Here is a 144,179-nt window from a genome sequence, read left to right as displayed (position 1 = left end):
AGTGTAGTTGTAGGGGAATGGGTCTGGGTGGGTTGCACTTCGGCGGGTCGGTGTGGACTTGTTGGGTCGAAGGGCCTGTTTCCACACTAAGTAATCTAAATCATAAAGTGAAAGTTATAAAAAATGAACTTGTTGTTCCTCTGAACTTATTGTTCTTTCCTTTTATTATCTCTTCTATCTCTCTCTTGCACCTCCCTTGTCTGAACCAACTGCAATTTCAAAAATAGATGCTATAATTTTCCTTTAGCTCATGACAATGCATTGTGTTTCAATTATTCTCTTGTTGTTTTAGGGTCTTCAAGACTAATCAATGTTTTTGTCCAGGAAAGCCTGTATATATTTGAACTGAATTTCACTTGTCTGACGCTAAGAGTGTTTCAAGTTCTGCACTAGATATATAATTAAACTTCTTATTGGTTTAAGAAGTTTTCATACGAACAAAATTTTGTTTCTTTGGATTCTTCTGAAAATATACTTGTAAAGATGTTTTTCTTTACTGTATTTTTAATTGTGGCCTGAAATGTGAAAATAATTTGAAAACCAAAGATTGTATCATATTTTGAAGGTAAATAAAGTGACAGTAATTCATAGAATTCCTACAGTGTGGAAACAGGCCACACCGACCCTCTGAAGAATAACCTACCCAAACCCATTGCCATACATTTATCTCTGACTAATGAACTTACCCCAAACAACCCTGAACACTGTGGGCAATTTTCCATGGCCAGTTAACCTAACCTGCACATCTTTGGATTGTGGGAGGGAGCCAAAACACCCAGAGGAAACCCATGGATGTGGAATGTGGAACCTTCACACAGACAGTCACCCGAGGCTGGAATCGAACCTGGGTCCCTGGCGCTGTGAGGTAGCAGTGCTTACTACTGAGCCATTGTGCCACCAAAATGAGCCACTGTTAGAAGCCATGTTTACACAGCTGCTTGTTCAAGCAAAAGTTGAAGTGTAGTTTGCAGACCAGCTGGACCTTTGAGGTATATACAAATGGAGACTTAGGAACAACAAGCAGCTGATTGGTCTGGTCTGTGGACTAGTGACCAGGTTTCAGCAATAAAGGCCTTCTACCTGCCAGTAATGATCTGATTGGGTCTTAGGTAGCTGAACAACTTGGGCCTGTGAACAAGATAGGGCAAAGCTTTCAGACCGTTCCCTCTAAGTTTCTTTCCGGATGTGTGGCCTCTGAGGCTGGGGAACCACACCTGCCTCTGGAACGAGAAGTTAATGTCATGAACACTTGTGAATACAATCACCATGAGTGAAACCTTGTACCTGTTGTGTGCAAACAAAGCTGCACAGGTTAAAGGCAACATTGCCTCAGACCACCATCAGCTCAGGAGCATTATCAGTAAATTGTTGTTTTAAGTCTGTCCAAGAGAAAGGCTGTATTAGTGAGCACAGTGGGTTCTTTCTTAATTATATGTTTTTGGAGAAAAGTCTCTTGATTAAACATAAAATATAAGCCATAGCTCTGAATTTAACCTGGTGCAGTGTTTTGTAGAGGAATAAGACAATGTTATTTTCTGGGTCTGTAGATTGTGAAGGAGCAAAAATGGCCTTTGCAGTGATATGTACTTCTTGTCAGATGTGGGAGTTAAAGAGAATTTAAGGGTTACTGCGGATTATATGTGCCACAAATGCTGTTGGATTGAGTCTTATCAGATCGAGTGGATCGGTTGAAGAGACAGATAGAAGCGATGAGGAATTTGCACAGTATGTGATGGATGGCAATTATAGGAAGGGGGAAAGTCTCAGATACAGTCACATAGATGGGTTAACTCTGGGAAGGGTGAGAGAGGTCAGCACCTAGAGCAGGAGTCTTTTGTGGATATACCCATTTCAAACAGGTACACTGTTTTGGAAAATGTAGGGGGTGATGGATTATCAGGGGAACGTAGCATGAACAGCCACATTTCTGGCATTGAGACTTGCTCTAATGCAACGAGGGGTACATCAGCTTCCAAGAGATCAATTGTGTTAAGGGATTCTGTAGTCCGAGGTACAGACAGACGTTTCTGTGGCCAGCAGAGAAAAAGCAGAATGGTGTGTTGTTTCCCTGGTGCCAGGATCAAGGGTGTCTCAGAGAGGGTGCAGAATGTTCTCACGGGGGAGAGGGGCCAGCAGGAGGTCATTGTCCACATTAGAATCAATGATATAGGAAGGGAAAAGGTTGAGATTCTGAAGGGAGATTACAGAGAGTTAGGCAGAAATTTAAAAAAGAGGTCCTCAAGTGTAGTAAGATCTGGATTAGTCCCAGTGCTACAAGCTAGTGAGGGCAGGAATAGGAGGATAGAGCAGATGAATGCATGGCTGAGGAACTGGTGTATGGGAGAATGATTCACAATTTTGGATCATTGGAATCTCTTTTGGGGTAGAAGTGACCTGTACAAGAAGGACAGATTGCCCCTAAATTGGAAGGGGACTAATATACTGGCAGGGAAATTTGCCAGAACTGCTTGGGAGGATTTAAACTAGTAAGGTGGGGGAGGTGGGACCCAGAGAGATAGTGGGGAAAGAGATCAATCTGAGATTGGTACAGTTGAGAACAGAAGTGAGTCAAACAGTCAGGGCAGGCAGGGACAAGGTAGGACTAATAAATTAAACTGCATTTATTTCAAAGCAAGGGACCTAACAGGGAAGGCAGATGAACTCAGGGCATGGTTAGGAACATGGGACTGGGATATCGTAGCAATTACAGAAACATGGCTCAGGGCTGGGCAGGACTGGCAGCTTAATGTTCCAGGATATAAATGCTACAGGAAGGATAGATGGGGAGGCAAGAGAGGAGGGGGAGTGGCATTTTTGATAAGGGATAGCGTTACAGCCTGTGCTGAGGGAGGATATTCCCGGAAATACATCCAGGGAAGTTATTTGGGTGGAACTGAGAAATAAGAAAGGGATGATCACCTTATTGGGATTGTATTATAGACCCCCTAATAGCCAGAGGGAAATTGAGAAACAAGCTTGTAAGGAGATCTCAGCTATCTGTAAGAATAATAGGGTAGTTATGGTAGGGGATTTTAACTTTCCAAACATCGACTGGGACTGCCATAGTGTTAAAGGTTTAGATGGAGAGGAATTTCTTTAGTGCATACAAGACAATGTTCTGATTCAGTATGTGGATGTACATACTAGAGAAGGTGCAAAACTTGACCAACTCTTGGGAAATAAGGCAGGGCAGGTGACTGAGGTGTCAGTGGGGGAGCACTTTGGGGCCAGCGACCATAATTCTATTCGTTTTAAAATTGTGATGGAAAAGGATAGACCAGATCTAAAAGTTGGAGTTCTAAATTGGAGAAAGGGCAACTTTGACTGTATTAGGCAAGAACGTTTGAATGCTGATTGGAGGCAGATGGTCACAGATAAAGGGATGGTTGGAAAATGGGAAGCCTTCAGAAATGAGATAACAAGAATCCAGAGAAAGTATATTCCTGTCAGGGTGAAAGGGAAGGCTGGTAGGTATAGGGAATGCTGGATGACTAAAGAAATTGAGGGTTTGGTTAAGAAAAAGAAGGAAGCATATGTCAGGTTTCGACAGGATAGATCAAGTGAATCCTTAAAAGAGTATAAAGGAAGTAGGAGTATACTTAAGAGGGAAATCAGGAGGGCAAAAAGGGGACTTGAGATAACTTTGGCAAATAGAATGAAGAGAATCCAAGGGTTTTTACAAATATATTAAGGACAAAAGGATAACTAGGGAGAGAATAGGGCCCTTCAAAGATCAGCACAGAAAATGGGGGAGATACTAAATGAATATTTTGCATCAGTATTTACTGTGGAAAAGGATATGGAAGATATAGACTGTAGGGAAATAGATGGTGACATCTTGCAAAATGTCCAGATTACAGAGGAGGAAGTGCTGGATGTCTTGAAACGGTTAAAATGGATAAATCCTCAGGACCTGATCAGGTGTACCCGAGAACTCTGTGGGAAGCTAGAGAAGTGATTGCCGGAGCTCTTGCTGAGATATTTGTATCATCGATAGTCACAGGTGAGGTGCCGGAAAACTGGAGGTTGGCAAACGTGGTGCCACTGTTTAAGAAGGGCGGTAAAGACAAGCCAGGGAACTATAGACCGGTGAGCCTGACCTCAGTGGTGGGCAAGTTGTTGGAGGGAATCCTGAGAGACAGGATGTACATGTATTTGGAAAGGCAAGGACTGATTAGGGATAGTCAACATGGCTTTGTGCGTGGGAAATCATGTCTCACAAACTTGATTTAGTTTTTTGATGAAGTAACAAAGAGGATTGATGAGGGCAGAGCAGTAGATGTGATCTATATGGACTTCAGTAAGGCGTTCGACAAGGTTCCCCATGGGAGACTGATTAGCAAGGTTAGATCTCATGGAATACAGGGAGAACTAGCCATTTGGATACAGAACTGGCTCAAAGGAAGAAGACAGAGGGTGGTGGTGGAGGGTTGTTTTTCAGACTGGAGGCCTGTGACCCATGGAGTGCCACAAGGATCGGTGCTGGGTCCTCTCCTTTGTGTCATTTACATAAATGATTTTGGATGCAAGCATAAGAGGTACAGTTAGTAAGTTTGCAGATGACACCAAAATTGGAGGTGTAGTGGACAGCGAAAAGGGTTACCTCAAATTACAACAGGATCTTGACCAGATGGGCCAATGGGCTGAGAAGTGGCAGATGGTGTTTAATTCAGATAAATGTGAGGTGCTGCATTTTGGGAAAGCATATCTTAGTAGGACTTTTACACTTAATGGTAAGGTCCTAGGGAGTGTTGCTGAACAAAGAGACCTTGGAATGCAGGTTCATAGCTCCTTGAAAGTGGAGTTACAGGTAGATAGATTAGTGAAAAAGGTGTTTGGTATGCTTTCCATTATTGGTCAGAGTATTGAGTACAGGAGTTGGGAGGTCATGTTGTGGCTGTACAGGACATTGGTTAAGTCACTGTTCGAATATTGTGTGCAATTCTGGTCTTCTTCCTATCGGAAAGATGTTGTGAAACTGGAAAGGGTTCATAAAAGATTTACAAGGATGTTGCCAGGGTTGGAGGATTTGAGCTATAGGGAGAGGCTGAACAGGCTGGGGCTGTTTTCCCTGGAGTGTCAGAGGACCCAACACTGACCCTTGCGGAACAGCACTGGTAACTGGACTCCAGGATGAACATTTCCCATCAACCACCACCCTCTGTCTTCTTTCAGCAAGCCAATTACTGATCCAAACTGCTATATCTCCCACAATCCCACTATTCCTGTAGACAATGACAATTTAAAGATCAATGCCAAAGGCTCAGCAATCTCCTCGCTGGCTTCCCAGAGGATCCTAGGATAAATCCCATCCAGCCCAGGAGACTTATCTATTTTCACACTCTGCAGGATTTCTAATACCGCTTCCTTGTGAACCTTAATCCCACCCAGTCTAGTAGCCTGTATATCAGTATTCTCCTCGACAACATTGTCGTTTTCTAGAGTGAATACTGTCGAAAAATATTCATTTAGTACTTCCCCTATCTCCTCTGACTCCACACACAACCTCCCTCTACTTCCTTGATTGGCCCTAATCTTACTCTCATCATTCTTTTATTCCTTAAATACCTACAGAAAGCCTTAGAGTTTACCCTGATCCTATCCGCCAACAACTTCTCATGTCTCCTCCTGGCTCTTCTGAGCTCTCTCGTTAGGTCTTTCCTGGCTACCTTGTACCCCTCAAGCGCCCTAACTGAGCCTTCACATCTCATCCTAACATAAGTCTTCTTCTTCCTCTTGACCAGAGATTCCACTTCTTTCGTAAACCACAGCTCCCGTGCTCTACAGCTTCCTCCCTGTCTGACAGGTACATACCTACAAAGGACACTCAGGAGTTTTTCCTTGAATAAGCTCCACATTTCTAATGTGCCCATCCCCTGCAGTTTCCTTCCCCATCCTATGCTTCCTAATCTTGCCTAATTGCATCATAATAGCCTTTCCCCCAGCTGTAACTGTTGGCCTATCCCTTTTTATCACTAAATTAAACATAACAGAATTGTGATCGCTACCACCAAAGTGCTCACCTACTTCCAAGTCTAACACCTGGCCGGGCTCATTACCCAGTACCAAATCTAATGTGGCTTTGCCCCTTGTTGGCCTGTCTACATACTGTGTCAGGAAGCCCTCCTGCACACACTGGACAAAAACTGACCCATCTATAGTACTCGTACTATAGTGTTCCCAGTCAATATTTGGAAAGTTGAAGTCCCCCATGACAACTATCCTGTCTCTCTCACTCCTATCGAGAATCATCTTTGCTTTCCTTTCCTCTACATCTCTGGAACTATTCGGAGGCCTCTAGAAAACTCCCAACAGGGTGACCTCTCCTTTCCTGTTTCTAACCTCAGCCCATACTACCTCAGTTGACAAGTTCCCAAACATCCTTTCTGCAACTGTAATACTGTCCTTGACGAACAATGCCACACCTCCCTCTCTTTTACCATCTTCTCTGTTCTTACTGAAACATCTAAATCCTGGAACCTGCAACAACCATTCCTGTCCCTGCTCTATCCATGTCTCCGAAATGGCCACAACATTGAAGTCCCAGGTACCAACCAATGCTGCGAGTTCAGCCACCTTATTCCGGATGCTCCTGGCGTTGAAGTAGACACACTTCAAACCAACTTCTTGCTTGCCGATGCCATCTTGCGTCCCTGAAACTTGATTTCGGACATCCCTACTCTCAACCTTTTCTATACTCGAACTACAATTTTGGTTCCCATTCCCCTGCTGGATTAGTTTAAACCCATCCCAATAGCCTTAGCGAACATTCCCCCCAGGATATTGGTACCCCTCTGGTTCAGATGAAGATCATCTTGCTTGTAGAGGTCCCTCCTACCCCAGAAAGAGCCCCAATTATCCAAGAATCCAAAACCCTCCCTCCTGCACCATTCAACTCCTCTCTCTCCCTATTCCTTGCCTCACTAGCACATGACACGGGCAACAAACCAGAGACAGCAACTCTGTTCATCCTAGCTGTAAGCTTCCATCCTCGCTCCCTGAATTTCTGCCTTAAATCCCCATCTCTTTTCCTACCTATGTCATTGTTTCCTATGTGGACCATGACTTGGGGCTGCTCCCCCTCCCCCTTAAGGATCCCAAAACACGATCAGAGACATCACGAACCCTGGCACCTGGGAGGCAACACACCAACCGTGAGTCTCTCTTGTCCCCACAGAACCTCCTCTCTGCCCCCCTAACTATGGAGTCCCCAATGACTACTGCTCTGCTCCTCTTCCCCCTTCCCTTCTGAGCAGCAGGGACAGATTCTGTGCCAGAGCCATGTGACCCACTGCTTTCCCCTGGTAAGTTCCCCCCCCCCCCCCCAACAGTATCCAAAATGGTATACTAATTGTTGAGGGGAATGGCCACTGGGGATCCCTGCACTGCCTGCCGGTTCCCTTTCCGTCCCCTGACTGTAACCCATCTGCCTTTTTCTTGTACCTGAGAAGTGACTACCTCCCTGTATCTCCTCTCAATAACCCCCTCTGCCTCCCGAATGATCCGAAGTTCATCCAGCTCTAGCTCCAGTTCCCTAACGGTTTTCGAGGAGCTGGACTTGGGTGTACTTCCCGCAGATGTAGTCAGCAGGGACACTATTGGTGACCCTTACCTCCCACATTCTGCAGGAGGAACATTCAACTGCCCTAACCTCCATTCTCACTACTCTAAATTCCCAAAGAGACTGTTGAAAAATAAGGGATAAAAAATAAACTTGTTACCTTACCAACCTTTTGTTTTGGTTAGTGGAGGAGTTGGGTGGGAGACACTACCTGAGTAGTGTTTTGGGTAACACAACCACACAAATATATGACTTCCCAGAAGCCCTTCGTTCCTCTCTTGCATCTATCGGCAAATGGAGGACCGACTCCCGAGGTAAGTCCCTTTTAATGTGGGAAAACTCACCGTTACTGGAAGCCCTCGCTTCACCATTGCTTCTCTCCTCGCCGCTCTGGCAAAATGGAGGCAAAATAGATGTCGTGAAGATGATAAAATGAGTGTCTAGAGAGAACAGACAGGTTAAGAGACTTGGCAGATGGAATATACTGTAGGAAAATGTAAGTTTCTGAATTTTGTTAGGAAGAATAGAAGAGAATACTATTTAAATGGGGACAGCCTGCAGAAACTACCAGTACAGAGGGATTTGAGGATCCTCATGCAAAAATCACAAAAATCTAGGGTACATGTTCAGTGTTTAACAAGGAAAGCAATTGGAATGTTGACATTTATTTCAAAAGGAATGGAGTGTACATGTAGGGAATCCTGTTAGAGTGAACAATTCACTAGTCAGACCATAGCTGGAACACTGTAAACAGGTTTTGTCCCTTTATCAAAGGAAAGGTATATTGTTATTGGAGGCAATCCAAAGAGGGTTAACTGGATTGATTCTGAAAATGGACTGATTTTCAGAAGAGGAGAAGTTGAGTTGGTTGGTTTCTATTCATTGGCATTTCGAAGAATGAGAACACACCTTGTTGAAACATATAGGATTCTTGAGGATCTTGACTTGGTGGATATGGAAACAGTGTTTCCCCTGGTGGAGGATTAGATTAGATTAGATTATTTACAGTGTGGAAACAGGCCCTTCGGCCCAACAAGTCCACACCGACCCGCCGAAGCATATACCACCTAGACCCAGACTCCTACGTTTACCCCTTCACCTAACACTACGGGCAATTTAGCATGGCCAATTCACCTAACCTGCATATTTTTGGATTGTGGGAGGAAACCGGAGCACCCGGAGGAAACCCATGCAACCACGGGGAGAATGTGCAAACTCCACACAGAGAGTCGCCTGAGGCGGGAGTTGAACCCGGGTCTCTGGCGCTGTGAGGCAGCAGTGCTAACCACTGTGCCACGGTACCGCCCACAAAGGGAGGAGTCAAGGACCAGAGACCACAATCTCTCAGGAAGGGGATAAGGCGCAGAGTTTAAGTAATTTCTTCACTTTGTGTGATAAAATCAATGGAATTATTTACCACAGAGGGTTGCTGAGGTGGGGCCATTAAGTAAGATCAATGCTGAGATAGACAGGTTTTTAATCAGTAAGGGAATCAAGAGTTATAGAGGAAAGACAACTTGGTGGAGTTGAGGATTATCAGATCAACCATAATCTCATTGAATGACAGTGCAGACACAATGGACCAAATGGCCTCCATTTGCTCCTGCATCTTATGATGTTATGTACCATTGAAGCTTCTACAAGTGCGGAAGAAGATGTCGCATATGTCTGCACCTGGCCATATCCATGCTTAAAGGATTCTGTTATAACTTATTCAAATTGAGATGTGCCAACAGTTTAAATCTCCATCCCAGTAATTCTGCAGCATATTTAGTAAATCCCTCAGATATCTTCAAAACCATCCTTTCAAACATTGTGTCAACATGTGTTTTGAATAGCTGAAAATGTGTTGCTAGAAAGGCGCAGCAGGTCAGGCAGCATCCAAGGAGCAGGAGAACACACCCTATGTGTTTTGAATAGACCAGTAAAAGTAATGCATTACAAATTCACATGAGCCCTGCTGCTTTAGAGAATCACATGGGACCTCAGTAAGAGCTGAAAACATTTCAAGGCAGAAAAATAACAAAATATTTGAATAACTTTCAACATTTTTAAACTCGCCATTAAAATCAACACTCACAGCGATCTCTTTCCATGCTACTCTGACATCATATATTAAATGAGCAAAAACTTACATTTTTAACTTTTGAGGATTTATCTAAACTTTAACTTTTTTTATTAATTTGACTGGCGTTCCTTTGAATGTTCATCTACAATCGCAAATGTGGAATTGTCAAAACAGCACACAGATGCTTTAAATGTGCTTGAATAGGCAATGTGCATGTCAGACATACACCAAAGATGTGATTGAGTGACGGAGTGGAACATCTGAGCCGACATTTCTATTAAAAAAAAGAGCTTTCTCCAGTGTATGATTAAACTGAAGCTCATACAGTGAGAGAAGCTTTTTCTTAACTGTTGTGAACGAACTCCAGGAAGAACTGTTCCTGCATCTAATTCCAACTGAGCTTCTGCAAACAGTTGAAAAGCTTTCTAAGCTATGGGTATTCCCTAAGCAAAACAAATGAAATGAAAATCTTTCTTCTTCTGAAACAAAAGCAGGTCGTGGTATTTTGTATGATAGACATTTGTGCCTGCACTCAATTTAAAATCAGTGTGATGCCCATTAGCATGAGTAAGTTTTGTTAAACTTGATGAGGGTAAATCACCAATTTCTCTTGTAGTGCCTCTGGTATCTTTGGCAGTGATCGATTTTTAATTTTATCTCTTTGTACGAGCAAACATTTGGCTTTCTGATTTTCTGACAACATCTCCTACCTCCGCACATCTATTAGAAATGACCCATAACTTACAGCATTTTTTCAATGCAGCTGGGAACTGCTTGATCGTTTGAGGCTTCTTTTTGCTCCACTTCACCAACAATAACTCTGAAGCCCAGATTTTCCAATGTGGAGATACTATTGCAGTCATATAGACTTGGGTTGAGTATCAGGACCATGTAGCTAACTCTCTGGGAATGGCCTAGAAATTTGAAATTTCTTTGAAGCAATTTTCCAACCTCTGGAACTTTCGAAAAAAGCCCTCTCTTCTGAGTTAGATTTGGAGATTTTGGTGGTTTCTGTTTGAAATGAAGCTTGGTATTTATCCAGGAGACGTTAGAGGACTGAATAATTAACTATTAAACCCAACCTTCAACTCAACTCTGACTCCCCCAGACCTTTGACCCAGTTCCTCACTGATATCCCCATTGTCCTGAGAACTTCAACTTGAATGAGCCTTCCTCATGCTCCAGGCAGCACATTCCAGTCCTTGACCACTCATTATGTTCAAAATGGTTTTCTCACCAATTATTGTTTCTTTTGTAAAATGCTTTAAAAGCCATGTCAAGATAATACGGTTATCTTGGCTAGAAGAATGGCCATTTTTGCTGCCTTTCGTGGTTATCTTCTTTCTAAAGTGTAGCTTTAAAACAAAATTGTGATCTGTTCATGCTCGCTCCAGATGTGACACATACAAAATGTCATCAGTCAGACCACAACAGGTTAGAGTCCAGTAGGTTTATTTGAAATCAGAAGCTCTCATCAGCTGAAGTGAGAGAAGCGCATAGACACAGAATTTAAAATAAGGTGGTGCTGGAGACAACCCAAATGACTGGAATGCTGAAATAAAATAATCGGTATAAGGACCTCATTCCGAGGGTCTGACCACAGCAATGAGTAATCCAGAACTGTAAAAAACAATTGAGGTCGAGATCAACATTTTTTCAAGGTGATGGTGTCAGAATAGGACAGTTCAGAAGATTTTACGAATACAGAACAATGGGGTGGAGTTACATGTAGCACGGTATGAACCCAAGATCATGATTGAGGTCATCTTCATGAATATGGAACTTGACTATCAGATTCTGCTTGGAGATTCTGCATTGTTGTGCATCTTGAAGGCTGCCTTGGAGAACGATCAGAGGTTGAATGTCCTTGACTGCTGAAGTTTTCCCCGATTGGGAGGGAATATTCCTGTCTGGCAACTGTTGCACACTGTCCATTCATCCTTTGTCGTAGAATTTGCATGGTCTTGTGAATATACCATGCTTCGGATATCTGTGCCTGTCGCGTATGAGATAGACAACATTGGCTGAATCACATGAGCATCTGCCGAGTAGGTGGTGGTGTTGGTGTTCCCACGTGTGATAGTAGCATCCATGTCAATGATCTGACATGTCTTGTAGAGGTTGCCAATGCAGGGTTGTGTGGTGTTGTGGTCACTGTTGTCCTTAAGGCTGGGTAGTTTGCTGCGAGCGGTGGTCTGTTGAAGTTTTGGCTGTTGTTTACAGGTGAGAGGTGGAGGTGTAGGGATGACCTTGGCAAGATATATGTCATCATCGATAACATGTTGAAGGCTGGGATAAACACGGTGTCGTTTCCCCGCAGTGGGGAAGTAGTAGACAGAGTCAGTTGTATCCTGTGTCTGAAATTTGAGGAGGTCATTGTGATTTCTTGTAGCACTGACGATCAATGAGTTCAATGTCATATCCCATTCTTATGAGAGCCTCTTTCAGAATCTTCAGGTGTCTGTCGCATTCCTCCTCATTTGAACATATCCTGTGTATGTGCAGGGCTTGTCCGTAGGAGATGGCTTCTTTAATATATTTGGGGGGGGGAAGTCAGAGAAGTGCAGCATCATGAGGTTTTCCGTAGGCTTGTGTTAGACCGAGGTACTGAGATTTCCATACTTGAGGGGTATGCCTGTGTCCAGGAATGATTCTGTAGAATAGTCCATGTTAAGTCCAATGGTAGGATGGAACTTGTTGATATCGCTCTGCAGTTGTTTCAGTGCATCCAAAGGAAGAAAATGACATCGATGTATCTGGTGTATAGCATTGGTCTGAGGTCCTGCGCAGCAATGAAATCTTGCTCAACACAGAGAACACATGGGGACCAAATTTACATCCCAATGCGCCAACATTTTCATGCACAAGTTCGAGCAAGACTTTTAGCAGTAACTTAGACAGGGATGAGGCTAAGAATAAGGAACCTGTGAAACTCGATTCATTACATTTACAACTGTGCACTTGTATTTGCAGTGAAATGTCTGTCTTGGCACATGTGTGTCTGGAGAACTACTCTGTTTTGGTTCCCCTTCTCTACATGTACAGTGAAGGGTAACTCCTGGCTGGCAGTGCTTGACTGGGGGTTCAGCTGGGCTTTAAGTAAAGCACTGGTATTAAGAATCCCAGATGGTCCCAGTCATGGCAGGTACTTCCGCCTCTGTCAAGAGTGAGGGACAGAGAGGAGGGATGCCATGGAGGCATGATGGGTAGCTCATGAAGAGAGTCGTGCAGAATAATGTGAAAAGTCTCGCGAGGGCTGGCAGAGAGAAAACCTTCATGAAACTCACCCCAAGTACGACAGAGCTGATACCTGGTAAAATTCAGACCATTGTTCTAATTTGTTAAACTTTCTGTTTGCACGAATCAAAGTTATAGTTGCAATGATTAGTACAATTAGCAAGTCTATAACTAAGCTGCATAGAGTCACCCTTATCGTTGATGGAGTTCCAATAGTTTGTTGTAAACTGTACCAAAGGCTCATAATGCCTGCAGCATATATTTTTTCTTCAAGTTCTGTCTTTTGTTACTCCTTAGCAAAAAAAACACCGTCACTTGGAAGATCTAGTCTTTGGCATGAAATCATTTTTCTTTCATTCCCTCATGCAAGCAATTAAATGAATTCACTTCAAACTAATATCTTCTCATTCTGAGTGACGTGTTCTGACATTTGTCTACTTCTGAAGGGTCTCCTACATTCTTTACTGTTCTCTGTTTAGAGTCACTAGATGCTGTCTCCATGTAGGAGAAAGGAAAACAACATTCCTGTTGTCTTGACAAATGTTTGTGATTGTTTCTGAAACTTGTTCTTGTTATGATTTGCAATGAGAATTGATTATACTTTTGGATTGACATTACAGTGATATAGAAGTAACAGTGTAGACTGGTTCAATCAGGAAATTTCTGCTTTCAACATCTCCAATAAGGGATGATAGGTTTCGCCGTTCCCAATCAGATGCACATGTATCCCAATCACATGGTGAGTTTGAGATTGATTCTGGAATTGGATCTTGTATTGGGACTGAATTTAGTCAGGTGAATGCAATGAAAACTGACTGTTCCTTCCAACTCAAATATTTTCAGTTCTTCACAGGTAAACTATTGCCTGAGGACAATTTGACCATCCTTTAGTTGCTAGTTAGAAAGTTTGTTCTCTGGTTTGTAATCCCTCATCTGAGTTTTTGTGGTTTGAGACTGCTGTAGCTCTGATAATGCAACAATTATATTGTACAAGTTAAATGTAACTGTAAATCACAAAGTGGAAGTTATAAAAAATGAACTTGTTGTCCCTATGAACTTATTGTTCCTTTTCTTTAATTATCTCTTCAATCTCTATCTTGCAGCTCCCTTACCTGTATCAACTGCAATTTCAAAACTAGATGGTATCACTTTCATTTAGCTCATGACAATGCATTGTGTTTCAAGTATTCTCTATCATTTTATGTTCTCCAAGACTAATCAATGTTTTTGTCCAGGAAAGCCTGTATGTAGTTGAACTGAATTTCATTTGTTTGACACTAGGAGGGTTTCAAGTTCTGTATCAGATATATAATTAAATTTCTCATTGCACTGCGTTGAGAAGGTTTTCGGTGTAAAAGGTTTCATTCTAATAAAGTTTTGTTTCTCTCAATTTTTCTGGAAGTAGTACTTGCAGAGATGTGTCTTTTTTTTGTATTTTTAATTGTGGCCTGAAATGTGATACGGCACCGCCAGCTGGCCTCAAACCCCCAGTGACCCCACCCCACCCCACCCCAGGATCACCGGCGGTAACCTCCTCAGTACACTCCTTCCTGGAGTGCCCAGAGGTCGGGTCATGCCGGGACCAGGTGTTTCAGGGTGTGGGTCAGGCACGGGGGCCCCAGGGTTCACTGCAATAGGGTGGGGTTCGTTTGGCGTGGGGTCGGATAGTTGGGACTCAGGGTTCCCGTGCCAGGGTGACGCTAGCGCTTCCACAAGGGCATTTTCATGCCGGGGTGGTGGGGACAGAAGACAGATCCCGGGGGAGGGAGATGGGGTTACTTCCACGGAGGCGGGCTTGGTATGTTTAGCCTTTTTCTGTGTCTTTTTTTGGCCGGATACTTATTGCCAGGGGCCAGCCCACTAGTAGCCCCAGTCTTAGGCCATACTGACAGGCCTTTTGGTGGTATCTTGGGCTGAGGGGGAGGGGGTATGAGTGCAGTGGCACCCATGGCTACCGGTGTGGGCTGGGCAGCCTTCTGGGTGGGGCAGTTCTTTCTTATGTGCTCCACCTCTTGACACAGGTGGCACCGCATGCCATCCACCACCTAGAAGATGTGGAGAACGGTAAAGGGGCCCTCAGTGACTTCCTCCCAGGCCAGTCAAATAAACACCTGGCGCTGGAAGGAGTAGATGTATCTGAGGGCAGGATCCTTCATATTGATCAAGAGCGGTTGGATACCCAACCAGATCTCCCCCAGTGTTTGAAGTTGGGGAGAAGGAGCTTGCTGGCAATAAAGGGCGGGATATTAGAGATCATGACCCTCTGGGACCGTGACCTTCAATGGGTGGAGAGGTAGGTATCACCCGCCCACAGTGAGCCCCTTCTGCATGGCCACATGGCCCGCTTGCTTGGTCTGAAGGAAGAATACGGTCTTCCCGTACATTCGGGTTGCAGCAACAATGGCCAATGGGCTGACCACATGAGCCATGGCCTTACTGTAGGCCTCAATAATCTTGTTGGGATGGGGATAGGCCTTCACCCCCAGATGTTTGGTAAGGTGCCTGGAGTGGGTTGGGGTTGTAGCTGGGCCTGGAGCAGTCGAGCCCAAGGCAGTGACTACACTGGCATAGGTACGGCTAGGGCCTGCTGCTTTTGGGCTTGCCATAGTGGGCTGCTGTGCGGCCCTTGTGTTCCTTCCTCTGTGTGCTCCTCAGGCGAAGGTGGTCACGACAAGGAGCCTAGGGCTGGAGCAGCAACAGTACTGGGTGTCTTGGCCCTGGCAGCAGCAGAGAGGTTAGGCCCAGGCAGTAACAGCAACAACAGTCCCAGGTGTTGGCAAGGCTCAGGCAGCTGCTGTGGAGGCAGGCCCATGCAGCAGTAGTCCTGAGTGCAGGTGGGATCCAGGCAGTAGCTGTACAGGCAGGTCCCAGGCAGCAGCAACTGTCTTTAGTCCTGAGGGTGCCCTCAGCAAGTCCCAGGCAGCAGCAGTGGAGGCAGGCCACAGGCAACAGCAACGGTCCTTAAGCCTGGATTGGGCCCCAGGCAGCAGCAGTTGAGACAGGCCCTGGGCGCCACCAACAGTGTTCTGTTGTAGGCAAGCCCCAGGCTGCAGCAGCAGCAGCAGTGATGGTGGCTGCCTATGCAGCTGAGCACAGCTCAAAATAAAGAAAGAAACAAACACAAAAAACAATAAAGAAACCCAAAAAAGAAACAAGTATCTTCCCGAGACAACAGGAAAGGACAAAGAAACTCTTCCCCCTTAGTCCCAGCAGGAACACACTGACTGTGGCACCACCCAGCTCAGAATCAGTCCCCTAAACTAAGAAGATTCTAAATCTCCTGGTTATATTTTTTTTCTTTTTTTTCCCTTATCCCCACACTACTGCCTAACTGCAGTAGTGCTTATTTTTCCCGAGCACCCATGTCATGTGTATACAGGTGTAGGACACAGTGAAGAATAACAGGTGTTTAAATCTTTATTTGTATTCCACCACCAGGAAGAAAGGAAACACCCGAGCGGCCAGTGACAAGCAGTGCCCTTCTCATCAAAGGGAAATGCTGAGTGATCAAAAAAAGTGAAGAGAGGGGCAGGGATTAAATCAAGATAGAGTTGGAGCAGGAAATAAAACACTTCACTCCCTGCGGTGCCCACCTCTCCCTGAACAGCTCAAGGGTGTTGGGAGACACCGTGTGCTCCTTCTCCAGTGACACCCAGGCTCGAATGTAACCACAGAAGAGGGGCAGGCAATCGGCCATACCAACCTCCTCCTCAGATCGCTGCCTGGACCTGTTTATGGCCAGTTTGACCAGGCCCAGGAGCAGTCCCACAAGGAGGTCCTCTGACCTATCCTCCCCTCTCTGCACCAGGTGCATTTCTGGTTGCTAGTTAGTAAGTTTGCAGATGACACCAAAATTGGAGGTGAAGTGGACAGCAAAGAGGGTTACCTCAGATTACAACAGGATCTTGACCAGATCGGCCAATGGGCTGAGAAGTGGCAGATGGTGTTTAATTCAGATAAATGTGAGGTGCTGCATTTTGGGAAAGCATATCTTAGTAGGACTTTTACACTTAATGGTAAGGTCCTAGGGAGTGTTGCTGAACAAAGAGACCTTGGAATGCAGGTTCATAGCTCCTTGAAAGTGGAGTTACAGGTAGATAGGTTAGTGAAAAAGGCGTTTGGTATGCTTTCCATTATTGGTCAGAGTATTGAGTACAGGAGTTGGGAGGTCATGTTGTGGCTGTACAGGACATTGGTTAAGTCACTGTTCGAATATTGTGTGCAATTCTGGTCTTCTTCCTATCGGAAAGATGTTGTGAAACTGGAAAGGGTTCAGAAAAGATTTACAAGGATGTTGCCAGGGTTGGAGGATTTGAGCTATAGGGAGAGGCTGAACAGGCTGGGGCTGTTTTCCCTGGAGTGTCAGAGGCTGAGGGGTGACCTTATAGAGGTTTACAAAATTATGAGGGGCATGGAAAGGGTAAATAGGCAAAGTCATTTCCCTGGGGGTAGGGGAGTCCAGAATTAGAGGGCATAGATTTAGGATGAGAGGGGAAAGATATAAAAGAGACCTAAGGGGCAACTTTTTCACACAGAGGGTGGTACATGTATGGAATGAGCTGCCAGAGAAAGTGGTGGAGTCTGGCACAATTGTAACATCTAAGAGGTATTTGCATGGGTATATGAATAGGAAGGGTTTGGAGGGATATGGGCCAGGTGCTGGCAGGTGGGACTAGATTGGGTTGGGATATCTGGTCGGCATGGACGGGTTGGTCCAAAGGGTCTGTTTCCATGCTGTACATCTCTATGACTCTATGTTTGTGCAGGTGTAGAACACAGTGAAGGAAAACAGGTGTTTAAATCATTATTTGTAATCCACCACCAAGAAGAAAGGAAACACCCAAGTGGCCAATGACCAAAGGGCAATGCTGTGTCATCAAAATATAATGATGTTGGAGTCAACATGAGTCAGTGCTTTCAGCAGAGGAGAAACAGCAGAGGAGGAATTTGTATGAGTAAGAATCAACTGCTCTCTCTCTCTCCCTCCCTCTCACATCCCATTCAAATATAGCTGCACCTATGTGGGGTACGGTACAAATTATGGACAATCAAAGACTGGAAAAAGAACAGCTTTTTAATAATTATTTTTCTAATTAACCCATTCAGAGATGTTATTACTTAATACTGGAGCGGGTGGGACTTAAACCTGGTCCTCTCAGTCCAGGAGTAGGTGCATTACCATTTCATCACAAGAACTGCTTTTTATTTAATTTAACTGATTTTTCTCATTAACCTGGTCAGAGATGTTATTATACAGCTCCCGGGTTGGTGGGACTTGAACCTATGCCTCTTGGTCCAGGTGTTAGAGATACTATCACTGTACCATGAGCTGCTTTATCTATCAATTATTATATCACAGAAACCTGTGCCATTAGCTTTGGATTATTCATTCAACCACTGCTACTGCTTTCTCCCCTTCTGTCTTTGCACTAGGGTAGGTCATTAGCCTGTTCCCTTGCTCCTTCCTCATTTAAAGTGCCAAACACTCCGTTTCCCTTGTTAGCTGAATGTTAACTGATCCTCTTCCTTTCATAACACTTGCGCAAACAAGAAACCTTTGACTCCTGTCATGATTCACTGGGGTAATACACTGGAAATCAAGCCTCACTGTTCCCAGAGTCATCACACATATGAAATGATTTGGTCAATGTCTCCAATTTACCTGACTGACAGGTTAATAGAAAATGCTCACCCATATTCTGCACTTAATAAGAAAATAATTACTTCTTACAAAGAAATTGTCTTCAAATAACTTAATTGTACCCCTTTTAAATTCCTCCTGTCAAAAACAGATAAGCACGGAACAGCAGTAAGACATGAATATTAAGGATAGAAAGGGAAAAGAAACTAAGGTTCAATAGCACCATTCTGGACAATACAAATTTGATAAGTTGTTTTCTTTCATTTTATTTCAATTCTTTGATATTGACACAAAATTGTTTGCACACATATGCTCCCTATTGAGAATTCGTCCTTATTGTCTTCTTATGCAAGCCTAATAGAATAATTTATCATCTCTTAAACCCTCAATTTATTTTATCATTTTGCATTTGGAACAAGGCATCCCTGATCATGTTACCGTTACCTGCAATGTGAACAATTTTTACTTTGAATAGTAGAATCATTGCCTCCATCTGAACAGTCTTGTATTTTGAGTCTTAAACTTTCCAACATCAAGTATTTCTCAGAAAGAAAAGAAATATCTAAACTGTCTCTTCCTCTAAGTAAAAATAACATAAGGCTAGGACAATAACACTCAGTATCCATATCTCAAATATTCACTGAAAACAAGAGAAAGAAAAAGTAATTTGCTTCTGCAATGAATTCCTTTGTATCAGTGTCTAAAATTACATTGAATTAACTTTGGTCCCAAGATATATCGATGCTCTTGGATTAGAGTCATTGGATTCTTGTCCAATTCAAACTCAAGTAAATAATCCAGCATTCTAGTTTCAATAAAGTAATCCCTAATGTATGAACTAAAAACATTTCCCCACACTTCAGGTCCATTTTTCTACTTACAACTTATGGTTGTTTTTCTGTCACAATGGTTTATTAATGTCGACCTCCTCAGACTGGAATAGACAATGGAATCCTGCAGTGACTCCCCAAACCTTTCCACCATCTCCAAGGCCCAAGTCAGGAGTGTGATGGAATATTCCCCTGGATGGGTGCAGCTCCAGTAACGCTCAAGAAGCTTGACACCATTCAGGACAATCAGGAGGCTGGAAGAACACAGCAAGCCAGCCAGCAGGAGGTGTAGAAGTCACCATTTCTTTTGTAACCCTTCTTCAGGACTCATTCTTCAGGACAGGCCTCCTGTCTACTTTGGATTCCAGCATCTGCAGATTTTTTGTCTCTAATCATCTAGGACAAAGCAGCCCACTCGATTGGCACCTGCGCACAAACATTCATTCCCTTCGTCTCTGAGATTTAATTGCACAATTTACTTATATTTCCTTGGTTTTCGACACATATTGCAAAAATACAATGTCCTGTGAACCCACCGTCAATATTTAAATCACGTTATAGATTAATCTGCAAAAGGGTACTGACCACTAGTTTTATATTCCTCTAAATGAAAAACATTGTTGGCCATCTTTTTTATGGCATTGACATAAAAATTCCACATTCCTGGATTAGGCCTTCAGCTTCAGCACTTTTATCCTTTGTTCCAAACAAAACAATAATTGCTTCATCCTAATTAGAGTTTGCTACTGAATTGGCCAACACCTCCACTGCACTAATTAACCAATATTTCTTAAAATCGCTGAACTTAATATTATAGTCCTTCTTAGATAATTGTCCTCAAAGGAATAGCTTTCCGAAATTGGATTATTGTATCCATAATTATAAGCCTGGACTGATGTTCCTGCTTTCATTGCTGGTTGTGGTCCAACACAATGTACTCCCACTCAACTGAATGGAATTAAAGGGGCCAGATTGAAGTAGACACCAACAGGAAGAGAGAAAGAGTGCAGATCTAAGAGCAAATCATCAATATAGTCTACAAGTTCCAAAAATAATAAAAGGACAAAGTTTAAGACACTATATTATTTGAATGGCAATCCAAACAAACCAGATGAAATAATAGTACAAATTGAGATATTGGCCACAGGATAACTGACATAGGGACCTGAATATTGAAAGGTTTGCAACATTATGGAAGGATGGGAAGTTAGGAAAGGTTGGAAGAGTGACTCCGATAATTAAAGATGATATTAGCATTACAGAATTTAGGAAACCAGGGTATTGAAGCAATCTGAGTAGAGTTGAGGAACAATATAGTCAGAGATCACATCTGGGAGTTGTTTACAGAATCCCTAGCAGTAACCATGTGGTAGGACAGGGTATGAAGGACAATCCATGGGAGCTTGTCAAAGGGTGCAGTCTTAATCATGGAAGTCCCTGGAACTGTTCTATCCCTTTAAACCTGCTTTGGGGTTTCTGTGATTATGGACTGAGAAGTAACATTAACTCCAGCCAAATCATTGCCAAGGAATAAGCTTACTCTGTACACATGTAATTTCTTCATGACTCCTACTACTAGTGCTCCCGATAACCTGTCTCACACTGCACGAAGTGCAGTTGAACTGGGATATACCTGCCACTTATTCAGCTTAATCGCAATTTGTCAAATATTGAACTCTGTGGAGACTAAACTAGATCCTTCTCAAGCAAAAGAGCAAAAATCCTATTGGATTCCCTTGCAATTTTCAGCATTCTGAATGAAGGTGCCCCACGCTGTAACAATGGAAACACTTATTCTTACAGTTTTCATCTCCATCCTCAGCACCTGCTTTTCTGATCTGAGAAAGGGGCCTTGGGACTGCCTTCCTAACTGTCTTATTTTTCTGTGGGACAGGGCTTGAGTTTAGGCTCAGTTTGTCTCTGGTTAGGTTTGACATTCTTTGTCATCATTGGCCATTCTGTTGAGCCGGGCATTGGTTCTGCTGAGTTTAGGTTTTGAATCAACACACTATATTTTGCTTCTCACTGTGAACAATTTTACCTCCTTTGACGTATTCCACATATTTTGGGGGAGGGATGGTGGTCAATATCCACTATGCATTCTCATTGCTTTCATTCTCTTCCAGGCAGAAACATCTGGTTGACTCCATGATTCCAACTTATTTTCTCCAGAGCACCGTATCTTTGTTGGCAGAAGGTTTAATGGACTTGGCAAACCAGCTGTGGCATTCAAAGAGGCTGCCAAGTTCTTTGAGACTGCAGAGTTGTTTGTCGATGTAGAGCAGTAGCTGCTTTCTTTTAATTCACAACTGAGCAGAAGAAACTAATTCTTACTTTCTTAAAAATGTAAGTACAGCATTTTCTGCAAATGATGATTACTCAGACAGAAACGGGAATCCATCATTTGCCAATAGCAGGGCTGTTCATGTGTTTCTCGCATTGCTATATAAAGTTGGTTGAGACCTTGGCAATTTGCCATCATGTTTAATAAGCGACAAGAGGAACACATTTACTATTTGTTGATCCTGAATTGACTGGCTCTACATTTGTGACTTTTTTTCTTGCTGAAAAACTTGCTGTTTTCTTCAGGCAAAGACTGCTTTGCTACTTATAAAATTTTCTCCCCTGTTTTCTCTCCTTTTTTGCTGGTGTCAGCTCACAATCATGGCTATTCAATAGCTCCCAGTAATATGCCAACAGTGCAACAAGATCTCCTTTTCTGATACTGTGCAATGACTGTATGTGAATCCCTGCTTTTCCATGATAGGTCACCCAGTGCAGTTTAATGAACCTTTTGCCTTCGATTTTCCTTCCAAAATAGAAAATGTATCACAGGATGCAGCATCAAGGTCAGATGGAGCCATTACCATTTGTGACAGTGATCCATTACCATTTCAGGACAATAGGAAGGCGTAACAAAACTTCTGGAATCGTCAGTCATCAGTTGATGTATTCATTACCCATTGACAACTCCAGTTCTCCAAGGGCCAAGGTTCTCTTCCCAGTCTGTGCTGTTCTTAACCAGACATTGGTATCAGTAGTAGAGTCAATGCCAGTACACTGGACTTGGAAGAGAACAAATACTTCCAATTCCTTTGTGTTTAGATTGTGGGCAGGATCAAACTTGATGTTTGTTTTGTCTGCAGTTCTTAACACTTGTTGCACTTGATTGAATCTTTCACATAAAATCTATCATAGATAGATAGAACACTGAACAACCCTGCAACGGGGACATCACAAACCAACATCATCTTGAGCTTGAGGAAGTAATGGGTCTTATCCAAGGATGTGCTGGCATTGGACAGCTGGCAAAAATGATCCTGGGGTGAAGAGCTTATCATATGTGGACTGGTTGAGGATTGTGCGTCTATACTTGATGGAGTTTAGAAAGATGAGGAGAGTCTGATTGAAACATATAAAATACTTAGAGGCCTGGATAGATTAGATGTGGAGAAAGTGTTTCCACTAGTAGGAGAGACTAGGACCTAAGGGCACGGCTTCTCGAAGTGAAGGATTGACCCCTCAGAACTAAGATGAGGAACATCTTCAGCCAGAGGATGGTGAATCAATGGAACTTGTTGCCACAGAAGGCTCTGGAGTCCAAACCATTGATATATTTAGGACAGAGATAGATAAATTCTTGATTGGTATGGGGATCAAGGATTGTGGGAGAAAGTGAGAGAATGGGTTTGAGAAACATGTCAGCCATGAATGAATGGTGGGAGCAAACTTGATGGCTGAATCGCCTCATTCCACTCCTACATTTTATTGTCATATGAAAACATTTGGATATCGTTGGAATTGATGTTTAGCCAAATATGTGGATGTAATTTATGTATATGCTCAAATAAATGCACATTTTCTGTCTTGTGATGGAGTATACTTTGCCCGCTGTTATGAAGGTGTAGAGGTATTATACTTTAACAGAGTTGAAAAGCTAGAAAGGACTTAGAGAAGGACAAAGAATCCAGATCAAGGTAACAATGGAGCAGTGGATTGAAACAATTAGCGAAGAGCTGTGTTACCAGGATACAACAACAAATCTGAATTTGGCCAATCAGTTTAAATTATGCCCCAAGTTACTAAAATCAAATCGAATTTGAAAAAATAATGTGTTGACAACACTAAACCAATGAAATGATCTGATGTTTTGGGGTATAAATGTCAGACATTTTGAACAGTTACCTGGAGCAGTAAAGAGCAGCTAGCACCAACAACGAGAGAGACTGCTTGCAGAAAGATCTGTTCTCTGAAAAGTACCTTTATCTATCAAAGAACTGTGAAGCAGAATCCCTAAGAAGAAAAGAAGACAGAGGAAAATCTACAAGAGGACACTAGGCAAAGCCGATGGGTTTTCAAACATGATTTTTGTTTTGTAAATCATAATCGGGATTTTTATCAGTCTCGTATTATAGAGAGGAAGGTATAAGATTGGTTTAAGAGGCAGGAGTTGTAAATAGTTGTTAGTTAATTATTCTCTGTTAGACGTAAAGAAAAAGTTGTTAATTTTTACTTTAAATAGTGGCTTTTGGGATAGTTCTTTGCCTCTCAAATTTTAACAGATTACAGCATGGGGCAAATCTTTTCTGTGTTGCTGGTCTAAATTAGCAGAGGGGTTTACCCCATGTCGTAATGCCTGCTAAAGAGAAATGTTTGAGATGAAAGAAGGAAAAATGCATTGGTTGTACACGAACACTGAATTGGATGATTCAGGAAGTAGATCTAAAATTTTTGATTTGTGTGGAATTACAGGGAGATAATGGCCTAGTGGCATTATCACTGGACAATTAATCCAGAAACTTGGGACTCACATTCAAACCCCGCCACAGATGATGGTGCAATTTTAATCCAATTTTAAAAATCCAAAAAAACACTAATGCCCTTCAGAAAACGAAATCTGCCATCCTCACCTGGTCTAGCCTCGATAGGACTCTCGACTTACAATAATGTGCTTGACTTTCCATTGCATTCTGAAATGGCAGAGCAAGCCATTCAGTTGTACTTATCATTACAAAGTCTCATAAAAGTAAAATGGGATGGATCACCTGGCATCGACCTAGGCACTGGAAACACAACTGCAGAAACATTCCTGACCCAGACACCACCATCGTCATCCCTCGATTTGTCCTATCCCAATGGCAGGACAGACCCAGCAGAGTGGCACAGTGGTATACATTCAGGAAAATGTCGCCCTGGGAGTCCTCAACATTGACCCTGGACTTCATGAGGTCTTGTGGCTTTAGGTTAAAAATGGGCAAAGAAACCTCCTAATTACCATGTATCTCCTCCCTCGGCTGTTGAATCAGTACTCCTCCATGTTGAACAACACTTATAGGTAGCATTGAGCATGGCAAGGGTGCAAAATGTACTCTGGGTGGGGAATTTCAAAGTCCTCCATCAAGAATGACTCATTAGAAGTATTATTGATCAAGCTGGTCAGATCCTAAAGGACATCGCTGCTAGCTTAGGTCTGCAGCAGGGGCTGAGAGAACCAACAAGAGGAAGGAACATACTTGATCTCATCCTTAACAATTTGCTGACTGTAGATTAATTTGTCTATGACAATATCAGTAAGAGTGACCACCGCACATTCCTTGTGGAGTCGAAGTCCCATTTTCACATAGAGAATATTCTCCATCACAGTGTGTGACATCATCACCATGCTAAATGGGACAGACTTCAAACAGATCTAGCAACTCAAGACTTACAACTGCAACATAACTTCCCAACTTCTATACTCAGTGCCCTGACCTTTGAAGGCCAGTGTGCCAAAAAGCTGTCTTCACTGCCCTGTCTACCTGTGACTCTACTTTCAGAGAACTGTGAACCTGAATGCCAAGGTCCCTCTCTTCCACTACACTCCTCAAGGCCATACCATTCACCATGAAACTCCTATCTTGATTTGACTTTCCAAAATGCAAAACCATAAACTTATCTATATTAAACTCCATTTGCCATTTCTCAGCCCACTTCCGCAGCTGATCAAGGTCCTGCTGCAATTTCTGATAAGCTGCCTCACTATCCATGATACTGCCTATTTTAGTGCCAACTACAAACTTACTGGCCCTGAAGGCATGCATCCTAGGATCTTAAAAGAGGTAGCTACAGAGATAGTGGATGCATTGGTTGTAATTTTCAAAACATCCTTAGATTATGGAGAAGTACCAATGGTTTAGAAAACTGCCAGTGTGACATTTGAAGGCAAAAAGTGGGTGACTATAGGGTAATTAGCCTAACAACTATTGTTGACAAAGTACTGGGATTAATTATTAGGGAAGTAATAGCAGAACATTTTGAACATCATCATTTAAGCGAGTAGAATCAGTATGGCTTCATGAAAGGGAAATTGAGTCTGACTAAATTATTAGAGTTTTTGAGGGAGTCTCAACTAGAGTGGATAGAGGGGAACCAGTAGATGTGTTGCATTTGGAGTTCTAGAAGACTTCTGACAAGATACCTCCCAATACCTTAAGTCATAAAAGTAAGAATCCATCGTGTTGGAGATGGCAAATTGGCGTGAATAGAGCTAATTAGCTAATGGACGGGAAACAGCAAGTTGGAATAAAGAGCTCTTTTCCAGGTTGGCAATCTGGTTCCGCAGGGATCAGTGCTTGGACAGCAACTGTTGACAATATACATTAATGTCCTGGAGGAAGGAAGTGAATATACTGTCCCCCTATTTGCAGATGATACAAAATACGTGGAAAGGCAGGTTGCAAGAGGGATACAAACAGAGATATTTGATAGGTTAAGTAAGTGGGCAAAAGTTAGGAAATGGAATATGATATAGAAAATGTGAAGTTGTGGGTTTTGGAAGGGAGAACAAAAAATTGGAAGATTATTTAAATGGAGAAAAACTGCAGAAAGTTGCTACACAAAGGAGCTTAATGGCACTCCTGCACAAAACACAAAAAAACTAACTCACAGGTTCAGCGGGTAATCAGGGATACTAGTGGAACATTGGCCCTTATTTCAAGGAGTTTGGATTGTAAGTGTAGGGAAACATTGTCACTGTACAAGGTGCTGGTGAAACCACATTTAGAATATGGTGAGCAATTTTAGTCCTTTGTTTATGAAAAGATATTATTGCATTGGAGGCAGTTCAACGAAAGTTCATTCAGGTGATCCCCGCTATGGAGGGATTATCTTATGACCAAAGGTTAAACAGGTTGGGAGTCTGCTCATTGGAATTTCAAAGAATTAGAGGGGATCTCAATGAAACATATAGGATTAGAGTCATAGAGATGTACAGCTCAGAAACAGACGCTTCGTCCAACTCGTCCATGATATCCCAACCAATCTTTACTCAGAGAATGTTTCCCCTCATGGGAGAGTCTAGGAACAGAGGCCATAGTATCAGAATAAAGGGGTGCCCATTTAATACTGAGATGAGGAGGAATTTCTTCACTCAGATGAGTCTTGGGAAGTCCTTGCCACAGAAGGCTTTGGAGGCAGCGTCCTTGTGCACACATAAGGCTGACACTGACACATTTTTGATTTGGTGGGGAATCAAGGTCTACAGGAAATAGGCAGGAAAGTGGGTGTGAGGAATGATCAGCCATGATTTTACTTGAGTGGTGGAGCAGGCTCGAGGGGCCGAATGACTTACTCATGTTCCAGTTTCTTATCGTCTTATGGTCTTAGTGAAGGGAAGTTTTGGCAGCAGACCATCTGAGGAAAGGGAAGGGTCGAAATTGGAAGTAAATTTTATGACATTTTCTCAATTCAGGTGACCAGAATAGGCATCAACACAGCTATTAATGTATTGGGAAAAGGTAGGGGAAGTTGAACTGGTACAAAGAATGTCCCACACATCAAGGCTAGCACCCATATTGAAGCAGAAAATGTTGAAATGGCAGGTCCGGCAGCTTCTGTAGAGAAGGAATTATAAAGCCACTACGTTTCAGTTGAATAAGAATAAAACTAATGCTGTGGGTGTAGCTTCAACACATCGGCTCAAGAAGGTGTTACTCCACTGCCTTCTGAGGGTCATTAACAATAGGCAATAAGTCTTATCTTGCCAGTGACTCTCACACTTCAGAAGTAAACAGAAAATGAGATATCTTTATTGATGAAAGAAAAGTTTTTATGATTTCATTTGCTAACTTGGTGAGGCTGGTGAAGCTGGAAATGGGCCTGAACCGCTGGCAGACATGTAATAGTTCAAGATGCAGCAATGTCTTTGACAGATGGCTCAGGGATGCTAGCAATATTTTTATGGATCCTGACAGTTGTGGAATCGTGTTCAAATAAGGACCATAATTGGTGAGTGATGAAAATAGCCTCTTTTATTCAGCAATCACAGCACAAGGTCGAGGCAGCGATAGAATCCCAAAATACTGTTCTTACAAGAGCCCCTTTATGCACAGTTCTTCCATATATTAAGATTATATTACTATGGTGTTATGTTGTTTTATCTATAGCAAAGGCTTCTGTCCTGGGAGATAGGAGATGGGTTAAAATGTGCTAAATGCTGTCTGCTACTTCTGATGGGATTAAGAATGTCTGTCCAGTCTGCTTGCATAATTAGGAGGTGTTAGTCCTTTTCTCTTTTAAGTTAGTAAATATCCATAAAAATACTAAGGCTAAATGCTCAAATTAAGTGAAAAACAATGCTCCTGTACTGATGAAAGAATAAACTTATTACTGCAGCTGGGTTGAGGGCTTTATTTACTATTTGCCAGTATGAATTTCATTCATTCATGCAATTTCATGGAAGCATTTAACAGATACTTACTAATTTGGGAATCTATTCAGGTCCAGAAGATGGTAAGTAAGGGGCTGATTAATATTATAATGTTTCGTGTAGACTTGATGGTGGTGGTATTTTTGTGTATGCTACACTTATTCAGAGGTAAACACTGCTTTTGGCAAAGGTTGATAAGGTGTGAAAATGCAGTAATGGGTTTGAAAGGGCTGTTTTGATTAGAAAGGGTTGTTTTAAATTTGGATAGTAAAATATACTACAGAACCGTGGTTGTATGAATGAATGAATGAAATCTTATTATAGTAACTAATGAGTTAGTAAAGGGTTATGAATGAATGAACAGGAACTTAATATTAATTAATATAGTGAGCTGGTGAGTGAGTTAATAAAGAATTGAATTGAATTGAATTTATTGTCACGTGTACCGAGGCACAGTGAAAAGCTTTGTCTTGCAAGCAATACTGGAGTAGAGTGATGCTGGAAAAGCACAGCAGTTCAGGCAGCATCCGAGGAGCAGGAAAATCGGTGTTTCGGGCAAAAGCCCTTCATTGCCCGAAACGTTGGGTTTCCTGCTCCTCAGATGCTGCCTGAACTGTTGTGCTTTTCCAGCACCACTCTACTCCAGAATCTGGTTTCCAGCATCTCCAGTCATTGTTTTTACCTTGCAAGCAATACAGGCAGATCACATAGTTAAGTAGCATAGATAAGTAAAAGATAGGTAAACAGCGGCAAAAACAAAAACACAGGTACAGGCGAATGTTAAGCGTTTGTGAGTCCATTCAGTATTCTAACAACAGTAGGGTAGAAACTGTTTTGAAACTGGGTAGTGCATGTGTTCAGGCTTCTGTACCTTCTTCTCGATGTAAAGATTGTAGAAAAACATTGCCAGGGTAGGATGGATCTTTGAGAATGCTGGCCTGGTAGGTAGATTCTATGGATGGGCGGTTTGCCTTTGTGATTGTCCGGTCTGAGTTCACCACTCTCTGCAATCATCTCCGATCTTGAATGGTACAGTTGCCATACCAGGGAGTGATATATCCAGAAACAATGCTTTTGATGGCACACCTATAAAAGTTGGCAAGGGTATTCACCATCATGCCAAATTTCCTCAGCTGCCTGAGGAAGAACAGACATTGTTGGGCCTTTGTAACCAGTGTGTCCACATGAAGAGTTCAAGAAAGCTTGTTGTGGATGACCACTCCCAGGAGCTTGACACGTTCCACTTATTCCACCTCTGTGCTGTTAATGTGTCGGGGGGGCATGAGTAACATCCTGCCAAAAGTCAATAATGAGTTCCTTGGTTTTGCTGGCATTGAGAGCCAGGTTGTTCTCAGTGCACCATTTTTACACAAAAGATAATCTATAACACAATATCTCAGTACAATACCTCACAGTAAAATCAGGGGCATTGGAATGAGATGTAATGAGACTGCAAAGAGTGTAGAAGGGCTATTAACATTAGAGCAGGATTCAAATTACCAGTTGGGGGCCTTGGCACCTACCAAGTTTATGGAAAATAATAGTTTATAACCTCTAACTTAAGTTTATGTATCATTTGCAATACTGGCATTTGTTGCCCATCCATTGTTTCCCATGAGAAGGTGATGGTCCCTTACCTCCTGAAGTTGCTGCTGTTTGTGGTACAAAGGGGCTCCCACAATGATTTTAGCTAGGGGGTTCAACAACAATGAAGATTTATGTATATGTGTTTAATAAATGGCAATTCTTGGTTGCAGTGTTCGGTTACATGCTTCCCACGTGAAATTCACGTTCATATAGTTTCCTTTGTAAGTCATACCGTGTTTACATTGCATGTTACTAATTAATCTAAGAAACGCTGTGGTTCTGTTTGCCGAGCAGGAAGTTTTTGTTGCAAACGTTTCGTCCCCTGTCTAGGTGACATCCTCAGTGCTTGGGAGCCTCCTGTGAAGCGCTTCTGTGGTGTTTCCTCCAGCATTTATAGTGGCCAGTCCCTGCCGCTTCCGGTTGTCAGTTTCAGCTGTCCGCTGTAGTGGCCGGTATATTGGGTCCAGATCTATGTGTTTGTTGATGGAGTTTGTGGATGAGTGCCATGCTTCTAGGAATTCCCTGGCTGTTCTCTGTTTGGCTTGCCCTATAATGGTAGTGTTGTCCCAGTCAAATTCATGTTGCTTGTCGTCCAAGTTACAAATCTTCTCACAAACTTTGAATCTAAGAAACCATTCTTCATGGGTGGTATTGCAAAGTAGGAGGGTGTGCCTTTACCAGCCTTTCTCCTAAAGTCTTGAATTTCCTCCAAAAACCTCCACTCTCCTTTTTCTTTTCCTATTCACCCCACAAACTTTTATATGTGTGTGTGTGTGTGTGTGGAGGGGCAGCGTGGTATGAGTGTCTGTGAGAGAGTGTGTATCTCTGTACATGTGTGAGTGTAAAGTGGTATACGTCTGTGGGAGGGTGCATGTGTGGGTGTGTATGTGTGAGTGTATGAGAGAAAGCTTGTGTATGGTCTGCTTGAGTGTAAGGGTCTGTAGGAGTGTGTGTGTGCACGTGCGTGTGTGCACAATCATACCTCCCCACACATACCATACACACAAATTTTGTGGGTTGAATTTGTAGTTGCAGAATTACATTTTACTTTGCCTAAAACTGTATGAATTCATGTAAGATTCTGTAAATCCATTTTTTAGAAATAGAATGAGTCTGAACACTGGGGCATAGACAGCCCCACACAGGGCACCTCACATCTTCAGAGCATTATTAGAGTTGACATGGCACCTATTGTTAAAGTTCACTTGCAAATGTAGCTTTAAAAAAAGTTCTGGAATTTACATATGAAAAAACTGGAACCAACATGGTCATTCTAAAAGATGACAGACTTAAACATTCCAGGTCTTTTTCAATATATGATTTCACTTGCATCACACTGTAAATGTTTGGTATAAATTCTGTGCCTTAACAATCCACAATCACCTGATGAAGGAGCAGTGCTCCGAAAGCTAGTGCTTCCAAATAAATCTGTTGGAGTATAACCTGTTATTGTGTGGTTTTTTTAACTTTGTCCACCCTAGTCAACACCAGCACCTCCAAATTAAAAAAAAGACTCTTTGCCCAAGTTTTTGGTCATCTATCTGCCTAATATCGCTTTCTGTGAAAGTACCTTGGGAGTTTTCTTTTACATTACAGATGGTCTGTAAGTACCTGCTGTTGTTGCTGAGTGACTGCTAACAGCCTACTTTGTTATGGAAGACATTGCATGTCCATTGTTTCATATTGTGTTGATTTTCACCCATGTTACTAAATTGAAACTGTCAAGAAATAAAGTCACCATAGTCCTACCAAACTACAGGCTGTTCTCTCAAAAGAGAATTTGCACTGAGTATCACCACGCCTTAGGTGAGAGGTTCAGGAGAGTCCTGTGGAGAAATACTTCCTGATTAGCTATTGTTCAGTGGTTCATTTGCACATCTTGAAAATACTGGATAAAAGCAAATTACTGCGGACAAAGATTTGACAAAGGGTCAGTTAGACTCGAAACGTCAGCTCTGTTCTCTCCTTACAGATGCTGCCAGACCTGCTGAGATTTTCCAGCATTTTCTCTTTTGGTTGAAAATACTGGATTTTGTTTTTATAAAACTGCAAGTACCACACAGGAGTCAGATGTTTATGGTATGGTGAGCAGGCCAACTGAGTTAGGAAAACTTAATGTGACTAAGCTACTTGTCTTCTCAGGCAAATCCTTTACTTTGAAAGTTTAATGTGGAGGAGCCGGTGTTGGGGTGGACAAAGTTAAAAATCACACAACACCAGGTTATAGTTCAAGAGTGTGGTGCTGGAAAAGCACAGTGGGTCAGGCAGCATCCGAGACCAGGTTCTGATCCAACAGGTTATCACTTCCACGTAATAATTTTTTAAAAATTCAGTAGCATTATTTTAGGAGGAGAAAGTGAGGACTGCAGATGCTGGAGTTTCCTGATGAAGGGTGTATGCATGAAACGTCGATTTTCCTGCTCTTCCGATGTGGCCTGACCCACTGTGCTTTTCCAGCACCTCGACAGCATCATTCTAGTGCAGATTGAATTGAATTTATTGTCACGTGTACCAAGGCACAGTGAAAAGCTTTACCTTGCGAGTATTACAGGCAGATCACAGAGTTAATTAGGATAGATAAGTAATGAATAGGTAAACAGCTTCAAAAACACAGGTACAGGCGACTTGAATGTTTCTGTGGAGAAGAATATTTTGCTATTTTCTGCAACCAGTGTCAACACCATATGTTTGCGACTTTGAGGTTGAAGTTCAGCTTGGCTTGTTCCCCAGTTCAGCCTCCCAGCAACACCCCCACCAGCCCCCCTCCTCCATTCCTGATGAAGGGCTTATGCCTGAAGCGTCGATTCTCCTGCTCTGAGGCTGCTGCCAAACCTGCTGTGCTTTTCCAGCACCACGCATTTCAACTTATGTGCAGTACCGGCTTTCGTTAAGTCCTCCAGAGCAGGGGGCGCTGATGTCAACGCTGCGCTCAAACAGGAAACTCCGACTGAATTCGGTTGTAGTTCCGCCCACAATATCTCTGATTGGACATATTCCGCAGGGATCCAGGCTGAGTGGTTAGTGCAGGTGTCAGTCAAACACAGTGCAGCCCGCGCGCATTGGCGGTTCGTGAGGATCTCCGTTTTTGAATTCAGTGACGGTTAAAGTGAGGTGGGAAACCAGGAGATTGGCTGTTAATTTTAACGTTACCACACCTCACAGACTTCTGGTCCGAAAGAAATATTTAAGTGATTGGAAAGTAGCCCTTATCAATTTTCATCTGAGGGTGACGGACAAGCGGCCTGCACGCACCCAAAGGTGCTGCCTCTTGGGGGTGGGGAGAACTGAATGGTGTGATGTATGGGTGTTGGGTACCCGCTGAGTGTGATTAATGGGTGTTGGGTACCCGCTGAATGGTGAGATTTATGGGTGTTGGGTATCCGCTGAGTGGTGAGATTTATGGGTGTTGGGTACCTGCTGAATGGTGTGATTTATGGGTGTTGGGTACCCGCTGAATGGTGTGATTTATGGGTGTTGGGTACCCGCTGAATGGTGTGATTTATGGGTGTTGGGTACCCGCTGAATGGTGTGATTTATGGGTGTTGGGTACCCGCTGAATGGTGTGATTTATGGGTGTTGGGTACCCGCTGAATGGTGTGATTTATGGGTGTTGGGTACCCGCTGAATGGTGTGATTTATGGGTGTTGGGTACCCGCTGAATGGTGTGATTTATGGGTGTTGGGTACCTGCTGAATGGTGAGATTTATGGGTGTTGGGTACCCGCTGAGTGTGATTTATGGGTGTTGGGTACCTGCTGAATGGTGAGATTTATGGGTGTTGGGTATCCGCTGAGTGGTGAGATTTATGGGTGTTGGGTACCTGCTGAATGGTGAGATTTATGGGTGTTGGGTACCCGCTGAATGGTGTGATTTATGGGTGTTGGGTACCCGCTGAGTGTGATTTATGGGTGTTGGGTACCTGCTGAATGGTGAGATTTATGGGTGTTGGGTACCCGCTGAATGGTGTGATTTATGGGTGTTGGGTACCTGCTGAATGGTGTGATTTATGGGTGGTGGGTACCCGCTGAGTGTGATTTATGGGTGTTGGGTACCTGCTGAATGGTGAGATTTATGGGTGTTGGGTACCTGCTGAGTGTGATTTATGGGTGTTGGGTACCTGCTGAGTGGTGAGATTTATGGATGTTGGGTACCCACCGAGTGTTGTGATTTGTGGGTGCTGGGTACCCGCCGAGTGTTGTGATTTGTGGGTGCTGGGTACCCGCCGAGTGTTGTGATTTGTGGGTGCTGGGTACCCGCCGAGTGTTGTGATTTGTGGGTGCTGGGTACCCGCCGAGTGTTGTGATTTGTGGGTGCTGGGTACCCGCCGAGTGTTGTGATTTGTGGGTGCTGGGTACCCGCCGAGTGTTGTGATTTGTGGGTGCTGGGTACCTGCCGAGTGGTGTGATTTGTGGGTGCTGGGTACCTGCCGAGTGGTGTGATTTGTGGGTGCTTGGTGCCCGCTGAATGGTGTGATTTATGGGTGTTGGGTACCTGCTGAATGGTGTGATGTATGGGTGTTGGGTATCTGCTGAATGGTGTGATTTATGGGTGCTTGGTGCCTGCTGAATGGTGTGATTTATGGGTGCTTGGTGCCTGCTGAATGGTGTGATTTATGGGTGCTTGGTGCCTGCTGAATGGTGTGATTTATGGGTGCTTGGTGCCTGCTGAATGGTGTGATTTATGGGTGCTGGTGGCCGCTGAATGATGCGAATTATGGGTGCTGGGTACTCACTGAGTGGTGTGATTTATGGGTGCTGGGGTGCCCATTGGAGGTGTTGTTCTGTGGTACCTACTGCTGGAGTATGTTTTTGGGGTTTCTTGTATGTTTTTTGGGCAATAGGGAAGGGGATATTTTGAGTACTGGGTGGTGTTTAGTGGCCGTGTGCAGAACAAATTTGCAGACTGTTCACAGGCATGCTGTAGATGAGTGCACTTGAATCCACTGCTGGGCTTTAATTGGCCAGAGTGGGAATGTACATGGAAGCAATTGTGCTCAGGAATTCTGTATGGCACTGTTGTGAGTGAACACACTTTAAAATCAGTGAAACTTTAAAGCAGTTAATTAATCTGGAGTCAAAACTGAGACTCACAGTGAGCATGAAACTATTGTCTTAAAAACCCATCTGATTGAATAATGCACGTCAGGAACCAAATTTGTCATCATTAACTTCTTGTAAGCTACATGTGACTCCAGATCGATTTGTAGTGTGGTTGACTTATTTAATGCCCTCCAAAAAGCCTAGCTCACCATTGGACCACTGTGGAAACTTGCACAAGTGTGTTCTGTCCAAAAAAGCAGGACGAGTCCAATGGGGACCCATCCATATGCACTCAATCATCAGCAAAGTGAGGAAAGGGATCGTCAACAATGCTATGAAGTGGCATTTGCACAACAATAATCTGTTCACTGAGACTTAGTTTATGGTCTGCTAGGGTCACTGAGATCCTTATCTTACTCTAACTTTGGTAAATACATAGATAAGAAAGATAAAATGCAGAGGTGAGAGTGACTGCCCATGAAGTCAAGGTGCATTTGACCCAATATGACATCAGGAGCCTTATTAACATTGAAGTCAGTAGAATTTGGGGAATGTGGGAAGCTCTTCACTGCTAGTGCCTAGCAAAAGGGAGATAGTTATTGGAGCTCAGTCATCTCAGTTTCAGGACATCGTTGCAGGTATTCCTCAGGATATTGTCTTTGGCCAGCTACTTCATCCATTGCCTTCCTTCCACCATAACGTCAGAAGTGGCGATGTGAAACCATCAGTGAACAATGCTGACACTACTTCCAATGACTGATGCTGAGGCAGCCCATGTCCATATGCAGTCAGATGAGGATAACCTCCAGGCTTGGGCTGATGAATGGTCAGCACATTCATGGCACACAAGTGCTAGCTGGTAGCTATGTCAAACGAGGTAATTTGGTTATTTCTCCTTGATATTCAGTGACAGTAATGTCATTGAATTGCAAACTATTAAGATCTCGGGAGTTAACATTGTCCAGTTACTCATATGCATGTACAGTATGAAAATAGAAAATTTATTAGAATGTAATCATTTAATGTGAGTGGAATTAAATACAAAGTGGGGAAGTTATGCTTCCATTACACAGGGCGCTGGGGACACCATATCCTTTGTATCATATTGGTCAGAGTCGAAGATTGTGGTGCTGGAAAAGCACAGCCAGTCAGGCAGCATCCGAGGAGCAGGAGAGTCGACGTTTCGAGCATAAGCTCTTCATCAAGAATGAGGGAGTGGCCCAAGGGGGCTGAGATATAAATGGGGGAGGGGGTTGTGGTTGGGTTTGGGGCTAAGGGGAAGATAGTTAGGAATGCGATATGTAGATAAAAGGGTGAAGGTGATAGGTCGGAGCGGAGGGTGGAGAGGATAGGTGGGAAGGAAGATGGACAAGTAGGATAGTTCAAGAGGGCAGTGCCGAGTTGGAAGTTGGATCTGGGATAAGGTGGGAGAGGAGAGATAAGGAAACTGGTGAAATCCACATTAATCCAGTGTGGTTGGAGGGTCTGAAGGTGGAAGATGAGGCATTCTTCTTCCAGGCATTGAGTGACTAGAGTTTGACAGTGGAAGAGGCCTAGGATTTGCATGTTCTTGGCGGAGTGGGAGGGAGAGTTAAAGTGTTCAGTCAACAGGGTGGTGGGATTGTTTAGTGTCTGGTCATTTTATTTAAATAAGTATGTAAGTGCATTGGAACTAGTTCAGAGAAGGTTTACAAGACTAATACCTACAATGGCTGAGCCATCTTATAGGAAAGGTTGGACAGGCTAGGCTTGTACCATTGAAGCTTAGAAGAGTTATTTAATGAAATATACAAGATCCTGAGGGGTCTTGACATGGTAGATGTGGAGATGATGTGACAGTATAGAATAGGGGTCACTGTTTCAAAAGAAAGGGTCGCCCATATAAACAAATGAGGCAATTTATTTTCTCAGAAGGTTGAATCTCTTCCTGAAAAAGCAGTGGAAGCAGAGTCTTTGATTATTTTTAAGGCAGAATGGATAGACTTTTGATGAAATTTTATCAGAGTTATGCACTGACATGGATTTGGGGTCATAACTAGATGAGCCGTGATCTTATTTAATAGCAGAACGGGTTTTTGGGACCACATGACGTATTGCTGCTTTTTTGCACTTTTGCAGAAACTGATCTAGCAATATGTAAACTGTAGCTACAAGAGTAGGTCTGAGGCTAAGAATTTTGCAGTAAATAACTTCCCTTCTCTACTAAATAACTTAGCTACATCCAAAATCAGAGTTTGTTGGCATACTCTTCACTTGCTTGAATGAATGTAGATCCAAAAGCACTCAGGCACCTTGAACCATCCAAGGCAAAACCATCTGTTTGATTGGTGTAACATTCACTTCCTTCACCACTGACTTACAACACTAGCAGTGTGTACCATTTATGAGATACGCAGTGATGCATCTTCATGTCTTCTTTCACAGCATCTTCCCAATGTACGACCTCTACCATTTCAAAAGATAAATGTCGAAAAGACATGAAAATGTCACCACTTGCAAATTTGCCACACACTGCTCTGACTTGGAATTGTTGTGTTTCTTCACTGCTGTTAGATCAGAATCCTGGAACTCACTCTCTAACAGCACTGTACAACCTAGCGAATGCAGAAAACTTTCCAGAGAAATTAGGGATCAGTATTATCTGATGGTCTAGCTAGCAGTGCCACATTTTTATTTATGCATCTGGCTAGGTCTTGCTTGCGAGGTCAGCATTTGTTGCCAATCCCTAAATGCCCATGTGACAGATAAGAGTCAACCACATTGCTGTAGGTCTGGAGTCACATGTGGGCCAGACCAGGTAAGGACGGTAATTTCCTTCTCTAAAGAACATTAATGAACCAGATGAATTTTTTTGACAATCAACAGTGAATTCATTGTCATTAGTACTCTTAATTCCAGAATTTTTTTTAACTGACTCACATGTTTCTTCAAGGGGAACTGGATTGATTTCATGGACCCTTTTGCTTTGCTTTTAGTTCAGACTCTTTCTCCCCCCCCCCCCCCCCCAGCTACTTTGCAACACTAGTGAATGGGTTTATGATCCACACCAGACTTGCATTTCAGCAAAAACCATCATGAGAATGGAAGCTAACAATTCTTGGAAATCATACTGATACTTGTAGGAACTTAGGAAGAGAAATATGTCATTCGCCCCTTGAGTGTGTTTCATCATTTAGTGAGATCATGTCTAATCTGTGGCATAATTCCATATCTCTGCCATTGGTCAATATCCCTTGATGCCTTTGCATAACAAAAGTTTTACTGTCTCAGATTTAAAATTAACAACTGATCCAGCATCCATTGCTGTTTGTGGATGAGAGTTCACCTACCACTTGCATCAGCACATCTGGCTGTGAACTGAACTGCAACAGTTGATCCAAAAGTTTGCTGGGATTGTGGACAGTGGAATTTGATGAAAAAATTAGAGCGTCTATTGCGGCTAACATTGGACCTACTCCCCAGAAATAGGGTCTGCAAGATAAAAGGATTGGAGCAAATTACTACAGATGCTCAAATCTGTACTGAAAACAAAAATTCTAGAAATCACATCAGGTCAGTCAGCATTCGTGGAGAGAGAGCAAGCAAGAGTGTTAAGGGTTTAGATGGAGAGGAATTTGTTAAGTGTGTACAAGAACATTTTTTGATTCAGTATGTGGATGTACCTCCTCTTGGGAAAGAAGGCAGGGCAGGTGACTGAGGTGTCAGTGGGGGAGCAGTTTGGGGCCAGTGACCATGATTCCATTAGATTTAAAATAGTGATGGAAAAGGATAGACCAGATCTAATAGTTGAACTTCTAAAATGGAGAAAGGCTCATGTTGATGTTATTGGGCAAGACCTTTCAGAAGCTGATTGGGGGCACATGTTTGCAGGTGAAGGGACGGCTGGAAAGTGGGAAGCCTTCAGGAATAAGATAATGAGAATCCTGAGAAAGTATATTCCTGTTTGGGTGAAAGGAAAGGCTGGTAGCTATAGGGAATGCTGGATGACTAAAGAAATTGAGGGTTTGGTTAAGGAAAAGAAGGAAGCAAATGTTAGGTAGAGACAGGATCGACTGATCGATCGAGTGAATCCTTAGAAGAGTGTAAAGGCAGTAGGAATATACTTAAGAGGGAAATCGGGAGGGCAAAAAGGGGACATGAGGTAATTTTGGCAAATCAAATTAAGGAGAAACCAAAGGGTTTTTACAAATACATTAGGGACAAAAGGGTAACTAGGGAGAGAATAGGATCCCTCAAAGATCAGCAAGGTGGCCTTTGTGTGGAGCCGTAGAAAATGGGGGGGATACTAAATGAGTATTTTGTATCAGTATTTACTGTGGGAAAGTATATGGAATATATAGAATGAAGAGAAATAGATGGTGGCACCTTGCAAAATGTTCATATTACAGAGGAGGAAGTGCTGGATGTCTTAAAACGCGTAAAGGTGGATAAATCCCCAGGACCTGATCAGGTGTACCCAAAAATCTGTGGAAAGCTAGAGAAGTGATTGATGGGCCTCTTGCTGAGATATTTGTAGCATTGATAGTCACAGTCACAGGTGAGGTGTCAGAAGACTGGAGGTTGGCTAACGTGGTGCCATTGTGTAAGAAGGGTGGTAAAAGACAAGCCAGGGAACTATAGACCAATGAGCCTGATGACGGTGGTGGGCAAGTTGTTGGAGGGAATCCTGAGGGACAGGATATGCATATATTTGGAAAGACAAGGACTGATTAGGGATAGTCAACATGGCTTTGTGTGGGGGAAATCATGTCTAAAAAACTTGTTCGAGTTTTTTGAAGAATTAACAAAGAGGATTGATGAGGGCTGAGTGGTAGATGTGATTTAGTTGGACTTCAGTATGGTGTTCGACAAGGTTCCCAATGGGAGACTGGTTAGCAAGGTTAGATCTCATGGAATACAGGGAGAACTAGCCATTTGGATACAGAACTGGCTCAAAGGAAGAAGACAGAGGGTGGTGGTGGAGGGTTGTTTTTCAGACTGGAGGCCAGTGGAGTGCCACAAGGATTGGTGTTGGGTCCACAACTCTTCATTTATATAAATGATTTGGATGCGAGCATAAGAGGTAAAGTTAGTAAGTTTGCAGATGACACCAAAATTGGAAGTGCAGCGGACAGCAAAGTAGGTTACCTCAGATTACAACAGAATCTTGACCAGATGGGCCAATGGGCTGAGAAGTGGCAGATGGTGTTTAATTCAGATAAATGCGAGGTACTGCGTTTTGGGAAAGCAAATCTTAGCAGGACTTTATACACTTAATGGTAAGTTCCTGGGGAATGTTGCTGAACAAAGAGATCTTGGAGTGCAGGTTCATAGCTCCTTGAAAGTGGAGTCGCAGGTAGATAGGATAGTGAAGAAGGTGTTTGGTATACTTTGCTTTATTGGTCAGAGTACTGAGTACAGGAGTTGGGAGGTCATGTTGCAGCTGTACAGGACATTGGTTAGGCCACTGTTGGAATATTGCATGCAATTCTGGTCTCCTTCCTATTGGAAAGATGTTGTGAAACTTGAAAGGGTTCAGAAAAGATTTACAAGGATGTTGCCTGGGTTGGAGGATTTGAGCTATGGGGAGAGCTGAACAGGCTGGGGCTGTTTTCCCTGGAGTGTCGGAGGTTGAGGGGTGACCTTCTAGAGGTTTTCAAAATCATGAGGGGCATGGATAGGATAAATAGACAAAGTCATTTCCCTGGGGTCAGGGAGTCCAGAACTAGAGGGCATAGGTTTAGGGTGAGAGGGGGAAGATATAAAAGACACCTAAGGGGCAACATTTTCACGCAGGGGGTGGTATGTGTATGGAATGAGCTGACAGAGAAAGTGGTGGGGGTTGGTACAATTGCAAAATTCGAAAGGCATTTGGATGGGTATATGAATAGGAAGGGTTTGGAGGGATATGGGCCGGGTGCTGGCAGGTGGGACTAGATTGGGTTGGGCTAGCTGAACTGAAGAAGGGCTTATGCCCGAAACGTTGATTCTCCTGCTCCAGCAACACATTTTTAAGCTCTGATCTCCAACATCTGCAGTCCTCACTTTCTCCGCCCTGAAGGGTCTGTTTCCATGCTGTACACCTCTATGACTCTAAGTCTGGATAACTCTTCATCAGAGTGCCATAAAGATAAAAGAATGTTGACATTAGGTCAGCAGTGTGAGAATGGAAAATAAGTGTGAGATGGGAATGTTTTTGTTACCAGAACATTTAGTGGGGGGGAGGGGTGGGGGTGGGGTCTCTGATTTACCATTGTTCCACTCTACACTAGTAATATGTTGTGTACTGTAACAAGATAAGGCAAGATGTAACAGCAGGAAGAGGACATTGGTAGTTTAAGTCTATTCTGCCATTCATTATGATCGTGGACAATCGTCTGCTCATTGGAGAAATTGGGAAGAAGGGCACTCTGCAGCTATCTATGTAAACCATGTGTTGTTAGGTAGGATGGTACCCAAGAGAAAGAGCTATCTTGACAGGAGCTGAAAATGTGTTGCTGGAAAAGCGCAGCAGGTCAGGCAGCATCCAAGGAACAGGAGAATCGACGTTTCGGGCATAAGCCCTTCTTCAGGAATCTGGATCAGGAGTCAAGCATCCAGTGCTTAAGAGTTTAAACACCAAAAAGGTTTGACATTTCTGCCTAGTGTAACTGCAGCTCTTGAATTTGAAAATGATTTGTTTGCTGAGGCACCTATATGCAAAACTGGTATGGAAGATAAATTTTGGCATTTTCATGGTGGTATCTTTTTATAGTCTGAGCTAAATATGAAACTTTGATATATTTTGAAATAAAATCTGAAGACTAATCAGTGCTTTTTACATATAATATGCAAGGAGATGATTGTAGAGTTAACTGGTCAGCATACTGATTCCTTGGTTCAATTCTATGGTGACTAGTCAGATCAAGAACTGCTTTATGTCAGTCCATTATGAAATTCTGATTCAGTAAAACATTAAACGACAGATTAATTCATAAATTTTATCTTGAGTTACAGGGGTATTGTTTCTTATCTTGTGCAGATGCCGACTGTTCACAAATAGCGAGCAATGAATGGAACTTTGATCCCAAATACTCCGTTTGCTGTTGATTTCTGGCAGGTTCGGAAGTGCAGCCATGTCCGTTTTTTCTTTCTGTCCCACTTGCACAGTGATCATACATCAGGTCTCTCCTCCACCTGGAGCAGACCAATATATTGCTCTCCCATAACTGCCAAGTTGTTGCGTTGGAAGTTTCAGGTAAGCCAAAGAAGTGAGGATTTCACTGTTCTATTTTTTCGCTGTCTTAAAGATAGCAACTCAGGCTGGGATATAATCCCACATGCACTACTAGCCTCTCTGGTACTTCACTCAGGAAAAATTGTTTATGCTTGTGAATTCTGAATATGCGTACTGCCGACTGTTTATCTGAAGAGAATAAACAGACGAGCCATTGTCCAAATGATCTGTTTGTCTTCTATTTTTGAAAGCATAGATTTACTAGCCCTTGACACAGTTAGATTTTCTGTGATGTTAATTATCAAGAGACATGGACATTCTCGGTATTCAGTTTAAAGAAAAAATATCTCATGCCACCAGCAATACATGTAGGGTATAAAATGGGTGCCTCAGACCCAAGCATCACCCTGCCCTGCATTGAAAGAAAAATCTTCTGAGGATGTGGGTGAGCAGTCAGGATTTATTCTCCATCCCTAGTTACCCAAAAGTCATTGAACTCAACCACCTTATATGGCATTTAAATCACATATATCACAGACCAGGTGAGGACAACACCTGAACGATATCAATGACCCAGTTGAGTTGAATTGTTAAAACTGAGGGGGTTCTCTTGTGATGCAATGGTAGCGCACTTACCACTGAACCAGAAGGCCTGGGTTTAAGTTCCACCTCCTCCAAAGGTGTGTAATCGCATCTCTGAACAGGTTGATTAGAAAAATAGGTGAACAAAAAAAATTATAACTATCCAACGTCATTTATATTAGCCCACTAATGCCAATACTCATTAAATTTCATTTTACAGTGTGCTGTTGGGCTTTGTAAACACAGATCTCTGGGCGACGAATTTAATTTCATAGCTGGTCGACCGTTGCAGTGCCAATCATTCTTTGTCCCTTCACCTTGTTTATTCTTTCTTGACTTCCCTTGTTTGTCTAGTCTCACTTCAATGCCATCTGCTTTTTCTCTGCATTTTCAGGTTCCATTGTACATCTTACTGCGAATCACATTACAAGAGCCTACGGATTCCACCCAAACCCTTTATTTCTCTTTTCCTACAGTTTCCTGTTCCACTACACTGAAATTTCCATGAGCCTCTCACACTTGCTCCAGATCTCACTGCAGCCTTTTGAGACTTTTCTGGAATTTTGGCAATCACTTTTAAAGATGTTGCCCTTCATTATCGTGCCAAGTTCCTCGGACTTTTCCTTGTCAGGTGCAGAAGGCTCATGGATGCTTTTCTCGTTAAAATATTCTCGTTTGTCCCCATCCTCAGTTTTTGCACTGAGATAGAGTCATCGAGATGTACAACACGGAAACTGCCCTTCGGTCCAAGTCGTCCATGCTGACCAGCTATCTCAACCCAATCTCCTCCATCTCCTTTGGCTCCTCCATCTCCTGCTGCCTTGCTGATCTTTGAAGGGCCCTATTCTCTCCCTAGTTACCCTTTTGTCCTTAATGTATTTGTAAAAACCCTTTAGATTCTCCTTAATTCTATTTGCGAAAGCTATCTCATTCCTCCTTTTTGCCCTCCTGATTTCCCTCTTAAGTATACTCCTACTGCCTCCATACTCTTCTAAGGATTCATTCGCTCTGTCTTGTCTATACCTGACATATGTTTCCTTCTTTTTCTTAGCCGAACCCTCAATTTCTTTAGTCATCCTGCGTTCCCTACACCTACCAGCCTTTCCTTTCACCTGAACACCCTATCTCCTTTCTGAAGGCTTCCCACTTTCCAGCCGTCCCTTTACCTACGAACATCTTCCCCAGTCAGCTTTTGAAAGATCTTGCCTAATACCGTCAAAATTAGCCTTTCTCCAATTTCGAACTTCAACTTTTAGATCTGGTCTAACCTTTTCCATCACTATTTTAAAAACTAAGAGTGATGGTCGTTGGCCCCAAAGTGCTCCCCCACTGATACTTCAGTCACCTGTCCTGCCTTATTTCCCAAGAGTAGGTAAAATTTTAACATAGAACCTTACAGTGTAGTACAGGCCCTACAGCCTCGATGTTGCGCCGACCTGTCATACCAGTCTGAAGCCCATCTAACCTACACTATTCCATGTACGTCCATATGCTTGTCCAATGACGACTTAAAGTTGGCGAATCTACTACCATTGCAAGCAAAGCACTCCATACCCTTACTACTCTCTGAGTAAAGAAACTACCTCTGACATCTGTCCTATATCTATCACCCCTCAATTTAAAGCTATGCCCCCTCATGCTCACTGTCACTATACTTGGAAAAAGGATGGACAGGGATAACCTATCTAACCCTCTGATTATCTTATGTGTCTCTATTAGGTCACCTCTCAGCCTTCTTCTCTCCAACGAAAACAGCCTCAAGTCCCTCAGCCTTTCCTCGTAAGACCTTTACTCCATACCAGGCAACATCCTAGTAAATCTCTTCTGTACCCTTTCCAAAGCTTCCACATTCTTCTTATAATGCGGTGACCAGAAACGTACACAATATTCCAAATGCGGCCGCACCAGAGTTTTGTACAACTGTAGCATAATCTCATGCTTCCGGAACTCGATCCCTCTATTAATAAAAGCTAAAATACTGTATGCCTTCTTAGCAACTCTGTCAACCTGGGTGGCAACTTTCAAGGATCTGTATACCTGGACACCGGGATCTCTCTGCTTATCTACACTACCAAGAATCTTACCATTAGCCCAGTACTTTGCATTCCTATTCCTCCGACCAAAGTGAATCACCTCACACTTGTCCGCATTAAACTCTATTTGCCACCTCTCAGCCCAGCTCTGCAGCTTATCTATGTCTCTCTGTAACCTACAACATCCTTCGTCACTATCCACAACTCCACCAACCTTAGTGTCGTCTGCAAATTTACTAAGCTGCCCTTCTATGCCCTCATCCAGGTCATTTATAAAAATGACGAACGGCAGTGGACCCAGCACGACACTTGCGGTACACCACTAGTAACTGGACTCCAAGATGAGCATTTCCCATGAACCACCACCCTCTGTCGTCTTTCAGCAAGTCAATTACTGATCCAAACTGCTATATCTCCCACAAACCCATTCTTCCGCATTTTGTACAATAGCCTACTGTGGGAAACCTTATCGAACGCCTTGCTGAAATCTATATACACCACATCAACCGGTTTACTCTCATCTACTTGTTTGGTCACCTTCTCAAGGAACTCAATAAGGTTTGTGAGGCACGACCTATCCTTCACAAAACCTTGCTGACTATCCCTGGTCAAATTATTCTTTTCTAGATGATTATAAATCCTTTCTCTTACAACCTTTTCCAACATTTTACCAACAACTGAAGTAAGGCTCACTGGTCTATAATTACCTGGGTTGTCTCTACTCTCCTTGAACAGGGGAACCACATTTGCTATCCTTCAGTCTTCTGGCACTATTCCTGTAGGTAATGACGATTTAAAGATCAATGCCAAAGGCTCGGCAATCTCCTCGCTGGCTTCCCAGAGGATCCTGGGATAAATCCCATCCGGCCCAGGGGACTTGTATATTTTCACACTCTGCAGTATTTGTAATACCTCTTCCTTGTGAACCACAATCCCACCCCAGTCTAGTAGCCTGTATCTCAGTATTCTCCTCGACAACATTGTCATTTTCTGGAGTGAATACTGTCGAAAAATATTCATTTAGTGCTTCCCCTATCTCCTCTGACTCCACACACAACTTCCCACTACTCTCCTTGATTGGCCCTAATCTTACTCTCGTCATTCTTTTATTCCTTAAATACCTATAGAAAGCCTTACAATTTACCCTGATATGTAATTAAACTGCAGTGATATGTACTTCTTGTCAGATGTGGGAGTTTAAAGAGAGTTTAAGGGTTACTGTGGATTATATCTGCCAACAACTTCTCATGTCTCCTCCTGGCTCTTCTGAGCTCTCTCTTTAGGTCTTTCCTGGCTACCTTGTAACCCTCAAGCGCCCTAACTGACCCTTCACATCTCCTAACATAAGCCCTCTTCTTCCTCTTAACCAGAGATTCCACTTCCTTCGTAAACCACAGCTCCCCTGTTCTACAGCCTCCTCCCTGCCTGACAGGTACATACTTATCTCGGTATCCAAGATGGAGGATGGGAATCATTTCTGGCTGTAAGAGCTGCTCCTTTTTTTTTTTGAGGTATTTTAGGTGTTGGAGGTGATTTCCTCAAATTCCAGGAGTAGCAATTACTGTTTTATATACTGTTGCATTGTTTTGGAACTTTGGAAAAAAAAAGTCAAACCAACAGCAGTTTAAAAGGGAGAAGAGCAGACAAAGGAATCACATGGTGAGGACAGTGCAGGGGAGAGAGAGAGCGAGCCTGCACAGCTACTGCCTTTGCTGTTAGAATTCGTGTATTGCTGGACAGGGGAGTGCATCTGGTAAAATTAACAAACAGTGAAATTCACAAACTAATCTTGGAGGAACTGTTGGGCGAAGTTCACAGGACAGAATCATATGAGTTAATTGTTTTAAGTCTGTCCAAGAGAAAGGCTGCAATAGTGAGTACAGTGGATTCTTTCTTGATTATATGTTTTTGGAGATTTCTCTTGAGTAAATTAAAATATAAGCCATAGCTATTAATTTAACCTGGGGTAGTGTTTGTAGAGGAATAAGACGGTGTTATTTTCTGTGATGGATGGCAGTTATAGGAAGGGGGGAAAGTCTTAGATACAGTCACATAGTCACAGTTAACTCCGGGAAGGGTGAGAGAGGTCGGCACCTAGGGCAGGAGTCTTTTGTGGATATACCCATTTCAAACAGGTATGCTGTTTTGGAAAATGTAGGGGGTGATGGATTCTCAGGGGAACACAGCACGAACAGCCAAGTTTATGGTATTGAGACTGGCTGTAATGCAATGAGGGGTATGTTGGCTTCCAACAGATCAATTGTGTTAGGGGATTCTGTAGTCCGAGGTACAGACAGACGTTTCTGTGGCCAGCAGAGAAAAAGCAGAATGGTGTGTTGTTTCCCTGGTGCCAGGATCAAGGATGTCTCCGAGAGGGTGCAGAATGTTCTCGGGGGGGGGGGGAGAGAGGCCAGCAATTGTCCACATTGAAACCAACGACATTGGAAGGGAAAGGTTGAGATTCTGAAGGGAGATGACAGAGAGTTAGGCAGAAATTTAAAAAAAAGGTCCTCAAGGGTAGTAATATCTGATTACTCCCAGTGCTACGAGTTAGTGAGGGCAGGAATAGGAGGATAGAGCAGATGAATGCATGGCTGAGGAGCTGGTGTATGGGAGAAGGATTCACATTTTTGGATCATTGGAATCTCTTTTGGGGTAGAAGTGACCTGAACAAGAAGGATGGATTGCACCTAAATTGGAAGGGACTAATATACTGGCAGGGAAATTTGCCAGAACTGTTTGGGAGGATTTAAACTAGTAAGGTGGGGGGGTGGCACCCAGGGAGATAGTGAGGAAAGAGATCAATCTGAGACGGGTACAGCTGAGAACAGAAGTGAGTCAAACAGTCAGGGCAGGCAGGGTCAAGGTAGGACTAATAAATTAAACTGCATTTATTTCAATGCAAGGGGCCGAACAGGGAAGGCAGATGACCTGAGGGCATGGTGAGCAACATGGGACTGGAATATCATAGCAATTATGGAAACATGGCTCAGAGATGGGCAGGACAGGCAGCTTAATGTTCCAGTATACAAATGCTACAGGAAGGATAGAAAGGGAGACCAGAGAGGAGGGAGAATGGCATTTTTGGTAAGGGATAGCATTACAGCTGTGCTGAGGGAGGATATTCCTGGAAATACATCCAGGGAAGTTATTTGGGTGGAACTGAGAAATAAGAAAGGGATGATCACCTTATTGGGATTGTATTATAGACCCCCCAATATCAGAGGGAAATTGAGAAACAAACTTGTAAGGAGATCTCAGCTATCTGTAAGAATAATAGGGTAGTTATGGTCAGGGATTTTAATTTTCTAAACATCGACTGGGACTGCCATAGTGTTAAAGGTTTAGATGGAGAGGAATTTCTTAAGTGTGTACAAGACAATGTTCTGATTCAGTATATGGATATACCTACTAGAGAACTTGCAAAACTTGACCTACTCTTGGGAAATAAGGCAGGGCGGGTGACTGAGGTGTCAGTGGGGGAGCACTTTGGGGCCAGCAACCATAATTCTATTCGTTTTAAAATCGTGATGGAAAAGGATAGACCAGATCTAAAAGTTGAACTTCTAAATTGGAGAAAGGCCAATTTTGACAGTATTAGGCAAGAACTTTCGAAAGCTGATTGGAGGCAGATGTTCGCAGGTAAAGGGACGGCTGGAAAATGGGAAGCCTTCAGAAATGAGATAACAAGAATCCAGAGAAAGTATATTCCTGTCCGGGTGAAAGGGAAGGCTGGTAGGTATAGGGAATGCTGGATGACTAAAGAAATTGAGGGTTTGTTTAGAAAAAGAAGGAAGCATATGTCAGGTATAGACCAGATAGATCGAGTGAATCCTTAGAAATATACTTAAGAGGGAAGTCAGAAGGGCAAAACGGGGACATGATATAGCTTTGGCAAATCGAATTAAGAAGAATCCAAAGGGTTTTTACAAATATATTAAGGACAAAAGGGTAACTAGGGAGAGAATAGAGCCCCTCAAAGATCAGCAAGGCGGCCTTTGTGTGGAGCCTGAGAAAATGGGGGAGATACTAAATGAATATTTTGCATCGGTATTTATTGTGGAAAAGGATATGGAAGATATAGACTGTAGGGAAATAGATGGTGACATCTTGCAAAATGTCCAGACGACAGAGGAGGAAGTGCTGGATGTCTTGAAACGGTTAAATGTGGATAAATCCGCAGGACCTGATCAGGTGTACCAGAAGTCTGTGGGAAGCTAGAGAAGTGATTGCTGGGCCTCTTGCTGAGATATTTGTATCATCGATAGTCACAGGTGAGGTGCCAGAAGACTGAAGGTTGCCAAACGTGGTGCCACTGTTTAAGAAGGGTGGTAAGGACAAGCCAGGGAATTATAGGCCAGTGAGCCTGACCTCGGTGGTGGGCAAGTTGTTTGAGGGAATCCTGAGGGACAGGATGTACATGTACTTGGAAAGACAAGGACTGATTCACGATAGACAACATGGCTTTGTGTGTGGGAAATCATGTCTCATAAAATTGATTTAGTTTTTTGAAGAAGTAACAAAGAAGATTGATGAGGGCAGAGCAGTAGATGTGATCTATATGGGCTTCAGTAAGGCGTTCGACAAGGTTCCCCATGGGAGACTAATTAGCAAGTTTAGAACTCATGGAATACAGGGAGAACTAGCCATTTGGATACAGAACTAGCTCAAAGGTAGAAGACAGAGGGTGGTGGTGGAGGGTTGTTTTTCAGACTGGAGGCCTGTGACCAGTGGAGTGCCACAAGGATCGGTGCTGGGTCCTCTCCTTTTTGTCATTTACATAAATGATTTGGATGCGAGCATAAGAGGTATAGTTAGTAAGTTTGCAGATGACACCAAAATTGGAGGTGTGGTGGACAGCGAAGAGGGTTACCTTAGATTACAACAGGATCTGGACCAGATGGGCCAATGGGCTGAGAAGTGGCAGATGGAGTTTAATTCAGATAAATACGAGGTGCTACATTTTGGGAAAGCAAATCTTACCAGGACTTATACACTTAATGGTAAGGTCCTAGGGAGTGTTGCTGAACAAGGAGACCTTGGAGTGCAGGTTCATAGCTCCTTGAAAGTGGAGTCGCAGGTAGTTTTATAGTGGAGAAGGCATTTGGTATGCTTTGCTTTATTGGTCAGAGTATTGAGTACAGGAGTTGGGAGGTCATGTTGCAGCTGTACAGGACATTGGTTAGGCCACTGTTGGAATATTGCATGCAATTCTGGTCTTCTTCCTATTGGAAAGATGTTGTGAAACTTGAAAGGGTTCAGAAAAGATTTACAAGGATGTTGCCGGGGTTGGAGGATTTGAGCTATGGGGAGAGCTGAACAGGCTGGGGCTGTTTTCCCTGGAGTGTCGGAGGTTGAGGGGTGACCTTCTAGAGGTTTACAAAATTATGAGGGGCATGGATAGGATAAATAGACAAAGTATTTTCCCTGGGATCGGGGAGTCCAGAACTGGAGGGCATAGGTTTAGGGTGAGAGGGGAAAGATATAAAAGAGACCTAAGGGGCAACCTTTTCACGCAGAGGGTTGTATGTGTATGGAATGAGCTGCCGGAGGATGTGTTGGAGGCTGGTACAATTGCAACATTTAAGAGGCATTTGGATGGGTATATGAATAGGAAGGGTTTGGAGGGATATGGGCCGGGTGCTGGCAGGTGGGACTAGATTGGGTTGGGATATCTGGTTGGCACAAACGGGTTGACTGAAGGGTCTATTTCCATGCTGTACATCTCTATGACACACAGGAGCTTTTCCTTGAATACTCTCCACGTTTCTAATGTGCCCATCCCCTGCAGTTTCCTTCCCCATCCTGTGCTTCCCAAATCTTGCCTAATCGCATCGTATTGCCTTTCCCTCAGCTGTAACTCTTGCGCAGTGGTATACACCTGTCCCTTTCTATCACTAAAGTAAACATAACAGAATTGTGATCGCTATCACCAAAGTGTTCACCGACTTCCAAGTCTAACACCTGACCGGGCTCATTACCCAGTACCGAATCTAATGTGGCTTTGCCCCTTGTTGGCCTGTCTACGTATTGTGTCAGGAAGCCCTCCTGCACACACTGGATAAAAACTGACCCGTCTATAGTACTCGTACTATAGTGTTCCCAGTCAATTTTTGGAAAGTTGAAGTCCCCCATGTCAACTCTTCTGTCTCTCTCATTCCTATCAAGAATCTCTTTGCTCTCCTTTCCTCTACATCTCTGGAACTATTCGGAGGCCTCTAGAAAACTCCCAACAGGGTGACCTCTCCTTTTGCGCCTTCTCTTGTAGTTGCATTCACATATTGAATGAGAAGAATTTTTTGTACACACTTAACAAATTCCTCTCCATCTGAACCCTTAATACTAAGGCAGTCCCAGTCTATGTTTGGAAAGTTAAAATCCCTGACCATAACCACCCTATTATTCTTACAGATAACTGAGATCTTACAAATTTGTTTCTCAGTTTCCTGCTCATTATTAGTGTGTCTATGATACAATCCCATTAAGCTGATTATCCCTTTTTTATTTCTTAGTTCCATCCAAATAGCTTCCCTGGATGTATTTCCTGGAATATCATCCCTCAGTACTGCTGTAATGCTATTCCTTATCAAAAACACCATTCTCCCTCCTCTCTTGTTTCCCTTTCTGTCCTTCCTGTAGCATTTGTATTCTAGAACCTTAAGCTGCCAGTCCTGTCCATCCATAAGCCACGTTTCAGTAATTGCTATGATATCCCAGTCCCATGTTCCTGACCATGCCCTGAGTTCATCTGCCTTCACTGTGAGGCCTCTTGCATTGAAATAAATGCAGTTTAATTTATCATCCCTACCTTGTTCACTGCTTTGTCCCTGCCTGCCTTGACTGTTTGACTCACTCCTTTTCTCAAATGTACTGGTCTCAGATTGATGTCCTTCTTAACTATCTCCCTGGGTTCCCCCCGACCTTAGTAATTTAAATCCTCCTGAGCAGCTCCAGCAAATCTTCCTGCCAGTATATTAGTCCCCTTCCAATTCAGGTGCAATCCGTCCTTCTTGTACAAGTCACTTCTACACCAGAAGAGATTCCGATGATCCAAAAATATGAATCCTTCTCCCATACACCAGCTCCTTAGCCATGCATTCATCTGCTCTGTCCTCCTATTCATACCCTCCCCAGCTTGTAGCACCAGGAGTAATCCAGATATTACTTTTCTCGAGGATCTCCTTTTTAAATTCCTGCCTAACTCTCTATGTTCTCCATTCAGAATCTGATCCTGTTCCCTTCCTGTGTCATTTGTTCCAATGTGTGCAATGACCTCCTACCGGTCCTTCTCCCCCTTGAGAACATTCTGCACCCTCTCTGAGACATCCTTGATCCTGGCACCAGGGAGGCAACACCCCATCTGATTTTTCGCTGGTGGCCACAGAAATGTCTGTCTGTGCCTCTGACTAGAGAGTCCCCTAATACAAATGATCTCTTGGATCCCGACATATCCCTCATTGCATTAGAGCCAATCTCGATTTCAGAAACCTGGCTGTTCGTGCTATATTCACCTGGGAATCCATCACCCCCTATATTTTCCAATGCAGTATACTTGTTTTAAATGGGGATAGCCACAGAAGAGTCCGACACTACCTGCCGACCTCTCTTACGTTTCCTGGAGTTAACCCATCTATGTGACTGTATCTGCAATGTTTCTCCCTTCCGATAACTGCCATCATCATATTCCCTTGCTCGTGTAAATTTCTCATTGCCTCTAACTGTCTCTGGTAGAACTTGCAACCAACGGCATTTATTGCAGATATAATCCTTAGTAACACAAACTCTCCCTAAAATCCCACTTCTGACAAGAAGAGTATATCACTCTCCTGAGGGCAGTTTTTGATTCTTTCATTCCACAGACTTAAAAAATAGTACTGTCTTAATCCACTACAAGACACTGCTCCAGGCTAATATGGCTTATATTTTTAAGTTTAATCAAGAGGCATATCCCAATGAAACATATAATCAAGAAAGATCCCATTCTACTCACTACTGCAGGCTTACTGTAAGGCCACACTTAAAATATTCATTTATCTGTTTCTGTGCTGTGACCTCTCCCAAACAGGTTTCTCCAAGAACAGTTCTGAATTTCACTGTTAATTTTTATTAACTTTCTCAGACGCACTCCAAACAGCAAAGGCAGTAACTGCGCATATTCACTGCTGTGTTTGGGAGCACTGTGGGTTTCTTTTACTTTCTCTCTCTCTCTCTCTGTCTGACCATGTGCTGCCTTTGTCTGTTCCTCTCCTTTTAAAGTGCTGTTAATTTGACTTTCTTTTTCTCCAAAGTTCTAAAACAATGCAACAGCATATAAAACAGTTAGTAATTCCAAGTTCCACCTTCCCTACCAAAAATGATTGACTTCCCCCTTTCTATTTCATTTCCAAATTGACTCCTTTAACACGTCACTATCCCCTGACTTGATCAGACAGGCCTTTTTGATTGCCTTGTTCTCTGTCATTGATTGGGTTCCCTCAGACTATTTTGATTTCCTCTTCTTACATCCTGTTCTTCACTTGGTCCTGCATCCTTTCCACAAAATAACAGCCTCCAAACCTTTTCAAATTTTACCTTTTCCCTCTCTGGTTTGCCATTTGCTGTAACTTACAGTTTTCCTAAACTCTATATTGCTCAGACTTGCTGGCCAGTAATATCATTGTCACTTGATCCTCATAGGTCAAAACTGGCGTACTTTGATAGAACACCTGCACATGTTTTGAAGCTCAAATGTAACTGGTTTGGAAACTGTCCAGTACTGCACTATGAAATCAGCTTTGAGTCTTTGTTGTTTAAAGTTAGGCTATTTCTTCTTGGCAAAGTGCATGCATTATGATAATGTTGTTGAATTACTCCAACCAGTTCTAAACTGTTAATTACTCCTACATGTCACCTTATTCTTTTCTCAGTCTCTTCCCTTCTGCCTTTGTTTTACGTTTTGAGTGGTCTACATCTTTGGACTAGGTCTGCCCAAAATAAAAAACATTTGTGTTGTTTCTGCCTCTAACTGACTTGTGTCCTGGCCTTTTCATCCCAGCTGCAATGACCTACCTCTCCCTTTAACCAGTATGGAACATTTTTGTTCTGTTCTCCCCCTAAAGCTGATTCATTTGTGAAATTTCATTATTTGCCTTGACCTGTTTGTTTTTATTTTTTTTTGTTAGGTGGATGAAATCTGGATCCACCCATTGGAGTTAGGGGAGAGCCACCTCCTATATCTTGATGAATTTGGGAAAGAGACGATGACTGTGACATTGATTGACAGCAATCACTGCCCTGGCTCCGTCATGTTTCTCTTTGAAGGTTATTTTGGCACAGTTCTGTATACAGGTATGACAAATATCATAGAACATAGAAGAATACAGCGCAGTACAGGCCCTTCGGCCCTCGATGTTGCGCCGATCCAAGCCCACCTAACCTACACTAGCCCATTATCCTCCATATGCCTATCCAATGCCCGCTTAAATGTCCATAATGAGGGAGAGTCCACCACTGCTACTGGCAGGGCATTCCATGAACTCGCGACTCGCTGAGTAAAGAACCTACCCCTAACATCTGTCCTATACCTACCCCCCCTTAATTTAAAGCTATGCCCCCTTGTAATAGCTGACTCCATACGTGGAAAAAGATTCTCACTGTCGACCCTATCTAAACCCCTAATCATCTTGTACACCTCTATCAAGTCACCCCTAAACCTTCTTTTCTCCAATGAAAACAACCCCAAGTGCCTCAGCCTTTCCTCATATGATCTTTCTACCATACCAGGCAACATCCTGGTAAACCTCCTCTGCACCTGTTCCAGTGCCTCCACATCCTTCCTATAGTATGGCGACCAAAACTGCACACAATACTCCAGATGCGGCCGCACCAGAGTCTTATATAACTGCAACATGACCTCAGTACTCCGGAATTCAATTCCTCTACCAATAAAAGCCAGTGCGCCATATGCCTTTTTCACCGCACTATTTACCTGTGTGGCAACTTTCAAAGATCTGTGTACATGGACACCAAGATCCCTCTGCTCATCCACACCACCAAGTATCCGTCCATTAGCCCAGTACCCCATCTTTTTTGTTACTCTTAAAACATATGTTATAAGAGTAACTAAACGTATGTTATGATCTATTCATTGTATTGTAGATTATTTACAAATGCATCTGTTTCAAGTCAACTTTATTTAATGTTGCTGAATGTGACACAAGGGACAATTTGGAGTTTTGGTTTTATTTGATCGTGCCATGTGAGTGACACTGGCTGGCCAATATTTATTGCCCTTTCCCAATTGCCCTGGAGAAGGTGGCAATGAACTGCCTTTTTCGGACTTCTTCAGTTTTTATGATGTATGTATAACCACAATACTATGAGGGAGGGAGTTCCAGAATTATGACCCAGTGAAGGTGAAGCAGTCATAGAAGTCATCAAGTCCAAGCATGATGTATGGCTTGGTGGGGAAGTTTCAGGTGGTTATGTTCCCATGCATCTGATGCCCTTGCCCTTCGAAGTGATAGAGGCTTGTGTTTGAAAGGCGCTTTTCAAGGAACCTCTGTGAGTACACAGAGATGATACACAGGCTGCCACTGTAGATGGTGGAGGGAGTGAAGGTTTATGGATGCCGTGCCAATCAAGGGAGCTGGTTTGTCATGAATGATGTTGAGCTTCTTGAGTGTTGTTGGAGCTGTACTCATCTAAGAAGGTGGAGAGTATTCTTCTCCTGACTTATGCCTTGTCAAAGGTGGACAGGCTTTGGTGAGTCAGGAGTTGAGCTACTTGCAGCATAGTATTTAGTCTCTGAACTGGTATTGTATCCACAGTACTTATATGGCTGGTCCAATTCAGTTTCTGGTCAGTGATAACCATCCGGATATTAATATTGGGGGTTTCAGTGATGGTTTCAGAAGAATGTCAAGGAAGGTGATTAGACCCTCGCTTGTTACAGATGGTTATTGACTTGCATTTTGTGTGATGCACAGATCAACCCAAGCCTGGATGCTCTCCAGGTCTGACTAAATATGAATATGGGCTGCTTCATTACCTGAGGAGTCATGAATGTTGTTAAATATTGTACAATTATCTGTGAAAATGCTATTTCTGACTTTATGATGGAAACAGCTGAAGATGATTGCGCTTAGAACACTACTTTGAAGAACTGGCCGAGTGGCATTATCACTTGACTATGAATGCAGAGTTCCAGGTAATGTTCTGGGGGCCAAGCTTCTTGTTTGACAGAGAGCAGGATTTAAATTTAACCAAAATCTGGGATTAACAGTCTATTGATGACCATTAAACTGTTAGCAATTGTCAGAAAAACCCACTTAGTTCACCAACGTCCTTCAGGAAAGGAAATAAGACATCCTTACCTGGCCCACATGTGACTCCAGACCCACAACATTGTGGCTGTTTCTCAGCTGGACTATTAGGGAAGTGTAATATATACTGGCATAGCCAGTGATGTCCTCGTTCCATTTAAAAAAAATTCTGCTGTAGCTGATGACCCACAGAACCTCATAGTTGTCCAGTTTTGAATTGCTGATCTGTTTAAAATGTATTACATTTAACTTGATGATGGTACCAGGCAACATGATGCAGTGTATCCCCAATTTGAGTTGGGACTTTACCTTTACAAGGACAATGCAGTAGTCACTTCTATCAGTATGGTCATGGATAGGTGAATCTGTGACAGCTTGATTGATGATTATCAGGTTGGGGAGACTTTCCCTTTTGTAGGTTTCCTCACCATCAGTGGCAAACCCATCAGACATGTCATAGAGTCCTAGGGATGTACAACACAGAACAGACCCTTCGGTCCAACTTGTCCATGCTGATTAGATATCCTAATTAATCCAGTTCCATTTGCCAGCACTTGGCCCATATCCCTTTAAACCCTTCCTATTGATACACCCATGCAGATGCTTTTTAAATGTTGTGATTGTATCAGCCTCCACCACTTCCTCTGGCAGCTCATTCCATGCATGCACCACCCTTTGCGTGAAAACATTGTCCCTTAGGTCCCTTTGAAATCTTTCCCCTCTCATCTTAAACCTATTCTATCCAGTTCTGGACTCCTCCAATTGAGGGGAAAGATCTTGTCTGTTTATTGTCTCCCATGTCCTTCATGATTTTATAAACCTCTGAGGTTATCCCTCAGCCTCGGATGCTCCAGGGAAAACAGCCTCAGCCTATTGAGTTTTGGCCGGCTCGGTTAGTAGGAGTGTTTCTGAGCCACTTCTGATAATGGACATTGAAGTCTGCCACCCAAGAGGACATTTCGTGTTCTTGCTACCCTCAGTGCTTTTCTAGTGATGGAAGAGTACTATTTAATTGGGGATGGAATGCACAGTGGTAGCCTGTAGTTGATGGTAATCAATAGGTTTCTTTGTTGATGTTGGACCCGATGCCTAGAGATTCCATAGAGTCTGGAATCAATGTTAAGGACTACCAAGATGGCAATTCCCTCCCCACACTAGGGATAGTTGTGGTGGGAGCTGGGACATGTAAAGTATGATTTTGTGAGTGTTACTATGTTAGGCTGTTGTTTGATTAGTCTGGGAGGCACCTCTTCCAACCTTGACATCCCCACATTTCAATAAGGAGGATTTTGCAAGGTTGACAGTGCTGTGAATGATATTTTTGCTTCCAGAGTACAGCCAGTTTCATTCCTTTCTTACTTTGCTTGATATAACTCGGAGGCTTGTTGAGTTACTTCAATGGCATTTCAGTGTCAGTCGTATTGCTGTGGGTCTGCAGTCGTGTCTGTTTGTCCAATCTCCTCTGTTAGTGAGCCAGATGGACTTTTGTGACAATCGACAATGATTTCATGATCACTGTTAGACTGGTTTTTAATTCTTGGTGCATTAATTTAATTGTAATTCCCACAGTGACTATGTTGGAATTGAACCCATGTTTCTAGGGAAACAGCCTCAACATAACCACTATGCCACCATCTCCATTGGTTAAAATTCCTAACTCAGCTACATTGAGATGGAATCATTAATTAGAGACTATTATTTTGCCATTTTGCAGAAGAAACCTAGGGAAAGACCTGAATGCCTCAAACCTGTTTGCCTTCTCTCCTGAGGCTGTCTGAAGTTAGACAAAATGAAACTTCCTAAAAATGCACAAATACTGTATTTATATTTTAAAGAAGTTTTATTTTGAAATCCGGTGGCTACAGATAGTTTTACTTTAAGAAACTTCAACTTTTATGTACTTCAAAAATGAAGATTCTTAGAATTCTAATTGAAGCTTTCAGAAGACCTTTTCTGGAGTGAACAAGCAAGATATTGAAGTTGCCACTCCCTTTTAGCTTGAGACTTGTTCAATTTGGTCAAACACAAGGGTGTGTTGTTATACTTCTCTATTACCCTTACGATAGAATGAAAATTCCAGTCCTTTTATTCATCTCAGCAGGGCTGGAAATTTAGTTTCCATGAATGGATTTTCTTGAAATTGTCTGGCTTAGCTGGCTGGACGGAAAAGAATTTGAGAGTGTACAGTGAAAAGGATGGAGCTGGATAGCATAGACGTAAATAAAAGGTAGATGAACAGTTACTTTAGATAGCAACATAGTCCCATTGTTGAAGAAGGGTAGCAGGGATAATCCAGGAAATTACAGGCCTGTGAGTCTCACACTAGTATTTGGGAAGTCATTGGAAAAGATTCCCAGGGACAAGATCTATACACATTTAGTAGCTAATGGACTTTTTAGCAATGGACAGCATGGTTTTTGCGCAGGGGAGGTCTTTCCTCACTAAATTGATCAAGGTTTTTGAGGAGGTGATGAAGGTGATTGAGGGAAAAGCGGTTGAATGTTGTCTACATGGACTTCCGTAAAGCCTTTGACAAGGTTCCTCGTGTCAGACTGGTACAAGAGGTGAGCTGGCAAACTGGATACAGAACTGGCTTAGTCATAGGGGACCGAGGATAGTGGTGGAAGGATGCTTTTCGGAATGGCGATTTGTGACTAATGGTCTTCCACAGGGATTAATGCTGGCACCTCTGCTGTTCGTAATCTATGTAAATGACTTGGAGGAAAGCATAGCTAGTCTAATTAGTAAGTTTACAGACCAAACAAAGATTGGTGAAATTGCAGATAGTGAGGAGGATTGTCAGAGAATACAGTAGAATATAGATTAACTGGAGACCTGGGCAGAAAAATGGCAGATGGTGTTTAATCCAGACTAACATGAGGTGATGCCTTTTGGAAGGTCAAGTACGGGTGGAACTTACACAGTGAATGGCAGAACCCTGAGGAGTACTGATATGCAGAGGGATCTAAGTGTGCAGGTCGACAGATCACTGAAGGTGGCAGTGCAGATAAATAAAGTGGTAAAATAGGCTTATGGCATGCTTGCCTTCATTGAAAGGACCATGGAGTATAGGGATAGTCAAGTTATGCTGCAGAATTCTAGAACTTTAGTTAGGTCACACTTGGAATATTGCATCCAGTTCTGGTCACCACATTACCAGAAAGATGTGGATGTTTTGGAGAGGGTATAGAAAAGATTTACCAGAGTGTTTACTGGTATTGGGATTTTAACTCTGAAGGAAGGTTGGATAGACTGTGTTTGTTTTCACTGGAACACAGGAGTTTGAGAAGTGACCTCACAGAAGTTTATAAGATTGTGAATGGCATGGATAGAGTGGCAAGTATGAGGCATTTTCCCAGGGTGGAGGGATCAATTGCTAGGGGACCCAGGTTCAAGGTGTTGCAGTGGTGGGGGGAGGAGTGGAGTTTAAAAGAGATATGCGAGGCAAGTTTTTCAAAGAGTGGTGAGTGCCTGAAAAGTGTTGCCAGAGGAATTGGCGGAAGCAGACATAATGGAGCATTCAAGAAGCACCTGGACAAATAAGTGAATATGAAAGGAATAGAGGGCTATGGATCCAGTAAGTGCAGGCAGTTTTAGCATGGAAGGGCAAAATGTGTTGGCGCAGGCTTGGAAGGCTGAAGAGCCTATTCCTGTGCTGTATTGTTCTCCTTTGTTCTTGCTCGCGCATTCTTTTTCAGATCACTGCAGCTTTGAAAGTAATTGAGTGGCTTTGGTGAATCAAATTTTCCAGCATTGCTGGAATGTCAATGCAAGAAACCATGTCGAAAAGTTAGGGTATCCATCGCAGACTTTCTGCTCAGAAACGTGACGAGTTGATGGAAAGGAAAAAAGTAACCAGTTAGCTGTGGCAGATTACAATACCCTGCAGCTTGATTTAACAAATATCGTCTTCCTTGTTCATTAAGGAATTACTTTTATTCAGTGGTTAAGGAGCTCCACCTGGTGGCTCAGCAGGCCACTGCACTGAGTGATGTGGCAATTGCTTGATGCTCCAGTCTGTGTTCAGTTAGCTGATCTCAACCAGTCAAATTGCTGGAGTTTTATAAGAGACATTTTCCCATTGGCTGTACAGGGGAAAGCCAGCACTCCTTCCCCCTGCCTAACCCTCACCCTGTAAACGCACGTATTTGATTTTTGGCTTCGAACATGATTTGGCTTGATGGTGATGCCCCGCCATGGTCACATAGCTGGATTGCTTCACAGCCTGGAGTGACTGGTCAGTTAGTCAACAACCAGAAGACAAGCAATCACTGTCCAAAAAGAAAAGTCAGAGCATGACTGTGGGATTAAATGAAAAGACTTAAGGAAGGTGATATTTACCTTAAAAAGAAAGCTGGTAACTTTTTTTTGCTTTTCAAATGGTACACAGCTAAATAGAGTGATATATTTTCACGAAAGATTACTGTGATGTTTCCAAGTTTCAGTTTAGTTTTTCTATTAAAAGTAATATTCCGCATTTATTTAAAGAACTTTTATGGTTCCTGTTTTCACTAGTGTTTTTGGTAGGATATTGCTTTATTTGCTTTAGCAATCCTTGACACAAAAAAATAACTTTTGTCTCTTGCATGGTTATTTTAACTTGTTTCCTTTTAATGCAAGTTTGTTGACTCGTGGAAATAGCTGATAATTGAATTGTAAAAATATTTTATCATTTTTAATGCCTCTATTTGATCACCTTTTGACTTTCTTTCCTTTTATGTTGTCTGTGCTTATTTCTGAAGCCTCTCATCTGTGGTGTTTCCTCTTTCCTCTCCATCATTTCTCCCATTGCACTTCTGGAAGTAAGGGGCATGGGACACATTGGCTCAGACTTTTCAATCTCTGGCTTACCAGAGATCAGATATACAACCTGACCTGCGTTTTGGGATCATCAGGAAGTCCCAGTGTGACCTCTATAGAAATTGCTCAGAAAAATTAAACTCATAGGTAATTCCCTGCTGTCCAGGTTATATGCAAAACTGTAGTTTTGTTCCAATGTTATTTGTCCAACTGCTTACCCAGAAAATGTTGGGCAAAGGAATAGTCATCTGAGTAACTTCTGGGTAACCAAGATAACTATGTCTACACATTTCCATGGGGCAACGCACATATCTGTTCACCTAATTACCAACATTCACACTGAGCATTTAATTTCACCTGCGATAGCTAGTGACATCAAAAAAGGAATGTGCTGCTGGAATCCAAAGGGAGTATGAGAAATGAAATAAGTCGAAGGCTGCTATAGATAGGAAGAGGAGCAAGTCAAATAGTCAGGGCAGGCTAGAGCAAGGCAGAACACTAGGTTAGACTGATAAATTGCATTTACTTCAATGCAAGAGGCCGGACAGGTAAGGCGGTTGAACTCAGGGCATGGTTGGGAACATGGGACTGGGATACCTTTGCTGTCACAGAAAAGTGGTTCAGGGAAGGGCAGCACTGGCAACTGAAAGCTGCGGGATATAGATGCTATTGGAGGATTGAAGGGGGGGGGGGTGCAAGAAAGGAGGGGGAGTGGCAATTTTGGTTAATTATAACATTTGGGATGTACTTGTGGAGAATACTCCTGAGATTAAGTCCAGTGGAGTTATATGTGGAACTGACACATAAGAAAGGGTGATCTTCCCATTGGGATTGTACTGTTGGCTCTCCCAAGAGTCAGCAGGAAATTGAGAAGCACATTTGAAAGGAGATCTTTGATAGGGTTGTAATTGTAAGGGATCTTAACTTTCCAGACATAGACTGGGACTGCCATTGTATCAAGGGCTTGGATGGAGAGGAATTTGTTTAATGTGTACAAGAGCATTTTCTGATTTTGTGTGTGTGTGTGTGTGTAGACCTACTAGAGAAGGAACAAAACTTGACCTTCTCTAGGGAAATAAGGCAGGACAAGTGACTGAGTGGGGGAGCACTTTGGGACGAGTGATCATAATTCTATTGGTTTTAGAATTAAAGAAAAGGATAGACCTGATCAAAAAGTTAGTGTTCTACATTAGTATAAGTCCAATTTTGAGTGTATTAGGCAAGAACTTTCAAAACATATTAGGAGAAGCTATTCACAGGTAAAAAGAATGTTTGGAAAATCAGAGGCCTTAAAAAAAAAAAAAATATGGTAGTGAGAGTCCAGAGTAGGTATGTTCCTGTTAGTGTGAGGGGCAAAGTTGGTAAGTGTAAGGAATGTTGAATGACTAGAGAAATTGACGCTCTGGTCAAGAAAAGGGAGGAGGCTTATAGTCAGTGTAGACAGCTGGGATCGAGTGAATCCCTATAGACTCGAGGGGCAGTCAGAGTATACTCGAGGAAAATCAGGAGAGCAAAAAAGTGACATGAGAAAGCTTTGGCAAATAGGCTTAAGGAGAATCCAAAGAGATTCTACAAATACATGAAGGGCAAAACAGTAACAAGGGTGGGAATAGAGCCCCTTAAGAATCAACAAGGCCATTGAAGTGCGGAAACACTGAAGATGGGTGAGGTACTGAATGAGCACTTTGTCAGTATTTTACTGTGGAGGAGGATATGGAATCTAGAGAACTTGAAGAAATAAATAGTGAAATCTTGAAAAGTGTCCATATTACAGAAAAGGTGGTGCTGGACGTCTTAAAATGCATAAAGGTGGATAAATCCCCAGGATCTGATCAGGTGTATCCTATAATTTGATGGGAAGCTAGGGAAGTGATTGCTGGGCTCCTTGCTGAGATATTTATATCATTGATAGCCACAGGTGAGGTGCTGGAAGACTGGAGATTGGCTAATGTGGTGCCACTACTTAAGAAAAGTGGTAAAGTAAAGCCAGGGGCCGAAAGATTGGTGAGCCTGATGTCAATGGTTGGTAAGCTATTCTGAGGAACAGGATTTGCATGTATATGGAAAGGCAAGGATTGGTGAGAGGATAGTCAACATGGATTTGTGTGTGGGAAATTGTGTCTCACTAACTTAATTGAGTTTTTGAAGTGACAAAGAAGATTGACGAAGGCAGAGCATTGAACATGGTCTATATGGACTTCAGCAAGATGTTTGACAAGGTTCTGCTTTGTAGATTGATTGATTAGCAAGGTTAGGTCATGTGGAATCCAGGGATAGCTAGCCATTTGGATACAAAATTGGCTTGAAGGGAGGATAAGGAGGTTGGTGGTGGAGGGTTGTTCTTCACTGGAGGTCTGTGACTCACAGTGTGCTGCAAGAATCACTGCATTTTGTCATTTATATAAATGATTTGGTTGTGAGTGTTGGGAGGAATGGTTAGTAAGTTTGCAGATGATCCCAAAATTGGTGGTGCAGTAGACAACGAAGAAGGTTATCTCAGAATAACGGGACCTTGATCCATTGGGCTGTGGATTGGCAGATAGAGTTTAATTTATGTAAGTGTGAGGTGTTGCTTTTAGTAAGGCATATCAGGGCATGACTTGTAGGGCCCTTGGGAATGTTGCTGAGCAAAGAGACCTTGGAGTGCAGGTTCATATTCCCTTGATGGTGGAGTCACTGGTAGACAAGGTGGTGAAAAAAGCGTTTGGTACGATTGCCTTAACTGGTCAGTGCATTGAGTATAGCAGTTGTATTGTTATGTTGCGGCTATACAGGGCATTGGTTGGGCCATGTTTGGAATACTGCTTTCAATTATGGTCTCCCTGCTGTGAGAAAGCTGCTGTTAAACTTGAAAGGGTGTAGAAATGATTTACAAGGATGTTGCTGGGGTTGGAGGATTTGAGCTATGGAAGGAGACTAAGTAGACTGAGGCTATTCTCCATGTAGTTTAGGAAGATGAGGGGTGATCTTTTAGAGGTTTATAAAATCATGAAGAGCAGATGGGTGGGGTGAATAGCTTTCCTCAGAGTAGGGGAGTCCAAACCTAGAGGCCATAGGTTTAAGATGAGAGGGGAAAGATTTAACGTGACCTAAGGAACAACTTCTTCACACACAGGGTGGTGCGTGTAAGGAATGAGCTGCCAGAGGATGTGGTGGAGGCTGGTACAATAACAGCATTTAAAAGGCATCTGGATGGGTCAATGAGGAGGAAGGGTTTAGAGGGATATGGGTCAGATGCTGGCAAATGGGACTAGATTAATTTTGGGTATCTGGTCAGAATGGACAAGTTGGACTGAAGTGTCTGTTTTGGTGCTGTACAACTCTGACTCTGAGATATGTGCAATATACAAAAACTAAGGGATGCTGAAAATCAGCCAGAGAACATTGATGGAGATTTTGATTTTATTTTTTATATAGCGGATTTCCGTTACACACCTGTGATGTTCACCCATCCACCACTGAACACAGAAAGAAGGATAGATCTCCTGTATCTAGACAATACAAACTGTGACCCCGAGTCCATGGTGCCTTCCCGTCAAGAAGCTACTGATGAGATCAAAGCAATAATCAACGCCCACCCGGAGCACAATGTAGTCATTGGTAAGAATGTGGCAAATCTTATTTTTCCTACTCCTTGCCTCAATTTAAAAAGCTCAGCCCCTTTCCTGGAGTCGTTATTGTGTTAATAAAATATAAGAATATGGTGAAACTTGATGGCTTATTCGGGTGCCCACTTTGCGTGAATATCTGTGCTACCAGGATAGGCACAGAATGCATACGTGAAGGGAGACATCGTCATTTTTCTCACATACTTTTTCCATATTCAGCTTCTTGCTGTTAATTCTGTTTACATGTGCTGGCTGAACTGCAGCATTGTTCTTAATTTAAGTCTGGGTAAAAACAATGACTGCAGATGCTGGAAACCAGATTCTGGATTAGTGGTGCTGGAAGAGCACAGCAGTTCAGGCAGCATCCAAGGAGCAGCAAAATCGACGTTTCGGGTAAAAGCCCTTCATCAGGAATAAAAAGCCTTGTCAGTGAGATCACTGAGACCAGTTGTGGAATTATTCCTGGCTTGACTGACTTTCTTCAGCTGAGGTGAGATAAAGGTAGAATAATTTAGCATAGATTTAAAAAATCTGAGCAGACCTGTCTGTGACTAAGATTGATTTCTGTGTAGTGTTATTGTGGATTGTGTGGAAGAAGTGATTGATGCTGGAAAATAAAAGGTTTGCTGTAGGCCTGTCACTGTCTGACTTGGCACATCACAGACAGCATCTTGTTGGGATTGATAACCTCAATCTCCAAATGGTAGCTCATTTAAATGTTAAAAAGCTGCATATAACTGTTAATAAATTTAGAAAGAATTGCATGTGGAGAGTATCAAGCAATAATGTAAAACTGTGTCACAAATAAAATTTTACTATTCAGTTATTTGATAGGTAGCCATGGCATGATTGGATAAGCATGGGTTCCTGCTACTGATCTACAGCTGATTATATTACTGTTGGAAAATATGTGTGAGAACATCTGGGTGAAAACTGAATTTAGATTGTATCTCCAGATCATCATAGCCAAAGAGCTCCAATTTGTGGAGGCAGCAAGAATCGTGAGCCAGAGGTGGTTAGGCAGAAAACAGTCTATCTCCTCGAACTGCTGGACAATCTCAAGTCAGATGCATGACCAGGAGCTGTGGTTGCTTATAATGCAGGGTGGAGACCTGGTGCCGACAGGAAGCATGGAGAAAAAATGTGAATAATCACAAATTTGAGTGCTGGAGAGGATACTACTCCAAGAAGCCTGGGGATGTGTGGGCACCCTTCTGTGACTCTTGCTTTTGTTGCATAACAGTCCTCCTCTCTCTCTCTCTCTCTCTCTCTCTCTCTCTCTCTCTCTCTCTCTCTCTCTCTCTCTCTCTCTCTCTCTCTCTCTCTCTCCCCCCCCCCCTCTCTCTCTCACTCCCCCCCGCTCCAAAACTAACTATCGTACATCCTTCTTTCTGATGGAAGTAAAAAGGTCAACTCCTTATATTCCACCACACATGGACTGACTGCTCAAGTGAGATACTGGAAGGTCTCCTGAATCTTTAATGTTGCTTTATAGTATCAGTTAGTGACTTTAGAAAGTGGAAGAATACTGGAAAGATTTTGTTTTTTGCAATGATATCCTTTTGTTAGTTGTCAAGTTCTGAAGATATGAGTTTGCACATTATACTTCCCAGCCTTTAGGTGACCTCACAGGAAAAAATAGTTGGTAGTTCAGTACTGAATCACTGAATTGTTGCAGAGCAGGAGGCGGCCATTAGGCCTGTTGTTTGCACCACTTTTAGAATGCACTTAGTACCATTCCCCCACTTTCTCACCAAATTCTGTGCATTTGTCCTTTTCAGATAATACTTTAACTCCCTTTTCGAGTGTCACAATCAAACCTTCCTCCACCATATACTTACGCTGTGCGTTCTTGATCTTAACTACTTGCCATTTCCTCTGGCCTCTGTTGCTTGCTTTGCCAATTACCTTAAATTTGCCATCTAATTCATTATCCTCTAACACTAGGAACAGTTTTTCCTTTTCTCTTCTGTTCTGCCTCCTCACAGTTTTGAAGACATCTATCAAATCTACTGTCAACTTTCTCTTTCAGAAAACAGTCCCAACTTAAATAAGACCACACAACTGAGGTTCCTCATCCCTGGAACATTCTTGAGATTCTTTTCTCGAGTGTCTCTTTAATGCTTTCCCATCTTTCCTGAAATCTGGCATTTGGGCTGAGCTTAATACCCCAGCTAAGGCCAAACGGATGTATCATGCAAGTTTAATATAACGCCTTTGCTCTTGTACTCTGTGCACTCATTAACAAAGCCTAGGATACTGGATGCTTTATTCACCAAACTCTCAATGAGTCCTGGCATCTTAAATGATTCATGCTCATTTAAATGGATTCCAAATTTGCAATTCATTTAAAAGGGTGTAATAGAAACGTTTGTAGAACATGGAAAAATCGCATCCATGATTATAGGAAGTATTTTCCATGATTGGACATTATGGAAAGACCCTTTCATTATATTCAGTGATAGTACTCTTGCTGCTAAGTTATTAGGTAATGGATTCAAGCCAAGTTCCAAAACTTTGAACACATTAATCTAGTCTGAAACCTTACTGAGGGAACTCACAAAAGTGCTGTGCATTGTGAAGTTTTATCTGTTTTTCTGTCTCTGAAACAAAAACAGGAAGTGCCTCAATAGGTCTGGCAACAGCTGTGGAGAGAAAAACATTTTACCCTTCGAAGGGTCACTGGATTCAAAACATGAACTTTTTTTTTCTCTCCACAGATGCTGCTAAACTTGCTGAGTTTCTCCAGCACATTGTCTTTATCTTAGCGTCATCTCATTGCTGTTTGAGACTGCCATATTTCTTGTATTCCAATAGTTACCGATACTTAAAAGACAATTAATTGTGGAGTTTATTAGAACATCTTGGTGATTATGAAAGAACATATGTACACACAATTTCTTTTTTGATTTTTCTTTGTTTTTTGCCTTTTCTTCCTTTTTTTTCACTTTTACCTGCTTAAGCACATTGTATTTGAGCAGTTGTTCTGTCTGTAATTACAGGTCTGTATAACTTGGGCAAAGAATCATTATTAATAGAACTGGCTATGATATTTAAAACTTGGATTGTGGTGAGTCCTCGGAGACTTCAGATGTTTCAGCTTTTGGGACTGTGCAATGTCTTCACTTCAGAGGTGGGAGCCGGAAGAATCCAAGTCGTAGACCAGAATGAAATTAACCGATTCAACATGGTCAAATGGAGTCAAATGTGCCCTACAATTGCTATTATCCCCACAAGCCGAAAAATAAGAGTCTGCCACAAAGATGTGCATGTGGTTCCCTATTCAGATCACTCCTCGTTTCAGGAATTGCAAGAGTTTGTGGCCAGATTGAAACCTTGTACTATTATCCCTGTGGTGAAAACTAAGGCATGTGAGGCATACTTCTGTCAATACCTCAGTCCAATTGATGATTTAAAGCAAATCCAAGTTCCAGAAACACTAAAAGAATGTATGCAGAAGAAGGCAAAATGCAAAAAAATGCTCATTCACCCGAATACAAGACTAAGATCTCTGGTTATTCCGAAAGGTGTCATGTTTGAGTCACCAGAAAAACTGCAACAAGACTACACCAGTAAAAACAAATTGTGTATAGAAAGATCAAGTTCTGACAGCAATAAGGAGGCATTCCAAAATAATGACAAAATACTGGTACCACCAAAGCAAGTCTGGCAAGACTTGACTGAAGACAGCAATCTGAGTGCAGGGAAGAGTATTGATATTAAGGATAAATTTTATGAAGAAAATATCAACAGAATTCTAGTGCCAATGAAACGAAAAATAAGAGTTCCCTTATTCAAAAAGCAGAAATCCAAAGTTCCTTTATTTGGGATACCTGTAAGGGCAAGACAAGCTTCTTTGCTGAACTGGTACCAAGATGGGAAATCTGCACATCATTATTTAGCAAAGCAACCAACTAGAAACAGCAATCCAAAACATCACCTGCCTCATAGGCTATCACCACTGAATGCAAGCACATCATTGACAGCAAACGGGCCTTCTTCGCCATCAGATACTTGTGTGGGACAAGAGAATGGAGAGCAACATAAATTTGAACAAATTGTGTCTGTTTCCATTTCGCATGCTGGCAAGACCTGCAAAAGTAAACAAAGTTTAACTGGTGAAAACTGTATGACTTCAGTGCAGAGTTGGTGTTATGCCAGTCTGAAATCTTTTGATGCTATTGTTGAACAATATTTTAAGAGAAAGAGTAAAGCACTTATGAAAAATACAGTGCATTAGAGTGTCATAGGCGATTGGTATGACATGAATGTATGATATTTTTCCAGGAATCCTGCAACTTGGTAATTTGCACAAGGGCATTTATTCTTGTTCCCAAATGCCCATTATGCAGGTTCTCATTTCGTGGGTTATTTCCAATAGTTTGTGGGCTCTGATAGTGCATATATACGAAACTGGTTAAAACTTTTGAAACACATTAGCAAATGCAGCAAAGCTCAGCACTTGCAAATTATCAAACTTTGTAGGGGAATTTATGTTCTTCCACTCCATTCTTGGTCATCAAAGTAGAAGATAATGTTGGAAACATTTATCATTCTGAATTAAAAATTTTAACAAGAAGTTCAAATATTTTTTCAATATTTTATTCTTCCGTTTTATAGAATAAAATGCTTGGTGAGGTATCTTGATTTTCTGTAATGAAATAAAAAAAGGTTATGTGCAGCAAAGTGAAGTAAAAGATTAAAGTGTTAATTTGTGAAACCTTATGAAAGCTGACAGATTAAAAGAACTAAGCCCCATTATAAGATTGAATAAAACAGATAGGAGGGGAGAGCAATTGATAAAGTTTGAGAGTACTGATATACTGTCTACTTTTCCAGAGATATATCTGATGGATTTTATCATGTATGGACTTTCTTCAAAGTTCATTTTTATCAACAGGTGCTTTAGATTAGATTAGATTAGATTACATTACATTACAATGTGGAAACAGGCCCTTCGGCCCAACAAGTCCACTCACCGAAGCGCAACTCACCCATTCCCCTACATTTACCCCTTACCTAACACTACGGGCAATTTAGCATGGCCAATTCACCTGACCTGCACGTCTTTGGACTGTGGGAGGAAACCGGAGCACCCGGAGGAAACCCACGCAGACACGGGGAGCACTTGCAAACTCCACACAGTCAGTCGCCTGAGGCGGGAATTGAACCCAGGTCTCTGGCGCTGTGAGGCAGCAGTGCTAACCACTGCGCCACCGTGCCGCCCATGTGTACATCCAGATTCTTGTTGAGTAGTTGATGTGAACAATGGCAGAATATGTCATTGAGGACAGCTATCTTACCACAAGCCTTTAGTTATGAAGGTCATAAACTGGTAATGCAAAAGTAATCATGCTCACCCTGACTCACTTTCCAGCTTTGTCTCTTGTTTACTACCATCACGTGTTTCTGTCAGATGATGTACCCAAGCTGGGAGATTTGCTATGTTGAATTTTGCCTCCCCACCTTCTAAATCATTAAATATTATGTTGCAGTAGCACAAAAATTATTACTGTAATTTTCTGAATATAGTTAACACCTTTTTCCTAAGAATTTACCTAGAAGTTATATTTACTGCCTTCAGTTTTGAACAGAAATTAAGAACTCACTGGTATGTCTTAATTTTGGTTTTACATTTCTATTTATTTACATGCATAGAAACCTTAATATATTGTGTCTGAATTGATGTCCTCAAGTAGTTTATGCATTTCTACTGCGTCTTCAGCCCTCTCAACCCCATACATGCCATTATCACACGCATCATCTTCATCCATATCAGCGGTGTCATTATCCTCGAGGTTTCCATCTTCTGAACTAAGTGTGGTATTTGTGAAAGAAAAGCCTGTTCATGCAGGATTCAGAAAGGAGCACAGACTATTAAGTTCTTTTTTCTTGAGATTCTTACACACTTGATGCAACTGCAAATGCCAACTTCTGTGAACAAGCAAAATGTATTAAGCACAGTACAATATAAGCTTTGGAGAAACCCTGAACATTCCTCGCCATGCTTGTGGGAAGCTCTCTGAACAGAGGAAACAGTCCTTCCTTTATACGAAATCTTTACATTGTCAGTAATGCGCACGAAATAACCCCCAGCCATTCCCTCACAGTCACATGCCACTCAAGACACAATGCAGTGACCACTTCATCCCCAGAAACAAGGTAATGCAAATAATCAGTTACCATGGGAAAATATTTAATTAGGGAAAAGGAAATCATGGCGCTATCAGACAGGAGTTGGAAAGTACAGATTGGGAGCAATTGTTCCACAATTGAGGAGACTGCTGAAGGAGCAGTTGTTGTGAGTGAGGCACAAATTTGTTCATCTGAGATTAGATTAGATTCCCTACAGTGTAGAAACAGGCCCTTCAGCCCAACAAGTCCACACCGAGCTTCTGAAGAGTAACTCACCCAAACCCCTTTTCCCTCTAACTAATGCACCCTACACTACGGGCAATTTAGAATGGCCAATTCATCTAACCTGCACATCTTTGGACTGTGGGAGGAAATCGGAGCACCCGGAGGAAACCCACACAGACAGTCACCTGTGGTTGGAATCGAACCTGGAACCCTGGTGCTGTGAGGCAGCAGTGCTAACCATGGAGTTCACTTTCTCTGTCTCTGCTCCAATGCTCTGATATTTGAACCCATCCTGCTTCTCAACAAACGCTAATTCTGTTTCTCTTTACTAAAAGGCTGACCTGCTGAGCTTTTTCAGTTTCGTTTCCAATGCACCGAATGTTCAGCAGCTGTTCTTTCAGCTCCTGATAGTGCCCCTCCCTGCAGTTCCTGGCCCCGAGTTCTCTCAAACCCTCCCCGGCATCCCAGCAGCGGGCCCTGGTCCCCAGCCCCGAGTCCTCCCCGCTTCAGGATCCCAGCACCGGGCCCTGGCCCCCGGCCCGGAGTCCTCCCCGCTCCGGGATCCCAGCACCAGGCCCCACACCTTGTCCTCAGAAGGGATAAGATTAAGGAGCCTTGGATGACGAGGACAGAGGAGCTTCTCATCAAAAGGAAGAAGGCAGCAAGGTGGAGGAAGCAAGGGTTTAGCACAGTTTGAGTATTACAGGCTTGCCAGAAAGGAGCTCAGAAATGGACTGAGGTGAGCCAGGAGGGGGTAAAAAAAAAAGGCTTGGCAAGAAGGATTAGGGAGAATCCAAAGGTATTTCACTCATACGTGAGGAATAAGACAATGATCAGGGAGAAGATAGGGCCGGTCAGGGAGAAGGTAGGGAAGTGTGTGGAGTCTTAGCAGATAGATGAAGCCCTGAATGAGTTTTTTTGCTTCAGTTTTCACGAAGGATTGTTGTGAATGAGAACTTTGAGGAGCTGGGAAATAGGCTTGAACAGATCAAGATTGATGAAGTTGATGTGCTGGAAAGTTTGGCAAATGTTAAGATTGATGATTCCCCAGGGCCAGACCATATTTATCCTAGGATGCCCCGAGAAATGAGAAAGGAGGTTGCTAAGCCCCTGGCGAAGATCTTTGCTTCCTCACTCTCCATGGGAGTCGGATTGGAGGGAAACAAATGTTGTTCCCCTTTTTCAAGAAGGGGAATAAGGAAATCCCTGGCAATTACAGACCAATCAGTCTTATGTCTGTGGCCAGCAAGGATTTGGAAAGGATTCTGAGGAACAGGATTAATGACTCTTTGGAAAAGCATAGTGTGAGTAAAGGCAGTCAACATGGCTTTGTGAGGGGCAGGTCATGCCTCAAATCTTGTTGAGTTCTTTGAGGAGGTAACGAGACAAGTTGATGAATGTCCAGCAGTGATGTGGTGTATATGAACTTCAGCAAGGCATTTGGTTCTCCATGGTATGCTCATTCATAAAGTCAGGAGATATGGAATACAGGAAGATTTGGCTGTCTGGAATCAGAATTGGTTGGCTGACAAGGCAGAGAGTGGTTGCAGATGGAATGTATTCTGCCTGTAGATCAGTGGTGAGTGGTGTCCTGCAGGGCTCTGTTCTTGATCCTCTGCTCTTTGTGGTTTTTATAAATGACTTGGATGAGGATGTTGAGGGGTCGGTAAGTAAGTTTGCCCATGACACACAGATTGGAGGTACCATTGATAGTATTGAGGGTTATTGCAGGCTGCAGCATGACATAGGATGCAGAGCTGGGCTGAGAAATGGCAGATGGAGTTCAAACTGGGTAAATGCAAAGTGATGCATTTTGGAAGATCAAACTTGAATGCTGAATATAGGATTAAATACAGGATTCTTGGCAGTGTAGAGGAACAGTGGGACCTTGGTGTTTAAGTGAATAGATCCATCAAAGTTGCCACCCAAAGTGGATAGGGTTGTTGATGAAAGCCAAAACACCATATGTTTTCTTAACAGGGGAATCAAGTTTAAGAGCCGTGAGGTTTTGCTGCAGTTCTACAAGACCCCGGTGAGACCACACTTGGAATATTGTGTCCAGTTCTGGTTGCCCTATTATAGGAAAGATACAGAGGCTTTGGAGAGGGTGCAGAGAAGGTTTACCATGATGCTGCTTGGACTAGAGGGCTTGTCTTGTGAGGAGAGGTTGACTAAGCTCAGACCTTTCTCTCTGGAGAGAAGGAGGAAGAGAGGTGCCCTGAGCGAGGTATACAAGGTATATAATGAGAGGAATGGATAGAGTCGAAAGCCAGAGACTTTTCCCCAGGGCAGGATTGACTGGGATGAGGGGGTCATAGTTTTAAGGTGTTAGGGGGAAGGTATAGAGGAGACGTCAGAAGTAGGTTCTTTACTGAGAGAGTTGTGAACGCATGGAATACATTGCCAGCGGTGGTGGTGGAAGCAGAGGCGTTCGGGACGATTAAGTGACTGCTGGACATGCATATGGACACCAGTGAATTGAGGAGTGCATAGGTTAGGTTATTTTATTTTAGATTAGGAATAATCCTTGGCACAACATCGTGGGCCGAAGGGCCTGTTCTGTGCTGTACTTTTCTATGTTCTATATCCCTTAATGGTCAAATCTGTTGCAAATCGTTTTTTTGTAACTGCAGGGGAGTAGTCAAATTCCAACTGTAATGTTCGTATTGATTTCTGAATAGGGGATGAAAATAAATAGTAGGAGAAGACAATGTAAATGGCGATTGAATAACTAAGAAATGATCATGCAAATGGCTTTGAAAAGATGAGAATGTGATTTCCTTAGAATCTACCTGCAAGTCAGCGACATCCCATCCTAGCCTCGGGACATCCAATTTCCTGCAGGTCAGCAGAGCAAATTAACTCTTTAATATCTGAAAACATCTCAGGTTTTTTTTTGAGCCGTTGGATAATTATAAAAAGGTCTGGTTTCTTCCAGTTGCTCAATAGTGTAAATAAATGTGCTTCTGACTAGAAATACTTACTCCATTTCACTCTTGGTGCATCTGTTTAGATGTTTGGTTACAGCCTGATGCCTGTTGCTTTAACGACATGTTAGGTCCTAATGAGTATCCTTAAGACCTGTGCACTTTTCACTGAGGATATCCCTGATGTATGACATGATAACACCTAAGAGTATGAGAGAAGCATACAACATTTTGCTATGGAATTAATTAAATTTTCATCCAACTTATTTCATGTTTACAATGTTCACACCTTGTAGCCATTGGTTTTGCTGCTTTATGGTGTAACAATGTGATTAGCATCGATTGTCTTCACTACCTTCAGGCATTGGTTGCCAATTCAAGTATGTCAATATTTGGTTATATTATAACTTTGCATGAGGTAGCCTCATTTTGAAAATGCTTTAAAAGTAATCTTTAGGTACAATGCTTTACTAACAAATGCTGTGCTGACACCATAAGTTAGGAGCAAACAGAGAGTGGGTGACCGCCACGCAATCTAAGAGAAACATTGAGGGTGATATATCGTTGGAGGAATGTAATGAGCAAATCCTGTGCCACTATGGGGGCCCAACTGTACAGGAGGAGAGAAAGAAGAACAGAAGGGCAGTACTGATAGCCAAGCAGACCAGTATTTTTGCAGCTGTTAGTGTGATTCCAGGATTGTTTGTTGCCCCTCTGGTGTTGGAGTTAAGACTGGTCCACATTTATACTAATGGCATAGGTAGGAAGGATAGTGGGGTTTTGCAGTCAGAATTTAGGGAGTGAGGTAGCAAGCAAGGTATCCAAAGTTGTAATCTCCGGATTACTGTCAGTACCACATGCACATGAGCACAGAAATAGGAAGCTAAGTCAAACAATTACGTGGCTGGAAATATGAAGCAAGAGAGAGAAGTCTTTGAATTTTTGGAACTCTGGGACTGGCAAGGGAGAACGTGGCACTTGATTAAATTGAATGGGTTGATTCTGAACAGAGCTGGGAATAAGTAAAATGTAGGGTGTATTGCTAGTGCTACTGGGGAGGGTTTAAACTAACTCAGCAGAGGTGTGGGAACTAGGCAAAAATATAAGAAAGTACCTGGGTGCTGAGAGATGCAGATGGAACTAAAGTGAGAAAACAGACTTATCCATATAATGTTGACGTTTCTGGATCTAGGTAAACTTTGATATTGCCGATTCAAATGGTGGCGGACCATATGGTATATCTAAAGAGTTAATGTTCATTGTCACACAATGTGTTGTATTATCAAATTTTTATAATGTCTGTGTGTACTACTGATTACCAATTTCAAACAACAATGAGAATAGCAAAATCCTAAAACTTGTTCTTATTTGTAGAACTGCTCATAATCAAATACAAGCAACAGAAAATGTATTCTAAAACACTGGTGATGTGTATTCGTTCATTAGTTTTGACAGTAGGTTTCAATGACACTTCCTTTGTTCCTGATTATTGTTCCATCTCAACAAGATTAGAAACGTGATTCAGTAGGTCTAATGTATTTTTTGTTTGTAGTGTTAGCCTGCTGAAAGTAGTTGCAATGTGAATGTAACTTATTGAATATTGCAGGCAAAGTTATGGAGCAATTTAAATTGTGAAAACCAACCATTTGCTAAGTGTAAACTTGGCAACATCCATTTACTTTGCAAAGCTTTTAGTTTTCTCTATAACAAAAGAAAATTTTAATGCTGTGCTTGGGTCAGCTTTAACTGTATCGTTATACCAAGAATGAAGTGCCGTCTAATCCCAGTTTTTTTGCTATCTCACTTTTTGGTGTTATTCATTCATCTTGAATTTATTTGTGTTCTTCCTTATCAAGTGCTTTCAGTGCCCTGTATGTGGATTAAAGTTCTTGAAAGTTAAACTTTTTCCACAGTTAACACTGAGATTTAGCAGTGACAACCAAAGCACGTGCTTCCTCAAAACTCAAGGGGTGCAGCAGTGTTGATACAATTAGATTTTTTTATATTCAGTGTTTTTTTTTCTTATTGTTTGCTCAAAACATCAAAATCCAAAGATATTAAAATGTGTGGATTGTTTCAAATAGAAGATATTAGCATGGTAGCAAAGACTGCTTGTCAACTAACCAGGTTATCCCTCTCTCTCAATGTTGAGATTGTAAGTTGCATCTTGCTAAGAGGAAAAGATGCTCAAAGGTTTTCAAAGGGGAATGTTGATTTATGTGGGGTCAAAATAAGTGGATATCTCTGTAGTAAGTTAACAGGTGGAGTTGGAATAAGCAAGAAATCTATGAAATCTAACTCTGGATTACTATGCATGTATATGAATGCACAGAGTATAACTAATCGGATTGGGGAGTTACAGGCACAAGTTGCCTTGTGAGCTTACAATGTGATATTAGTGGAGATCTGGCTTAAGGAAGGGCAGATTTGGATTTGAGTTATTCCAAATTATATGGTGGTCAGAAAGATGGAAGGGTTTCATTTTTTGGAGCAGGAGAGCATTGCATTTGTGAGGGTGAATGTTTCGGAGGGTTCAAGGAAAGAATGATTTTGCTAAAGGTAAGGAATAAGAAGGGTGCAATTATATTGCTTGGTTTAATGTATAGAATTGAATTAAACCAGCTTTAATGTCACATAGTTTACGTACAGTGAAAAGTTTGTAAGTCATCACTTCTGGTACCACTTTAGGTTCGAAGACAGACTCTTAAGTACAACTTCTTAAGGGGACAAAAAATTAGAAAAATAAAGATATTAAAAAGTACAGCATTGCAGTTCATATGAATAAATTATAAAAAGAAATAAAGTTCAGAATAACAGTCCTTCCATCCCAGTCCACGCTGGCATCTAGCCTCCAGTCTGCACCAGGCTTCACCCCAAGAGTCAGGCAGCCGGCAGGCAGTTTTGGATTTACCTCGAGACCTTGTTGGGCTGAGAAATCACCATGTGCACCTGAAAGGGCATCCAGGCCTGGAGATGACCATGCTCTGAGTTCCTGCTGAGGCTAGGAGTTCAGGACATTGTCAAGAAGGAAAAAAAAAACAAAATGGAAAAAAAGAAGTGAACAGAGCAGACAAGCTCTGGCGGAAGAGTCCTACTCTCCCACCATCTTGAATCACTCGCAAGTGGGAAGGATACAGAAATATAAATCTGCAATAAAATTTGAGTCGTAAGCGTCATAGAGTAGTTGCAGTGGGGTCTTTAATCACTATAAGACTGTAAATTTTAGGAACAGAAGTAGGCCAGACAACCTATCAAATTCTTCCCATCATTCCACCTCACTTTGCCTTATTCCTGTAACTCTTAATCTATTAAATAATTACAAATCTGTCTATCTCAGCCTTGAATTTACCTCCCAAACTCAACATTTCTCTGCAGTAAAGAATTCTACAAATTCAGTGCCCTCCAAGAGAAAAAATGTATGCATCATCTCTGTCTTAAATGGGTAGTTCCCTACTCTAAGATTATACCCTGTGTCCCTAGACATTCCAACAAGAGGAAACAACCTCTATGTATCTTGTGTTACAATATTAATTGTTTAGCTATGATCTCCTCTCAAATCTTCTAAACTCTAATGAGTACAAGCCCAAGCTAATCAATATCTCTTAATAATAAAAAAGTCCTTCCATATCCAGGATCAGGCTAGTTAACATTCCCTGAACTACCTCCAATGTCAGTATGGATGAGAGGACCAAAACAAACCAGTAATTCAGCTGTAATCTGACCACTGCCCTGAACAGCTTTTGGAATATTTTCCTATATTATACTGTATTTGCTTTGAAGTAAAGACTGGTGTTCCATGTATCTTCCCTATTATCTGCTGAACTGCATGCTAGCTTTTCATGATTTATTTAAGAGGATCCCTCAATCCCTCTGTGCTGCAGTATTCTGCATTCTTTCCCTGAACATTAAATAATGTTCTCCTCTTCTATTTTTCCTGCCAAATTACAAAACTTCACATTTTTCCACATTATATTCTATCTGTAAAATTTTTGCTTGCATTTAACCTGTCTACGTCCTTCTGTCATCATTATTACTTACCTTGCCACTAATTTTTGTTACATTAAGTTATATAAAAACACCTATTATTGAATAAAATATACAAAGGAGAAAAAGTACAGAAAGTGTTGTCTGAGTGAAAAAAAAGCTTTTTGCCTCAATTTCAACTGAGATATAAAAGGAGGAAAGATTATTTTAAAAAGAGGTATGGGAATGAAGTAATGACAGATGTTACTAACCATCCCCAATAAACAGTAAATACATTATTACTAAGTTCTATAATTATTTTTTGGAGGGTTCCACTGTAACAAACTTAAAACTATAATTCATTTAACAACACAAGGAAATGATGGTGTATGAGAGTCCATCAAGAAAAACTTCTTTAAGATATGTTTTTAGATAATAAGATATTCTATTGACAAAATATCAATCAGGGATTGAGAATTAATTCCTTTGTTTTAGTTGCAAGATGCCAATATATATTGGATAAAGAAAATTTAGCTGAAATGCCATACTCAGGACAACAAATTATTAGAAAGTTTGTTTTCTTTTACCTTGGTAAAATATTCTGATTATATATGTAGTGTGGTTTTCTTCAAAGAAAATACTTAAGAGAAAGCCTTATCTGTTAGTTAGTAGTAATAGAAAAACAAACTAAATTTAGGAGTAACTAAGATAATTTCGTGTTTAAAGGTTTGAATATATATCAAGCAATAAAAAACCTTCCCATAATGTTTATCAAGATAGCTCTAAATGTTATCAAAAATCTTATTTCTACAAAATTGTATTTTAGATGAAAAATATTAATAATATATAAAAAGAGCTTTCCTAGTTTCTTTTAAAGTACCTATAATGATATTTCAGTAAATACATACTGAATGAATTATCAGGCCTCTGGGAAATCCTTTTTTTTAATGATGTAGAGTCCTCGTGGATGTGATGTCTTGCCATCACATTGAGAATACCTCCTTTGTGGTGTATGGCACTGTCACCATACTAAATGGGACAGATTTTAAACAGATCTAGCAAATCAAGACTGAGCATCCGTGAGATGCTGTGGGCCATCAACAGCAGCGGAATTATACAGGAGCACAATCTGTAACCTCATTGCCTGTCATATCCCCCACTCAACTATTACTATCAATCCAGGGAAGCAATCCAGATTCAGTGAAGCATGCAGGATGGTATGCCAGGAGTAGCACTGGGTGTTAACCTGATGAACCTATGAAAAGGGACAACTTGCATGCCATGCAGCATTAGCAGCAAGTGATGACAGAGCTAAGAAATCCCACAACCAACAGATCAAATCTAAACTCTGATGTCTTGCCATATCTAGTTGTGAATGGTGGACCGTTGAACAACTCACTGGAGGAGGATGCTCAACAAATATCCCAATCTTCAGCCAGAAATGCAGAGTGGATGATTGATCTTTGCCTCCTCCAGTGGTCCCCAGCATTGCAGATCTTAGTCTTCAGCCAGTTGGATTCATTCCACAAAATATCAAGAAATGGTTGGAGGCACTGGATGCAAAGGTGGTGGGTGCTGATAATATTTGACCAATAATATTGAAGCAATATCGGTTTAGCAACAACCTACTCACTTGAGTCCAGTTTGGGTTCTGCCAGACTCACTCAGACCTCATTAGAGCCTTTGTTTGAACATGGACAAAAGAGCTGAATTCCAGGGGTGAGGTGCATTCAACTTAATATAGCATCAAGGAGCTGTAGCAAAATTGGAATTCATGGGAATTGGTGCAAACTGTCTCTGCTGGTTCAAGTCATATGTCATGAATAGGAAGATGATTGTGATAGTTGGAGGTTAGGTAACCTCAGCTCCTGGACATCACTGCAGGAGTTCCTCATGGTAGTGTACTAGGATCAATCATTTTCAGCTGCTTCATCAATGTCTTTCCCTCCAGCACAAGGACAGAAGTGGGGATGTTCAGCACCATTCAGCATGTTAGATACTAAAGCAGTCTACGTTCAAATACAACAAACTTGGACAATATTCAGGCTTGGACTGACTAGTGACAAGTAACATTCATGCTACACAAATGCCAGGCAGTGATCATCTCCAATAAGAGACGTCTAACCACTGCACCTTGATTTTAATGACGTTACCACCACTGAATCCCTTACTATCAACATCCAGGAATTTCCATTGACCAGAAACTCAGCTCAACTTACGATGTAAGTACAGGGGGTACAATAGTAGGTCAGAGGCTAGAAGCATTGTGGCGAATAACTCACCTCCTAATTCTCAAATCCTGTTCACCATCTGTCAGACACCAGTGAGGAGTGTAACAGCATATGCGGAATGAATACCTGAATGAGTGTAGCTTTTAACAATGCTCAAGAAGCATGACATAGTCCAGGACAAAACAGCCCACTTGATTGGCACCACATCCACAACTATCCACTCCTTCCACCACCGATATTCAGTAACAGCAATCTGCATAATCTCCAAGTTGCACTCCAGAAATGCACTCTGATCCTAAGACAGTGATATAGCTTTAACGATTCTCAAAGGTAGAGAATTCCAGATTGTAACTGCATCTGAAAGAAGAAATTCCCTACTGCCTCAGATAAGTTCTGTAACTTCATCCCCTAGTTCAAGACTTTCCAAGTGGAAATACCATCTCAACATCTAATCTTGAGCCCCTCAGGATCTTGCATATTTTATATTTCATTATTCTAAACTCTTAATGAATAAAACCCTAACCTGTTTAGCTGTTCTCAATAAGCCAGCCTTTTTATCTCAAGCCTGTTGGATTTTTTCTGAATTGCCTCTAATACCAATATATCCTTTTTTTCTACCCTCTTTAACTGTTCCTCATTTTTGCTTGGTTTCTGAAGTTTTAGTATTTTCCTCCTTGAAGATGGCCACAGAAGTTTATTTAAATGCACTGATGCTCATATGCCTGTGAGTTATTTTAATCTTAAGCAATTAGGAATGTTTGATTGAACTGGCTTTGTAAGACTCCTTAGTTAATTCACGGTATGTGGACATTACTGGCAAGGCCAGCATTTATTGCCCATCCCTAAATATGCTTAAGGTAATGGTGAGCTTCTTAACTGCTGCAGTCCATATGGTGTAACTACATGCACAGTGCTGTAAAGGAGGGAGTTCCAGGCTGTTGAGCCAGCAACATTGAAGGGAAAGTGATATATGTTCACATTAGGGTGGTTAGTGACATGATGGGGAATTTGCAGGTAGTGGCCATATCATGTTCTCGTATATCTGCTGATTTTGTGAACAGGTTTACAGGAAGCTGTAATCTTCTGTTGAATCTTGTTCTCTTGATATAAAGTAATTGTTAAATATTCTTCCAGTATTACCAAGGGTATCTTCTCTTGCATTTTGTCGTTGGAAACCTTATTTGCAAGTGGAACTATGGAGTAGAGAAATGAATTGATTTTTTTCATGGGTTTCTTGTGTAACCCTGAAACAATTCTATATTGCATGAAATGTTTTTTCTAGATATTTTAGTTAAGTTCTCTGTGTGAAGAATTTGTAACCTTAAATCTGCTTGGAAGAGTAATATTCTCCTCCATTCTCATTACTTTTAGCAGACCGGTGTTTCTTTCTCTTAAATGAACAACTGAAAAATGTTGCATGAATTTCATTTTTTTTATATAAATGTAACAGATTTTACTGTTTTAAGTTCAATTATTTCAGTTGCATTAAATACTGAATTATCTTCTGGTCTTCAAAAGATTGTAAATATTTCTTCAAGTTCTGGATAATGAAATTGAATTGATAATAAAGTTTTATCCTTCAGAACCTTGTATTTGTAAAGATTTTTAATGGTTACCTTTTTCCTTTTCAGAACTTTCCTTAATTTCTATTAAAGTTTAAAAGCTACTAAATATTTCATCCTCTCATCTTTGCTGTAAAAATAGATTTTGCACTTTGCAAATTTATTGCAGTGCTTTAAATTTGTGAAATATGGTATTTTAACATTTTGTTCAAACTGAAAGAAAGCATGTACTCTGTATTCCCCTTTTTTGCCAATGTTTTACATCCTTTTGAGCAGTATAGATGAATCAAGACGTTTCTCCTTCTTTGCTGTGCTTTTCACACAGTTGAAATAGTGCCACATTGCTCTTGCTTATTACAGTAATAATTTCATTTGAACAATAAAAAAATCTTCCTTCCTATAAAAGGAGTATTTTAAAAAAAATTCTTCTGCCTTCAGTTTTTCCACATTTGTTAGCTGATTTATATAGGCAGTTTGCTAATTTTCTTAAATGGTGTCATCTTTCTTTCCAAAGAGTTTTCTCGCAGCCAATCCCATCTTTCAAAGAAAAACTGCCTGTTTGCTTAATATAACCTGTTATGTGACGTGCCTTTAAGAAAGATTTGTTCTGTGATGCTTCTCTTGAAAGCAAGTGTTGTAAACTTGGAGATGAGCTGTCTGCTTTTTTTTTAAAACACAGACCTATGGTTTGCAGGTTTGTTTTTGACTTGGTGAACTGGGCTTTTGTAGGAAGATCCAGCTCTCTTTCTCTATCTGCAAAAGCTGTTGTTCTGTCCTTACTGCTGGGTTTGCGTTTCAGAGTTTCCTGAATTTGTCTTTGCCAAGGGTGTTGAAAAGATGCTGCTATATTGGAACAACTAATCAGTCATAGTTTATATATATATTACTTAATGTGAATATTACTTAATACTTAAGTTTAATGTGAAATTGAAGTGTATTTTTCAACCATGTGAATTGCAGGCGGAATGTGACTTGTGGCACTTGTCTTTAAAATAAGAAAAGATTAGAATCTAGGCTGTCTGTTTGATATGTTTTGTGGGTGTTTAGTCTGGTCCATAACAACTTGGTGGCTCTTGTCAAGATCAAAATCTCTTTTTCCAGATTGGATTTATGGTGCAGTGAATGGTGTGTATTGGTGTTATCTTTTTTGGTATTGCATTTTATTGTGCCTGTGCAATAATGCCTTTTTCAGAGGTTGAGTGTTTGTTGGCTGTGGAAGAAGTCACTTGGTGTGGTTTACAAAAGATACGTAAGACAAAACCTGTGGAATTGGTGGACAAGCTGGAGGTGGGATTGCCTTTGTCTGTGTGAATAGGGGAGGTAGTTGCAGCAATAGCTTGACATCTACGATTGCCAGACATCTTTGGAAATGACTAAAATTCAATTGAAAATTAAACAACTTGAAATAAAGCCAATGGCAACGGAAAAAAGAAATAATAGTCCTGGCAGAAGTAAAACCGAGAGAGAGAAGAATGGGACAAAGAAAGAGAAAGGAAGGAAGAAAGAGTTTTTGAACTTGAGAGGTTGGAACTGAGAACACAAAGTTGACTTAAAATGGTGGAGGTAGTGTGAAGACAATCCCATTGTTGCCAAAGACTGGCTGGGATCTGTTTAAATATGTTCAAGCATTGCCTAAATTCGATGAGAAGCCTTTTTCTTTTCATTTCATTTGAGGAAGTGGCTAAACAAATAAAATAGCTGGTAACCATGTGGATATAGTTGATCCAAATAAAATTGGTAGATAGAGCTAGTGAGTTATTTACATCACTATCAGAGGAGGTACCTGTGGAGTATGACTGCATAAGCATGGTGGTTGAATTTTGCCTGACGTGGCGTATGTGTCAGGTAATTGGAAAACCACAGGCAGTAATAAAACCAATACCCTTAATACATTGCATTATGCAGTATCATGGCTACAACGATTGTAGAAGGGTTACTTAAAATTTTTACTAAATATGGACTACCCACAGAAATACAATCAGATCAAGAATCCGATTGTACGTCAAAGTTATTCAAGGATGTTATGGTTAGTTTAGGAATAAAACAACTCAAATCTACCATGTACCATCTAGAATCGCATGGTGGCATCAAAGTTTAAAGACCATGTTGAGGGCTCATAGTTGAGACGTTCCAGAGGATTGGGGTAAAAGAATTCCTTTTGGACCGAATGACTCGACTAAATTTAGTCCATTTGAATTAGGTTTTGGGCATGAAGTGAGAGGACCATTGAAACCAACTTAGGAGGAATTGGTGAATTGGAGTTCAGAGATGATATATTTTGACTGTCTCAAATTTTAAGGAGAGATTAAATAGAGCAGGTGATGCTACACCTGGCACTTGTCTTAAAGGGAATGTTCAGGTCTAGGCTATCTCCCATGGCATGTTTTGAGGGGTTTAGTCTGGTCCATAACAAGTGTTTTAAGCCTTATTTTTTCTTTGAATACAAAATGTTTCACACTTCCACAAAGGGACTCATCTCACTTCAGGTGGACAGTATTGAATGTTGAATCTTGGGATTACAATTCAAAGTTTTCCCCTGCCACTCCTGGTGAGATTGTGCCTGATCGTCACCAGTTTTTTTTCCAATGGTATAAATTCATCTGAGATTATACAGGCAAGCTTAGAGCCACTATGACTATTGTAGCTTGATACTCCTGGTTGCCTTTTGTGTAGATAGCTGACAGGTGCTGTGTGCTTTTAGGCTGCTGAATATTTAAAGATATATTCACAGTTTTCTGATTGAAAGTTTTATTTTCCTTTTTTTTTCCCCCTTGGATGGCTATGGCAACTGAATGAATGTTTTTTTTTTCTCAGGCTAGTACTGTCTGGTCAAAATCTGCATCACTGCTACCATCTTGTAATCAGCAATAAGCTCACTGCTGTCAGGATCTAGTAAATGATCTGGAATATCACTGTCACTGACCCTCCTTACTGGTTACTGGTTACGCACAACCCAGATGGCCTCCTTCTTCAAGGACCGCAATTTCCCCCCCCCGACGTGGTCGACGATGCCCTCCACCGCATCTCTTCCACTTCCCGCTCCTCTGCCCTTGAACCCCGCCCCTCCAACCGCCACCAGGACAGAACCCCACTGGTCCTCACCTACCACCGCACCAATCTCCATGTACAACGCATCATCCGCCGTCATTTCCGCTACCTCCAAACGGACCCCACCACCAAGGATATATTTCCCTCCCCTCCCCTATCAGCATTCCGTAAAGACCACTCCCTCCGTGACTCCCTCGTCAGATCCACACCCCCCACCAACCCAACCTCCACTCCCGGCACCTTCCCCTGCAACCGCAGGAGGTGCAAGACTTGCGCCCACACCTCCCCCCTCACCTCCCTCCAAGGCCCCAAAGGAAACTTCCATATCTGCCACAGATTCACCTGCACCTTCACACATATCATCTATTGCATCCTCTGCACCCGATGTGGCCTCCACTATATTGGGGAGACAGGCCGGCGACTTGCGGAGCGTTTCAGAGAACACCTCTGGGACACCCGGACCAACCAACCCAACCACCCTATAGCTCAACATTTCAATTCCCCCTCCCACTCCACCAAGGATATGCAGGTCTTTGGACTCCTCCATCGTCAGACCACAACAAAACGACGGTTGGAGGAAGAATGCCTCATCTTCCGGCTAGGAACCCTCCAACCGCAAGGGATGAACTCGGATTTCACCAGTTTCCTCATTTCCCCTCCCCCCACCCTGTCTCAGTCAAATCCATCAAATTCAGCACCGCCTTCCTAACCTGAGATCTTCTTCCCTACCTCTCCGCCCCCACCCCAGTCTGACCTATCACCCTCACCTTGACCTCTTTCCACCTATCACATTTCCGACGCCCCTCCCCCAAATCCCTCCTCCCTACCTTTTATCTTAGCCTGCTGGACAAACTTTCCCCATTCCTGAAGAAGGGCTTATGCCCAAAACGTCGATTCTCCTGTTCCCTGGATGCTGCCTGACCTGCTGCGCTTTTCCAGCAACACATTTCCAGCTCTGATCTCCAGCATCTGCAGACCTCACTTTCTCCTCCTTATTGGTTACTATACCCTACTGTTAGAATGTTGGGTGGACTTGCTATTGATGAGCAATTAATAGGTTTATTATGTATCACTAAAAATCAAGTTCAATTGTATCTAAACTTTTTTTTTCTTGTGAGATGCCAGGCTCAACCTGTTAATTTTACTTTGTAACTTTTAAAATATTCTCACACAGTATTGGTAACAAGCACAAAAGCAGAATCAATTAAGACACTGGTTTAGATCCTCCCAGGAAGAATCCTTATAACCTGATGGTGAGAAGGATTTTGTAATGTCAAATGGTGGTTGAATTTTGCAATGTCAAAATGGTATCGTGAAACTATTCCTACTTTGTTTGACATTTCTTGACCAAGTGACACAGTACGTTGTATCTACCCTGTCATAGCTCCTCATAGGAGAGAGTGAGGAGTGCAGATGCTGGAGATCAGAGCTGAAAATGTGTTGCTGGAAAAGCGCAGCAGGTCAGGCAGCATCCAAGGAGCAGGAGAATCGACGTTTCGGGCATGAGCCCTTCTTCAGGAATGAAGAAGGGCTCATGCCCGAAACGTCGATTCTCCTGCTCCTTGGATGCTGCCTGACCTGCTGCACTTTTCCAGCAACACATTTTCAGCTCATAGCTCCTCATAACCTTGAATGTTACCTCTCATCTTCTGAATTCCAGATAAAATGGAGCCAATTTATTTAGCTGCATTGTAAATAACCCAGGAATCCAGCAACTGAACCTTTGCTGTACTATCTGCAATGCAAGAGATTATGGGTAATCAAAGATGGAGGACGGGAAAAATTTCTGGCTGTATCAGCTGCTCCTTTTTTTTTTGAGGTATTTTAGGTGCTGGAGGTGATTTCCTCGAATTCCAGGAGCAGTAATTGCTGTTTTATATGCTGTTGCATTGTTTTGTAATTTTAGAAAAAAAAAGTCAAAACAACAGCAGTTTTAAAAGGGAGAAGAACAGACAAAGGAAGCACATGGTGAGGACAGTGCAGGAGAGAGAGAGAAAACCTGCACAGTTACTGCCTTTGCTGTTTGAATTCATGTATCGTTGGACATCGGAGTGCATCTGGGAAAATTATCAAACAGTGAAATTCACAACTGATCTTGGAGGAACTATTGGGCAAAGTTCACAGCACAGAGTCAGATAAGTTAATTGTTGTTTTAACTGTGGCCTACAGAGAATCTGCAGTAGTGAGTAGAGTGGTTTCTTTCTTGATTATATGTTTTTGGAGATATGTCTCTTGATTAAACTTAAAATATAAGCCATAGCTATTAATTTAACCTGGGGCAGTGTTTATAGAGAAATGAGACGGTGTTATTTTCTGGGTCTGTAGATTGTGAAGGAGCAAAAATGACCTTTAGTAGAGTGATATATGCTTCTTATTTCAGATGCGGGACTTTAAAGAGAGTTTAAGGGTTACTGCAGATTATATCTGCCATAAATGCTGTTGGCTGTGAATCTTATCAGATCGAATGGGTCAGCTGGAGAGACAGTTAGAAGCAATGAGGAATTTGCAACAGCAACAATATGTGATGGATGGCAGTTATAGGAAGGGGGGAAAGTCTCAGAGGTGGAACCTGTAATGTTAACTGCAGTCACATAGATGGGTTAATTCCAGGAAAGGTCAGAGAAGTAGGCAGCTAGTGCAGGAGTCTTTTGTGGATATACCCATTTCAAACAGGTATGCTGATTTGGAAAATGTTGGGGGTGATGGATTCTCAGGGGAATGTAGCATGAACAGCCAAATAAGAAGGATTTGGTGAGTTATGGGCCGAGTGCTGGCAGGTGGGAGTAGATTGGGTTGGGATAGCTGGTCAGCATGGACGGGTTGGACCGAAGGGTCTGTTTCCATGCTGTACATCTCTATGACTCTGTCTCTAAGTATGTGCTTCTTTAAAACTGGAGATGAGAATGGCACCTATACTTTAAATCTTTCCAGGATTAGAATACAAGAATAAAGGAAAACATTTCATTTGCTTTCCTAGTTGCTTGTTTTACTTTGATGCTAACTTTCCATGTTCTTTGTATGAGCAGGATTAAGTGTACTTGAACATGAATATTTATAAGTCTCGCCCCTTTTTAAAAAAGAAATCTGTTGATATATTATGATGGAATTAAATAATCTCACAATTGACCACATTACGCTCATCTGCCATCCTGTCCGTACACTAAACCTCTTTTCAGTCTCTTGGTGCCTTCCTCACAAATTTCACCCCCATCTAGCTTTGCCATCAGCAACTTAGATATGTTTTATCTTAGTGTAAGCTTTGATGTAGATTATAAATAGGAGGAATCCTTGCACTTGTCACACTTTGCAAATTTACAGATACCTTATTAATTTTTACTGTTTGGTTCTGATCTATTATCTAATCATATACCATGCTAATATACCACCCTCCAAGGCCTTATATTGTATATTAATCATTTGTGTACTAACGTATCAAATTCCTTTTAGAAGTTGTGTACTACATCCACTATTTCCCCTTTATCTTCCACACCAGTTGTCTCCTCAAAACAGATAAACTTGTTAATTGTCGTTTCCCTTTCTTAAAACTTGTTGGACTAGTTCTAATCATGCTATTTCTTTCCACCTGCAATGTTAAGACTCTCACAACAATAGATTTCAGGACTTTCCCAATGTGTGATGTCAGGTTTTCTCTGACCTTTTCATCTCTGTCTATCTTTTCTTGAGTAGCATTACATTTACTGGCTACCAATGTACTAGGATCTTTTCAATATCGAAGTAACTTTGGAAAATAATTGGAAACACAGCTGTTTTCTTTGCAGTTTCCAGAACTTTGATTAAGCATGTCAGGTTCTGGAAATTTGTTGAGTCTTAGACTCTTGAGTTTTTCCAATATTATTTCTCTGCTGATGTTAATTTCCTTAATCTTCTCATTCTTATTAGTAGCCTCTTTACTGTGTTCCATTTCTGGTAGAAAAGCTCTGTGCAGAAGGACACAACTATTTCATGTTTTTAACTGTTGTCAAAGAGCCAATGTTTATTCTCTTTGTTTTTACCTACATGGAAAAGTTTTGAAAATTGTTTTCTATATTCATGCACAGTTAATTTTATGTCTTTTTGATAAACCTTTTTTGATAATCCTTAAGTTTCTAAAACACCCTTAACTTCAGAATTACTGCTGATTTTTTGCAATATTAATGTCTCTTCCTTTTAATCTAATGCCATCCTTAACTCTCCCGGTAAGCCATGGATGGATCTTTCTTGCTTAGTTTACTTTTGTCAACAGAATGTATTTTGAACAATTTTAATTGTTCTGTTAAATGGTTAACACTGTTTCTTTATTGCAATATCTTTGAGTCCATTTAACCAGTCAAGCTTGGACAATTCTCTTCTCCAGAAGACCTTAAGACATAGAGCAGAAATTAGGCCATTTGGCCCATCCAGTCTACTCCGGCATTCGATCATTTTTGATAGGTTCTTCTATCTCATTTTCCCACTTTCTCCCCGTAGCCTTTGATCCCGTTGACAATCAAGAACTTATCTATCTCTGTTTCAAATACATTCAATGACCTGGCCTCCACAGCCTTCTGTGGAATTGAATTCCACAGATTTTCCACTTTCTATCAAAAGAATGTTCTGTTTATCTCCATTCTAAAAGATTTTCCCTTTACTCTAAGACTGTGCCCTTGGGTCCTTGTCTCTCCTGCCAATGGAAACATCTTTCCAACGTCCACTCTGTCCAGGCCGTTTGGTATTCTGAAAGTTTCAATCAGATCCCCCCCCATTATTCTTCTCCATCGAATATAGTCCCAGAGTCCTCAAATGTGCCTTTCATTCCTGGGATTATTCTTGGGCAGCAAGGTGGCTCAGTGGTTAGCACTGCTGCCTCTGATCACCAGGGACCCGGGTTTGATTCCACCCTCGGGCGACTGTCTGTGGAGTTTGCACACACTCCCCGTGTCTGCGTGCGTTTCCTCTGGGTACTCTGGTTTCCTCCCACAGTCCAAAGACGTGCAGGTTGGATGAATTAGCCAAGCTAAATGGCCCATAGTGTTCAGGGATGTGTAAGTTAGATACATTAGTCAGGGGTAAGTTTAGAGTAATAGGATAGGGCAATGGGTCTGGGTGGGGTTACTTTTCAGAAGGTTGGTGTGGGACTCGTCAGACCGAATGGACTGTATCCACACAGTAGGGTTTCTATGATTCTCCTCTGGACCTGCAGTAGGGCCAATATATCCTTCCTGCGGTAAATTGATCACAATATTCTAAATGTGGTCTGACCAGAGCCTTATGAAGTAGACAGGCAGGAGGCTAGAAGGACACAGCAAGTCAGGCAACATCAGGAGGTGCAGAAGTCAACGTTTTGGGTGTAACCCTTCTTCAGGACTAGAGGTGGGTGTGGGGAAGGTGCAGAAAAAGAGGGAGGTGGAGGCAGGGTGATGAGGTGGGGATAGGTGAAGGCAAGTAAAGGGTCTGACCTAGTTGGTCAATGGGAGGAATGAATCCGATTGATGGCAGTGAGCAGTGGCAGGAAGGGGCTTGGAAGGGAGTCGGGGTGGAGGTCTCTCAGAGCTTTATAAAGCCTCAGAAGTGCATCCCTACATTTCTACTGTAGTCCTCCCTAGATGAATGACAACATTATATTTGCTTTCCTAACTACTGACTCAAACTGCAAGTTTACCTGAAGAGAAACCCGACCAGGAGTCCCAAGTCCATTTGCACTTCAAATTTATGAATTTTCTCCCCATTTAGAAAGTAGTCCATGCCTTTATTCTTCCTACCAAAGTGCATGACCTCACACTTTCCCATGTTGTATTTCATCTGCCACTTCTTTGCCCACTAATCCAACCCTATCCAAGTCTTTCTGTGCCCGCCCTGCCAATTCAATACTACCTGTTGCTCCATCTATCTTTGTATCATTTGCGAACTTAACCAGAATGTCCTCAGTTCCTTCATTCAGATCATTCATATATAAAGTGAAAAGTTGTGGCCCAACACTGACCCTCCTGGAACGCCACAGGTCACCGGCTTCTCTCCTGAGAAGGAGCCTTTTATCCCTACCCTCTGCCTTCTGCCAGACAATCTGTCTTGTATCCATGCCAATACCTTGTCTCTAATACCATGGTCTCTTATCTTACTCCTGTGCAGTGACTTATCACAGGCCTTCTTGAAGTCCAGATAGTTTGCATCCATTGGCTCTCCATGGTCTAACCTGCTCATTACCTCCCCAAATAATTTTAACAGATTTTCAGGCATGGCCTCCCTTTGATGAAACTAAGTTGAATTTGACCTATTTTACCATGCATTTCCAAATATTCAGAGATCCTCATCCTTCACAACCAACTCAAGTCTTTCCAATGACTGAGGTCAGATTAATCGGCATCGAATTTCCCTTCTTTTCCCTTACTCTCTTCTTAAACGGAGTTACATTAGCGATTGTCCAGTCTTCTGGGACCCTCCCTGACTCCAGCAATTCCTGAAAGATCACTACTAAAACCTCAATTATCTCTTCAGCTATCGCCTTGAACTATATCTCTTATCCCTGCAACTAGCTTTGCCTTGTTTACAATTCTTGTTTTGTATTGGTGTATGTTTTCATATTTAGAATAAAATTCAGTTGTATTGTGAACAGTATTTCTCAGTGGAGCTTTTACTATGGCAGTCCTAATTCAACCTTGTTGCACAATACTAGGTCTGAAATAGCTTTATCCCTAGCTCTAAGAAACTTTCGCTGAATCAGTCCTTGACCACCATTTGATTGGTCCATACTAAGTGATGATTAAGTTTCTGCATTGATAATATTGTTCTTACCAGCTCCGGCAATGTCTTGTTTACTATTTGGGGATGTATAAATTGCTTCCACCAATGCTTTCTGACCCTTACTAGTCCTAATCTCCACCCATGCTGATTCTACTTATCGATTTTCTGAGCCAAAATTCTTCCTTGCTCATGTTTGTGTGCTATTCTTTAATATCAGGGCTACATGTGCTTATCGTCCTGTACGCCAGTCTTTCCAAAATGTTTCTGGTATTAACTGCCTTTTGCAACCCATGCATGTCCCAATAATATATACCCTGTCTGGTTGTGTAGCTCCTGATATTGTAATTTTCCAAGGAGAAGCAGATTCATGCCAGTACTTTCTGTCATTATCAATGCAACCATATTGGTAAATCTCTGCGTCCTCTCGGACTCTCATATCCTTCTTAAAGTGGTGACCAGAGCTGGATGCAATAGTCCCGTTATGACTTAACAAAAGCTGTATAAAGGTTCAACTTAACTTGCTTGCTGAAATAAACAATACCGATATTTACAAAGTTGCCATATGCTTTGCGACCCACAAACTCCACATGTTACACCACCTTCAAAGATTGATACATATACACCCTCAGGTCCATTGGTCCCTACAAATTCATTGTGCTATTCTCTAAAATGCCTCTCCCTATAAGTTCATATGGACATTAAACATTGTATTCCCCTCATGTACCTCTGTCAAATCTTAGAAATGTCATTAGTCAAGCCACTTACAAATTCCCCCCCGACTCTCCTCAATTAACTTGAACTACTCCAAGTGCCTGCTGATTTGTTTCCTGTTGATTAGTTTCTCTAGCTCTTATCTAAAGCCTAATTTGTGAAAATGATTGGCTTTAGTTTCTAGCAATGTTTTCATCGTCTCTCTTGAATAAAGGATGTCACATTTACCACTTGCCAATTCTCTGATACTTTGCACATTTGGAGGGAAGATTAGGATATTAGTACAAGTGATCTGCTAACCCAGTTTTCACTTTCTTTAGTGATCTAAAATGCAAGCCACTTCTGTAAATCACTTGGACTGGGCTGACTCTCCTGCCCTATCACTGTATCCTTGTGAGGTTACTTTGCTCAAGTACTCATCAAATCTCCTTTTGAAATCGCCAATACAAACCACGTAGACCATTTGACTTAGGTCCATCTCACATAAGAATAAGATATACATATTTATCAGCAGAGGAATGTAGAAAGGAATAGGAAGAAGACGTTTGAATCTCAAGGCTGCTCAATCATTCAGTAAGATTAGATTACCTACAGTATGGAAACAGGCCAATTGGCCCAACAATTCCAAACTGACCCTCCGCAGAGCAACACACTCAGACCCACCCACATCAATCTCTATTTACCCCTGACAAATGCAGCTAACACTATGGGCAATTTGTCATGGCCAATTCACCTGACCTACACATCTTTGGACAGTGGGAGGAAACCCACACAGACATTGGGAGAATGTGCAAACTCCATGCAGACAGTCACCCGAGATGGGAATCGAACCGGGTCCCTGGTGCTGTGAGGCAGCAGTGCTAACCACTGAGCCACTGTGCCATCCCCAATTATGATTGATCTTCTAAATTAACTGTATTTTACTGTTTCTATTCTCATATTCCTTATTTTCCATATTGCTCAATAATCTATTCAGTCTTGAATATACTCAATGAATGAGCATCCAGTAATCTCTGGAGTAGAGAGTTTCAGCAATTCTTAACTCTGAAGAATCTCCTGCTCTGAGTCCTAGTAGCAAGCTGTTTATTTTGAAACCTGGCCTAGTAATGTTATCAGCCAGGAGAGACAGCATTTCAGCAACTACTGTTTATCTGTCTTTAAATTTTTGTTTCAGTTCCTCTAAAACTTGAGCAAAAGTAGTCAAGAGTGTGGTGCTGGAAAAGCACAGCACGTCAGGCAGCATCTGAGGAGCAGGAGAATCGATGCTTTGATCATAAGCCCTTCATCAGCCCTTTCTTCCTGATGAAGGGCTTGTGCCCAAAACATCAATCTTCCTGCACCTTGGATGCTGCTTGTGCTTCTCCAGCATCACACTTTTGACTCTGATCTCCAGCATCTGCAGTCCTCACTTTGTCCTTGAGAAAAATAGGGCAATTCTACTTGTCATGGACAGCCCTCTCACCGTAGAAATCAAACTTTTGAACATTTCCATTATATTCCCTGTGAATATAATGGAAATGCTCCAAATGTGAATGCAGCCAAAAATTATCTTTTCTAATTTTCCTCCCTAAGGGAATAATTTCCTCTTTCCCCACATTCAGATCATTTGCCATCTTGTTACCTATCACTAAATGTTGCACTTTCTTGATATCCCTTTGAATGATTATCACACCTTATTTTCATACCAACTGGTTTTTCGGTATGAATAGTTGGAATGCTTTGACTGTAACCGAGGCCTGAGACCTGATCCTGCTTACACTCTGTAGATTACAACCGACCACTCTGAAAGTAACCCAATTGTGATGCTGTATATTAATCAATACTCAAATGCTGGTAATCAATTTCATGTATCAACTCCTTGTGAGACATCTTATTAAAAGCCTTTAAGAAACCAATTATATTATTTCCAATGATGTGGTGGTGCTGGTGTTGGACTGGGGTGGACAAATTTGAAAATCACACAACACCAGGTTACAGTCCAGCACATTTATTTGAAAGTACTCAGTGTTGATATGTGTGATCTTCTTTGAGATCCTCTCCATAAACCTGTTGGACTGTAACCTGGTGTCAAATTATTTCAAATGGTTTGCCTTTCTCTACTGAGCCAATTGCAACTTGAAAAAAACCTGACAGCTGATCAATATTATCAATTTCTATATCCCAAAATGCTAATTTATTCTAATCAGGGACATTTGTGTTTGTTCCTGAATATCATTGAGTGTCAGATGTTGCTGTAGTTGTTCGGGTGCTTGTGCATGTGCCTCAAAGTTTGGGTTTGAGTTCCATTGAAAATTAACCACAAAAGCTAGGTTGATCCTACAATAGACTGGAGAATTCTGCCTTTTATGTGAGCTGTTCAACCAGTTCAATGGATGTCAAAGATTGTTCCTTTAAACCTGTGGCTGGCGGATGCATAGGAGTATTGCTCTATTGTCATAGAGGCATAGAGTTATCCTTCAAATTCTGGTGTATTTGAGGCATTGAAAAGGACAACAGAACGAACATACGTATACCGGAAAGTATATTGGAATTTTGGACTCAAATCAAATTAAAACAGGGAGAGATGCTTATCCAGGATTATGAGATGGCATGATACTTATGGAAAACATGCGTGGGTGCACATTTTTAACTGATCATTTTTTATTGAGAGTCAATTAATGAGGCAATGAACTGTTAGAATGTTTTAAATGACTCCAACACAAAACGTAGCGGTGATGATTATTTGTGGCTTCTTTTCTAATGATGGTTACATTTACAGAAGCAGTATCCTCGAACAAAGCAGTGATTTGGAGGTTGTTACCCTTCAGGGTCTGCCCGTGCTCTATTTCTTTGATTGATTTCTTGCATGTTATGCAGGAGCATGCTGTCCTCTGAAGCATGGTTTTGTACAGACTCATCCAGTGTTACTTCATCATCTTGAATGCCTAAAACACACACTGGAGGATCTGCATCAGTATCGCTGTATGGTTTTGTTTGTCATTACATTGGTACCTTTGGATCCCTTTTCAACATTCTCCAGCATTAATTTACCTGTCAGAGTAAAAAGTCTGCAAACAAGGAAAGACAGTTATTGATTCATCATTTATTTTTAATTTTTTGGAACTCAGCAATGAAATACAGAGGAATTCCATTGAGTAATGTTGCTATTCTTGGGGCAGGCCAGAGAGGAACTTGAGAGAAGATTAATTTTGAGTTGGGTGCATGGACTGTGATAATGAAGTGAATCCTACTTTAATCCTGAACAGGACTAGGTAGTTGAGATGCTTGAAGTACAGGCCAACCAAGGGGACTGGCAAATTGTAAAAGGACTGACTATGAGCAGTACAGTTTCTTTTTCAAGAATATTGATTCTTGTACAGAAATTGACCTATTAAACAAAAACTGCAAATGTTTATATTTCTCAGGGCTCAGTTGTTGTATGTGACCTCTCTTCTGATTTTCAAGTAATGGGATGAGTATCAAACAAATTCAGTCCCATATCTCCAATCCCAAGAACTGACATTGGCCGGGTGCACGTTCATAGAGTGACAAACATTTTACTTTGGTAAAAGTAATCTGGACCCAGAAGTGGGTGTGGAGACTCAGGGCATTGAACTAGTATATAGAGATAAGTTAGAAAGTTGAGACTTAAAAATGGGACAGATGTTGTATAATTCGGGTGTTGGAACCCCTCTGTATCTATTTTGCCGTGATGACCCCCAAAACAAGGAACAGTTCAGGTGCCTGCCTGGATGTTTAAATAAAAAATTGGGAAATTAAATGGGAGTAACTTGGGACATGGATAAATGTTTAAAATCAGAAGAAGCAATTTGGAAATGTAATGCGGGGACTAAATGGAAAACTTTAATACCCGTGTGCAGAAAGACTGCTGAGGAAATAACAAATAAATCTAAACAGGCCAGTTAGGAGATTGACACACGTCAAAGAGGAATTACTGTGTGTGATCATGAGGGAAACCCTAAGTCTTGGGAGGTGCTGAATAGTCAGTGTAAGGCTTCTGATATGAGTAGAGAAAAACAGGAAAAGTTAGGAAAAGTTGGGAAAGGAGAGGCAAAATAAGGAATCAGGGTTGAAATGCCAAGCCGCACTATCAGGTGGGAATAAAGCGGTACCTCCTGACGAGTCTGATCTGCCAATAATGTTTCAGAATAATGACACTAATGACCAGGAGGAGGATTGTCTTCCAAAGCAATTGGCCATAATCAAATGTGCTGCCCAAGTAATGGACAATACGGACATCAGCAATAGCAATGCCAGAGCTGATCGAGCTGCCAAAGATATGGCAGCAGCCCGCAATTCTGTTGTGTCCTCTGTGCTCTAAAACAACAGGCAAACCAGGATCTACGGGGGATGCCCCTGACCCAGGAAAACAAATATGGAAGACGCATGGGCGTCACAATCTGCGTCAAAAGGACACTGGATCACTTCAGTTGGTCAAGTGTATATACCTGATGCTTTGTTACCCATCAGAAATTTATCTGTACCTCTACCAATGTCATCTACTGCATCGGTTGTACCCGATGTGGTCTCCTGCACATCAGGGAGACAGGACGCCTTCTTGCGGATCGTTTCAGAGAGCATCTCTCGGACACCCGCACCCACTAACCCTACCGCCCTGTGGCTGAACACTTCAACTCCCCCTCCGACTCAGTCAAGAACATGCTGGTCCTGGTCCTGGTCCTCCTCCACCACCAAACCTTTACCACCCGACGCTTGGAGGAGGAACGCCTTATATTCTGCAACCACACGAGAATAATGTTGAGTTCAATAGCTTCCTCAATTCTCCTCCCCCCACGTTATCCCAGTCCCAAGCCTCCAACTCTGCACACCCTCTGGACCTGTCCATCACACCCCCCCGCCCCACCCCGATCTATCACCTTCTCCCTCACCTTCATCCACCTATCGCTTTCTGAGTTACCTTCCCCCAAACCCCATTTATCTCTCAGCCGTGACCCACCAGCCTCATTCCTGATGACAGGCTTATGCCCAAATCGTCGATTCTCCTGCTCCTTGGATGCTACCTGCCCTGCTGTGCTTTTCCAGCAGCACACTCTCAACTCTGCTTTGTTACCAATGCTTAGTGACTGTCTTCATACTGATACACACCTTGGCAAGCAGGGAATGAGAGAGGAAATGCAAAGATACTTTTAGCAGCTAACATTGTCTCTATTCACAGGTAAAGCATACCTTCAGACCACCATCTACCCCTCCACAACCTGATTCAAGTGCCACTCCACTTACCCAGGCCCATGGAAATTTTACCCATTGCACACTCAGTGCAAGTCTTATGCCTGGGAACCTTGTTCAGCGCTTCTGATAGACCATTGACCCAGAACGTATCGCATCCATTCAGGCGAACCCTCTTACTCTTCCAGACCAGCACTCCGTGCCCGCAGTAGGGGACACAATGGATTCAATCAGCTCACCAGTCATGAGCATGAAAAGTGATGAAGCTAACAACGGTGAAGAGGAGGTCCATGCGCTTTTTGTCAGTGGACTTCCTATGGATATTAAACCACGTGAGCTTTACTTTCTCTTTCAACCACTTAAGCGATATGAAGGTTAACTGATCAAGCTAACATCAAAACAACCACTTAGCTTTGTTACATTTGACAGCAGAGTGGGAGCAGAAGCAGCAAAGAATGCATTAAATGCTATTCGATATGATCCTGAAAATCCTCAGACTCTCTTGTTTGAATTTGCAAAGGCTAACACAAAAATGGCCAAAAGAAAACTTATGGTTACACCTGAACCTCGAAATATGCACCTTGCATTGGGAGCACACTTCATTACACGGGATCTCTATGATGCTGTAGGAACAGCATTTAACCCTGCATCTCTAGAGGCCTGGACTCCCTAGCCACTTTACACGACAGCCATTCCACATACTACGTTCACCTACCCCAATGTTGCAGCTACCACACTTCAGGCAGAGATGTGCTAGTATCATCCATCTGAAGCATCTCCACAAGGATGGAATCTATTCAGTTTTGTTAAGTATTTAACTGCCCTTATCCAAGAATTCAGATTTCTCCATGGAGTGATAGAGCCATAGAGTCATAGAGCTGTACAGGACAGAACTAGACCCTTTACTCCAACTTGTCGAGGCTGACCAGATATCCCAACCCATTCTAGTCCCATTTGCCAGCACTTGGCCCATATCCCTCTAAACCCTTCCAATTCACATACCCATCCAGATGCCTTTTCAATGTTGCAATTGTACCAGTTTCCACCACTTCCTCTGGCAGCTCATTGCACACATGCACCATCTTCTGCATGAAAAAGTGCCTCTTACGTCCCTTTTATATATTTCCCCCTCACCCTAAACCTATGCCCTCTAGCTCTGGATTGCCCCACCCCAGGGAAAAGACTTTGTCTATTTATCCTATCTATGGCCCTCATGATTTTATACTCCTACTATGAGGTCACCCTTCAGCCTTCGCTCCACGGAAAACAGCCCCAGCCTGTTCAACTTCTCCCTACAGTTCACATCCTCCAACCCTGGCAACGTCCTTGTAAATCTTTCCTGAACCCTTTCAAGTTTCACAACATCCTTCCGATAGGGAGGAGACCAGAATCGCACGCAATATTCCAACAGTGGCCTAACCAATGTCCCATACAGCTGCAACATGACCTCCCAACTCCTGAAGAAGGGCTTATGCCCGAAACGTCGATTCTCCTGTTCCTGAGATGCTGCCTGACCTGCTGCACTTTTCCAGCAACACATTTTCAGCTCCCAACTCCTGTACTCAATACTCTGACCAATAAAGGAACGCATAACAAATGCCTTCTTCGCTATCCTATCTACCTGTGATTCGACTTCCAAGGAACCATGAACCTGCAGTCCAAGGTCTCTTTGTTCAGCAACACTCTCTAGAACCTTACCATTAAGTGTATAAGCCCTGATAATATTTGCTTTCCCAAAATGCAGCACCTCGCATTTATCTAAATTAAACTCCATCTGCCACTCCTCAGCCCATTGGCCCATCTGATCAAGATCCCATTTTAATCTGAGGTAACCTTCTTCACTGTCCAATACACTTCCAATTTACAACTATACCTCTTATGCTCACATCCAAATCGTTTATATAAATAACAAAAAGTAGTGGACCCAGCATCGATCATTGTGGCACTCCACTGGTCACAGGCCTCCAATCTGAAAAACAACTCTCCACCACCACCCTCTGTCTTCTACCTTTGAGGCTGTTCTGTATCCAAATGGCTAGTTCTCCCTGTATTCCATGAGATCTAATCTTGCTAGCTAGTCTCCGATGGAGAACCTTATTGAACGCTTTACTGTAGTCTATATAGATCATATCCACCACTCTGCCCTCATCACTCCTCTGTTACATTTTCAAAAAACTCAAACATGTTCATGAGACATGATTTCCCATGCACAAAGCAATGCTGACTATCCCTCATCAGTCTTCGCCTTTCCAAATATGTGTAAATCCTGTCCCTCAGGATTCCCTCCAACATGTTTCCCACGACCGACATCAGGCTCACTGATCTATAGTTCCCTGGCTTGTACTTACGACCCTTCTTAAACAGTGGGACCACGTTAGCCAGCCTCCAGTCTTCCGGCACCTCACCTGTGACTATCGATGATACAAATATCTCAGCAAGAGGCCCAGCAATCACTTCCTTGGCTTCCCACAGAGTTCTAGGGTACACTTGATCAGGTCCTGGGGATTTATCCATCTTTATGCATTTCAAGACATCTTGCACTTCCTCCTCTGTAATATGGATATTTTTCAACATGTTACCATCTATTTACCTAAATTCTATATCTTCCGTGTCTTTCTCCACAGTAAATACTGATGCAAACTACTCATTTAGTATCTCCCCCATCTCCTGCAGCTTCACACATAGGTCGCCTCGCTGATCTTTGAAGGGCCCTATTGTCTCCCTGGTTACCCTTTGTCCTGAGGAATTTGTTACATTTGTCCTGAATGTATTTGTAAAAACTCTTTGGATTCTCCTTAACCTTTTTTTTTGCCAAAACTATCTCATGTATACTCCTGCCTTTATGCTCTTCTCAGGATTCACTTGATCTCTCCTGTCTCTACCTGACATATGCTGCCTTCTTTACCAAACCCTCAATTTCTCTCATCATCCAACATTCACTACACTTGTCAGCCTTTCCTTTCATCCTCACAGGGATATGTTGTTTCTGGATTCTCATTATTTCATTTCTGAAGGCTTCCCATTTCTCAGCTGTTCATTTACCAGCGAACATTTGACCCCAATCAGCTTCTAAAAGTTCTTGCGGAATACCATCAAAATTAGCCTTCCTCCAATTTAGAACTCCAACTGTTAAATCTGATCTATCCTTTTCTATCACTATTTTAAAACTAATAGAATTATGGTTGCTGGCCCCAAAGTGCTCCCCCACTGACACCTCCGTCATCTGCCCTGCCTTATTTCCCAGAGTAGGTCAAGTTTTGCACTTTCTCTAATCGGTGCATCCACATATTGAATCAGAAAATTTTCTTGTAGACACTTAACAAATTCCTCTCCATCTGACCACTTAACACGATGGCAGTCCCAGTCTATGTTTGGAAAGTTAAAATCCCCTATCATAAACACCCTATTATTCTTGCAGATAACTGAGATCTCCTTACAAATTTGTTTTTCAAGCTCTCGCTCACTATTAGAGGGTGTATAATACAATTGCAATAAGGTGATCATCCTTTTCTTATTTCTCAGTTTCACCCAAATAACGTGCCTGGATGTATTTTCGGGAATACCCTCCCTCAGTACAGCTGTAATGCTATCCCTTATCAAAAATGCCATTCACCCTCCTCTCTTGCCTCCCAAACTGTCCTTTCTATAGCATTTGTATCCTGGAACATTAAGCCTGCCAGTCCTGTCCATCCCTGAGCTATGTTTCAGTAATTGCTAAGACATCCCAGTCCCATGTTCCTAACCATGCCCTGAGTTCATCTGTTGGGCCTCTTGCATTGAAATAAATGCAGTTTGATTTATCAGTCCTCCCTTGTTTGCTGCATTGTCCCTATCTGCCCTGACTGTTTGACTCGCTTCTTTTCTCAACTGTTAAAAATCACACAACACCAGGTTATAGTCCAACAGGTTTAATTGGAAGCACACTAGCTTTTGGAGCGACGCTCCTTCATCAGGTGATGAAGGAGCGTCGCTCCGAAAGCTAGTGTGCTTCCAATTAAACCTGTTGGACTATAACCTGGTGTTGTGTGATTTTTAACTTTGTACACCCCAGTCCAACACCGGCATCTCTCAACTACCAGTCTCAGATTGACGTCTTCTCTGACTATCTCCCTGGGTCCCATCTCCCACCACCCAACGCCCCCCCACCCACCCCAAATCTTACTGGTTTAAATGCGCCTGAGTAGCTCTAGCAAATCTCCCTGCCAGTATACTAGTCCCCTTCCAATTCAGGTGTAATCTGTCCTTCTTGTACAGGTCACTTCTACCCCAGAAGAGATTCTGATGATCCAAAAATGTGAATCCTTCTCCCATACACCAGCTCCTCAGCCATGCATTCATCTGCTCTATCCTCCTATTCTTACCCTCCACAGCTTGTAGCAACAGGAGTATTCCAGATATTACTACTCTTGAGGATCTCCTTTTTAAATTCCTGCCTAACTCTATATTCTCCCTTTAGAATCTCATCTTTTCCCTTCCTGTGTCATTTGTTCCAGTGTGTATAATGACCTCCTGCTGGTCCCTCTCCGCCTTGAGAATATTCTGCACCCTCTCTGAGACATGCTTGATCCTTGATCCTGGCACCAGAGAGGCAACACACCATTCTGATTTTTCGCTGCTGGCCACAGAAATGTCTGTCTCCACCTCTGACTGGAGGCTCCTTTAACACTATTGATCTTATGGACCCCAACGTACCCCTCATTGCAATGGAGCCAATCTTGATGCCAGAAACTTGGCTGTTCGTGCTACATTCCCCTGAAAGACCATCACCTCGTACATTTTCCAGAACAGTATACTTATTTGAAATGGGGATAGCCACAGAATACTCCTGTACTATCTGCCTACCTTTCCTACCTTTCTTGGAGTTAAACCATCTACCTGACTGCATCTGCGGCTTTTCTCTCTTCCTATAACTGCTATCCATCACACTCCCGAGCTCTTGTAAATTCCTCATTGGATCAGTTAGAGCAACAGTTAGAGGCAATCTATCTGACAGGATTTGCAACCAAAGACTTTTGTTGCAGATGTATTCTTCAGTAACTCGTAAACTCTCTCAAATCTCCCACATCTGACAAGAAGAGCATGTCACTCTACTAAAGGCCATTTTGCTCCTTCCAATCTGCAGACCTAGAAAATAGCACCGTCTCATTGCTGTACAAAACACCACTCCAGGCTAACTTAATACTTAGTGCTTATATTTTTAAAATTTAAGCAAATGGCAGATCCCAGTAAAACCATATAATCAAGAAAGAACCCACTGTATTGACTATTGTAGATTTACAGCAATGCCATACTTAAAATTATTTACCTATCTGTTTTTGTGCTGCGACCTCTCCCAAACAGGTTCTTCCAATATCAGTTGTGAATTTTGCTGTTTGTTAAGTTTTCTTGGACACACTCTGATGTCCAGTGATACCTGAATTCAAGCAACAAAGTTAGTAACTGTGCAGATTCACTGATGTAATGGAAGATTGGATTTTATTTTCAGGTTGGAGTTTCCTGAAGGAGTTTTTGGATAACTGGCTCATTTCCACTCAACTTGGAGGAGTGGAGTAGTCACTAAGGACTGTGGATTTAAGAACTTTACTGGTGAACACTTTTTTTCCACTAGGGAGAATCCTGGGGATCCTATCTTCTGCATGGACTAGTAATTCTTGTTGTTATAATCATTGTATGTTGTGTGTGAATAAATGGCTTAAATACTGGCTGTCAGATTCTCATGAATAAGCTGCTAGCGCCTTTTTCAGTCCCATGTAGTTGGTTATCATGGAATGATAAAAGTAGGGAATGAGATATGAAATGGTTAAGTTGTTCTGCTGACATGTAAGCAATTGGATGTCCGGGGTGTGTCTTTTCCTGTCTTGTAGGCAATGTGACAATCTGATCATATTCTGTAAATGCTGTAGTTAAAGGAATAACTTAATTACATATCTTTTTAAGGAACAACCTAATCGGACATTGTTTCTGGAAATAATCTAATCACTTTACGTTGTTTTTGGATGTGACTATTGGGGAGGGGGGAGTCTGTCTTGCATGCATGACTGACTGTGATGTAAAACCCTGAATAAAGGAGGGACGGTCCCTTTGTTCAGAGAGCATCGTGAAGAGTGTTCAGTGATCCTCCAAAAGCTTGTACTTATTGAAATAAATCATGCTATTCACAGTTGTTGGTGAGTTACAAGTGCATGTCAGGATCTCAAGAAGGGAACTGAACTGTAGCATCTGGATAAAAGGACCTCACGTCTAATCTCTGTGCAAATTCACAAATAATAAACAGTTGTCATTTGACTTGAGAACAGTCAATAAGCAATCTTTTTAGTTATCCAGATAATAATTCATTTGAAGAATTAAACCTGGACAGAAGAAGAAAATAAATACAACAGTTGGAGAAGCTTCACTTAAACTTTGTCACTTTTGGTTAATTACAGAGTATGATACTGCATTAGAGCAAAATGTACAGGCCAAAGTTAAAGTGGGCTTGCCTGAAGAGGACCTGCATTTGGGCTCAGTTTGACACAATAATTGATATTTCCACTGTTTGAAAAGACTCTAAATGAGAATGGAAAGTTATTTTCAAGAACAAAAACGGTTTTAAAAGACATAAGAACTTGGAGTAGGCAACTTAACCGCTCAAGCCTCCTTTGCCATTCTATACAATCAAGATTGATCTCACTTTGGTCTTGTTTCCACTCTCCAGCCTGTTTCCCATAACCCTTCAAGCAATTACTAATTAAAAATCTACCTGTCTCCTGAAATTTACTCAATGTCCTGGCATCTACTGCATTTGGATGTACATAGAACAGTACAGCACAGTACAGGCTCTTCGTCCCTCGATGTTGTGCCAATCTTTTATCCTATTCTAAGATTGAACTATCATCCATGTGCCTATTCAAGAGTCGCTTAAATGTCCCTAATGTCTCTGACTCTCCTACCTCCGCTGGCAGTGCATCCCAGGTGCCCACCACTCTCCATGTAAAGAACCTACCTTTGACATCTCCCCAAAACCTTCCTCCAGTCACTTTAAAATTATGTCCCCTTGTGATAACCATTTCTGCCCTCTAGTTATCTACTCGGTATATTCCTCTCATTACCTTGTATACATCTATCAATTCACCTCTCTTGTTTCTCTATGAAAAGCCCTAGCTCACTCCACCCTTCTTCATAAGACATACCCTCCAATCCAGGCAGCATCCTGATTAATCTCCTCTGCTCCCTCTGTGAAGCAGCTACATCCTTCCTATAATGAGGCAACCAGAACTGGAAACAATATTCCAAATGTTGTGTAACCAGGGTTTTATAGAACTGCAGCAAAACCTCACAGCTTTTAAATTCAATCCCCCATTAATGAAACTCAAAACACTGTACACTTTCTTAACAACCGTCTCAACCTGGGTAGCAACTTAGATGGATCTATATATGCTGTTTCTCCACACTGCCAGGAATTCTGTCTTTAATCCTGTATTCAGCATTTAAATTCAACCTTCCAAAATAAATCACATCACATTTGTCCAGGTGGAATTCCATCTGCCCCTTCTCAGCCCAGCTCTGCATCCTGTCAATGTCTTGTTGTAGCCTGCAACAGTCCTCGACATCACTGACATTTGTGTCATCGGCAAACTTACTAAGCCACCCTTTCACTTCTTCATCCAAGACATTTATAAAAACCACAAAAAGCTGAGGCCCGAGAACAGATCCCTGTGGGACACAATTGGTCACTGACCTTGAGGTCAACTTGTCTTGTCATATCCTCAAAGCACTCAATAAGCCTTGTGAGGAATGCTCTGCCCTTTACAAAGCCATGCTGGCTATCTTTAATCAAACTATGTTTTTCCAAATAGTAATAATAGATGGGTCTAATAGATTTCCAGGGGCCATTTCATTATGTCGTATCACAGCTAATAGGATTGTTGCAATGTTACTTAAATTTTTTGTCTAAAAATGGACTAACCACAGAAATTCAATCAGATCGTGAAACAAACTTTACATCCAAGTTATTGAATGAAGTTATAGATAGTTTAACAATAAAACAATTCAAATATACTAGGTACCATCCAGAAATGCAGGGAGCATTAGAACAGCAGCATCAAACTTTAAAGACCATGTTGAGGGCTTATAGTCAAGATGGGCGGCATGGTGGCACAGTGGTTAGCACTGCTGCCTCACAGCGCCAGAGACCCGGGTTCAATTCCCGCCTTAGGCGACTGACTGTGTGGAGTTTGCACGTTCTCCCCGTGTCTGCGTGGGTTTCCTCCGGGTGCTCTGGTTTCCTCCCACAGTCCAAAGATGTGCAGGGTCAGGCAATTGACCATACTAAATTGCCCGTAGTGTTAGGTGAGGGGTATATGTAGGGGTATGGGTGGATTTCGCTTCGGCGGGTCAGTGTGGACTTGTTGGGCCGAAGGGCCTGTTTCCACACTGTAATCTAATCTGATCTAGAGTATTGGGTTCAAAGAATTCCATTTGTACATAATAAATCAATTAAATTCAGTCCATTTGAATTAGTGTTTGGGCATGAGGTGAGAGGACCACTGAATTCAATTAAGGAGAAATTGGCAAGTCGGAGTTCAGAAATGACATATTTGAACTATGTCTCAAAATTTGGGGAGAGATTAAATAGAGAGGGTGATTCAACATCTGGCACTTGTATTTAAAATAAGAAAATGTTAGAGTCTAGGCTATCTCCTTGATATGTTTTGAGGGGTTTACTTTGGTCCATAACAAGTGTTTTAAGCCTTATTTTATCTTTGAAGCCTTAAATTTTTCTTTGAATACAAAATGTTTCACACTTCCACAAAAGGACTCTTCTCACATCGGTGGACAATATTGCATGTTGTATCTTAGGATTGCAATTCAAAGCTTTCCCCTGCCACTTTGGTGAGATTGTGGTTGATACTCACTGGCTTTCACAGTAGTATTAACTGATCTGAGATTTTACAAGCAAGCTTAGAGCTACTATGGCTATTGCAGCTTTATAATCCTGGTTGCCATTTGTAGAGATAGCTTACAGATGCTGAGTGCTATTGAGCTGCTGAATACTTAAAGATAGATTAACCGTTTTCTGATTGAACATTTTTTTTCAACTTGGATGGCTGTGGCAACTGAATATTTTTTCAGGCTAGTACTGTCTGGTCAAAATCTACACCACTGCTACCAATTGAAATTGACAATAACCTCATTGGTGTCAGGATCTAGTACAGTAATAGTTTATTTGATCTGGGATATCACTGTTACTGATTCTCCTTATTGGTTACTTTCCCCAACATGAGCATTTTGTGAAGCTGCCCTTATGGTGCCTTTACCAGTAACCGGACTCACTATTGATGAACAAGGAATAGGTTTATTACGTACCATGAAATAGCAAGTTAAATTACAGCTACGCTGTGTGTTTTTTTATTGTGAAATGCCAGGCTCAATCTACGATGAAGCTCACTTCATAACTTCTAAAATATTCTCACATAGTATTGGTAACCAGCTCAGAAGCAGAACCAATTAGGAGACTGGTTAGGTCCTCCCAAGAAGAATCTTTATATCCTGATGGGTGAAGGTGATTTTGGGATGTCCATATGGTATCTTGAAACTATTTCCACTTTATTCAATATTTCTTGACCCAGTCATAGCTCTTTGTAACCTTGAATGTTTTAATGAGATCACCTCTCATCTTCTGAACTCCAGATAATATGGAGCCAATTTACTTAGCTGCTTTGTAGATAACCCATTTTGAACAGAGCAGCGAGGAGAGAGGGCAGAGAGAAACAAGGGCTGCTGGGAAGTTTTTAAGTGGGTGAGATCTGAACCTGAGACACTACACCGTAGGGCCTCCCTCCTACCCACCTGCTCTAACTTGACTAAGAGTCTCGGAAAACTCGGTAAGTTTTCAGGTTTTCTCATTTTTTTCTTTTATTCTCTTCCTTGTTTAGTCCTAAGTTAAAAATCACACAACACCAGGTTATAGTCCAACAGGTTTAATTGGAAGCACACTAGCTTTTGGAGCGACCCTCCTTCATCAGGTGATAGTCGCTCCGAAAGCTAGTGTGCTTCCAATTAAACCTGTTGGACTATAACCTGGTGTTGTGTGATTTTTAACTTTGTACACCCCAGTCCAACATCAGCATCTCCAAATCTTGTTTAGTCCTGTGTGGGCTTTCAGATTAGCCGGGTATGGCTGATAGGGCAGTTGCATGTTCCTCCTGCAGAATGTGGCAGGTGAGAGACATGACACATGTTTCTGCCGATCACATCTGCGGGAAGTGCTTCCAACTCCAGCTCCTCGAAAACTGAGTCAGGGAACTGGAGCTGGAGCTGGTTGAACTGTGGATCATCCAGAAGGCTGAGGGAGAAATTGAGAGGATGTGCAGGGAGGTGGTCACTCCGTAGACACAGGATAAGGATAGCTGGATTACTGGGAGAAAGTGAGGACTGCAGATTCTGGAGATCATAGCTTAAAAATGTGTTGCTGGAAAAGCGCAGCAGGTCAGGCAGCATCAAAGGAACAAGAGAATCGACGTTTTGGGCATAAGCCCTTTTTCAGGAAGATTACTTCTGGATTACTGTCTGGATTACACCTGAATTACTGTCAGGGGGCAGAAAGGGAACCTACAGTCAGAGCAGGAATCCCCTGTGGCAGTTTCCCTCAGCAATAAGTATACTGTTTTGGATACTGCTGGGGGACGGTCTACCAGGGGAAAGCCATAGTTGTCAGGTCTCTGGCAATGAGGCTCAGAAGGAAGGTGGGTGAGAATAGAAATGCGCTTGTGGTAGGGGACCCAATAGTTAGAAGGATTGACAGATTTTGTGGTCAGGAACGGGACTCCCAGAAGGTATGTTGATTCCCAGAAGGTATGTTGCCTCCCCGGTGCCAGGATCCGGGATGTCGCCGAACGGGTTTACAGGATTTTGAAGGCGGGGGGGAGGGGGTGGGTGGGTGGTGCGGAGTGAGCATCCAGAAATCGTGGTACATATTGGCACCAATGATAAAGCCAGGAAAGGGATTGAGGACCTGAAAAGTGACTACAGAGAGCTAGGTTGGAAGCTGAAAAGCAGGACAAATAGAGTAGTGTTCTCAGGTTTGCTACAGGTGCCAAGAGATAGTGAGGTGAGGAACAGGCAGCTAGTGCAGCTTAACATGTGGCTGCGCATTTGGTGCAGGAGAGAGGGATTCAGAAATTTAGACCATTGGGGTGCCTTCTGGTGAAGGTGGGACTGGACATGAAGGACAAGTTGCACCTGAATTGGAGGGGCACAAATGTCCTGGTTGGGAAATATGCTTGTGTGGTTCGAGAGGGTTTAAATTAGTTTGGCAGGGGTATGGGAACCAGAGCTGCATATTTGAGAGTGGGATAGTTAGATATGGGGCAGTGGCAGAATGTAGTGAATCTATCGGGAAGTTTATTCATGTGATGGAACAAAAGGATTGGTTCAAGTGTGTTTGCTTTAAAGCAAGGAGTGTCAGAAATAAGAGTGATGAACTTAGAGCTTGGATCAGTACTTGGGACTATGATGTTGTGGCCATAACAGGGACTTGGGTTTCACAGGGTCAGGAATAGTTGCTAGATGTTCCAGAGTTTAGAACATTTAAAAACGATAGGGAGAGTGGAAAAAGAGGAGGCGGTGTAGCATTGCTAATCGGAGAGTGCATCACAGCTACAGAAATGAAGGTTATTGAGGAAGGTTTGTCAACTGAGTCAGTATGGGTGGAAGTTAGAAACAGCAAGGGAGCAGCCACCTCATTGGGGGTTTTCTACAGACTCCCTAATGGCAGTAGGGAGATTGAAGAACTCATAGACTGGCAGGTTTTGGAAAAAAATGCAATTATCGCAGGGTGTTGTTGTGGGTGACTTCAACTTTTCCAATATCAACTGGAACCTCCTTGGTGCAGATGGTTTGGATGGAACCGTTTTTGTCAGATGTGTTCAGGAGGGCTTCCTCACTCAGTGTGTACACAGGCCGACGAGGGGAGAGGCCATTTTGGATTTGGTGCTCGGCAGTGAGCCAGGACAGGTGTCAGATCTCGTGGTGGGAGAACACTTTGGTGACTGATCACAACTGCCTCACATTTACTATAGTCTTGGAGAGGGAAAGGCGCAGTTACCAAGGGAAGATATTTAATTGGGGAAAAGGAAATTATGACACTATCAGACAGGAGTAGGGTAGTACAGATTAGGAGCAATTATTCCACAGAAAGGACACAACAGACATGTGGAAACTGTTTAAGGAGCAGTTGTTACGAGTGATGCACAAATTTGCCCCTCTGAGACAGGCAAGAAAGGGTAAGATTAAGGAGCCTTGGATGACAAGAAAGGAGGAGCTTCTCGTCAAAAGGAAGAAGGCAGCTTATGTAAGGTGGAGGAAGCAAGGATCTAGCACAGCTTTAAAGCATTACAGGCTTACTAGAAAGGAGCTCATAAATAGACTGAGGAGAGCCAAAAAGGCTTGGTAGGAATGTTTAGACATTTTATTCATACGTGAGGAATAGGAGAATGATCTGGGAGAAGATGGGCCGATCAGGGATCGTGTAGGGAACTTGTGTGTGGAGTCTGAGCAGATAGGGGAAACCCTAAATAAGTTTTTTGTTTCAATTTTCACTAAGGAAAGGGACCTTGTTGTGAATGAGAACTTTGAGGAGCTGGGAAACAGGCTTGCACAAATCAAGATTGATGAAGTTGATGTGCTGGAAATTTTGGCAAACATTAAGATTGATAAGTCCCCAGGGCCAGACTAGATTTATCCTAGGTTGCTCCGGGAAGTGAGAAAGGAGGTTGCTAAGCCACTGGCGAAGATTTTTGCTTCCTCACTCTCCACAGGAGTCATATCGGAGGATTGGAGGGAGGCGAAAGTTGTTTCTCTTTATAGGGAAATCCCTGGCAATTACAGACCAATTAGTCTTATGCCTGTGCCTGGACTGGAGGGCTTGTCTTATGAAGAGAGGTTGACTAAGCTCGGACTTTTCTCTCTGGAGAGAAGGAGGAAAAGAGGTGACCTGATAGAGGTATACAAGGTAATGAGAGGCATGGATAGAATCAATAGCCGGAGACTTTTCCCCAGGGCAGGATTGACTGGCATAAGGGGTCAAAGTTTTAAGATATTAGGAGGAAGATATAGAGGAGACTTCAGAGGTAGGTTCTGAATGCATTAAATGCATTGCCAGCAGTGGTGGTGGAAGCAGAATCATTAGGGACATTTAAGCAACTGCTGGACATGCACATGGACAGCAGTGAGTTGAGGGGTGCATAGGTTAGGTTATTTTATTTTAGCTTAGGAATTATTCTCGGCACAACATCGTGGGCCGAAGGACCTGTTCTGTGCTGTACTTTTCTATGTTCCATGTTCTATAACCCATAACCAAGGAATCCAGCAACTGAACCTTTGCTGTACTGTCTGCAATGCAAGTATGTTCTTCTTTAAAACTGGAGACCAGAATGGCACTGATACTTTAAATCTCTCTCAATCTTGTACAATTGTAACAATTGTTTGCTAGGGGATTCAAATGCAAGAATAAAGGAAAGCATTTGATTTGCTTTCCTAGTTGCTTACTTTACTTGCATGCTAACTTTCTGTGTTCCCTACATGAACAGGCTCAAAGTCTGTCTAAACATGAACGTTTCTGTTTCACTGCTTTCTTAAAATGAGAATCTGCTGATCTGTTATGATGGAATTAAATAATCTCACACTTTGCCACATTAAGCTCATCTGCCATCTTGTTGTCTATAGACTTAACCTGTCTGTGTCTCTTGTCAGGCGGAAGTGGGTACTGCAGATGCTGGAGATGAGAGTCTAGATTAGAGTGGTGCTGGAAAAGTACAGCAGGTCAGGCAGCATCTGAGGAGCAGGAAAATCGATGTTTCAGGCAAAAGCCAATTGATGATGAAGGGCTGATGAAGGGTTTTTGCCCGAAATGTTGATTTTCCTGCTTCTTGGATGTTGCCTGACTCTATGTCTCTTTTCAGTCTCTTGGTGCCTTCCTCACAAATTTCAACCCAATCTAACTTTGCCATCAGCAGCTTAGATATGTTTTATCCTTGTGTAAGCTTGAATCTAGGTTCTAAATATGAGTGATCCTTGCACTTGTCACTGTCCACAGACTGACAAATGCCTCATTAATACCTACTGTTTGGTTCCGATCTATTATCTGATCCTACACCATGCTCTTATAGCACCCTCTAATGACACAAGTCCTTTAATGCGTATTAATCTTTTGTATAGTAACAGATCAAATTCCTTATAGAGATTTGTGTACTATATCTACCGGTCCCCCTTTATCTACCCCACATGTTGTTCCTTAAAACAAATAAACTTGTTTATTGTCATTTCACTTTCTTAAACCTTGTTGACTGGTTCTAATCATGCTATTTCTTTTCAAGTGCATTGTTAAGACACACGTAATAATAGATTTCAGGACTTTCCCAATGTGTAATATCGCGTTTTCTCAGAACATTTTTCTCTGTCCTTTCTTGAATAGCAGTGTTACATTGACTGGCTACCAATGTACGAAGAGATTTCCAATATTGAAGTAATTTTGGAAAGTAATTGGCAACAGATCTGTTCTCTCTGCAGTTTCTAGAACTTTATATTTAGATTGTTAGGTTCTGGAAATTTGTTGAGTCTTAGTCTCTTGAGTTTTTCCAGGACTATTTCTCTGCTGATGTTAATTTTCTTAATCTTCTCATTTTTATTAGTCCCTTTGCTATGTTCCATATCTGGTATAAAACCTCTGTGCAGAAGGACACAGAACTATTTTATCTTTTTAACTATCTTTTTACATACACGGAAACATTTTGAAGATCATTTTCTATATTCATGCACAGTTGATTTCATGTCTTTTTGATCATCTTTTTTTGGTAATCCTTAACTTTCTAGAACACCCACAACCTTCAGAATTACTGCTGTTTGTTTACAATATTAAAGTCTCTTTCTTTAATGTAATACCATCCTTAACTTTCATGGTAAGCCATGGATGGATCTTTCTTGCTTAGTTTATTTTCATCAATTGAATGTATTTTGTTGAACAATTTTAATTGTTCTGTTAAATGGTTACCACTCCTTCTTTATTGCATTATCTTTCAGTCAATTTATCCAGACAAGCTTGGACAGTTCCCCTCTTATACCTGTGCAACTAGCTTTGTTTTGTTTCAATTCTTGTTTAGTATTGAGGTATGTTTTCATATTTGGAATAAAATTCAGTTGTATTATGAACAGTATTTCTCAGTAGAGCCTTTACTATGACATTATTAATTAACACAACCTCATTGAACAATATGAGATCTGAAATAGCCTTATCCATAGTTGGTTGCACAACATAGCGCTCTAAGAAACTTTCACTGAATCAGTCTATGAACTCATCTTCCTTGACCACCATTTGTTTGATCTAGACTAAATGATGATTAAGTTTCCGTATCAATAACATTGTTGTTACAAGGTCCAGTAATTTCTTGTTTACTGTGTGGGGATGTATAAATTACTTCCTCCAGTGCTTTCTGACCCAAAACAATCCTAATCTCCATCCATTCTGATTCTACTTGCTGTGTATTAATCAATCCTCAAATGTCTTCTAATCAATCTAATGTATAAACTCCTTGCGAGAAACCTTATTGAGAGCCTTTTTAAAACCAATTATACCGTGCGATTGTGGTTTGCTCACTGAGCTGGTGGGTTGTGATGCAAACATTTTGTCACCATGCTGGGTAACATCATCTGTGTGACTTCCATGAAGTATTGTTGGTCTGCTCTGCTTGATACTTGTATGATCCGGTCTGTTAAGGTGGGTGGTGTCATTTCTAGTTTCGTCTGCAGTGGTTTGTAATTGGGTCTATTTCTACATGCTTGTTGATGGCATTTCGCTTTAAAAACTAGGCCTCTAGGGATTCCTGTGCATGTCTTTGGTGAGCTTGTCCTAGGGTGATTACGTTGTCCCAGTCAAGTTGATGACCCTCCTTGACTGTGTGTATTGAGATGAGGGAGTTGGTCGTGCTGTTTTGCTGCTAGTTGCTATTTGTGTATCTGCATTGCTATTTTTCTTCCAGTCAGTCTGATGCAGTGTTTATGGTTACTTGGGATTTTGTATTTTTGTTGGCCCTGCATGTTGTAGCTTTGGGGTCTTTTGACCTTGTGAGTAGTTGGCATAGTGTGTCTGTGGGTTGGTGTGCTATCATGGTTCCTAGTGGTCGTAGGAGTCTGCTTGTCTTTTCTGATATGTTGTTAATATAGGGTAGCACAAAACCGGAAATGACATCACCCGCCTTCACAGACCGGATCATACAAATATCAAGCGGGATATTACAACACCGCTTCACAGAGGTCGCACAGATGATATTACCGAGCACAGTGACCAAAGTTGGGTATGACAACTTGCCAGCCTCGGTGATCAAACCAACAGCCGTATCCATGATCTGAACTACAAATCTTCACAAAAAACCTGAAAAACAGTTATATTATTTTCAATACTTTTGTCTTTCTCTACTTAGCCAATTACACCTTGAGAAAAGCTGAACAGCTGAATTATATTATCTATTTCTATCCTTATGATGCTAATTTATTCCAATTTGGCACATTTAATTTTGTTCCTGGATATCATTGGGTGTCAAATGTTGCTCTAGTGTGCTTGCTTGTGTGCCGGAATATCGTAGGTTCCAGATCCATTCAGAATTGACGATAAAACCGAGGTTGACACTACAATAGAGTGGGGATTCTGTCTTTCAGGTGAGCTGTTCCATGGATGTCAAAGATTGTTCCTTTAACCCTGCAGCTGGTCTTTCCATAGAAATATTACACAATCGTCCTTCAAGTTCTGATGTATTTCAGTCTTTGAAAAGGACAGCAGAGCAAATATTTGTGTATCGGAAAGTATATTGAAATTTTGGACTTGATCAAATTAAAACAGGAGAGAGTTTTGCGCGAGAATAGCACAAGGCAACACTGAAACTTACAGACAACACATGCACACGCACACATGTTTAACTGATATTTTTTTTATTGAGAGTCTGAATTAATGAGGCAATGCACTGACTGTTAGAATGTTTTAAGTGACTCAACAGAGAAAGTAACAATGTTGGTTATTTGTGGCTTTTCTAATTTTTGATGGTTACACATATAGCATCAGTACCCTCCAACATACAAGTGATTTGGAGATTTTTAACCTTCAGGATCTGCAGATACTCTATTTCTGTGATTGATTTCTTGGACATCATGCTTGAGGATGCCTCTCCCTGAAGCATAGTTTTGTACAGATTCTCATTCAGTGTTACTTTCTTATCTTGAATACTCAAAACACACACTGGAGGGTCTGTGTCACTGTAGGTGGATGGTTTGTAGAAGAGTACCAGCAGTTGCTTGTCTCCACATTGGTACCCAAGGATCCCAGCACAACCTTCTGATCCTTCAATGAAGGAAATTGTCTTTTCTTTGCCTTTTTCAACATTCTCCAGTGTTGACAATAATTTACCTTTCACAATGAAATGTCTGCAAACAAGAAAAGACATTAATTGATCAGCTTATATTGTTTCAATTAGAGAACTCAGCAATGGAATTCCATTGAGAAATGTTGCTGTTCTTGTAGCAGGAGTGAGGAACATGAGACAAGATTCATGTTGAGTTGGGTGCATGGACTGTGGTAATGAAGTCAATCCTGCTCTTGTCCTCATCTGTTCTGGGTAGTTGAGATGCCTGAAGAATAGGCCATCAAAGTCAACTTGCAAATTCTAAAAGGTTAGCACTTCGTACTGCAATTCATCTAAAGGATATTGATTCTGGTACAGAAAATGAACGATGAAACAAAAGCTGTATCCCACCAATGTTGTATGTGACCCCTATTCTTAATTTTGGGAGCACCAAACAAATTCAGTCATATATCTCCAATCCCAAGAATTGATATTAGTCAGGTTGATATTCATGGCAAACATTCTGCTTTAGCAAAAGTCTGGACACTTTCCATCTAAAAGTACTCTCATGGATATATGGGGTGAAAATTACTCAAATGCCAGGGAGTGTTTGAGCTTATGTGATATTGTTTTGTCATGTCCAATGTTAATCGCATTTGATTTTCGCACAGCACTAGGCTATAGTCAAACAAGTTTATTTGGATGCACTAGCTTTCCAGACTTAACAACAGATCAGCTCCTCCTTCAATTAGCAACACTGAAATCCCTTGGTGCACACACAGCCCACTGCTGTGGCTGAGGTTAATGAAATGAGTCCAAGCAGGGAATCAAAGTTAAGACCTTGCAGATCTGAAGGACTTTGTACCAAATTGATCTGATCATTTCTTCTTTATTTATGCTTTTTACAACAAGAATGCAACAAGGTAGAAAGCATACATACTCTGGGTCAGTCAGCTCGATGGTATTTGTATCATTTTTGATATAAATGCAAGCAGTCTTGTCAGCAGCTTGTTGGCTGTAAAAGAGAACAAGTTAACACTCAAAGAAAAAAATCAAATCAAGTTGGGAAGGAAGGCTTGCTGACTGTGGAGTTGCGAACTCTTTGTGTGATGTGAACTTTGACCAGCACAGGCACCAGCTTTAGAACAGTGCGGATAGGCATATGAAGGCTGCAGTCGTGTGATGGAATCCACAAGGATATGTTCAACATTATGTTCAACCCTACCTGATGGATACGTGTATGAAAGCACTGACCAGTGTAAAAGTGATCCATGGTTTGATACACGTTGGTATTGAGAGAGCTGACCTCAATTAGGACAGACAACGGTGCAGCAACTGTCCTTGTCCTGGAACAGGATGAAATCAACTAGCAGAAAGTGAGGACTGCAGATGCTGGAGATCAGAACTGAAAAATGTGTTGCTGGAAAAGCACAGCAGGTCAGGCAGCATCAAAGGAGCAGGAGAATTGACATTTCGGGCATAAGCCTGAAGAAGCGCTTTTCCAGCAACACATTTTTCAGCACAGGATGAAATCAGCCTGGATACCTTGTCCTGGTGATTAACCAATAATCACTACTGGTAAATAGACTCAGCCAACTAATCAGCACTTCCCTGTCACTCATTTTAAATATTGTCTTTTTTTCTACTTTATTGATGTTCTTGTGAGCTGTTGTGATGATTTCAAGCTGAACTGCTTTGACATACCATGTCCTTTTTCAGTAGTATTCCAGCTCTGCACAACCAAAAGCCTACTTCATATTCCTCCTTGCGTTAAACTCAACCGCAGAGGACAAATTGAATCTCAGGCCTATCTCAACAGTCCCAATTAGCTACTCCCTGATTAGGTCTTTTACATATATGCAGCTTCTTTGGCCTCCATGTTGACCAATTTCTTTCAGTTGCAGAGTTCAAATTCTCTTTTTTCTCTTTATTCCAATATAAACACATGCCTGTTCATGAGCTTTGCAGGAGATACAAAGTTAAAAATCACACAGCACCAGGTTATAGTCCAATAGGTTTAATTGGAAGCACTAGCTTTTGGAGCGCCGTTCCTTCATCAGGCCAATTCTTATCATTTGCATTGATGTAAAACACATTGTTGCACCATTAACAGATGGCAAATATTTTTTCCTCAACATAGAAATTCCATTTACTGTTGAATATCACACCTTGGAATTGTAGACTGGAAGGAAACAATTGGATAAAGGGAGCCCACACCTAATCTCTGTGCAAACCCACAAACAATAAATTTGACTGAAGAATAGTCAATAAGCAATCTTTTTTTGCTGTTCAGATAATCAATCATTTGAAGGATTAAACCTGGACAAGGGGACAGTGAAAATACAACAGCTGAAGAAACTTGACTGAAACTTTGTCACTTGGTTAATCGTAAAGAATGATACTACGTTGGAGGTAAATATGTAGAACACACTTACACTGGGCTTGCCTGAAGAGTACCTGCATTTGGGCTTGCTCTGACAGTTATATTTCCAGTGTTTGAATAGTTTGATGAGGCGTTTCCCATTCTGTAAATGAGAATGTAAAGTTATTTTCAAGAACAAAAGCAGCTTTAAAAGTTGTAAGAACTAGCGATAGGCAATTCAGCTCCTCAAGCCTCCTTTGACATTCTATACCACCAAGACTGATCTCACTTTGGCTTCATTTCCTCTTTCCTGCCTGTTCCCCATAACCCTTCAACCCATTACTAATGAAAAATGTGTCTGTCTTCTCCTTATATACACTCAATGTCCTGGCATCCACTTGGATTAAATTAGATTAAATTCCCTACAGCGTGGAAACAGGCCCTTCGGCCCAACTAGTCCACACCGACTTTCCGAAGAGTAACTCATCCCCCCTAATTAATGCATCAAACTCTATGGGTAATTTAGCATGACCAATTCACCCAACCTGCACATCTTTGGACTGTGGGAGGAAACCGGAGCACCCAGAGGGAACCCACGCAGACACGGGGAGAATGTGCAAACTCCACACAGACAGTCGCCCGAGGCTGGAATCGAACCGGGTCCATGGCGCTGTGAGACAGCAGTGCTAACCACTGAGCCACCGTGCCACCCCAAATAATTAAATTATTCCCTGATGATCGGGGTTGTTCTGCACTGTTCTGGAATCTTCAGAAATTTAAGATTCGAAACGAAGAGCCCGCTGCAATCATTCATGAACAAATAAAAATGGATTTGTTTCCTTTTCTTTCAACTTTCTGTTTATTACTGTTAACTAAACTGGGCATTAGAAAAGTCAATAATGATCGTGAAGTTTTTTTCCTATTTTACTTGGATTTGAAAAAAGGTTTGCACTATCTTCGGATGTTTCAGCTGCCTTTGGAGGGAGTGTGGAGTGTCCGAAACAAAGATATCAGGAACACATTCAGTTTGAACTGGCAATCCAGTTCGGTGGATAACTTTCTAAACGCACTGACCAGGCTGAACCTGAGCAGTTTCCAGTAGGAAAAATGGAGGAGGTGGTAGTGGAACAGATTGTAAAGATTCTCCAAAATAAAATGGAAAGGGAATGGTAGTGGAAATCGAGAAGACATTGTGGGAAATTTCAGGAGATTCCCAGATAAGCTCAGATGATTAGAACCCCAAGTATGTCCCTGTACCAGAAATTTATACCAGAAATATTAGCCATCCTTGCAACTGAAAAAGTTTGAGAATAGTTCTACCCATGAACCTCCACTAACAGAGAGTGCCATTCCTCAAAGCCACATCAAGTAGCATGATTGCATTTGACAGAAGTCTGATTAGGAAATCACAATGTCACATCTTATTGCAAGCCAAACTCTGATAGTGGAGATATGCTTCATCTTACACTCACTTAGAGTTTATACAAATTACAAAAGAAGTGAAGAATTAGTTATTTGAATCTTACCTGGCTCTTGGAGGTATCGCTGCGATGTTATGACTCTGTTTGAGGTAAAAACTGAGACTCAGCTGCTCCTTAATATATGTTTCATAGTGGCTATGAGAATGGTCATTCAGCCAATCACTGTGCAAATACTGGGCGTTTCACCATATTCAGCATTTTTTTAAAATCTGTTTCAGTTTGTGGGTGTTACTGGTTAGGCAAGCATTTATTGTCATTCTCTAATTGATCTTAAGAGGGTGAGCGTGAGCTTTCAGAAACTCTCCAACCAGTGGTTTATTGCCTAATTTTATTGCCTTTGGAGATTTCATAGAATCCCTACCATGGGGAAAGAGCCAATTGGGCTCAGTAAAGCAACACCAACCCTCAGAAGAGCATCCCACCCAGACTCAGCTTTGTACTCTATCCCCATAAGCCCACATGTAGCATGGCAAATCCACCTAACCTGCATGTTCCTGGACACTATGGACAATTTAGCATAGCCAATCCACCTAACCTACTCCTGTTTCGACTAATGAGGAAAGCAGAGCACCCAGCAGAAATCCATATAGACATGGTAGAACAAATAGAGGCATGGGGTATTTTCTAAATTGGGAGGAAATACAGAAATCAGAAGTGGAAAGGGATTTGGGATTCCAAGTCCAGGTTTCTCTTAAGGTAACCTTACAGGTTCAGTCGGTGGTTAGGAACGCAGATACAATGTTGTCATTCATCTTGAGAGAACTAGAATATAAAAGCAGGTATGTACTTCTGAGGCTTTATAAGGCACTGGTCAGACTACATTTAGAGTATTGTGAGCAACTTTGGATCCTATACCTCAGGAAAGATGTACTGGCCCTGGTGCGGGTCCAGAGGAGATTCACAAGAATAATGACAGGAGTGAAAGGCTTAACAAGTGAGGAATGTTTGAGGACTCTGGAACTATATTCAACAGAATTTAGAAGGATGAGAGGGAATCTGATTAAAACTTACAGAATACTGAACGGCCTGGAGAGAGTGCACGTTCGGAAGATGTTTCCATTGGTAAGAGAGATGAGAACCTGAGGGCAGTGCCTTAGAGTAAAGAGAAGACTTTTTATATTGGAGATAAGGAGAAACTTCTTTAGCCAGAGAGTAGTCAACTTGTGGAATTCATTGCCACAGAAGGCTGTGGACTCTAGGTCATTGAGTATATTTAAACAGAGAAAGATAAGTTCTTGATTGCCAAGGGGATCAAATGTTCCGAGGAGAAAGCAGGAAAACGGGATTGAAAAACCGATCAGCCATGATTGATTGGCAGAGTGAGCTCAATGGGCCGAATGGCCTAATTTCAGCTCCGATGTCATATGATCTTATGGAGGACTCCACACAGTCACTGGAATTGTGCCCTGGTCCATGGTTCTGTGAGGCAGCAGTGCTAACCACTGAGCTACCATCATACTACCATATTATTGTGTGGTGTCAGACAATGAGTCCAACATTCACTTGTGGATTTCTCTTTCAGTCGCCTGTGGGACATGTGCATCGCTAACTGGCCAGCATTTATTGCCTGTCACTCGTTGCCTTTGTCAATGTGTGTTGTCAGAAGTCACATTTACTTGATACTGCAAAGAACCAAAACTGACAACTTATTGAATTAACTACAAACGAGGTGTAATTTCTTTCAGTTAAACATTGAGAATACCAAACCCTTTCCCTTCAGCCTTAGTACAGACTCTGTACCCTCGCCATCAGTGACATTCTGCTGCGAATTTGAATGTTCACCTCACTGATGTCGAATCTAACCCTGAGGCGAATTTCAGACACAACTGCTTTACTTCAAATAGTCATTGACTTCCACCTTGCTTTTGTACCCAATATGGTCAGTTTCCTGACTGGCAATGCTAAATGCAGGGTCCTTAATACACATGAATTGTTGGCAGTGATCCTGTTATTTTGAATATTCTCTACTGATAATTAATCTGGTTGGCCCAACTTTGCCACCAGTTGTAGTTCAGGCGTTTAATGTCTGGCCATTATTTCCTGTTCCTACCAGAAGTGATCATACCAGATTTTTCCTCAATGGTTTATGCCCACCCTGATTTTAATCCTTTCATACTTCTGGGCCAGCATGGCATCTAATTGGCATCTCTTACTAACCCAGTTTTCTCCCTGTGAATGGCACTGTGTCTTTTCCATGTTCACAAGCACACAGGAAGAAATCTTTTTTTTCTGTAAGTTAAGAGAACTTTAATTTACGTCAAGTAATGCTCACTTCTTTGCTGAAAAGCTGCAAAAAACTGAAATTGCATCAGCCCCGCACGTTTCCCATCCCATCGAAAGGACAGATGTATTGAGAGTTGTTAACATTAACTCTGGTCTCATTAGGTATCATAGCATCAGGCCAAATGTGGACAGGAAATTTTCTGTTGAATACCAAGTGCAGTCTGCACCTTTCAACCCTCTCTGAGCTCATGAATCACAAATTATCCTCAATGCTGTACTCCATTTAGAAGAAGAATTGGGGACAACAATGTCACAGAACCTAGTCTGGATGGGAGGGTGTCAATGTCCATCACCACGACTGCCTCAGCAGCGGGCATTACTGACAGAGCTGGACAGGTCCTAAAGGACATAGCTGACAGACTGAATCTGTGGACTTTTAGCAGCAGCAGCAGAACTGTAGTCAAACACAAACTGCAACGTCATCGCCCAGCATTTCCCCCACTCAACCATTATGATGAAGCCAGGGGATCAACCCTGGGTCAATGGAGAGTGCAGGAGGGCATGCCAGGAGCAGCACTGGGCATACCTAAAAATGAGGTGGAGCGAAATTGACGTTTCGGGCAAAAGCCCTTCATCAGGAATAAAGGCAGTGAGCCTGAAGCGTGGAGAGATAAGCTAGAGGAGGGTGGGGGTGGGGAGAAAGTAGCATAGAGTACAATAGGTGAGGGGGTAGGGGATGAAGGTGATAGGTCAGGGAGGAGAGGGTGGAGTGGATAGGTGGAAAAGGAGATAGGCAGGCAGGACAAGTCCGGACAAGTCATGGGGACAGTGCTGAGCTGGAAGTTTGGAACTAGGGTGAGGTGGGGGAAGGGGAAATAAGGAAACTGTTGAAGTCCACATTGATGCCCTGGGGTTGAAGTGTTCTGAGGCGGAAGACCCCACCCCCCATCACCAAACCATCATCTCCCAGACCATACAGAACCTCATCACCTCAGGAGATCTCCCACCCACAGCTTCCAACCTCATAGTCCGGGAACCCCGCACTGCCCGGTTCTACCTCCTTCCCAAGATCCACAAGCCTGACCACCCTAGCCGACCCATTGTCTCAGCATGCTCCTGCCCCTCTGAACTCATCTCTACCTACCTCGAAACTGTCCTATCCCCCCTAGTCCAGGAACTCCCCACATACGTTCGAGACACCACCCACGGCCTCCTCCTCCTCCAAGACTTCTGTTTCCACGGCCCCCAACGCCTCATCTTCACCATGGATATCCAATCCATCTACACCTCCATCCGCCATGACCAGGGCCTCCAAGCCCTCCGTTTTTTCCTCTCCAGACGTCCCCAACAGTACCCTTCCACTGACACTCTCATTCGTTTGGCTGAACTGGTCCTCACCCTTAACAATTTCTCCTTTGAATCCTCCCACTTCCTCCAGACCAAAGGGGTAGCCATGGGCACACGTATGGGCCCCAGCTATGCCTGTCTCTTTGTTGGCTACGTAGAGCAGTTGATCTTCTGTAATTACACCGGCACCACTCCCCACCTCTTCCTCCACTACATTGATGACTGCATTGGCGGCACCTCGTGCTCCCACGAGGAGGTTGAGCAATTCTTCAACTTCACCAACACATTCCACCCTGACCTTAAATTTACCTGGAGCATCTCTGACACCTCCCTCCCCTTCCTGGATCTCTCCATCTCCATTAATGACAACCGGCTTGACACTGACATTTTTTACAAACCCACCGACTCCCACAGCTACCTGGATTACACCTCTTCCCACCCTACCTCTTGCAAAAATGCCATCCCGTATTCCCAATTCCTCTGCCTCTGCCGTATCTGCTCCCAGGAGGACCAGTTCCACCATAGAACACACCAGATGATCTCCTTCTTTAGAGACCGCAATTTCCCTTCCCACGTGGTTAAAGATGCCCTCCAACGCATCTCGTCCACATCCCGCATCTCCGCCCTCAGACCCCACCCTTCCAACCGTAACAAGGACAGAATGCCCCTGGTGCTCACTTTCCACCCTACCAACCTTCGCATAAACCAAATCATCCGCCGACATTTCCGCCACCTCCAAAAAGACCCCACCACCAGGGATATATTTGCCTCCCCACCCCTTTCCACCTTCCGCAAAGACTGTTCCCTCCGTGACTACCTGGTCAGGTCCACGCCCCCCTACAACCCACCCTCCCATCCTGGCACTTTCCCCTGCCACCGCAGGAACTGTAAAACCTGCACCCACACCTCCTCCCTCACCTCTATCCAAGGCCCTAAAGTAGCCTTCCACATCCATCAAAGTTTACCTTGCACATCCACTAATATCATTTATTGTATCCGTTGCTCCCGACTGGGCGCCTCCGAGCAGAGGGCTTTAGGGAACATCTCCGAGACACCCGCACCAATCAACCACACCGCCCCGAGGCCCAACATTTCAACTCCCCCTCCCACTCTGCTGAGGACATGGAGGTCCTGGGCCTCCTTCACCGCCGCTCCCTCACCACCAGACGCCTGGAGGAAGAACGCCTCATCTTCCGCCTCGGAACACTTCAACCCCAGGACATCAATGTGGACTTCAACAGTTTCCTCATTTCCCCTTCCCCCACCTCACCCTAGTTCCAAACTTCCAGCTCAGCACTGTCCCCATGACTTGTCCGGACTTGTCCTACCTTTTCCACCTATCCACTCCACCCTCTCCTCCCTGACCTATCACCTTCATCCCCTCCCCCACTCACCCATTGTACTCTATGCTACTTTCTCCCCACCCCCACCCTCCCCTAGTTTATCTCTCCACGCTTCAGGTTCACTGCCTTTATTCCTGATGAAGGGCTTTTGATCTTCACAGTGAAAGCCAATGGAGTAAACCCAGAGGGAGGGCTACAAACAAAGAGAGAAGAGCACAATTAGAAACAGACTTCTATGGGCAACTAAAGGAAAAACATAGAACATTACATTACAGCACAGTACAGGCCCTTTGGCCCTTGATGTTGCGCCGACCTGTCATACCAATCTGAAGCCCATCTAACCTACACTATTCCATGTTCGTCCATATGCTTGTCCAATGACAACTTAAATGTACTTAAAGTTGGCGAATCTACTACCGTTGCAGGCAAAGCATTCCATACCCTTACTACTCTCTGAGTAAAGAAACTACCTCTGACATCTGTCCTACATCTATCACCCCTCAATTTAAAGCTATGCCCCCTCGTGCTCGCTGTCACCATACTTGGAAAAAGGCTCTCCCTGTCCACCCTATCTAACCCTCTGATTATCTTATATGTCTCTATTAAGTCACCTCTCAACCTTCTTCTCTCCAACAAAAACAGCCTCAAGTCCCTCAGCCTTTCCTCATAACACCTTCCCTCCATACCAGGCAACATCCTAGTAAATCTCCTCTGCACCCTTTCCAAAGCTTCCACATCCTTCTTGTAATGCGGTGACCAGAACTGTACACAATACCCCAAGTGCGGCTGCACCAGAGTTTTGTACAGCTGTAGGATAACCTCATGGTTCCGGAACTTGATCCCTCTATTAGTAAAAGCTAAAACACGGTATGCCTTCTTAACAACCCTGTCAACCTGGGTGGCAACTTTCAAGGATCTGTGTACCTGGACTTTGCATTCCTGTTCCTCCGACCAAAGTGAATCACCTCACACTTGTCCGCATTAAACTCCATTTGCCACCTCTCAGCCCAGCTCTGCAGCTTATCTATGTCTCTCTGTAACCTACAACATCCTTCGTCACGATCCACAACTCCACCGACCTTAGTGTCATCTGCAAATTTACTAACCCACTCTTCTAGACACTCATCTAGGTCGTTTATAAAAATGACGGACAGCAGTGGACCCAACACTGATCCTTGCGGTACACCACTAGTAACTGGACTCCAGGATGAACATTTCCCATCAACCACCACCCTCTGTCTTCTTTCAGCAAGCCAATTACTGATCCAAACTGCTATATCTCCCATTCTGCTGCATTTTGTACAATAGCCTACTGTGGGGAACCCTATTGAACGCCTTGCTGAAATCCATATACACCATATCAACCAGTTTACTCTCATCTACCTGTTTGGTCACCTTCTCAAAGAACTCAATAAGGTTTGTGAGGCACGATCTACCCTTCACAAAACCGTGCTATCCCTAATCAAATTATTCTTTTCTAGATGATTATAAATCCTATCTCTTATAACCTTTTCCAACACTTTACCAACAACTGAAGTAAGGCTCACTGGTCTATAATTACCAGGATTGTCTTTACTCCCTTTCTTGAACAGGGGAACCACATTTGCTATCCTCCAGTCTTCTGGCACTATTCCTGTAGACAATGACGATTTAAAGATCAATGCCAATGGCTCGACAATCTCCTCCCTGGCTTCCCAGAGGATCCTAGGATAAATCCCATCCAGCCCAGGGGACTTATCTATTTTCACACTCTGCAGGATTTCTAATACCTCCTCCTTGTGAACCTCAATCCCACCTAGTCTAGTAGCCTGTATCTCAGTATTCTCCTCGACAACATTGTCGTTTTCTAGAGTGAATACTGTCGAAAAATATTCATTTAGTGCTTCCCCTATCTCCTCTGACTCCACACACAACTTCCCACTATTATCCTTGATTGGCCCTACTCGTCATTCTTTTATTCCTTAAATACCTATGGAAAGCCTTAGGGCTTACCCTGATCCTATCCACCAACAACTTCTCATGTCTCCTCCTGGCTCTTCTGAGCTCTTTCTTTAGGTCTTTCCTGGCTACCTTGTACCCCTCAAGTGCCCTAACTGAGCCTTTACATCTCAAGCTAACATAAGCCTTCTTCTTCCTCTTGACCAGAGATTCCACTTCCTTCGTAAACCATGGCTCCCGCGCTCTACAGCTTCCTCCCTGCCTGACAGGTACATACTTATCTAGGACACACAGGAGCATTTCCTTGAATAAGCTCCACATTTCTAATGTGCCCATCCTCTGCAGTTTCCTTCCCCATCCTATGCTTCCTAAATCTTGCCTAATTGCATCGTAATAGCCTTTCCCCCAGCTGTAATTCTTGCCCAGTGGTATACACCTATCCCTTTCTATCACTTAAGTAAACGGAACAGAATTGTGATCACTATCACCAAAGAGCTCACCTATTTCCAAATCTAACACCTGGCCGGGCTCATTACCCAGTACCAAATCTAAAGTGACTTTGCCCCTTGTTGGCCTGTCTACATACTGTGTCAGGAAGCCCTCCTGCACACACTGGACAAAAACTTACCCATCTATAGTACTCGTACTATTGTGTTCCCAGTCAATATTTGGAAAACTGAAGTTGAAGGGAAAGTTGAAAAATAATTAGAGAAGACAGAAATGCAGGTTGGGGAATTATAAATGGAGACATCGGCTATGAAGCCACTCAGTTGCATCAAGTCTGCTAAAAGAATCCCAATAAAAAATGTTTCAAACTGTTAATAGGATGTTGTTGTCATTATCTGGGTATTTAATTTCCATCCATATTTGAGAATTTAAAAAACACATCCATTTGTTATCTGCTGATTTTTTTTGCCCACTGTTGTTCCTATATGACAGACACATCTTGTTTAACCTTTATATATGAACGTGTATATGATTGTTTTGACTGTCAGCCACACTACAGTTCGATGTAATGCTCGCAAACATGTTTCTTGAGTAAGATCCTCTTGTTATAATTGTTGGATTGTTATGTCACAAAAAAAGCCAAGGTAATGCTTGATTTAAGTCTTGAAACATGCAAATGTGTTTCTGAGGAAATGGTTTGTTGTTATGAAATGTGTGTTGATTTTTGTGATGATTCAATGCTCCCTTTTTCCAAAGAAGTGTCATAATCAGTTAAAGCAGTGTTATCTTGTTAATGATTAAACTACTTTTGTTTGCAGTCGGAAATCAGTCTTCGATAAACTGGATAAATTGTTATTTCAATTATTTTCCAATGAAGTGCTATTCATTCATAAAATTACAAAGAGTTGAGATCGCAGAAGAACGTTATTCATTTCAACACATTTATGCAGACACTTTTCACTTCTACATCAATTGTTATTTCCATATCGATAAGTGAGCACTGCACAGTCCGTGTGGAAAGAAAGTTCTGGCGTTACATTGAAGACACCCGTTATTGTGTTGAGTGGTGCTAACATCGTGCTCAATTAGATAGAATGAGTACAGATCTAGTAACATGAAACTGGCACACATGAGGTGCTGTGGGCGATTAGCAGCAGCAGAATTGTACTCAAACACAACCTGTAACTCCATGATCTGGCATATTCACCACCTGGCCATTACCATCGAATCAGGGAATCAATCCTGGGTCAATGAGAGCAGGAGGGTATGCCAGGAGCCATTGCCATGAATACTTAAAAATATGATGTTAACCCAGTGAAGCTACAACACAGGTTTACTTGCATCCCAAGCAGCATAATCAGCAAGGGATAGCGCTAAGCAGTTCCACAGCCAACAGATCAGCTCTGCACACTGCAGTCTTGCCACCTCCAACTGTGAATGATAGTGATAGATAAACAAGTCATAGAAGGTGAGGTTCCACAAACATCCCAATTGTCAATGAGAGGGGAGCTGTGCGAATCAGTGCAATATATAAGTTGAAGCTTTTGCAACAATCTTCAGCCAGATCTGATCTGCTAATTGTGGAATTGCTTAGCTCTGCCTTAGCCTTAGTTGTCCACCATCATTCACAGCTGATGGTGGCAGGACTGCACAACAACTCAGGGGTAGGCAATTATAAATGAAGAGGGAGGTACATTACTGGAATGGAAACCACTAAGGCAAATGGCGTCCAAATGGCAGAATTGATATCACTCTTGGAGGCCTTGTCAGTGACAGTGCGTATGTTAACCTGTCTTTATACAGAAATGAATATCTTGTTCAAGTTGTGCTTGATCATTTGATAGCCTTGATTAGGAGAGGGTATACTAGCTCAGGTGGAGGAGCAGTGCAACATGAAGTCGTAGTAAATGCATTCATGAAAGCATTTAAGCTACCACATCATTAAGATGAAAGCTCATCAGAAGCTAGTGACTACACTGGAACTGTATAGTATCAGTGACTCCACAATTAGGTGTCCTTACCCAATATATGAGACAGTGAAGGCAAATTACGTGATTAATTTCAAAATGAACTGTACCACAGAGTCTGCGGCAACTGACGTGGAACCAACCCATGTATCCTGAATGGGTTAAGAACAATACAACACCACCATTTCCTAGATGTTGTTCTGGCACAGGTATTGGTGATGCCATTGGAAAATTGAATCATGTACTTTCGATTGTAGTTGTTATCATGGGTGGCCAGGATTGAGCTGGTGGACATCTATTGATGATTCGATTAGATTCCCTACAGTATGGAAACAGGCCCTTCGGCCCAATATGTCCACACCGCCCTCCAAAGAGTAACCCACCCAGACCTATTCCCTCACCCAATTTACTCCTGACTAATGTACCTAACACTGTGGGCAATTTAGCATGGCCAATTCACTTGACCTGCATATCTTTCGATTATTGGAGGAAACCGGAGCACTCAAAGGAAACACACACAGACACAGGGAGAACGTGCAAACTCGACACAGACTGGACACCTGAGGCTGGAACCGAACCCGTGCCCCTGGTGCTGTAAGGCAGCAGTGCTAACCACTGATGAGTAGGCATTTAGTTATAGAGTCATAGAGATGTACAGCACAGAACAGACCCTTCGGTCCAACTTGTCCATGCCCACCAGATATCCCAACCCAATCCAGTCCTATGTGTCAGCACCAAGCCCATCTCCGTCCAAACCCTTCCTATTCATATACTCATCCAGATGTTGTAATTGTACTAGCCTCAACCACTCTCTGGCAGCTCATTCCATAACAAACCACCCTCTGCATGAAAAAGTTGCCCCTTAGGTCTCTTTTATATCTTACCCCTCTCACCCTAAACCTATGCCCTCTAATTCTGGACACCCCACCACAGGGAAAAGATTTTGTCTATTTATCCTATCCATGATTTTATAAACCTTTCTAAGGTCACCCCTCAGCCTCCGACACACCAGCGAAAACAGCCCTAGCCTATTCAACCTGTCTATATAGCTCAAATCCTCCAACCCTGGCAACATACTTGTAAATCTTTTCTGAACCCTTCCAAGTTTCACAACATCTTTCCGATCAGAAGGAGACCAGAATTGCATGAAATATTCCAACAGTGCCCTAACCAATGTCCTGTACAGCCACAACATGACCTCCCAACTCCTGTACTCAATACTCTGCCCAATAAAGGAAAGCATACCAAACGCCTTCTTCACTATCCTATCTACCTGCAACTCCACTTTCAAGGAGCTATGAACCTGCACTCCAAGGTCTCTTTGTTCAGCAACACTCCCTAGGATCTTACCATTAAGTGTATAAAGTCCTGCTAAGATTTGCTTTCCCAAAATGCAGCACCTCGCATTTATCTAAATTAAACTCCATCTGCCACTTCTCAGCCCACTGGCTCATATGATCAAGATCCCCTTGTAATCTGAGGTAATCTTCTTCACTGTCCACTACATCTCCAATTTTGGTGTCATCTGCAAACTTACTAACTATACCTCTTATACTCACATCCAAATCATTTATATAAATGATGAAGAGTAGTCGACCCAGCACCGATCCTTGTGACACTCCACTGGTCACAGGCCTCCAATTTGAAAAACAACCCTCCACCACCACCCAGTTCTGTATCCAAATGGCTAGTTCTCCCTGTACTCCATTAGATCTAACCTTGCTAACCAGTCTCCCATGGGGAACCTTGTCGAACGCCTTACTGAAGTCTATAGAGATCACATCTACCGCTCTGCCCTCATCAATCCTCCTTGTTACATCTTCAAAAAGCTCAATCAAGTTTGTGAGACATGATTTCCCACGCACAAAACCATGTTGACTATCCCTAATCAGTCCTTGCTTTTCAAAATACATGTGCATCTCCAAAAACATGCCCACCACCGACATCAGGCTCACCGGTCTATAGTTCCCTGGCTTGTCCTTACCACCTTTCTTAAACAGTGGCGCATCGTTAGCCCACCTCCAGTCTTCCGGCACCTCACTTGTGACTATCAATGATACAAATATCTCAGTAAGAGGCCCAGCAATCACTTCTCTAGCTTCCCACAGAGTCCTCAGGTACACCTGATCAGATCCTGGGGAATTATCCACTTTGATGCATTTCAAGACATCTAGCACTTCCTCCTCTGTAATATGGACTTTTTTCAAGATGTCACCATCTATTTCCCTACATGCTATATCTTCCATGTCCTTTTCCACAGTAAATACTGATGCAAAGTATTCGCTTAGTATCCCTTCCATTTCCCGCGGCTCCACACAAAGACCACCTTGCTGACCTTTGAGGGGCCCTATTCTCTCCTTAGTTAACCTTTTGTCCTTAATGTATTTCTAAAAACTCTTTGGATTCTCCTTAACTCTATTTCCCAAAGATATCTCATGTCCTCTTTTTGCCCTCCTGATTTCCCTCTTAAGTATACTCCTATTGCCTTTATGCTCTTCTTAGGATTCACTCGATCGATCCTGCCTATACCTAACATATGCTTCCTTCTTTTTCTTAACCAAACCCTCAATTTCTTTAGTCATCCAGTATTGTCTATACCCAGCCTTTCTATTCACCCTAACAGCAATATACTCTCATCTTCTCATTTCTGATGGCTTCTCATTTTCCAGCAGTCCCTTTACCTGCAGACATTTGCCCCCAATCAGTTTTTGAAAGTCCCGTCCTCCGGAACTGCTCGGATGCCATTAGCCATGAGGCTGGTACAGCTACCATCCCCACGGTGATCGATGATGTCATTCCACCCCCATCATGGCTGCTTTTGCAGCCACTCTCGCCCCTCAAGATTTCACATGTACTACACGTGACATCACTTCCGCCCCTCACGTCATTGCTAACGTCACACGCTCAGTGACTTCTGCCCCCTCTACTGCCATGTTCACTTCTTCCCCCACCAACGCCACTCACCTGCATACTGCTGACATGCCCCCCCACAGATCCCACTGTCACCAACCCCACCCCCCCAGAGCCCTGCAGGACAAATCACCCCTGCTCATGACTCCACCCCATTTCCCCTACCACCACACCCATTCCAGTTACAGGCTCTACCCCCAATCCCAGCTCCACACCTACCCCAGGTCCTAGCTCCCAGCCCTGCCAAGTTTTCACTATCCCCCCAGACCTCGCCCTCACTGAGGAAGAATGATCAGTCCTCAGCAAAGGCCTTACCTTTATCCTCCTCCGCCCACGCATCAATGAATGTAATACGCATCGTGATGTCAAACACTTCTTCTGCCACCTCTGCCTCCGAACTTACTTTTACAATCAGGACCCCCCCCCCACCCACCTTCAGAGGACCCCTTCACACGCCTCCAACACATTCCATCCACCTGGACACCACATGCTGGTCTACCCGCCCTCGATCTCTTAATTTCCAACTGCCATCAAGATATTAACTGCCTCAACCTGTCTACCCCCCTCCCCCACTCCAACCACTCACCCTCACAACACGGAGTCCTCCACTCCCTCTGCTCCAATCCCAACCTCACCATCAAACCAGCAGATAAAGGGGGTGCAGTGGTAGTTTGCTGCACTGACCTATACACCACTAAAGCCAGGCACCAACTCGAAGACATTTCCTCCTACCGCCCCCTCGACCATGACCCCACCCCCCATCACCAAACCATCATCTCCCAGACCATACACAACCTCATCACCTCAGGAGATCTTCCACCCACAGCTTCCAACCTCATAGTCTGGGCAACCCGCACTGCCCGATTCTACCTCCTTCCCAAGATCCACAAGCCTGACCACCCCGGCTGACCCATTGTCTCTGCATGCTTCTGCCCCACTGAACTCGTCTCCACCTACCTCGATACTGTTCTATTCCCCCCTAGTCCAGGAACTCCCCACGTACATTTGAGACACCACCCATGCTCTCTACCTCCTCCAATACTTCCATTTCCCATGCCCCCAACGCCTCATCTTCACCATGGCCATCCAATCCCTCTACACCTCCATCTGCCATGACCAGGCCCTCCAAGCCCTCCATTTCTTCCTCTCCCGACGTGCCCAACAGTACCCTTCTACTGACACTCTCATTCGTTTGGCTGAACTGGTCCTCACCTTAAACAATTTCTCCTTCGAATCCTCCCACTTCCTCCAGACCAAAAGGGCAGCTACGGGCACCCGTATGGGCCCCAGCTATGCCTGTCTCTTTGTTGGCTACGTAGAACAGTCCATCTTCTGTAGTTACACTGGCACCACTCCCTACCTCTTCCTCCACTACATTGGTGACTGCATTGGCACCATCTGGTGCTCCCGCAAGGAGGTTGAGCAATTCATCAACTTCACCAACACATTCCACCCTGACCTCAAATTTACCTGGACCATCTCTGACACCTCCCTCTCCTTCCTGGATCCCTCCATCTCCATCAATGATGACCGACTTGACACGGACCTATTTTACAAACCCACCGACTCCCACAGCTACCTGGATTACACCTCTTCCCACTCTATCTCCTGCAAACATGCTATCCCGTATTCCCAATTCCTCCGCCTCTGCAGTATCTGCTCCCAGGAGGACCGGTTTCACCACAGAACACACCAGGTGGCCTCCTTCTTTAAAGACCGCAATTTCCCTTCCCACCTGGTTGAAGATGCCCTCCAATGCATCTCATCCACATCCTGCACCTTCGCCGTCAAACCCCACCCCTCCAATTGTAACAAGGACAGACCCCCCCAGTCTTCACCTTCCACCCTACCAACCTTCGCATAAACCGCATCATCCACCAACATTTCCGCCAGCTCCAAATGGACCCCACCACCAGGGATATATTTGCCTCCCCACCCCTTTCCACTTTCTGCAAAGGCCGTTCCCTCCGTGACTACCTGGTCAGGTTCATGCCCCCCCCCCTCCCCCAACAACCCACTCTCCCATCCTGGCACCTTTCCCTGACACCGCAGGAATTGCAAAACCTTAGCCCACACCTCCTCCCTCACCTCCATCCAAGGCCCCAAAGGAGCCTTCCACATCCATCAACATTTCACCTGCACATCAACCAACGTCATTTACTGTATCCGTTGCTCCCGATGTGGCCTCCTCTACACTGGGAAGACTGGACATCTTCTCACAGAGCGCTTTAGGGAACATCTCCTGGACACCTGCATCAATCAACCCCACCACCCTGTGGCCGAACATTTCAACTCCCCCTCCCACTCTGCCGAGGACATGCAGGTCCTGGGCCTCCTCCACCACCACTCCCTCACCACCTGACACCTGGAGGAAGAACGTGCCATCTTCCACCTCGGAACACTTCATCCCCAGGGCATCAATGTGGACTTTACCAGTTTCCTAATTTCCCCTCCTGTGGAAAATGTGTGGAAATGTTGCTTCTGCAGAAGTCACATACTCAGCAGTCATAACACTTAGTGTTGCCTCAGCAGTCATAGGACCACGCTAACAATAGACTACAAAGGGATGTGGTAAAACGGTCAAACTAGCAGCTGCAATTCTCATGTATAAGGGACTGGATAGGATAAAGGTAACCAAATAAGGCAAGAAATAAACATGGGTGTGGGGGGGGCAATAGAATTAGAGTAATGGGAGAAGTAAACAGAGAAGGAGTGAAGCTAGGGCTTGTGATAGGCTACACGCATTAGCGAAATCAACCAATGAGGTGAAAGGGGGAGTACCGAAAGACTCAGGGAGACTAGATAAAAATGCAGTGCTTTTGTTCAGTGCTGTTCCTGCTGTGTGGACACCCACTCTTGCAAGGACGTATGAATAAAAACTGCTTCAGAATTTGACTCGGACTAAAATTATTTGGCAGTGCGCTGCGTTTCTCACACTCCCCCCACCTTATCCCAGTTCCAACCTTCTAGCTCAGCACCATCCTCATGACCTGTCCTATCTGTCACTCTTCCTTCCCATCTATCTGCTGCACTCTCCTCTCTGTCCAATCACCTTCACCCCCACCTCCATACACCTATTGTACTCTTTGCTAACTTCTCCCCAGCCCCACCCCCCCCTCCCATTTATCTTTCCATCCTGGAGGCTCCCTGCCTTCATTCCTGATGAATGGCTTTTGTCCGAAAAGTCAATTTTCCTGCCTCCTTGGATAGTGCCTGACGTGCTGTGCTTTTCCTGCACCACTCTAATCTAGACTCCGATTTCCAGCATCTGCCATCCTCACTTTTGCCTTTTGGAAGTTCTTGCCTAATACCGTTAAAATTGGCCTTTCTCCAATTTAGAGCTTCAACTTTTAGATCTGATCTATCTTTTTCCATCACTATTTTAAAACTAATAGAGTTGTATCAATTCTGGTTAAAATATTCTGCGTGGGTTTCCTCCGGGTGCTCCAGTTTCCTCCGACAGTCCAAAAATGTTAGGTGAATTGGCCATGCTAAGTTGCCTGTAGTGTTAGGTGAAGGGGTAAATGTAGGGGAATGGGTCTGGGTGGGTTGCGTTTAGCGGGTCGGTGTGGACTTGTTTTGCCGAAGGGCCTGTTTCTACACTGTAAGTAATCTAATCTAAAAAAAACTCACTAAAAGGAACTTTAAAAAAATGTTCTTGGGATCTGGTTGTTCCTGTGTATTCCAACATTCATTGCTCAGCCATTTTTGCGAATTTTAAAAATCCCAATGATTTGTTATCTGCTGAATTTGTTTGTCTATTTGTGCTCCTGTGTGTTTGTCAACATCTTTTATTGTTTTTAACTTTATATATGAATTTGCATAAGAATTTCTGTATGTCCGGCACATTACAATTCAACCTGTTAACTGAAGTCATTCTTTTTTTGATCTGCCTATTATGATTGTTGCATTTTAATTACCCTAAAATGTCAAAGGTAATGTTTGATTTAAATTCAGAGAATCATGCAAGTATAATTCTGAAGAAAGTATTCAGGGCTATTAAAACTGACGTGAATTCCACTGAAGTTTTACTGCTCCCATTTTCCAAAGAAATGTAATTCTCAGTTGAAGCAGTGTTTACTCTTTAGTTATTCAATTACTTTTATTATCAGCAGGTAAACAATCCTCTCCTGGAGTTGTATAAGTTGTTCTTTCAATTAATTGCCAGTAGAATGTTATTTATATGTAAAATTACAAAGGGCTTTGTGGAAGCATGTTGCTCAGTTCAACATGTTTATGTAGATGCTTTTCAGTTCTGTATTATATATTATTTCGTGTCGGTAAGAATAACCACTGCACAGTCCTTGTGGTGACAAAGTTCTGCTTTTAGGTTGAGAACACCTTCCATTGTGTTGTGTGGCACTATTGCAGTACTAAATGGGATGGAATCAAAAAACAAGGCGCAGAAGAAATCATGTGATTCAACTATGAAGTTAAGTTGAATTGATAACAAATCTTAATTCTTCAGGACATTGTTTGTGAAGATTTTTTAACTTTAACATTTTGTTTTTCTTTTCAGAAGTTTCCTTAATTTCTGTTAATTAAAGGTTAAAAGTTAATAAATCTTTCATCCTCCCATTTTTGTTGTAAAAATAGTGTTTGCACTTGTAAATTTATTGAAATTTAAATTTGAGAAATACAATAGTTTAGCATTTTGTTCAAAATGTAGGAAAGCCTGTATTCCCCTTCTTTGCCATTGCTTTTACATCCTGTTTAGCAGGATGGATGATTCAAGACTTTCCTGCTTTACCTCTCAACGTTTTACACAGTTTTGCGTTGAAACAAAATAGCTTCATACTGCTCTCACTTCTTTAGTAATAACTTCACTCGATCAATAAAATCTTTTCCTTCTCTTCAAAATACTATATTAATAAATCACTGCGTCTTCAGTGTTTCTACATTTGTTAGCTGATTTATACTGCTATTTTAGCAATTTTCTTAATGAGTGTCATTTTTCTTTTGAAGATAGTTCTCGCAGCCATTTTCATCTTTGTTTGAAAAAGAATTACAAGAACAATGCCTATTTGCTTAATATAGCATGTTACGAGATGTTCCTTTAAGAAGGACTTGTTTTGCCAAATTTCTTTGGAAAACCACTGTTGTAAACTTGGATTCAAGTTGTCTGCTTTGATTTTTTCGAAGCACACAGTCCATGTGTTTACAGGTTTTGCTTTTTAGTTGGTGAATTGTGATTTTCAAGGAAGATCCAGCTCTCTGTCTCACTCTGCAAAAGCTGTTGTTCTGTCCTTACTGCTGGGTTTGTGTTTTCGAGCTGTTGATAAGATGCTGCTATATTGGAGCAGCTGGTCAGTTGTAGTCAACATGCTTTAATATTACTTGGTTAAACATTTTGGTAGAGTTACAGTTAAGCCAGTTCTTTTTTTAAAATGTTGTCTGCATTTTAAATTTAGTGTGAAAATAAAGTGTGTTTTCTTAAAGAAGAGTAGTTTGACCTATCAAATTGCACTCCAAATGCAATGCCTGTCACATGCCTTTAAGATAAGAAAATGTTAGGTTCTAGGCTGTCTCCTTGACATGTTTTGTGTGTGTTTGTCCTGTTCCGTAACAAGTTGGGAGTTTTTGTCAGGATCAAAGTTTGAAATTCCAGGTTGGGTTTAGAGATATTGGATTTAAGGACAGTGAGTGGTGAGTGTTGGTGTTCTCTTTTCGGGTGTTGCATTCACTTTGTTTATACAGGGAATGTCTGTGTAGTAATGGCTCTTTCAGAGGCTAATAGTTTTCTGGGTGTGGAAGAAATCACTGGGGGTTGTTTTCAGGAGGTTCGTAGGCACAACTAATGGAAATGGCGCACAATGTGCAGTTGGGGCTGCCTTTGTTCATGTGAAAAGGAGAAGTAGCTGCAGCAAAGGATTGACATCTACGATTGCCAGATATGCACTCAAAATATTTGAAAATTACTAAAATTCAATTGAAAATGAAGTACCTTGAATTAGAGGCAATGGAAAGGGAAGAAGGAAAGGAAAGAATTGCTCTGGCAAAAGAAAGAAGCAGAAAGAGAGAAGAATGGGAAAATGAGAGAAACAAAAGGAGAGAGCGTTTTTGAACTTCAGAGGTTGGAACTGAAAATGGTGGAGGTAGAGATGAAAAATAGGAGGAGTGGTGAGGACAGTGATGAAGAGCAATCCCATTGTTGCCAAAGCCCAGGTAGGGATCTGTTTAAGTATGTTCAATTGTTGCCTAAGTTTGATGTGAAGCACGTCGAATCCCTTTTTCATTTCATTTGAGAAAGTGGCAAAGCAGAGTGTTAAGACTGAGAGATTAGCAGTAGAAATGGCTGATGACTATTAGTTGATTCGCAAATCAAAATTTGGCTTCTGACATCAATTTCAATCTGTAAGGACTAGAAATTGGAGGAAAGAAATCTTCAGGTGCTATGGGAAAAGGAGTTCTTGTTGAAGATAATAAAGATGGTTCACCACAATCTAAAAAGGAAATTAGTGAGGGGAAAAGAGATGTAAAAAAGTTTAGATTTTTACAGTAATAAAGCTAGCCACATGAAGTCACAGTGTTGGTGGTTTAAAAAAAGAGCTGCGAAGAGGGATGTGGGGAAACAGGATAAGCCAGTGAGTTTTGCTGAAATGGTAAAGGAAAGCAGAGTGGAATCTAAAAAGCTGCAAAAGTATGTACAGCCTGGTCAGGGGTTGGGCGAGAAGAAAATGCCAGATATCTTTAAAGAATTTGAAGATTTTATTTGTGTTGGCCAAGCTACTCGTCTATGTCAGGAGGAGCAGGTAACAAAATTAAAATTTTAAGAGACTTGGGAGGAAGTCAATATTTGACAGTGAGAGATGAGGAGATATGTATTTTGGAAGGAGTATTGCCAGAAAATATGTGGAATTCATTGTCGGAAGAGCATTGTTCCATTATATAAGATGAGGTTGGAAAGTCGGATGAAAAGTAGTGATGTGGGGGTTGGAGTGCGAGAGGAGAAAGTGAGGACTGCAGATGCTGGAGACTGAGAGTTGATAAAGCATGGCACCAGAAGGAGCACAGCAGGTCACGCAGCATCTGAGGAGCAAGAGAGTGAATGTTTCGAGCAGACCCCTTCAATCCCAAAGGAGAGTTATACCCGAAACATCGACTCTCTTGCTCCAAGGAGGTTGCCTGACATGCTGTGCTTTATGCAGCGCCAGCCTTTATCAGCTGGAGTAATAGAGACATTCTCGGTTCCAGGAATACAGCTTCTTATTGGTCATAATATAGCTGGATCACAAGTGGGAGTGATGCTGACCTTGTATCTCCCCTGTCATAGCTATTGGGAACCTTGAATGTTTTAATGAGATCACCTCTCATCTTCTTAACTCCAGATAATATGGAGCCAATTTACTTCGCCACATTGTAGATAACCCTCCCCCCAGGAATCCAACATCTGAACCTTTGTTGTACTATTTGCAATGCAAGTATATCCTTCTTTAAAACTGGAGACCAGAATTGCACCCATACTTTAAATCTCTCCCAATCTTGTACAATTATAACAAGAACTCGTTGCTAGGGGATTAGAATACAAGAATAAAGGAAAACATTTCTTTTGCTTTCCTAGTTGTTTGTTTTACTTGCATGCCAACTTTCTGTGTTCCCTATATGAACAAGTTCAGGTATGTCTGAACATGAACATTGTTTCACCCCTTTTTCTAAAAACAATCTGCTAATCTATTATGACAGAATTAAATAATCTCACACTTTGCCACATTATACTCATCTGCCATCTTGTTGTCCATAGATTTAACCTGTCTGTGTCTCTCTTCAGTCTCTTGGTGCCTTCCTCACAAATTTCACCCCCATATAGCTTTGCCATCAGTAACTTAGATATGATTTATCTTTGTGTGAGCATTAATATATATTAAAAATAGGAGTGATTCGTGCACTTGTCACTGTCCACGAACTGACAAAAGCCTCATTAACTGTTTGGTTCTGATCTATTATATAATTCTTTCCCATGCTAATATAGCACACTCCAATGGCACAGGTCCTAATATTGGATATTAATCTTTTGTGTCAAATTTGTTTTAGAAGTTTATGTGTACTACATCCACTGGTTCCCCTTTATCTCCCACACCTGTTGTATCCTCAAAATGAATGAACTTGCCAATCGTCATTTCCCTTTCTTAAACCTTGTTGACTAATTCTATTCATGCTATTTTTTTCCCCGTGCATTGTTAAGACTCTCATAACAATAGATTTCAGGACTTTCCCAATGTATGATATGAGGCTTTCTCTGACCTTTTTTCTCTGTCTGTCCTTTCTTGAGTAGCAGTGTTACATTGACTGGCTACCAATGTACTAGGATATTTCCAATATCGAAGTAACTTTGGAAAATAATTGGCAACAAATCTGTTTCCCCTGCAGTTTCTAGAACTTTGGATAAAGATTGTCAGGTTCTGGAAATTTGTTGAGTCTTCGTCTTTTGAGTTTCTTCAATCCTATTTCTCTGCTGATGTTAATTGTCTTAATCTTCTCAGTCTTACTAGCTTCCTTGCTATGTTCCAGTTCTGGAATAAAACCTCTGTGCAGAACTTTCATTTTACATGCATGGCAAAGTTTTGAAAAACATTTTCTATATTCCTGCACAGTTCACTTCATGTCTTTTTGATCATCATTTTTTGGTAATCCTTAACTTTCTAGAACACCCCCAACCTTCAGAATTACTGCCGTTTTTTTGCAATATTAACGTCTCTTTCTTTAATGTAATACCATCCTTAAATTTCTTGGTATGCCATGGATGGATATTTCTTGCATAGTTTATTTTCATCAATAGAATGTGTTTTGTTGAAAAATTTTAATTGTTCTGTTAAATGGTTACACTACCCCTTTATTGCAATATCTTTAAGTCCAATTAGCCAGTCAACCGTGGACAGTTCCCCTCTTTTACCCATGCAACCAGCTTTGTTTTGTTTCCAATTCTTGTTTAGTATTGGGGTATGTTTTCATATTTGGAATAAAATTCAGTTCAGTATTATGAACAATATTTCTCAGTGGAGCTTTTACTATGGCAATCTAATTAATGTAACCTCATTGAACAATACGAGATCTCAAATAGCTTTAACCCTAGTTGGTTGCAGAACAAAGCGCTCTAAGAAACTTTCACTGAATCAGTCTATGATCTCATCTTCCTTGACCACCATTTGATTGGTCCACACTAAGTGACGATAAAGTTCCCATATCAATAATATTGCTGTTACAAGCTCCAGTAATTTCCTGTTTATGCATTGGGGATAGCGAGTTTTGAGAAAATTTGTAGCTCAAGTTGAGGTTCTTGATGTAAGTTTGCTCGCTGAGCTGGAAGGTTCGTTTTCAGACTTTTCATCACCATACAAGGCAACATTATCAGTGAGCCTCTGATGAAGTTATTTGGAGATGTATAAATTACTTCCACCAGTGCTTTCTGACCCTATCCAATCCTAATCTCCATCCATTCTGATGCTATTTATGAATTTTCTGAGCCACCATCCTTCCTTACTCATGTTCCTATGTTATTCTTTATTATCAGGGCTACACATGCTCCTTATCCCTTGTGCCAGTCTTTCCCAAATATTGCCTACCTGGGAATGATTATTTCCTGCCCTTTGTAACTAAGTGAGCAAATCTGAGGTTTTTCTTCAGAGGTTTACAGAACTAAGAATGGGCTGGGGAGACTAAATGGAGAGAGACTGTATCACGCAAAAACAGAAATTGCAGGGAAACTCAGCGGGTCTGGCAGCATCTGTGGAGAGAAAATAGAGTTAATGTTTTGAGTCCAGCAACCCTTCTTCTGACCTTTTCTCTGACAAAGTCTGTTTTTGTGTGTTACAGATCTCCAGTATCTGCAATTTTTTGATTTATTTTCAAACGAGGCTGTTCCTGTTCATAAAAGAAAGAAGAACAGGGGGGCACAGATTTAAAGTTGTCTATGAAACAAGGATGACATGATATAGAGAAACGTTTTGACACAGCAAGTAGTTAGAGAATGGAGTGTACTGTCTGGAAATGGGGCTGGGGCTGGGCCTGGTTTAATTGATGCATTGAAGAATGCATTGAATGATTATTTGGATAGAAATGGTGTGCAGGGACATGGGGACAGCAGGAGATGGGCAGTAGGTAGTAGAACCAGTACAGGCATAAGGGGCTTCGTAGCTTCCTTCTTCACTATAACAACCTGTGACCTGTCCCTTTGAGGTATTAACTACCTTTTCCCACGCAAGCATCCACCAGTGCTATATTCTACCTAGTTGTGTAGTACCTGACATTAAATTTTTCAAAGGAGCAGCAAATTCATGCCACTGCTTTCTCACGTTACCCACAAAGCCATTCTGGTAAATCTTTGTGCCCTGTCACAAACTGTTCTTTAAGCGGTGACCAGAGCTGATTAAAGATTCTACTTAACATCCCTGTATTTATAACCAATGCCCATATTTAGGAAGTGCAAGATCACATATGCTTTGCTAGCCACAGACTACATGTAGAACATAGAACAGTGCAGCGCCGAAGAGGCCCTTTGGCCCTCGATGTTGCCCCTTACCTGTGAACTAATCAAAGCCCATCCCCCTACACTATCCCATCATCATCTATATATTATCCAAGGATTGTTTAAGTCTCCCTAATGTGGTTGAGTTAACTGCATTGGCAGGCAGGGCATTCCACACTCTTATCACTCTCTGAGTAAAGAACCTGCCTCTGACATCTGTCTTAAATCAATTATCCCTCAATCTGTAGCTGTGCCCCCTCATACAAGCCAACGTCATCATCCTAGAAAAAAGACTCTCACTGTACCCCCTATCTAATCCTCTGATCATCTTGTATGTTTCTATTAAATTCCCTCTTAGCCTTCTTCTCTGCAATGAGAACAGACCTTCCCTCCAGACCAGGCAACATCCTGGTAAATCTCCTCTGGACCTTTTCCAATGTTTCCACATCCTTCCTGTAATGGGGCGACCAGAACTATACTCAATATTCTAAGTGAGGCTGCGCTAGTGTTTTGTACAGTTGCACAATGACATCATGGCTCCAGAACGCAATCCCTCTACCAATAAAACTTAACACACCATATGCCTTCTTAACAGCACTATCAATCTGGATGGCAACTTTCAGGGATCTGTGTACATGGACTTCAAGATTCTTCTGCACATCCACACTTCCAAGAATCTTTCCATCGACCCAGTATTCTGCCTTACTGTTATTCTTTCCGAAGTGAATCACCTCATGTTTATCTGCATTGAACTCCATTTGCCACCTCTCAGCCCTATTCTGCAGTTTATCCAAGTCCCCCTGCAATCTGCAACATTCTTCCACACTGACCACCACTCCAACGACTTTAGTGACATCTGCAAATTTACTAACCCACCCACCTATGCTTACGTCCAAGTCATTTATAAAAATGTCGAACAGCAGTGGTCCCAAAACAGGTCCTTGTGGCACACTACCAAGAACCGGACTCCAGGCTGAATATTTTCCACCAACTACCACTCGCTGCCTTCTTACAGAAAGCCAGTTTCTAATCCAAACCGCTAAATCACCCTCCATCCACGCTTCTGCATTTTCTCCAAAAGCCTACCATGTGGACCCTTATCAAAGGCTTTACTGAAGTCCATGTTCACCATGTCAACTGCCTCATTCACATGCTTGATCACCTTCTCAGAACATTCAGTGAGGTTTGTGAGACATGACCTGCCCTTGATGAAACCATGTTGACTATCTCCAATCAAATTGTTGCTTGCTGGATGAGTATAAATCCTATCTCTTATAATCCTTTCCAAACCTTTTCCTACAACAGACGTAAGGCTCATTGGTCTATAATTATCTGGGTCATCTCTACTGGCCATCTTGAATAAGGGCACAACATTTGCAATCCTTCAGACCTCTGGTACTAAACCTGTAGACAATAATGGCTCAAAGATCAAAGCCAAAGGCTCCGCCAACTGCTCCCTAGCTTCTCAAAGAATCCTCGGATAAATCCGATCTGGCGCAGGGGTCTTATCTACTTTCACTCTTTCTAGTATTGATAACACTTCCTCCTTACTGACCTCAATCTTTTCTAGTCTAATAGCCTGTATCTCAGTCTTCCACTCTACAATATTCTCCTTTTCCTGAGTGAAAACCGATGAGAAATATTCATTTAGCACCTCTCCAATCTCCACAGGGTCCACACACAACTTCCCATTTCTGCCTTTGACTGACCCTACTCCTAATCTAGTCATCCTTTAATTCCTCACATACCAACAGAGAGCTTTAGGGTTCTCCTTTATTCCACCTGCTAAAGACTGCTCATGTCCCCTCCTTGCTCTTCTTAACTGTCTCTTTAAATCCTTCCTAGCTAATCTGTAACTCTCCGTCGCCTCATCTGACCATCTCGTTTCAATCTCACATAAGCCTCCCTCTTCCGCTTAACAAGAGACCCAATTTCTGTAGTAAACCACGGTTCCCTTACCTTATCACTTCCACCCTGCCTGACAGGGACATACCTATCAAGGACACGCAATATCTGTTCCTTAAACCAGCTCCACATTTCGATTGCCCCCATCCCCTGCATTTTGCTACCCCATTCTGTGCCTATTACATGATAATTGCCCTTCCCCCACCAATAACTCTTACCCTGTGGCATGTACCTATCCCTTTCCATCGCTAAACTAAACGTAACCGAATCATGGTCACGCTCTCCAAAGTGCTTACCTAACACTAAATCAAACACCTGGCCTGGTTCATTACCAAGTACCAGATCTAATGTGGCCTTCCCTCTTGCTGGCCCTTCGACATACTTTGTCAGGAAACCCTCCTGCATGCTTTGGACAAAGACAGATCCATCTGACGTACTAGAGTTATAGCATTTCCAGTCAATATTGGGAAGTTGAAGTCCCCCATAATGACCACCCTGTTCCTTTCACTCCTACCCAGAATTGTTTTGCCAGACCTCTCCTCTACATCCCTGGAACTTTGCGGGGGCATATAAAAAGCTCCCAGCAGTGTGACAAGTCTTCTCTTGTTTCTAACTTCAGCCAACACTACCTCAGTAGACGAGTTCTCATCAAATGCTCTTTCAGCCACCATTATACTGTTCTTGACTAACAAAGCAACATCTCCCCCTCTTTTACCATCTTCCCTGGTCTCAATGAAAGATCTAAACCCTGGAACCTGCAACATCTATTCCTGACCCTGCTCTATCCATGTTTCTGAAATGGCCACAACATTGAAGTCCCAGGTATCTATCCTTGCTGCAAACTCACCTACCTTATTTCGGACACTCCTGGCGTTGAAGTAGACATACTTCAAACCAGCTTGCTGTCTGCCAGCACACTCCTGTGACCGTGAAATCCTGTCCATGTCCTCCCTACTCACAATCTCTTGTGCACTGGAACTACACCACAGGTTCTTAATCCCTGCTGAGCAAGTTTAAACCCCACCCGAATAGCACTAGCAAATTTCCCACCTAGGATATTATTTCTCCTCTGGTCCTGTTTGTAGAGGTCCCATCTTCCCCCAGAATGAGCCCCAATTATCCATATACCTGAAACCCTCTCTCCTGCGCTATTCCTGCAGCCATGAGTTCAGATGATATCTCTCCCTGTTTTTCGCCTTGCTATCACATGGCATGGGTAACAAACCAGAGATAACAACTATGTTAGTTCCAGCTCTCAGCTTCCATCTTAGCTCCCTGAAATTCCACCTTACATCCCTATCCCGTTTTCTACCTATGTCGTTGGGACCTATGTGGCCCATGACTTGAAGCTGGACACCCTCTCCCTTCCGGACCCCAAAGACATAATCCGAAACATCACGGACTCAGGCACCTGGGAGGTAACATACCAACCATGAGTCTCTTTTGTTCCCAACAAAGCTTCTATCTGACCCTCTAACTATTGAGTCCCCAGTGACTAGCACTCTCCTCCTTTCACCCCTTCCCGTCTATACCCCTGGTAAGTCGTCTCCCCC

The 144,179-nt window shown here is 42.3% G+C and overlaps 2 protein-coding genes and 1 pseudogene across 5 annotated transcripts; 2 read left to right on the top strand and 1 right to left on the bottom strand.

Annotated features, from left to right (window-relative positions):
* The first annotated feature begins 32,700 nt into the window (after positions 1-32,700).
* On the top strand, positions 32,701-70,268 carry LOC122563283 (5' exonuclease Apollo). Of its 4 annotated transcripts, XM_087973669.1 has the most exons (6): positions 32,808-32,868; positions 35,287-35,525; positions 41,649-41,864; positions 53,620-53,785; positions 63,979-64,161; positions 67,172-70,268. In XM_087973669.1, exons 3-6 carry the CDS (start codon positions 41,676-41,678, stop codon positions 68,407-68,409), a joined length of 1,776 nt encoding a protein of 591 aa, XP_087829795.1. In that variant the 5' UTR covers positions 32,808-32,868; positions 35,287-35,525; positions 41,649-41,675; the 3' UTR covers positions 68,410-70,268. The 4 variants fall into 4 exon arrangements, with proteins under 4 accessions (XP_043572913.2, XP_043572911.2, XP_087829795.1 ...); XM_043716978.2 differs by lacking the exons at positions 32,808-32,868; positions 35,287-35,525 and adding an exon at positions 32,701-32,721; XM_043716976.2 differs by lacking the exon at positions 35,287-35,525 and having other exon boundaries at positions 32,747-32,868.
* A 26,851-nt stretch (positions 70,269-97,119) lies between these two features.
* Positions 97,120-113,258, top strand: LOC148145148 (RNA-binding protein, mRNA-processing factor 2a pseudogene; annotated as a pseudogene).
* A 555-nt stretch (positions 113,259-113,813) lies between these two features.
* Positions 113,814-120,790, bottom strand: LOC148145147 (uncharacterized). The gene is made up of 5 exons (XM_087973395.1): positions 120,729-120,790; positions 118,130-118,219; positions 116,677-116,766; positions 115,182-115,256; positions 113,814-114,323 (listed from the first exon to the last, which is right to left on the bottom strand). Exons 1-5 carry the CDS (start codon positions 120,788-120,790, stop codon positions 113,933-113,935), a joined length of 708 nt encoding a protein of 235 aa, XP_087829521.1. The 3' UTR covers positions 113,814-113,932.
* Between the last annotated feature and the right edge of the window lie 23,389 nt (positions 120,791-144,179).

The sequence above is a fragment of the Chiloscyllium plagiosum genome, unplaced genomic scaffold (genome assembly GCF_037043375.1).
Source record: "Chiloscyllium plagiosum isolate Xiang-an unplaced genomic scaffold, Cpla_swu_hap1 HiC_scaffold_26, whole genome shotgun sequence".
NCBI lineage: Eukaryota > Metazoa > Chordata > Chondrichthyes > Orectolobiformes > Hemiscylliidae > Chiloscyllium > Chiloscyllium plagiosum.
The sequence above is the reverse complement of the archived record's forward strand: the minus strand, read 5'-3'. Positions and strand labels throughout refer to the sequence as shown.

What these genes read in the sequence shown, in the direction of transcription:
- LOC122563283 (XM_043716978.2), top strand. Translation starts at nt 41,676, where the DNA reads ATGAATGGAACTTTGATCCCAAATACTCCGTTTGCTGTTGATTTCTGG. An exon ending in TGTTGCGTTGGAAGTTTCAG is followed by an intron (nt 41,865 to 53,619) that starts GTAAGCCAAAGA and finishes TTTTTTTGTTAG; the next exon opens with GTGGATGAAATCTGGATCCA. An exon ending in TGGCACAGTTCTGTATACAG is followed by an intron (nt 53,786 to 63,978) that starts GTATGACAAATA and finishes TTTTTTATATAG; the next exon opens with CGGATTTCCGTTACACACCT.
- LOC148145147 (XM_087973395.1), bottom strand. Translation starts at nt 120,790, where the DNA reads ATGACGTTGCAGTTTGTGTTTGACTACAGTTCTGCTGCTGCTGCTAAA. An exon ending in GCGATACCTCCAAGAGCCAG is followed by an intron (nt 116,767 to 118,129) that starts GTAAGATTCAAA and finishes TCTCATTTACAG; the next exon opens with AATGGGAAACGCCTCATCAA. An exon ending in ACTCTTCAGGCAAGCCCAGT is followed by an intron (nt 115,257 to 116,676) that starts GTAAGTGTGTTC and finishes TCTCTTTTACAG; the next exon opens with CCAACAAGCTGCTGACAAGA.